The sequence below is a fragment of the Coccinella septempunctata genome, chromosome 8 (genome assembly GCF_907165205.1).
Source record: "Coccinella septempunctata chromosome 8, icCocSept1.1, whole genome shotgun sequence".
NCBI lineage: Eukaryota > Metazoa > Arthropoda > Insecta > Coleoptera > Coccinellidae > Coccinella > Coccinella septempunctata.
Window position 1 is genome coordinate 14,108,771 of NC_058196.1, and position 144,179 is coordinate 14,252,949.

The 144,179-nt window shown below is 36.7% G+C and overlaps 3 protein-coding genes and 1 long non-coding RNA gene across 5 annotated transcripts; 2 read left to right on the forward strand and 2 right to left on the reverse strand.

The window, feature by feature from the left end:
• Nucleotides 1-38,165: 38,165 nt before the first annotated feature.
• Nucleotides 38,166-39,093, reverse strand: LOC123318792 (glucosidase 2 subunit beta). Its single transcript, XM_044905533.1, has 2 exons — nt 38,519-39,093; nt 38,166-38,454 (listed from the first exon to the last, which is right to left on the reverse strand). Exons 1-2 carry the CDS (start codon nt 38,970-38,972, stop codon nt 38,417-38,419), a joined length of 492 nt encoding a protein of 163 aa, XP_044761468.1. The 5' UTR covers nt 38,973-39,093; the 3' UTR covers nt 38,166-38,416.
• A 1,080-nt stretch (nt 39,094-40,173) lies between these two features.
• LOC123318713 (pre-mRNA-splicing factor 38B) lies at nt 40,174-48,438 on the forward strand. Its single transcript, XM_044905419.1, has 5 exons — nt 40,174-40,320; nt 40,378-40,494; nt 40,572-40,909; nt 44,496-44,639; nt 47,864-48,438. The coding sequence occupies exons 1-5, from the start codon at nt 40,293-40,295 to the stop codon at nt 48,185-48,187; spliced, it is 951 nt and encodes a 316-aa protein (XP_044761354.1). The 5' UTR covers nt 40,174-40,292; the 3' UTR covers nt 48,188-48,438.
• On the reverse strand, nt 48,435-96,873 carry LOC123318714 (kynurenine formamidase-like). The gene is made up of 5 exons (XM_044905420.1): nt 96,499-96,873; nt 80,869-80,990; nt 63,939-64,142; nt 59,844-60,017; nt 48,435-48,570 (listed from the first exon to the last, which is right to left on the reverse strand). Exons 1-5 carry the CDS (start codon nt 96,762-96,764, stop codon nt 48,485-48,487), a joined length of 852 nt encoding a protein of 283 aa, XP_044761355.1. The 5' UTR covers nt 96,765-96,873; the 3' UTR covers nt 48,435-48,484.
• A 13,065-nt stretch (nt 96,874-109,938) lies between these two features.
• LOC123319018 lies at nt 109,939-112,140 on the forward strand. 2 transcript variants are annotated; one of them, XR_006538440.1, is made up of 3 exons: nt 109,939-110,097; nt 111,638-111,848; nt 111,960-112,140. It is a non-coding gene; the product is annotated as an uncharacterized LOC123319018 (long non-coding RNA). The 2 variants fall into 2 exon arrangements; XR_006538439.1 differs by having other exon boundaries at nt 111,638-111,759.
• The last annotated feature ends 32,039 nt before the right edge of the window (nt 112,141-144,179 follow it).

The window sequence follows — 144,179 nt, forward strand, 5'->3', positions numbered from 1 at the left end:
GTGAGAATCTTGAACGCCAGTGGATATTTATCTTTATAAGTGACGGCTAACTCTAATAAACACCTTGTTGCCAAAAAGGGTGAACTCTTAAGACCGTAAGTTACAGTCTTCAAACGAATAAAATTCAAAGGTAAGGAAGGGTCCGTCCTCCAAATAATGAGCTGAAAATTTCGATGATCTGGATGGAGCATTATACTTCTGAACATACGTCTTATATCGGTTATAAGAATGAATTTATAAGTACGGAATAAAATCAGAATATCATAAATATCTCTTTGGACTAATTTTCCATTATGGAGAAAATCATTTAAACAAACTTTGTTGCTAGTTTTCATACTTCCATCGAACACAACTCTCAACTTTGTAGTCATTTTGTCATTACGTATTATTGGATGATGAGCGAGAAAGTATGTTGAAGTGTCATAATCTTTAATTTCGTTAGATTTAAGAATTTCAGCATGTTCTAAATTTAAATATTCATCAATGAATTGGGAATAATCTTCAAATAATTTTTTGTCATTTTTAAAACGTTTTTCTAAATTATGAAACCGCTTCAGGGCAAAAGAGTATGAGTCTCCCAGATATATGTCTGATAACGGGATTTTAAATGGTAGTTTCACCTGAAATCTATTTCCAATTCTTTTTACGCTCTCTCTGAAGATATTTTCGCAGGCTTCCTGCTCGTTACTGAATTCTTCCTGAACTTCGGGAATGCTCTCGGCTTGCCAAAATCTTTCCATTAAGCTATCCAGTTTCCTGGTATCTATAGAGCAATGGTGAGAAAAAACAACATTAGTATCTCTGTCAGAATTATTTGCAATCATAGATCCACCCACAATATATCCGAAGAGTGTGTTGTGCAGAACCGGTCTCTGAGGTCCTAATTTAATAGACTCTGGCAATAATATTGAAAAGAAAACATCTGCACCCAACAATATTGAAATCTCGTCAGGTATGTTGAAGTTTGGATCAGCTAAATAAACATCATTCGGAATTTCGAAGTTTTCTGTATTGAAATGGAATTGAGGTAATTTAGAAGTTATTCTATCTACAACTGCGCAGGTGACATTGAAGTTGAAATTATTTTTACAGGAAAATATTTGAAAGGAAACTAATTTTTCAACTACTGATTCTTTTACATTCACCCCGATCAATTTCATGTCAGTCATAGCTCTTTCACATTCTATGCTGTCTGCTAATTCTTTTTTGATGAGTGATAACTGACTGCCAGAATCAAGTAAAACCTTTACAGTAACGTATTCTCCAGTTTGGGATAAAACTTTTACTCTAGCGGAAGGTAATAGAACATTTAAAAAATCAGATCTTCCTTCACAAACCGCAAGAGAATTTGATCCAGATTCATCATCCAAATGTACCAAAATATTATGATTTTTACTGCATTTTCCACACTGTATCGGATACTTGCACATGGAACTGTGTTTATTCAAGCACATTTTACATACACCATTTGAATTAACAAACTTGAGACGATCAGATGAACTGATCAGCTTAAATTCTGGACAATGTTGAAATTTATGATCTGAGGTTTTGCAATACATGCATTTGAAATTATATTTCTTAGAAAAATTTTTATCATTTTTTTTGTTGAGATTTTCAACATTTTTAGGAACATTCACTAGGTTAACTGATGCCTTAGGCCTAATCGACTTGCTTGGTTGAATTGATGAACACTCTAGAGCAGTTGCTCTAGACTCTAAGAAATCAATGAATTCCGTTAAATCAGGAAGTGTTTTTGAATTTCTGGCAACCTGATAAGCTCTATTAGTGTACAAATCAAGTTTCTTTGATAAAATACATATTAACAACATGTCCCATTGATCCACAGGTTGATTTAAATTCTTCAAGGAACTTATTTCTTGTTTTACTGAACATATAAACTCTCTCAAATTGGAAGCTGTACCTTTTTGAAGGGGTTTCAAATCAAGCAGAGAATTTACATGGTTGCTTATCAATATTATTGGATTGTCATATCTTTTATTCAGAAGACTTAAGGCTTCCTCATATGATTCATTAGTTAATGGTAAATTATTAATTATTAATAGAGCCTCATCCCTCAAATATTTTTTCAAATAAAAATGTTTTTCCACTTCTGACAAACTTGAATTATCATTAACAACAGCGCGAAATAAATCCATGAAGGGTTTAAATTCACTTAAATTTTTTCCACTGAAATATGGAATATCGATAGAGGGTAATGATGAGCTAGATGTTGCATTATTGATTGTGGTAGATAATTGGTTATTTGAAATTTCACAATTTTTCAAAATACGTTTCATATTTGAAGAAACTTGTAAAAATTTTGTTTCCATTTCGAATATATCTTCGTTATCCGTGGAATCCAAATTGAGAATTTCTAATTGAATATTCTCATATTGTTGGAAGGCATTATTTAATCTTGATTTTCTAACTTCTAAATCTTCTTTTATCATATCTAATTTGACTTCAGAACCTAATAATTCTAAAATATAATTTTCAATCTTTGTTATGGTTCCCTTATAATAGGACCTTTGTAATTTTAATTTTTGTAAAGGCATAATTATGAATTCCAAATACAATTCAATTATAAAAACCGTTGAAAACAAAATATCATCAGTTTTTTAGGAACAAAGTCTACTTATCTCTTCAGGCGTTCTTATCCGACAGATGTTGCGGATAAAATCTCCTTTCTCGCAACGGAAAATCTTCGTTCCTCCTGTTGAATGGAATTCTTGGAAATTGCTGAATTTTTTCAAAAGGCAGCCTCCTTGATTTATTCGTAGAAGAATCAGCCCCAATTGCATGGACAGGAATCTTTCTTGATGATGGTTTGATGGTTGACGCCGATGACCAAATTTTCAGATGTCGACGAAATCGCCAATTATTTTGTCGTACCGCAGTACAATTAATTATTAATTAGTTTAATGGCTCGAAGGACCAATTTTATGTGCAAACCACTATGAGGTTTGTGAGGAGCACATAAAGAAAATTTTCTGAATAAAAATTAATTATTCAAAGTTTTAGTTTGGTTTATTTGACTCTCAAATTTACACTGCTGCGGAATCGGTCGTTCCACTCGACATATGTGGTACAAAACTATGCGCATTGCGCGGTGATAAAATATACCTAATAATTATTATAATATACAGGATTGGTTGTAAGTCATACAAATATATATGTATAGACTGATCTATACACCATGAAATTAATATCATAAATAACAAAAAACTATAAATGGAAGATTTATTTATACAAATGGTAATAAACTAAAAAATAGAAAAACACTCATTGAAAAAATTATTATAAAAAAAAATAAACAACGTAACATAAAAATAACAAAAAGTTAATTTCAAATGTAGGTATATATCTCAAATGCTACACATCTCGAGTTTCATATAGCACCTTTCTATCACTCATTTTTGTGAAATGCTGTTCTGTTACTCTGATATCATAACAACTATTATTTCTACCGATATAACTTTTGGTATGTAAAAGACCTGATATGCTTTCAGTGCTTAATTTATTTCTCTGCTTTGTCTTCATTAAATTAATGGCCGAAGATATTCTTTCAACATTTGCTGACGAATGGGGAAGACAAAGCAAGTCAAACACAAAGCCTGTCAGAACATTAAATATTAAGGTTCCATCACCTGATTCCATTCTGCGAACCTCTTGCCAAAAACAAAGCATATCAGCAGGAAAATTTTCAATATCGCTGTTGCGTAGTAATCTCCATTCGGTATCTAAATTTTGCAGATTTTCTTCTCTAATCAAGTTAGGAAACACTAAAGCTACATTTATTATTGGGGAAATATTTCCAGATTTCAAAACAGTTGGATCTAAAAATTCTAAATTCTTCATAGGATTCTCCTTCAGAGGAAATCTTTGTACAATTTGAGAACAAGCTTCAATATAGAATTCTAAGCCTCTAAGTTTGAAAAAATGTATTTGTTCTGTAGAACAATTCTTATCTGCAATAAATTTTGCTACATTTGCACCATAATATATATGTTCTATATTCAAGTGATAATGAGCATTTTTGAAATCCACATCTTCAATTGCCGTCTTTTGTAGATATTCCCTTTTAATGAAACAATCAAATATTGTTCTCAGAACATTGGATATATTTTTATAAATTAAATGAAGCTTTGGTGTTTCTGCTTGCATTTCTCTATTCAGAGTTATAAAAAATGGTAAGGTAAAGTCTAAAAATAAAAGAAAAAGTTTCGTTGTAGGATCATTCAATTTTTAAAGAATGTTCTCAGACGCTAATACATCATTTCGACTCACAGCATCTGTGAAATATAATTGCAGTGCACTGTACTGCTCTAAAATACGAATAATTACATGATAACCATCTTGTCTGTAGGGATGCAATATTTTATGAATTTTTACATTACAAAAATTTAAAAATTTTTAAAAAGGGATAATTCAGCTGTTCTTTTCGGGCTTGATGAAAAATAGTTGTAGACATCACGAGTAACGTCTTCTACAAATCGTGGAATTTTTTGAGAAGCATATGAAGCACATAAGTGGAACGAGTGACAAATACATTTGATATGGTACAAGGATGGAATATCATTCCTTAAAAAGTTCATTACTGAGTTTTTTTTTTCCCATCATAACATCAGATGCGAATCCAATTAGATTTTCTTTATAAGGAATATCGATTTTTTCAAAGAAATTTTTAATGATTGTATATAATTCTATTGCGGTAGCATCTGTTACTTCTATTAATGCTAAAAAGTCATCTTTTACCTCAAAATTGACTACTCTCCTCGCTACTGAACATAAATGTTTTTTGTGGTTAAATCTGTGGATTCCTCTAAGATGTTCGACCAGAGTTTCAAAACTGTGAAATCCCAAAACATTCTTCACTATTGCTGAAGTCTTAGTTCTTCCACAAGCTAATCCTTTTGCTATTTCTGAATCCGGACATACTCTACCAATAACTTTGACCAGATGATCCATTATAGTAAATGGCAAATTATGTTCTGCTACCATAACACTCAAGACTATTTCAGCTGGAAAAATTATTTTTGAATTCAACAATCTAAGATAAATAAGTCTGACCAAAAGCATACCTTCTTTGATATCTTTTTCCAATTTGGATTTTGAAGCTGTTGTATTAACAAAGGATGTAATAGCAGGTTGATTAGTGCTCGCTTTGCACTTTTTCAAGTAGAATTGGCCCAAACTATGCTTAATAAGAGCGTCTTTTCCACTAGCAACATTAATGTCCCTATTACATGCTTAGCATTTTCCATATTTACTCCCTTTATCACTAGAAACTAACCAACCACTGAAGCTCTCCTCGCTTTTCCATTCTTCCTTGAAGTGCTGATGATATTTTCTTTTTTTAGTCACACTTCAAATGATCCGCATATGCTGAATGCATTCTAGGAAAATCCTTTTGAACGAACAAACCGACAGAGATACGTCTCCTCTCTTGAATATCATATTATTTTGGAATTTCCAGCGTCCTACCCCAATTCTTTTACCTACTTTGTACCGTCCCATCTGCCTAAATATTCGAAAGTATGTCTAAAGAATATTATTTTGTAATAACCTGATGAAGCTACAGTGTTAGCCAAACTATCGTTGTGAAATTATTAAAATATTTTGTGGAAGTTGTCATTTCATTTATCTAATTCAAAATGAACTCCCATCAAGTAAAAACCCAATCAATCAAATATTTAACAGTATAACTTGTTATCTTAACGTCTTCAGACTCTTTAGGAATATGAGATTGAGACTTTTGTGTATCAGCGAAAAAACAAATTGATGATGATGAATCGTCATAAATGTAATATGTGTAATTTTCATGATTCGGTAATTCCCAGGCATTGAACTCTATGGGAACTTTTAGAGTTGAATCGGTATATCGGTAGAAATTTTCGCAAACCGGTAGATCTACCGAAATTTCGGTAGCTGTGGCATCACTGGACTGACGCTAACCAGTACGGAAAACACTCCGTGAAGACGGTGACTCATCTCTAAACGATGAACATCTCCAACCAACACCTGGTAATCCGTTGTAAGAGAAAGCTGGCCCTTCTTGATATCACAACATGTTCCGTTGCCATGATAAGAACTGCCACAAAAACCAGTGCAAGAAGCACCCGCCGTTCTCCTCGTTATGAATTGTTTACAAGTTTTGCACGTAGTCATCGTCTAGAATCCAAAAAATCAACGTACATCAGCAGGATCGAGGTTGAAAACCAGTTTTGATAACCGCAATTAGTCAGGTTAAAACTCGAGTTGAAATATTAGAATTTATTTAACGATTCCTGAAGCACTTCACTAAAATATTATCGGAGCGTTCGTAAAACACGTCTACTCTTAACAGCTCCGCTAACTAAACTGCTAACTAACTTGGTTAAGAAAGGGTCGGTTGTAGAGCCATTATGCTGTTTTCTAGGGGTGTTGTTGGTATGAAGGCCTTTACACACTGCTAAGAATTTTTCGGGTACTCCAAGGCGTCCCATAGCGCCAGGGCCGCCGTCAGGACCGGCAAACCGGGCATCCTGCCGGGGCGGCACATTCTGGGGGCGGAAAATCAGTTGATAAAACGACACAAATTTTTTCACACAAATTTTGTTTTCTTTAAAATCGAAAAGACGAACATTATTAATTTTTAGAGTGAAATCGAAAAGGCGGCTTTTTACGCTTGGTCGCCAAACAATTCACATATGTTCTCAAAGTACCGAATAAAAATGCATTTCAACCAGAAACAAGGGGAATACCGCCAGATGGAAAACGATCAAAGATGCCTTATTCTATCATAAATAACTATCAAAGTCGCCTGTAAATATCTGCAGCGGCCACTCATACTATCCTTTTTTTGATTTGATTCTCTTTAGCCAGTCCGTCTCTTTGATAAATATCACGGACTGTATAGTTTTTGGGACGGCTTCCAAGATAATTCAGAAATAATTTTCATATTCTGTTTGCAAATCTGAATTCGAAATGTTCATTTCTGGGAGGAATTTGAAATACCTGAGAAGCAAGAGTACCTATCAATAGTAGTATATCGTGTTTGTACGAATTGAGACTGTTGTAGATTTTCATATATCTGTTGAGTTTAGAATTTCAAATTGAATCATATTGAAGGTCAGTTCTATATCTGTATTTTTTTGTATGTACTGGTGCCAGCGTAGTTAGTATAACCCACTCTGTTGTATTCCTTTTTTTCTTATCAGATTTTTCAGATTCAACATTTACTCAATTCATAAAAATGACTTATCTCTATGTATCTACTTTTGAACAGGTTGTACGTTATTCCATAAAGAATGATGTACTTAAACTCAATATAGTCACAGCTGGCAAAATATCATTTTGCGGGGGCGCGAAATTCTCTTCTGCCGGGGCGGCAATTTGGCGGCGGCCCTGCATAGCGCTCTCCGATTCACCGAGTCGAAGGCTCTACTTAAATCATTGTAGGCAGTATAGATCCCTGATTGTTGTTCACGGGCCTTCTCTTGCAGTTGTCGCAGTGTGAAAACAAAGAGTAACAAGTTGTTACTCTTTGGTGAAAATTAGATCCACCGTACCTCGATTTGGTCGAAAGCCACACTGGGATTCGCGTAAAACGGTAAAAGCTTTCCTAAGAGTGGAATCAGACGATTAGCCATAATCTTCGAGAGAATTTTGCCGGCCACGCTAAGCAACGATATGCCCCTGTAATTGTTGCAATTTGACGTATCGCCTACAAAGGCAATACGTCAAATTGCAACAATCAACATCTATAAGAACAATCTATTTAGTTATCAACCTCTATAGGTTGATAACTAAAACGTCACTGAAGTCTTGTAGCACGTCTCCTTATTCCCAGATCTTGCGGAATAGTACTAGGAGACTATTGACAATGTCTTCATCCAGGGCTTGGAATATCTTCGCTGGAACACCGTCTAGATCTGGTGACTTTACATTTTTCATATTTTTTATCGCACTTATGATTTCCGACATTGAAATGTCGCCATCAAGCGATATCATCGGACTATACGCGGGGAGCAGGTCTAAAATGGATAAATTCAAGTCGTTATTTTGATTCAAGACCTGAAAGTAATGTTCCATATTTCGAGAATTTTTCTATCATCAGTTAGTATAGCTCCATGAGCATCTCTTATAGGAAAGTTAGCTTTTCAGCTTGGACCATAATAGCTATTTATGTAACAAGTACATAAATTCGGTCTTTATGGACGAGTCCAAAAGTTTATGGCAGAGCGAGCAAAGCGAGCGAGGCCAATAACTTGGGCAAGTCCATAAAGCCTAATTATGTACGAGTTGCATACAAAACTTTATGTTTGACTGCAATGCAGAAATTTTATTTTCTGAAATGGCTTATTACTGAAAAACATTAAGTGTGCTTTTGATTTTCTTACCTTAGTAACCAGCGACCTTGGCAACCTCAGTAAACACAGTTGTTCACTTCCTTAATTTTGTGACAAACGTCATAATAATCCAAAAAATGGATAGTGCTGGAGAAGAAAGCGTAGAAAATTTATCCGTAAGCGCCAAAGAATCTCTCTTACCCACTAAATCTAAAAGTGCTTATGAAAATATGTATGCGGCCAATAACAAGTGGTGTAAAGCGAAAATTGTGAAATCAACAGAAGACAGTATTCTGGCTTACTTCAGTAGTGAATTGAAAGCTCGCTATGGACTATATAGATTAATCGGAAAGTACTAAAATAAGTGTTGCCACCAGAATACTGGGCCAGGAAGTACAAGAGTATTGCAGATCGAAAACTGTGCTTCCACTTCCAGCTCGACTTCCTCAGGCATGCATTTTCATAATAACAAAGAATGTGTTTTTAATATTCACTACCACGTTAATGCTTAGAATAGTTATTCATAATTTTGTTTTTAGGTCGAAGTTAAATTCTTCTTCCTTGAATAAAGTGTTATTTGCATTTAGTATATTTACTTGACAGAATGATATTGACAGTTGAGTCCAATAAAGTGATGTCCAATAAAGTGGTGTCCAATAAAGTAGTATATTATGGACTCTAAACGAATTCATAAATAAAGTGTTTATGATGCAGTCGAACATAAACAGTTTTAATAGCTTCGAAAAAACGCCTGTAGTCATGGTTATCGGCTTAAGCTTGTATTTCCCTAGCTTTTTCTTTCGACCAGCTATCCTTGATTTTTCTTATTTCTTGACGGACCTTGCATATTATGTTTATAAGACTCTTTTGGGCTGCAACATCGCCAGGCTTGTTAACTGCCGTTTTCATCGCTTTGTGTTTTGCCTCCAAAAGAGGTGCGATATGAGTTTCGCTGTCGGCGAACCAGTCTGGGGGTTTTTGGGAGCGTTATGTGCCTAGTATTTCTTTCGCTGTATTTGTAGGAGATGACTTGAAGCGGAGCCAATGACTCTCAATGTCGTCATTATAATCCGGTGGTGTTAGGCTATCTTTCAACTGTGAATCTTTCTTTTGTAGAAGGGTTTTGTAGTTTGGAGATTTGAAGGCGCTCTCTAAGATACTTTGGCTTGCGTTGGTATTTTCGGAGCATTGAGATTTTCATTCTCGAGATTACCAGCCTATGATCAGTCCAGCACTCCAGATCTTCTCTGGGTTTAGTGACCAAAACACCTCTTTCAGAGGTGTTGCGTGTTGTGTTTTCAGAGAGTATGCCAATGCCCTGAGCGCGGGTGGCGCCAGGTCCCCCTTGAATTGGGTCTCGTAATAAAATAGGTGTTCGTTATACACGGATTGTGTTCTGCACAAAGAGCCAGCAGACGTTCTCCGTTCGAATTGATGCTGTCTGTGCCGTGTTTCCCTATTATTTACAGCCACAGTTCTGAGTCTTGACATCTGCACACTCTGGCATTGAAGTCTCCAAGGAGAATAATTCGTTCCCGTTTCGGGATTTTACTTAATGTAGCAACGAGTGTTTCGTAGAAAGTGTCCTTTAAGTTGTCAGAGGACTTCAAAGTGGGTGCGTATACTGCAATGATGTTCACCAACGTGTTGTTTGCTGCAGGAAAGCGCAGGGTCATTAAACGTTCTGAGATGCCAACTGGATTTTAGGTAAGTTTGGCGGCTAGGTCGTTTCTAATGGCAAAGCCTATGCCATGTTGTCTGATTTCGCCTTCCGGCAAGCCTTTCCAGAAAAAAGTATACGCTTCGTCCGAAAAGCGTGTCTCGCTTAAGGCAACTATTGCAATGGATGTACGTTGCAGTTCCTTATCGATTAGGGCAGTACGTCTCTCTGGTCGGTCGGCCCTGGGGTTGTCTAGCAAGGTTCTGACGTTCCATGCTGCAAAAGCTATGTGCTTTCCGTTGGTGGTCGTTCGATGATTCACTCGTTCAGGAACGGAGATCCGAATGGGAGGGTATTTTACCTCCTGATACAAATTTTGTCCTGTTCGACTGATCCAACTTTTTGTGGGAGCTGCGTTAGAAGGTGTTTAAAAGCTGCACTGGTAACGCTGTCAGTGCAACTTTGGTTGCGGTTTCGGCTAGATTATCTTGTGGCACAGGTATCCTGAGACGACAAGGTCTAAGACGTAACTTAAGCAACGCAGAGAGCCATTTCCTGGTCAAGCCAATGTTTATGCTAGGTAATTGTGGGAAACAGAGTTATACCACTCATGTTCGGTCGCCAGAGCCTCGTTCGTAAGAACAGGGTGCACCGGGAGTGGTTGAGGTTGGCATTTGAGAGGAGAGGCTATGAAACGCATCCTTCCCTCTTACACCCCCAGATCCTATCACCAGACTAAATACAGACTGCTCAATATATCTTTCGGCTATATGATTCTACCTCCGGTGTGGAAAGTGCTAGAGTGACCCCAGTTTATAAGAAAGGCGACAAGCTCAATGCCTCAAATTATAGAACTATAAGATTACTTACTTCTGGTTGCCTATTTAGATTTCTCGCCTTCACTCGATTGTGTACCGCATAGAAGACTCCTTCACAAATTCGAATATTCAGGTGTTGGGGGGGAAGGGGAATCGAATTTTTCTACAGGATCGCCTGTTTCAGATGAGAGTGGCAGATGTTACTTCTCAGAGTTTTGCGGTTAGTAGCAGTGAGCCTCAGTGATCTGTCTTCGGCTGGATCTTATTCAGCCAGGAAGGCCAGGGCCTGTCGATGATATCAAAATTTCTCTGATGCCTCTTCGGGCGATATTTTGCAGCGGAACCTGAGTCGCGTATTCGACTGATCGAACATGTAGATGGCTTCTGTATTGAAATATTGAGAAATGCGTGATTATGCATCTACATAGGTATGGGAATCCCCGAGGGAATCCCTAAGCGCGACTACTTCATTAATGGGCTCTCGGTGCCTGTGTTAGCAGTTCCCATAACGGCCTTAGCCTTAACTTTACACCATCAGACGACCTCAGTCGGTCCCAACACATCAATGGTGTAGTGCGTAGAGCCAATGAACTGATTTAAGTTATGAAGGTATCATTTCCTCGTTGCTCGTTGCCTATAGGCTTGGGTCAATGCAGCGGAAAGCTACCAGGATTATATTCGGTGCTATACGTTCTACTGACCATATGAAAAGTAAGGGATTATTTGTCTATGATACTGACGAGGAGAGGCTTGATTTGCTCATTCTGCCATCTTTTTCGGACCGTCATGCGTGAGGTAATCTCATTGTAACATATCGCACCTTTCACGGGCCCTTCGGGTATGATGAAATGTTCTGTTTTTGCCGGCCGCCGTTGGAATCACCTCAAAAAGAGAGTTCTAAAACTTCTGTTAGAATTTTTTTTATATCTTGCCTTTACCATTATCTTCAATGGCTAAAATTGCAACATGGATATGGATGCAGAAAATTTGAAATAATTTTTTGAATAAAGTTTTTGTGAATGTTATCGAGATTTATATGTTTATCAATTCACTAGGTGAAAAATGTCCTCTCTGGGGGAAACAGAAGTTTGTGCAAACCCTGTAATTTTGAGGTCATATATCCAGGTTAGTTGATTCACCTCCTATATTCTTAGTAACTAATTTGAAATGAACAAAACCTTTACCTTGCTGTAGATAGACTACACCTCCTCTACATTGGTGTAAATTCAATCAGCAAACGAATACTAAAATCGGTGTAGAAAAGTGCTACAATTTTTATGCAAACGAAAGGACCTTTAGAGTCTATGTGTATATCATACCCAACGCTAATACAAATCTTCTCAGCTATTGCGCTTTTGTCTACCATTGGCGTAGCGAGGTATACTTTGAGTGGCTGGGGAACTCAATGTTGTTTTGTGCTTGTTCCTTTGAAAATTATATCGATTCCAGTATCTGGGATAGAAAGGCAATGAGAATCCTGGGGGTGGGGATCAGGGGGGGAGTCATGACCATCCTGGCTGGTCCTTACCTGTCTACACGCCCATGTCGTCTACTACATATATTATTATTCATTTTATTTATATTTTTATATTAGGTGTAAATGCTGTGATATTAATTGACAATGGACGTAAGCCGTAATTCGAACGCAATTCCAACGTAAAACGCAAAGTTAATAAGGTATAAGAATAGGACTTTACAATGACATGAGACTATGAGAGTCTTCTCAATGCCAAACATAATTTTCACGTTTAAGCGGCGTCCAAAATCTAATGTTATTTGAATCTGAACAGTTATTTTTTCTTCTTCAAGTATTGAATTCGCAAAAGTCTTCTCAATCAGAATACCAATTTCAATTAAATTAAACTTTTATATGTGAAATATCTTATATAATATTCAGTTTTAGGTTTTCACGGATGGACATATTTGATGAAATAATTTAGGATCGCTCTCCAGCATGCAGACAATGCCACAGAATCATCTCTTTTATTCATATTATCCAGTTTTTCAATTTCGATCGCTTCTCTCACAAGCCGTTTATTGAATGATTCTATGTTAGCAAGTTGTCTGGCCTTTTGAAAATCGATTGAATGGCTGTGCTCTTTATATGATGGACAAGAGATGTAGTTGTAATTTCCTTTTTGTAGATATTTGTCTGTTGGTCTGACCTATCCCAGGTAGAAGGGTGTTGTCTCGAAGACGTCTTCATTAGGTCATTATTGGTCTTCGACGTCACTCGGACGTACAATAACTTCTCTGAGACGTCAATTCAAGTAGGCTAGTAAGACGTCGTACAATAACTACTCTGAGACGTCAATTCAAGTAGGCTAGTAAGACGTTGCACAAAGACGTCTGAATGACGTTATTCTCAGACCACTCTGAGACTTGAGACTAATAATTTTTTCAAGGTACAATATGTATCGGACAGTTTGAATATAGATATGTAGATATGAAACGGATGATAACGTCCGTTAAATTATAAATCACTATATTCATATCCTTTAGATTCAAGGAAAATGAAAATATTTGCAGTCAAAAACCTGGAAAAAAAATATGACTAGCTTTCCGGTTCCATTTATTCTATGTAAGTGCATGTGTCATCGCATTGATAATTCATCTTTGCTTCATTTTCGTTAGTCACAGTCTTGAAAATAACTTTTTCTGACACCTTTTCGTGATACTCAGTACCAATAATACCGATATCTTAATCAGCCTCGACGGTCGCGTTGGCAGCGAACTCGGCTAGGATGCCGGAGGTAGCGGGTTTTCGAATCCCGCCGACGTCATAGATGTTAGTGGGTGTCTTGTACCTAGGATTTAAAAAATATGTTGGATGATGTGCACGAACACAAGGCCAGGGGGGATGGGAAGAGAAAAAAAATATAACAATCAATGTTGGTTCACCTTATGTTGTTTTTTGTTTCATTTCTATCCATGAAATTCTGAAATTTTCAGAAAAATACTTACGTCCTCAGTACGTAAGAAAGACGTACACAAGACGTAAAAAGTACCGAATGATCGTCTTCCAAATTCGTCTTCAAGACGTCACCGAAAGACGTCTTCAGGCTGTGACATATTAACGTCACCATAAGGTCTCACAGACGTCACCAAATTGGTCACCATACGTCCGAACATGACCAACCAAAGACGTCTTGAAGCAGTTGCGGCTGGTCTGTGAGGGCTATAGGGCTACAGCCCCCCATACAAGAAATCACAAGAAATCAATCCTTTTATGTTATTTACCTTCCCATACGATTTTTAATGAAAATATTACATTCCACGGTTATTTATATAATTTATTAATGTATAACTTTCATGCGACTCCTTCAGTTTTGTTTATTTCAATCATAATCTAGCAGTCAGTTCCTGCATGGGCGATGAATCGTATAGCCCCGATTTCTTGAATTCGGACAGTCATTCGGCTCCACCCGCAACTCTTCGTGTCGGTCAGATACGAAGTTTTAACGAGTAAAATGGCTACGATAAAAGTCGCCCCTATCCGCTTCAGTCTAACCGCTAGCCCATAGACAACCTAGCGTGAGTTCGTATTTGTTTAAGTTTTGAAATCATGGCGAACAATAGAGTTCAAAATATTTTAAAAACTGACGGAAAAAAGCCGTATTAAACTGTTGGGTAGACCGACTTCCGATTTACATTTAACCCAGACGGATAAAACTCCAAAAACATCCTACACAAGACAATTCTCAAAACAAATGTATGAGAAAAACAAGTGGATATGTGTAGAGTCATTCGGGGTAACTGAGAGCAGTGGGTAAGCGTGCGCAGTGTGTATATCTCGACTATGCAATGTATGAAAGATGGGTTCCTTCGGCTGGAGCAAGGGCGCAGAATCGCCAAATTACTTTTTCATAGGAGTGCGCCGTGCGACGTTTCGTTAACTTTTTATTTGCAATCAATCAAATTCACTAGTTTTCTTGTTAATTCTTAGCATCTCTGCAAATTCAGCCAGGTTCAAGTTCCGAATCCGACAGTGTTAAGCAATATTTTATTCGATCATGCGCATATTAATCTAAATATATAATGAAAAATTTTAGGTTCTCTTAGCTGCTCAACTCTATAAGAACGTTAATTCAAATTTTGGCTTACTGGGGGGGTGTAAGGGGGAAGGATGCGTTTTATAGCCTCTCCTCTCAAATGCCAACCTCACCTACTCGCGGTGCACCCTGTTCTTACGAACGAGGCTCTGGCGACCGAACATGAGCGGTATATCTCTGTTTCCCACAATCACCTAGCCTAAAAATTGGCTTGAGCAGGAAATGGCTCTTTGCGTTGCTTTAGTTACGTCTCAGACCTTGTCGTCTCAGGTTACCTGTGCCACAAGATAATCTAGTTGCAACCGCAACCAAAGTTGCACTGACAGCGTTACCAGTGCAGCTTTACAACACCTTCTAACGCAGCTCCTACAAAAAGATGGATCAGTCGAACAGGACAAAATTTGTATCCGGAGGTAAAATACCCTCACATTCGGATCTCCGGGGGAGGGTGCCTGAGCGAGTGAATCATCGTACAACAACCAATGAAAAGCACATAGATTTTGCAGCATGGAACGTCAGAACCTTGCTAGACAACCCCAAGGCCGACCGACCAGAGAGGCGTACTGCCCTAATCGATAAGGAACTGCAACGAACATCCATTGCAATAGTTGCCTTAAGCGAGACACGCTTCTCGGACGAAGGTAGCTTGGTAGAACATGCTTATACTTTTTTCTGGAAGGGCTTGCCAGAAGGCCAAATCAGACAACATAGTGTAGGCTTTGCCATTAGAAACGACCTGGCCGCCAAACTAACCGAAAATCCAGTTGGCATCTCAGAACGTTTAATGACCCTACGCTTTCCTGCAGCAAACAACACGTTTGTGAACATCATTGCAGTATACGCACCCACTTTGAACTCCTCTGACAACTCAAAGGACACTTTCTACGAATCACTCGCTGCTACATTAAAATCCCAAAACGGGAACGAATTATCCTCCTTGGAGACTTCAACGCCAGAGTGGGCAGATGTCAAGACTCAGAACTATGGCCGGGAATAATAGGGAAACACGGCACAGATACCATTAATTCGAACGGAGAACGTCTGCTGGCTCTTTGTGCAGAACACAATCTTTGTATAACGAACACCTTCTTTATTACGAGACCCAATTCAAGGGGGACCTGCGCTCAGGGCATTGGCATACTCTTGACTCTTTGATCGTGAGAAGAAAAGATCTCAAAGAGGTGTTGGTCACTAAATCCAGAGCAGATCTGGAGTGCTGGACTGATCATAGGCTGGTAATCTCGAGAATGAGGATCTCAATGCTCCCAAAATACCAACGCAGGCCAAAATTACTGAGAGAGCGCCTTCAAATCTCCAAACTACAAAACCCTTCTACAAAGGAAAGCTTCACAGCTGCCGTCAAAGAAAGCCTAACACCACCGGATTATGACGACGACATTGAGAGTCATTGGCTTCGCTTCAAATCATCTCTTACAAATTCAGCGAAAGAAATACTGGGCACAGAACGCTCCCGAAAATCCCCAGACTGGTTCGCCGACAAAGAAACCCATATCGCACCCCTTCTGGAGGCAAAACACAAAGCGGTGAAAACAGCAATTAACATGCCTGGCGATGTTGCAGCCCAAAAATGTTTTAATAACACGAAACGCGAGGTCCGTCAAGAAATAAGAAAAATCAAGGACAGCTGGTGGAAAGAAAAAGCTAGGGAAATACAAGCTTACGCCGATAACCATGATTACAGGCGTTTTTTCGAAGCTATCAAAACTGTTTATGCTCCAAGCAGAAAAGCTAAGTTTCCTATAAGAGAAGCTAATGGAGCTATACTAACTGATGATAGAAAAATTCTCGAAAGATGGAAGGAACATGGAACATTACTCTCAGGTCTTGAATCAAAATAACGACTCGGATTTATCCATTTTAGACCTGCTCCCCGCGTATAGTCCGATGACATCGCTTGATGACGAAATCTCAATGTCGGAAATCATAAGTGCGATTAGAAATATGAAAAATGATAAGTCACCTGGTCTAGACGGCATTCCAGCGGAGATATTCAAAGCCTTGGATGAAGACATTGTCAATAGTCTCCTAACACTATTCCGCAAGATCTGGGAACAGGGAGATGTGCCACAAGACTTCAGAGACGCTTTAGTTATCAACCTCTATAAGAACGAAGGCGATATGTCGAATTGCAACAACTACAGGGGCATATCGTTGCTTAGTGTGGCCGGTAAAATTCTCTCGAAGATTATGGCTAATCGACTGGTTCCACTCTTAGAAAAGCTATTGCCTGAATCCCAGTGCGGCTTTCGACCAAATCGAGGTACGGTGGACCTAATTTTCACACTGCGACAGCTGCAAGAGAAGGCCCGTGAACAACAATCAAGGATCTATACAGCCTACATCGATCTAAGTAAGGCATTCGATTCGGTGAACCGGATAGCGTTCTGGAAAATCATGGCACGTCTTGCAGTCCCCGAAAAATTCTTAGCAGTGTGCAAAAGCCTTCATACCAACAACACCGCTAGAATACAGCATAATGGTTCTACAACCGACCATTTCTCAACCAACTCTGGAATTAAACAAGGCTGCGTATTAGCGCTTCTACTGTTCAATATTTTCGCCATAGCTGTGTCGATAATTGTTGACATGAGTATGCCCGTAAGAGGTGTTGAGATAAGATTCAGATTTGATGGAGGCCTGTTTAACCGGAAGCGCCTCAGAGCAAAAACCAGTACCAAGTTTATCACTGAACTTCAATATGCAGACGACTATTCACTTATCGCTAGCAGCTCGGAGGATCTACAGATAATGTTGGACACCTATAAACATATACACGAAGCTTTAGGCCTTAGACTCAATATCGACAAAACCAAAATCCTGGTGAGTCCGCCAGAAAGCCTTCAAACAGATATCAGTCTGGAGAATGAAACTCTTGAACAGGTCGAGCAGTTCAAATACTTGAGAAGCTTCATAAATACTAAGGCTAACCTTGACACGGAAATACACAACCGTATCAATTCGGCATCACGGGCATTCTGGAAGCTAAAGGAGAGAGTGTTTCAAAATCACGACCTCAATATGAAGACCAAGACAGCTGTTTACAAAGCAGTGGTCCTCCCAACGCTCCTCTACGGAAGCGAAAGCTGGACGCCCTACAGGCGACATATTAAACAGCTCGAACAAACGCAACAACGTCATCTAAGACAGATAATGCACATCAGATGGTTCCACAAAGTTTCGAATGCAGAAGTCTTGCAACGCGCGAGTTGTACAACAATTGAGACTCAAGTAACGAGGGCCCGACTCAAATGGAGCGGCCACATTCTGAGGATGCAAGACTCAAGACTCCCCAAAATAGCTCTATATGGCGAATTCACTGAGGGAGCCCGGAAACCAGGAGGCCAGTACAAGCGGTTTAAGGATACACTACATCAATCCCTAAAATCAGTTAATGTCAATCATAACTGGGAACAACTAGCGTTAGATAGGTCACAGTGGAGGTCTTTGGTACACAGTTATAATGGAGACTCGAGAAGGATACAGCGGCGGCCAGATCTGGTTGGTGACTATCCAAGCCCGGAGTGTGGTAGGATATGTAGGTCACGGTTGGGTCTCTACAGTCACAGGAGAGCACATAGTCGCAATTAGCCCTGAAAAATTATGAGTCTGTTCGCACTTTTTTTTTTTTCTTCCTTTCTTTTTCTTTTCTTTTTGTTTTTTCCCTTTTTTCGTATTTTTGTAGATTCATTCCCGGCAACGGGATACAGCAATGAATGATGAATGAATGAATGGCTTACTGGGGAAAGTGTGCGCGGGTAAGTGTTCGCATAGATTCATTATCTGGGCATTAGTTCAGTGAGGAATAAATTATGACATTGTTGATTTTCTTGGCTAAGACTCGATCAATATTGTCCTATTTGTTCAGAAAAATATGAAGAGCCACCAACAGGGGAATGTATCAAGTGTTCACCAGGAATGGTGGCACGAACAATAATGCAGTGCTTGTAAAAAGGCTGTTCTGTATTGACAGCATTTCTCTAATATGGTAACCTTTTGATGACATTATTTTGTAATTTGTCTTGATTGTGTGGTTCTCTAAGCACTGCGTTCACTTACCCCGTGAGGGTGGGTACACCCGCAATACGGGGCATATGAACGCACTCCGACTTTCACTATAAAAATTTTTTTTGTGGAAAAAGAACGTTTTTGTTTGTTTTCTTTTTGATGCTTTTTTATAGATTAGAAAATTCTCTATCTTATGAATATGTTTTAATTTTCCTAGCTTCAACATTTGAAACAGGGTATGGCTTGAAAGGCAAAAGTGCGCACATATTATGTATGTGTGTGTATGTCTATGTGGCTGTGATACTGTGAATGCGTTGTTTTGCTTTCGTTGCTTATTATTCAACTCCGCTGGAAGTGATAACGTGTGGGCAAGGGCAGGATTTAGAGATTTGAAGCAACTTGATGAAAAAATTAAGAAGCATGAGCTATCTGCCAAGTATGTGAATTGTTCGACAAAATTAGCTTTTCTGGGTACGACTGATATCGCTGCTCAATTAGATTCAGCTTACCGGCATAATATTATTAATACAACGAGCAAGTAGATAAAAACAGGTATGTTTTGAAAATAATTATAAATTGCATCAAATTTTGCGGTAAACTGGTTTTAAAACTTCATATTTTTATTATTATTCTAAAAGTAGCCCCCTAGTGAACTAGATCACGAGCCGCCACTGTCTTGAAGACTAAAATTTCTACCTGGGATGTATGACTACGCGCGGGAGTCCATCAACTATTAAATCTACACCTAACACTGGGAAACGGAATACACAGCATGTTGTGGTCGGATATTGAACAAATTGCATTCTGGAGAGAAATCAAAGATATGGAACTCAGAACAGACACACAAAAACAGAAATTTGATAGATTATATACCAGACAGAAAAAAAGACTACCGCATGCAGACAAAAACATCAAGGTAATCCATAATGTTTCTTCATATTCTCACAACAGATAAAAATTCTGTGCTAGAGAAGGGCTTTGATTTCGCTATATTTCCAAGAAGAATACCAACAGAAGAAATTATATCAGTTGAACCAGCCCTGAGACCAATGCCACCTGCCGCAGCAGAGCTCATAAGAACAGAAATAGTCAATGTCCTAAACAATGCAGAACCTCCTAAGCCCATTCTAAGCCGAGGCGAACGTGCACGCTAACAAACTTGAGAAAAACTCGCGACATTATTATTCTTCCAGCTGATGAGGGAAATGCCACGGTTGTTATGGACCGGACAGAATACGAATCAAAAATGATGCAGATATTATCGGAACCTTGATATAAAATTATACAAAGGGACCCTACAACATACTTGGAAATCACAATAACAAGGACAAGAATCAGGAACTCAAACATGTCCGAGGAACAGGGAAGACAACTAGTACCTAGAGAAAAATCACTCCGGCCCATTTTTAGCTCTATTGGCTCACCGTTGCAGAAGCTGTCCCGTTTCCGTGCACAACAACTTTAACCTGAGGTCGAAAAACCCGATTCCTACGTTAAATCTCTTATCATCTCCTGAATATACTCGAGAACCACACACTTGATGAGGGGGACATTTTAGTAAGTTTTGATGTGGTGTTGTTGTTTTATATGTTGCCTGTGGAGGAGTGTCTAAACATAGTTTCCACCGATTATAATTTTGGGCCCTTCATTGTCGATACACCGTCGATATACCGAACAAGAGCGTTATAACTCTGTTTTCCCAAAATCACCTAGCCTAAATACTGGCTTGAGCAGGAAATGGCTCTCTGCGTTGCTTAAGTTACGTCTCAGACTTTATCGTCTCAGGATACCTGTGCCACAAGATAATCTAGTCGCAACCGCAACCAAATTTGCACTGACAGCGTTACTAGTGCAGCTTTTAAACACCTTCTAACGCAGCTCCTACAAAAAGATGGATCATTCGAACAAGAAAAAAATTGGTATCCGGAGGTAAAATACCCTCCCATTCGGATCTCCGGGGGAAGGTGCCTGAACGAGTGAATCATCGAACAACCACCAACGAAAAGCACATAGCTTTTGCAGCATGGAACGTCAGAATCTTGCTAGACAACCCCAGGGCCGACCGACCAGAGAGACGTACTGCCCTAATCGATAAGGAACTGCAACGTACATCCATTGCAATAGTTGCCTTAAGCGAGACACGCTTTTCGGACGAAGGTAGCTTGGTAGAACAAGCGTATACTTTTTTCTGGAAAGGCTTGCCGGAAGGCGAAATCAGACAACATGGCATAGGCTTTAGAAACAACCTGGCCGCCAAACTAACCGAAAAACCAGTTGGCATCTCAGAACGTTTGATGACCCTACGCTTTCCTGCAGCGAATAACACGTTTGTGAACATAATTGCAGTATACGCACCCACTTTGAAGTCCTCTGACAACTTAAAGGACACTTTCTACGAAACACTCGTTGCTACATTGAGTAAAATCCCAAAACGGGAACGAATTATTCTCTTTGGAGACTTCAACGTCAGAGTGGGCAGATGTCATGACTCAGAACTGTGGCCGGGAATAATAGGGAAACACGGCACAGACAGCATCATTTCAAACGGAGAACGTCTGCTGGCTCTTTGTGCAGAACACAATCTATGTATAACGAACACATATTTTATTACAAGACCCAATTCAAGGGGGACCTGGCGCCACCCACGCTCAGGGCATTGGCATACTCTCGACTATGTGATCGTGAGAAGATCTGAAAGAGGTGTTGTTCACTAAACCCAGAGCAGATCTGAAGTGCTGTACTGATCATAGGCTGGTAATCTCGAGAATGAAAATCTCAATGCTCCCAAAATACCAACGGAAGCCAAAGTATCTAAGAGAGCGCCTTCAAATCTCCAAACTACAAAACCCTTCTACAAAAGAAAGATTCACATCTGCCGTCAAAGATAGCCTAACACCACCGGATTATAATGACGACATTGAGAGTCATTGGCTCCGCTTCAAGACATCTCTTACAAATTCAGCAAAAGAAATACTGGGCACAGAACGCTCCCGAAAATCCCCAGACTGGTTCGCCGAAAGCGAAACTCATATCGCTCCTCTTTTGGAGGCAAAACATAAAGCGATGAAAACGGCAATTAACAAGCCTGGCGATGTTGCAGCCCAAAAGAGTCTTACAAACATAAAACGCGAGGTCCGTCAAGAAATGAGAAAAATCAAGGATAGCTGGTAGAAAGAAAAAGCTAGGGAAATACAAGCTTACGCCGATAACCATGGACTACAGGCGTTTTTTCGAAGCTATTAAAATTGTTTACGGTCCAAGCAGAAAAGCTAACTTTCCTATAAGAGATGCTCATGGAGCTCTACTAACTGATGATAGAAAAATTCTCGAAAGATGGAAGGAACATGGAACATTACTCTCAGGTCTTGAATCAAAATAACGACTCGGATTTATCCATTTTAGACCTCCTCCCCGCGTATAGTCCGATGACATCGCTTGATGACGAAATCTCAATGTCGGAAATAATAAGTGCGATGAAAATTATGAAAAATGATAAGTCACCAGGTCTAGACGGCATTCCGGCGGAGGTATTCAAAGCCCTGGATGAAGACATTGTCAATAATCTCCTAGCACTATTCCGCAAGATCTGGGAACAAGGAGATGTGCCACAAGACTTCAGAGACGCTCTAGTTATCAACCTCTATAAGAACAAAGGCGATACGTCAAATTGCGACAATTACAGGGGCATATCGTTGCTTAGCGTGGCCGGCAAAATTCTCTCGAAGATTATGGCTAATCGTCTGATTCCACTCTTAGAAAAGGTTCTACCTGAATTCCAGTGCGGCTTTCGACCAAATCGAGGTACGGTGGACCTAATTTTCACACTGCGACAGCTGCAAGAGAAGGCCCGTGAACAACAAGCAAGGATCTATACAGCCTACATCGATTTAAGTGAGGCCTTCGACTCGGTGAATCGAAGAGCGCTATGGAAAATCATGGCCCGCCTTGGAGTACCCGAAAAATTCTTAGCAGTGTGTAAAAGCCTTCATACCAACAACACCGTTAGAATACAGCATAATGGCTGTGCAACCGACCATTTCTTAACCAACTCTGGAATAAAACAAGGCTGCGTGTTAGCGCCTTTACTGTTCAATATTTTCGCCATAGCTGTCTCGATAATTGCTGATATGAGTATGCCTGTAAGAGATGTTGAAATAAGATTCAGATTTGATGGAGGCCTATTCAACCTGAAGCGCCTCAGAGCAAAAACCCGTTCAAAGGTTATCACGGAACTCCAATATGCAGACGACTGCGCACTTATCGCTAGCAGCCAAGAGGATCTACAGATAATGCTTGACACCTATAAACATATATACGAAGCTTTAGGCCGTAGACTCAATGTCGACAAAACCAAAATCCTTGTAAGTCCCCCAGAAAGCCTTCAAACACATATCAGCCTGGAGAATGAAACCCTAGAACAGGTCGAGCAGTTCAAATACTTGGGAAGCTTCATAAATACTAGGGCTAACCTAGACACGGAAATACACAACCGTATCAATTCGGCATCACGGGCATTCTGAACGCTAAAGGACAGAGCATTTCAAAATCACGACCTCAATCTGAAGACCAAGACAGCTGTTTACGAAGCAGTCATCCTCTTAACGCTTCTTTACGGAAGCGAAAGCTGGACGCCCTTCAGGCGTCATCTAAGACAGATAATGCACATAAGATGGTTCCACAAAGTTTCGAATGCAGAAGTCTTGCAACGCGCGAGTTGTACAACCATTGAGACTCAAGTAACGAGGGCCCGACTCAGATGGAGCGGCCACATTTTGAGGATGCAAGACACAAGACTCCCCAAAATAGCTCTGTATGGCGAATTGTCAGAGGGAGACCGGAAACCAGGAGGCCAATATAAGCGGTTTAAGGATACACTACATCAATCCCTAAAATCAATTTATGCCAATCATAACTGGGAACAACTAGCGTTAGACAGGTCACAGTGAAGATCTATGGTGCACAGTTATAATGGAGACTCGAGAAGAGTTCAGCGGCGGCCAGATCTGGTTGGTGACTATCCATGCCCGGAGTGTGGAAGGATCTGTAGGTCACGGTTGGGTCTCTTCAGTCACAGGAGGGCACACAGTCGCAATTAGCCCTGTAGCAGTATTTCTCCCCAGATTTAAGAATATAAACAAGGCGACAGTGGCAACAGGGTAAGTTCGGCAGGTACTAAAAAGCCGAACCGCCCGAACACGGGCAGTCCCCGAGAAACTCCAAGCGGCACGTCACGTCGTCCCTTTCTAAATTTGTACGAATCTTTTCGATGTCAATAAACAATTAAATCAGAAAAGTGTTTCAGTGTAAAAGTCTCTAACAATTGGTGACCCTAGACTAAAATAACCCTAATAGCACAAAGTAGTCCTATGGACATCCATAGGAAGTCCTCTTCGGACATTACGGACATCCATGGGACGTCCATTTCTGGTACAATGGACGTTCTATGGACATCCGAGGGACGTACAAATGTCACAACTTTGAACCGAATTCGGACGTCCATCGCGGACGTCCAATGGATATCCCGTTGGGACCATCATTAGCTATCTCAACGGTACAAAAATTTACCACGACGTTGGCTATCCTATCTTTTAGAATTTTAATGTCCTAGAACCCAATGTCTTACACTCAGACGCAGATGGTATTTTCTGTGTTTTTCTCATTTCCAGCCATACTTACTAGAAAGTTTTTACACTTGGCCCGGATTCGAACTCGCGAGTACGTGGGGACATCGTATTACTGAGTCCTCGCTGCAACCGTCCTAGCTACCGAGACTATACGATATACCTACTTGTAGGAACATATTCATTATATTGTTAACTGATTTATGGAATAGTAGTCGATTAATACACAAATACCATATAATAAAAATTAAAGTCTTAAAACTCAAACATAGATTATTTTATAATAGTAATTACTCAAGTATTTAGTCTTCGTTCATCATAACGTTATACATAATATAATATTCATAAGATATTCATATACTACAAAGCGGAAAAATGGAGTTTAGTGAAAAATAATATTAAATTTTGTTGCTCATTGATATACATGTATGTATTATTTGGTCCATATTACGGACTCCTAGTGAATATCCGGTATGGACATTCAAAAGATGTCCCTACCGGATATCCACTAGGTGTCCGTGATGGACGTTATACGTACCATGTAACTTATACATGTTATTTGGTCCATATTACGTCCCTTGCGGACTCCTAGTGAATATCCAGAGTATGGAAATTCAAAAGATGTCCCTACCGGATATCCAATAGGTGTCCGTCATGGACGTTATACGGACCATGTAATATATACATGTTATTTGGTCCATATTACGTCCATTACGGACTCCTAGTGAATATCCGGTATGGACATTCAAAAGATGTCCCTACCGGATATCCAATAGGTGTCCGTCATGGACGTTATACGAACCATGTAATATATACATGTTATTTGGTCCATATTACGTCCATTACGGACTCCTAGTGAATATCCGGTGAGGACATTCAAAAGATGTCCCTACCGGATATCCAATAGGTGTCCGTCATGGACGTTATACGGACCATGTAATATATACATGTTATTTGGTCCATATTACGTCCATTACGGACTCCTAGTGAATATCCGGTGAGGACATTCAAAAGATGTCCCTACCGGATATCCACTAGGTGTACGTGATGGACGTTATACGGACCATGTAATATATATGTATAAGTTATATGGTCCGTACTATGTTCATCACGGACACCTAATGGATATCCAGTAAGGACATATTTTTAACATTGCCTGTATTGAGTCGGTCAGGGACTATTTTGGAACTATATGATACGGACATATGTCATATAGTCCGTATTATGTCCATCACGGTCATCCAATGGATATCCGATACGGACATTGTACATAAATTGGACTAACAATGGATATCCATCTTGGACGTCCTAAAACTGTCCGGAAACGGACGTCCAAAGGACATACAAATCAAGTCCATGGACGTTCCGACGTTAAATGGACATGAATTGTACGTCCCATGGACGTTGTGTGCTATTAGGGAACGTTACGAATAGTGAAATACGGACACGTGAGTGAGTGAATAAGTGAACAGTAATTATCAAAATGAATGAAAACAACGCTCAACAGACCGCCATGACGCAACCACTCGAAGAAGCAGGAGTCAGCATACGAATTCCACCATTTTGGGTTGAAAAGCCCGAAATATGGTTCACACAAATAGAGTCACAGTTTGTTACTTCTAGGATTACCCGAGAGGAAACCAAGTTCAATTACTTGGTGGGACAAATCGAACCGAAATATTTGGAAAACATATGGGACATTATTAAAGGTAACTCTCCTGATAAATTTTCTCTAGCCAAAGCTCGCCTCATCGACATTTATAAGGTCAGCGACGATAAGCATTAAAAGTTTTGTTGACGGGTATTGAACTAGGAGATATGAAACCTAGTCAATTAATGAGGAAAATGCAGGCACTCGCAGGCTCCGAAATTACCGACAAAGCTCTGAAGACGCTGTGGTTAGACAAACTGCCGGACACAATAAAGAACATCATAATAGTCAGTGATGAATCTTTGGATAAATTAGCTGTAATGGCAGATAAAATATTAGAAATAAATCCTCGGAAAGAAATATTTTCAGTCAGTAGTTTAAATCAGAACAGTTCTCCTATAGACGATTTAAATGCAAGATTCGCGAGTTTAGAAGCGAAAATAGACGCGATTCAATCGAGGAGACGAGATTCCCGATCTCGAGATAGTAGCAGGAGCAGATCTCCTAGCACAGATCGTAAAAATCGTAGAAGATATAATCCTAATGGAAGATTCTGTTATGGACATTTTCGTTACGGAAAAAGATGCTTGTCAGAAAAGTGCACACCACCTTGTGCATGGAAGACGTCGGAAAACTCCAATCGGCAGTAGAGCAAGCGGAAAGCACTGCTGCCACACAAGAAAACCGCCAATTCCGCTTATTTGTTAGGGACAAAAAAACAGGTTGGCAATTTCTGATAGATAGTGGCGCTGATGTATCCATTTTTCCAGCAAATAAAAATAAATTAAAAACAACAACCGACTCCGAATTCAAGTTATATGCTGCAAATGGAACAACCATCCCAACGTTTGGTACAAAAATTTTAACCTTAAATTTAGGACTGAGAAGACAATTCCAATGGCCTTTCATAATAGCTCAAACTAGTAAAGCTATCATAGGAGCTGATTTCTTGAATTGTTTCAATTTGTTGGTTGACATACGAGGTAGAAAATTAATAGATGGACACACGAAATTGGACGTCACCGGAAATATTGCCGTTGTGAACTGCCAAAACATAATTCAGACCGTGAGTAATACCGGCGAATTCGCTGACATTCTAGCTGCGTTTTCCGATATTACATCCCCAAGTCCAGTGCCAATCGAAATAATGCATGATGTGAAACACGAAATACATACTAAAGGTCCTCCAGTATATAGTAAAGCGAGACTATTGGATCCTCAAAGAATGCGACAAGCAAAAGAAGAATTTCAATTTATGCTAGATCATAATATAATAAGACCTTCAAAGTCAAACTGGTCTAGCCCACTACATATAGTACCAAAAAAAGATGGATCTATCAGACCATGTGGAGATTATAGAAGATTAAACGCACAGACGTTACCTGACAGATATCCTATTCCAAGAATAGAAGATTTTCACCACATACTATCCAACTCAAAAATATTCGCTAAAATAGATTTATTCAAAGCATATTTCCAAATACCAATTGCAGAAGAAGACAAATGTAAAACAGCCATTATAACACCTTTTGGTATTTTTGAGTTTAATCGCATGAGTTTTGGTTTTCGCAACGCAGGTGCAACATTTCAAAGATTTATACATCAGGTTTTTTATGGATTAGATTTTGTTTTTGTTTATATAGACGATATTCTGATCTCTTCCTCGTCAGAAGAAGAACATCGTGAACACTTGAAGCTTGTTTTCGAACGATTGAGACAATATGGACTTCGGATAAATTTGTCCAAATCAGTTATAGCAGCATCAGAAGTAGATTTCTTGGGTTACAGAATCACTGCAAGTGGATCAACACCACTACAAGAGAAAGTGGAAGCAATCAAAGAGTACAAAAAACCACGAACGGTGCGTGAATTACGAACCTTCTTAGGAATAATTAATTTCTATCGCAGATACATAAAAAATGCAGCTGAAATGCAAGCCATTCTACATGATTATATAAAAGGTTCCAAGAAAAATGATCATCGTTTAATTGATTGGACACCTGAAGCTGAAACCCAATTCAATAATTGTAAAAAGAGTTTAGTAGATGCCACAGCATTAACATTTCCACATCCTGATGCCCAAATAGCATTATTTACAGATGCATCAGACAAATCAATAGGGTCAGTATTACAGCAATTCGAGCCATCAGGTTGGAGGCCTATTGCATTTTTTTCAAGAAAGCTTAATTCACCTCAAAAAAACTACAGTACTTACGATAAGGAACTTTTAGCAATCTACCAAGCTGTGAAACAATTTAAACATTATTTGGAACCGAGACAATTCAAAATATTTACAGATCACAAACCAATTACTTTTGCATTCAAACAAAAAAACGAGAAAGCTTCGCCACGCCAACTTCGCCAGTTACAATATATTTCCCAATTTTCGACAGATATAAGGCACATAAAAGGAAAAGACAACATTATTGCTGACGCTTTATCTAGGATAGACGAAATCAACGTGATTGATTATGCAGAAATTGAAAAGCAACAGCAAAATGATCCAGAACTGGAAGAATTACGTGCAAACCCACGATTACAGTTCAGAAAATATCAAATAGACTCTGGAAAAAATATTTGGTGTGATATATCAACAGAAAATATTCGACCATATATCCCCAAACCGTTACGATTACAAACATTCAAGCATTTTCATAATTTTGCACATCCTGGAATAAAAAGTAGCGTTAAACAAATTTCCTCTAAAATAATTTGGTCAGGAATGAAGAAGGATATCCGAAAATGGGCACAAACCTGTATTGACTGTCAAAAAAACAAAGTCACAAGACATACAAAGTCAGAACTAAGCAAGTTTCAGAAAGTCGACGATAGATTCAGCGTAGTGCATTTGGATATTATTGGACCATTACCACCTTCCCGAGACAAAACATATTGTCTAACATGTATCGACCGCTTCACAGGATGGATGGAAGTCATACCAATGACAAATATGACCGCAGAAATAGTCGCGAAATCGTTTTATAAAAACTGGATTGCCAGATTTGGGACACCGGCGACAATCGTTACCGACCAAGGCAGACAGTTCGAAAGCCAACTTTTCAGAAATCTGGCGGCACTCTGTGGAACATCACTGAAACATACAACGCCATAAGGGAGATTGATGAATTCAAAAAATTTCGCAGAGAGATTCATGAACTCTTAATACAGCAGGAACCCTACACCATACTTGATTTTTTGTCAGGAATGAGTCAAACTTAAGCATAATCACTCTTGTGTATTTTCTGTTTTTGACATTTCCCATTTTCATTGTGAATGATGTAACGATGATTTTTGTGAATAAAGTTTATTATTATTATTATTATATTATTATATACTACATATCATCCCCAAGCAAATGGTAAAATCGAAAGACTGCATAGAACTTTGAAAGCAGCGATTAGAGCCCATAACAATCCAAGTTGGACTGAATCCTTGCCAACAGTTTTGTTGGGACTTAGAACAGCAGTAAGAGAAGATGCTGACCATTCAATTGCAGAAATGCTATATGGACGAACAATACGTCTCCCAGGTGAATTTTTCAATCCACCAACCGTACCCATTAATACAGAGGATTTTGCAGCAGAATTGCGCCAACATATGGCACAACTTAAACCCGTTGCCACAAAAGAAAATACCTCTAGGATAGTTTATGTGCATAAAGACCTAAGTACCTGCACTCACATAATTTTGCGGACCGACCGAGTCAAGAAATCTTTGGAGCCACCATATGAAGGACCATTCAAAGTTCTCCAACGATTCGAAAAGTATTTCACAATCAATATTAGAGGAAAACAAGTCAATATATCTATCGATAGACTCAAACCCGCCTATATTCTTAGTAACGAGACACCAGCAACTAGCACCACTACAGACGATACCGTGAGTGCTAATAATCCGACAACTCACGATAAAGAAATAAGGACAAGAGTGGGTAGGAAAGTGCGGTTTCCCAGCAAATATCTTTCGTGATAGTTCGGTAAATCTAAAAACAAGTGCGATTTCCTAGACGCAGTGCGGTAAAAAAAAAAAAAAGTGAGTGTCTCGCTAGTAAAGAAAAAACAATATAGACGATCATGACCAACATGAACTGTTTCAAACCCGTACAACAAGTACCTAATATGTACCAATTGTTTATATGTATTGTACTAACTATTGAATGCACAACAAAACATGTTAAATCATCAAGAACTTGTGTATTTAACTAATCTTATGTTCAGATTTTTTTTTTCTAGAAATAATAATTTTTATCATTAGTTGCATAATAATAATTCGTATCGTAGCGGATGAAATTATAAATTTTTTTTAAGTTAGCCGCTACTGAGGAGAGAGTAGTGTAGCAGTATTTCTCCACAGATTTAAGAATATAAACAAGGCGACAGTGGCAACAGGGTAAGTTCGGCAGGTACTAAAAAGCCGAACCGCCCGAACACGGGCAGTCCCCGAGAAACTCCAAACGGCACGTCACGTCGTCCCTTTCTAAATTTGTACGAATCTTTTCGATGTCAATAAACAATTAAATCAGAAAAGTGTTTCAGTGTAAAAGTCTCTAACAGCCCCAAGAAATTATAAGTCTGTTCTTTTTTATGTCTTTTTGTAGATTAATTCCCGGTAACGGGATACAGCAATGAATGAATGAATGATGTGGACTTTGGTCATTTGGCAGCATGACATTTTTGATGCTGAATGATCAGCAGAACTGAATACAAAACTACGTACAATGTAATCGAACACAAATTTTAAAAACACCCTGTAAATAAGAATCTAGAACTCCTAGATACTACATATGGGTTTTTCGTGAACCTCGAGGTGTTCCCTATCTCACATTAAAATGTTCTCCATCTTATCTTAAATACCGTGTAAATGTATATTTTTTGTCTTTGGGGCGGCATATAAGGGATTCTGCACGCGGGTGGCCAGTACCCTAGGATTGTGATGGGCTTTTTCTCTCACCCTGGACGCGCCTTACCTTTGCTCGGGCGCCAGTGGGGCAATCAGTGGAACCCCACGTCTCTCACAGAATCTCCAAATAATGAGAGAGCCCGAGTAGACTTGAATGATCAGTGGAGAAGGGTAGCAGTGAAAACTAGGGTGGTAGCGTCTTCTTGGTCTCTGCTTTCTAACGGTTCAAAAAGAGTACCTATCTCTTCTGACGAAAATCTAGCTCTAACTAATTCAGGGAACTGTTTCTCACTGGCAAAAATAACTGGCAACAAAATAAACGTTCAGTCCTTTATTCCTACTGGATTAAGTTATATACAGAAATGTAAAAGTAATAACAAATAAGTAGATGCTGACCCTGGCCAGCATCTACTCTTTGTCGACGAGATGAAATTTCTGGTAATACTTCGAGCGATGGTAGTTTGTTAGTTCGATTTAGATCGTAACATTCGTTAGTTTGATCACTCCAGCAGGTCGGAAGAAGCTGTCAACCTATAACTTGATCGGTCGGAAGTCGGCAATATATTAACAAAATAAGCACCAAAAATACGGTAGGAACATCAAGTCCTCCTGGGACCCAACGACGGTCTAATAACGGACGCGGAAGCCGACACTCTACACAGTCTACGATCACTAGATCAAGTTTAAACGGTAGGTAAGTATTTTCAGCCAGAGCAACAGACTCAAGAAAGCGGAAAATAGCCCTCAGGTATGCACTACGTAAGGAATAATAATGCTCAAGTGACTTGCCTTAAACTTTCAAACTTCTTGACGTAATTTCCAACTCACGGCAATAACACCTTACGCACACTTCTCGGCAGCTCGATCTCAACTCCCTCGCTCTTGACCTTCAGCGCCGGGGTCGAAGAAGTACGTACCCCTCTCCTCGGAAAACTTGCCTCACTATGGGTAACTCACCTCTCCATTGGATGCACTCAAATTGTTCCGTCAATTAGCCAGCTCGGAAAGAGACAGAAACAATTGAAGAAAAGGAAAAACTGAACAATATGAAAGACCTCTCTCGAGTCAGAAAAAGTACGGTTGAACGGAAAGAATTCCAAAATATACGAATTCCGAATACAAAAGACATATACGGTATCCGCTACAAACATGGGACTAGTCGGTGGAAACCAATGTCAAAATATCAATCGGCAAAGACCCCGTATGATGATATAACGGTTTTCTTCAATAATATTTCGGTGGTCAGGTCTTATTATGCAAGTATCGGTGAAGAAATTTCCTTTTCTGGCGGAGCGAAAATCTGCCTCGTCACAGGATCCGTCCTGGAAAAACAGATACCGAGCATGTAGTTTTTATTAACGTTAATCATTTCACTCACCCCTTCACAAAACTGGAGATTTTCTAAATTGTAACAACTTATCAGAGTTTGTTTGAATTATGTATAATGTATATATAGGTACTGTTGCTGACATCATTTCGTTTCTCTCTGTAATTAATTATTGTGGAGATGATTCGAAATGAAGGAACTTATTTATTTATTATTATTCAGTTATATGTTCTCCCCCTACTCTCCAATAACAGATTGAAACAATCGAATTGTTTCCTGGGGAATGTTACCTATTTCATCACTATTCCACCGCAACAATAATCCACTCTTCTCTATTCCTGGCAGCGTTAATACGACGATGAATCCCCCTATTTGGAAAATCTGAGAAGTTATTCTCGGTTGATATTCTTTTTGTTCTGCTAAGGTGACTCGTACTGTCCTAAGTAGACCACGTAGTGGAAGACCTCCAGTTCTTAATGAGAGGCAAGATCGTTATTTGGTCAATTATGCTTAAAGACATCGGCCTGATCCTTTTAGTGCCTTACGAAATTACATGCAGCATGTAATTGCGCATCGTGCTTTATCCACATCTACTGTTAGAAGACTACTTCATGGTGCGTGCAAATCTTCAGTCACGGTATTTGAGGGTTCCAACTTTACATCCACGGCACAGAACTTCTCGTTAAGAATGGACGAGGGGGCCACAATGGATGGCTTTTGCAGCAATGGCGTTGGGTAATATTCACTGATGATACCAGAATTGGGCTGCAGAGTGACGACTGCAGGAAAAGGGTCTGTTGATGACCGGGCCGTCTTCAGAGACTTGCCGTCCCTCGCGAGATTGCTCCATATCAGGGCTTTTTTGCGCTAATTGAAAAATACATACATATTTTTTTAAATAGATAATTTTCTCAGAAAAACACTTTTTCCATGGATTCTGTCCATTTTAAGAGAAAAGTCTTTCTTACCATCCGCATTAGTTGTAAGGGGGTAAAGACCAAGGATATATATATCTCCTAACAGTAGATCATAGACCTATAAAACACATGGACGCGCCCTTTCAGTGAGTTTCAATAGCCACGAGTGCGGCCAACATGAAATGGAGCTAGTATGGGCAAGATGGTATTAATTTCCGAGCTATATTTATATATTGGCGCCCGTTAGAGATAAAAACAAGTACCCATAATCGAATATAAAAAATTGAACGAATATTAGTATCATTTAGATTGCGTTCAATGATCCAATTAGAATAGCACAATTTTTGCTTTCGGCAACTATTCCTCGGAAAATACAACAGATAAGTTCATGAAAAGTTTGTAAATAAATTGATTTGAATAAAAACAATTGAGCACATTTTAGCCAACACAATATTCTGATTTCTTGTTCAATATCTGAAAAAATATTTCATTGCTCAATATTGAAAAATAGACATTACAATCAGCATACTAATTTTCTCTTCTAATCTCAAGTGCTTCTTGAGTATTATTTTAGCTAGATGAGAACAGAATTGACATACATTTATTGATTTGAAATGAATAATTCAACTATGATATAATAAATCGATTAATACATTCGAAGTTACTATACCTGTGAAATTTCACTTTATCTGTCTTTTCAACTCATTTCGTACTATTAATTGCACTCTACGAGGACACCATCATTACTTTCATAATAGAAAAAGGATACGACATTCAAAGTTGATCTAAAATTGATGAGAAAATTCTGAAAATTTCGATAAATACAAAGTTCAAACGAATGTTTTGCCCATACTAGCTCTATCTTATTTCGGCCGCACCCCCTCTCTCTCTACGCCGCGTCCATGTGTTTAATATGTCTATGCAGTAGATGTGGAGTCACCTTAGCAACAGAACAAAAAGAATATCAATCGAGAATAACTTCTCAGATTTTCCAAATAGGGGGATTCATCGTCGTATAAACGCTGCCAGAAATAGAGAAGAGTGGATTATTGTTGCGGTGGAATAGTGATGAAATAGGTAATATTTCCCAGGAAACAATTCGATTGTTTCAATCTGTTATTGGAGAGTAGGGGGAGAACATATAAATGAATAATAATAAATAAATAAGTTCCTTTAATTAACGGTAATAAAAACTACATGCTCGGTATCTGTTTTTCAAGGACGGATCCTGTCACGAGGCAGATTTTCGCTCCGCCAGAAAAGGAAATTTCTTCGCCGATACTTGCATAATAAGACCTGACCACCAAAATATTTTTGAAGAAAACCGTTATATCATCATAGGGGGTCTTTGCCGATTGATATTTTGACATTGTTTTCCACCGACCAGTCCCATGTTTGTAGCGGAAATCGTATATGTCTTTTGTTTTCGGAATTCGTATATTTTGGAACAAAGATTATAGAGTATAGTATAGTACTCTATAATCTTTGTTTTGGAATTCTTTCCGTTCAACCCTTCTTTATCTCTGGTTCAACCGTACTTTTTCTGACTCGAGAGGTCTTTCAACTTGTTCAGTTTTTCCTTTTCTTCAATTGTTTCTGTCTCTTTCCGAGCCGGCTGATTGACGGAACAATTTGAGTGCATCCAATGGAGAGGTGAGTTACCCATAGTGGGGCAAGTTTTCCGAGGAGAGGGGTACGTATTTCTTCGACGCCCGGCGCTGAAGGTCAAGAGCGAGGGAGTTATCGAGCTGCCGAGAAAAGTGCCTAAGGTGTTATTGCCGTGAGTTGGAAATTACGTCAAGAAGTTTGAAGGTTTAGGGCAAGTCACTTGTAGCATTATTATTCCTTACGTAGTGCATACCTGAGGGCTCTTTTCCGCTTTCTTGAGTCTGTTGGACTGGCTGAAAATACTTACCTACCGTTTAAACTTGATCTAGTGATCGTAGACTGTGTAGAGTGCCGGCTTCCGCGTCCGTTATTCGACTGTCGTTGGGTCCCAGGAGGACTTGGTGTTCCTACCGTATTTTTTGTGCTTATTTTGTTAATATATTGCCGACTTCCGACCGATCAAGTTACAGGTTGACAGCTTCTTCCGACCTGCTGTCTGACGGGCAGCCATTTTGAGGATACCAGAATTGGGCTGCAGAGTGACAACTGCAGGAAAAGGGTCTGTTGAGGTCCAGGCCGTCTTCAGAGACTTGCCGTCCCTCTCGAGATTGCTCCTTATCAGGGCGAGACAATAGTGCTTCGGGGCTTTTTTGCGCTAATTGAAAAAATACATACATATTTTTTTAAATAGATAATTTCCTCAGAAATACACTTCTTCCATGATGGATTCCATTTTAAGAGAAAAGTCTTTCTTACCATCCGCATTAGTTGTAAGGAGCTAAAGACCAAGGAAATATATATCTCCTTGGTAAAGACTACCAGAATGTGGAGTGTTGGCAGAAAACTTGAAGTATCAGTAGAAGTAGCGAAGATTACAATGGTAGCTTGCGACAAAATTGATCGATGGTAGATTTTGTCGTTTACGAGTACATCGCATCATCGCATGCAGAGCAGAGCAGAGCCCAGATATGCATATACATACTACTACTACTAGGTAGCAAGTGCTCAAAAGTTGCATGTTTTTGTGCCAATTTGCAGCATGTGTGACAGTCCTGCACACAATCAGTTTTTTAATTTCGATATTTATAAAACGACTGCTGCTGCTGAATAATTGCTGGTGTTCTCATAAAAAGTTTTGTGTTCTATTTTTGTGATAAAAAAGTTGCTTGAATAAAGTTGCCTACATGAGGGACCCCTACCTCTTTGTAAGTTCTAGTGCAGATGTCCAAACGATAAGTTAAAAATGAAATATATTTATACAAAGGGAGAACAGTCTTTTACTGTCATATACAAGAGCTATTGCGATCGAGTCCTTAAGGTCATGATATACTTATTATATGAAAAATTTTAAATATCCATTTTCCCAATATATTCGCATTTTATATGTTTTTTTTATTTATTTATTTATTTATTTATTCACAAGGGGATACAAACAGGTACAAAAACCCACTAATGTATCCTCAGATAGAACGAACAAAATTACAGAGATTATAAGTACATAGATCAATTCGATACAAGATTACTAACTTAACTAATGATCATGAGTACAACTGACAAAAATCAACAAAAAAAAAACAACCAAAAAAAGAAAAAAAAGAAAAGCGAGAAACCCAGAATGCCCCAAAAATGGCAACTACGTACAATTCTTTTTTTAAATCTTTCGGACCTGTTCCAGAGACATAAAAAAATAATCAACTTGACCACTAAACCAAAGATTATAGAGATATAATCTTTGCACTAAACATGTTGCTGGTCCGAGATATCCGACATAGAGGCGAGTGCTGAGCCGTGTATTTGTACCTAAAGGGTACCATAAAAAGCTCACAGGTTCTGAGAGACCTCTGGGGAACATTGAAGCACAAGCCACCAAGAATATCTGGGCTCTGAAGTTTATTGTTCAAGATCTTAAATGCAAACAGTGCCTCGGAGACCATACGTATGCTCGACAATGATAGCATTCCGAAATGCTCGCGCGCCAAAACATAGTCTCCATCAGGTATGACAAATTTCGTTTTGAAAGCAAGAAATCTTATAAATCTGTTTTGAATACTCTCAAGGCGATTGATGTTATTTTTTTGCCTAGGATTCCACACGACACTTGCAAAGTTTAGTCTGCTCAGCACAAATGCACCGAAAAGGACCTTAATCGGTGTGACAGTTACGAATGCACTACATTTCCTAGTTATATACCCTAACATTCTGGAGGACAAATTAACAACAGATTTGACATGGAGATCAAAAATTAGTTTTGGATCGAAGATGACTCCCAAGTCTCGAACAAAACTTGAAGATTCAAGCGGTTCTTCATGTATATAATATGTTCGCATTATGGGATTGTGGCTTCTCGTGAACGTCATTGATCTACATTTGGAGATATTAAGGAATAATCCATTCTTGTCACAGAAGGCAACAAGACGGTTTAAGTCACCTTGCAAACGCTCACAATCCTGATCGTTGAACACGGAAATGAAGAACTTTAAATCATCAGCGAACATTAAAAATTTACAATGATGAAAGCAGGTCGCAATCTTATTTATGTAGATTAAAAAAAGTAAAGGTCCCAGATGCGATCCCTGGGGCACGCCTGAAGTGGTCATAAATGGTCCAGAAACAAATCCCAGAGCCGAAACGAATTGAGAACGGTTTCTAATATAGGACTCAAACCATCTGAGCAGATTACCTGCCACACCGACCTCAGCCAAACGACTCAATAGTATATTATGACTAATTTTGTCAAAGGCTTTACTGAAGTCTGTGTAAATAGTGTCAACCTGAATCCTACTGTCCATACAACCATGCACATACTCGGTGAAAACGAAAAGGTTAGTATCCAGCGAAAGTCCCCTGAAGAAACGGTGTTGTTCTGGAATTATGATGTTTTTTAGTAAACTAAATAAATGATCATACACAAGTTTCTCGAGGACCTTCGCGATTATAGATGTTGGATTTCTATTTGTGATTAGAATATTCAACCAGTGTGAGGATAAATATGAAGAGAAAATTTTTTCACACTCCTGGTTCTGAGTGCGTACCACAAGCTCACGACAAGCGCCTAACTCGACAGTAATCCTGTTTTACCCTTTCTTTCCTACTTTTAAGTCGAGTTACTGGAAATTCATACTACAGATGATCATTTTCTGCTGTATGAAATCTTCTGGGTGTAAATAGATCGCCGCCAACCCCTTATCGAATCCAACATTGATAAGTTGTCAATCGATCATGGTACCACTGCAGGTTTGAGAGTACTGGGTTCTCCAACACACAAATTATCAAAGTTCATACAGAATGAGAAAATCATCAATGTTTCACACTATGGCGAATTTGCTATAATTTTTCTCACTATTCACCATGAAGTACCAGTAAAAATGCACAGATTTTTAAGCTTCTAAAAAATGTATTATAATATATCCATGGAAATATTTCATGATGCAACATTTCATTATAAACAATAATGCTTCCAAAGTTTTGAATTTTTAAAATTTGCTTCAGATGCCAATATTCTTCAACTCAACAACGGAATAAACATGGTGTCTCCACTTTAGTTCCTTGAAAAAATATCCCTTGTCAAAATATAAATAACTCATCCTCTATTGTATGCAATTAACATACCAAGGAAGGAATTTGTATCTATGCTGTACTCATCAGATCCATCACAACAATCACAAATGCCATCGTTTACTCTATTAGATGGAAAAGATTTATGAAAATACTTAGGACCAATTTGATTTTTGCAATAAAATATTCCATTTGAACAAGCATTAGTCCCAGGTTCATCACTTCCATCTAAACAATCGCAATAATCGTCATTTATACGACTGAAATCAATTGTTTCCATACTCTTTATACATGTGAACTTATTGTTTCTGTTCTCGTAAAATATCATAAGTCGCTCATGTACTCCTCTTATTGTGGAAATGGCACTAAGTGAACTTGGAGAAAGACTTTGAGAGGGATATCCAATATTATTGAGTTCTATCAATTGATAAAGTATAATGATGATGAATATAAAAATGAAGAAAGAAGCATATATTATCAAACTTCTTCTCTGAAGTCTACAAATCATGTCTATTTCAACAATAGTGCCTTACGCGCTTTTGATATTTTCTCAGTCTCTTTAAAAAAATTAAGCATCACTTTTTGCGCTAATTATTATTAAAAATTCAAAAAGTGGGAGAAATTTTAAATCAAAACTATTTTTATTCGAATTTTCTTTGGTTAATGTAACAATGTTACCAACTGACATACCACAAATCAAAGCAAAGAAGAATAAGAACAAAGATTAACCTTTTTGATAAGAATAAGAGATAGAAAACGTTGTCCTTTTGACGTGGTCATCCCATAATACATTATTAACCAATTATTAGGTCTATGGGTCATCCAGATCAAGGAGTTGGTTGGTGGTTGAAGCTTGAAGCAAGAAAAAGAGCTGGCAAAACCAAAGAAACACAAAATCCAAAGATATTACTACTCTCCATAGATATTACAAAATCTGAAAAAAACACAGATATGTCTATGGAACCATTGAACCACAGAACCACTAATATAAGATTGAACCATGGAGGTCCATGGATTGAACTAAAGAAAGTTCTAAGGCATATTTTCGCAAGCGGTGCAATTCGAGCGTTGAACTAAAGAACATTGAACTAAAAAAAAAAACTTTAGTTCAATCCTAAAGAAAGTTCTAAGCCATATTTTCGCGGTTAAGACGCATGAAGCGTCTTTAAGCGGTGGAATTCGAGCGAATAAGACATGACCAAAGATTATAGATTCTGTAATCTTTGGTCATGACGTCAGTCTTTAAGACGCTTTAAGCATAAAGTAAGTCAAGTATGGCAGTATGGGTCTGTTCTGTGGCTTTAAGCGGAACCTGGTGGTCTGTGGAGAGCGCCTGTGTCGTCTTAAGCGAAAAGAGGTAAAGAAGAAGTTGTTTATATCGAATTTGATTTGAATTCCTACTAGGGAAGAGTGCTTTTACTGCCAATAATGCAGTTTCTGCCTTATCATTTAGAATAAATAAATATTTTTCAAATAATAGCCAAAGAATAGAAATTAAAAAATTCACAATTCGTTTCGCTGTCTAACGACAACGACAGATGACTCAACCATCAGCGATATTCTATTTTTGCGACAACAAAATTAATGACGTCACGCTTAAAGACGTTTTATCGATTAAGACACCAAAATATGGCTCAATGTATGGACCACAGAACACTAATATATCTCTGTCCTATGGTCTATGGAAAAAAATGACATTTGACATTTGTCAAAATAAAAGTGAGAATTCCCCGTTCCTCTGTGCTGTTTGTATTAGAAATTCATTTGGTAAATAATTATTTGATAAATAATAATTCAAATCGTATTTTGTGAAAATTTAATTTTACAAATGGATAGAAATACAAACAACGAAGAAGGTATGATAATTGAAAATCAAAATTTTCATGATTTCATGAATTAATATTTCATTCCAGAATCTACTCCCAAAGGTTTCAAACAATCAAATATTTTGCCACTATGGGGAAACGAAAGAACAATGAATTTAAATCCTCTTATTCTTACCAATATTCAGAGCAGTTCTTATTTTAAAGGTTAGTATATCACTTATTTACAAAAATTAAGTAAGCATTTGAAGTTTTTCTATTTGGCCCTGTTTATACTGTTGTAGTTAATTTATACGAATTGAAAACGTATCATGAGGTTGTGGATGAAATTTATTATAAAGTAACTCACCTGGAACCTTGGGAGAAGGGGTCACGGAGGACTTCAGGACAAACGGGTATGTGTGGAGGAGTCAGGGGAGTAGGTGCGGGAGGTATAGTGTCTACAGCTTATTGCCTACTCTACAAACTCTTCACCCTGAAACTTACTAGAAAGCAACTGAATGGACTTTTGACACACTGTGATTCTCCATATATCCGAGCCCTTGGATTTATGTATATACGATATGCATTACCGCCAGCCAGCTTATTAGAATGGTATGAACCTTACTTACATGATGAAGAGGTGCGTAATTCCAGGTAGAGTGCTTCTATCCGTATTCTTGAATACATTGAAGGTGAGATTTCAACATAATGAGAAGGAATATGATTATAGAAGGATTTTCTGAAATAGTCATGAGAGTGGAGTCAGCTTGAGCATACTGTGTGTATAATTATGCGGAAAGAAAATATGTTAGTACCTCAATAAGATTAACTTCTAGCACAGTTTTTGATATGAAAACTTCGTGGTGGATTCCTCATTTGAAAGTTTCATCAAATTTGTAAGATAAGCACAAATCGTTGTAGTAAAAACTAAGTGTTATGTTCAAAAACATAATTCAAAAATTACATAGCACAATCGAGAGAAAATAACTTCCTGTGACTTTTCAGAAGGGGACTTACGCTTTTTTTCGATTCCCTTTACACAATACCATGATGGAAAATAATTGAACTAATTGATGTTGGCAGAACATTTTTCATTGATTGGGAAATAATCAAGAGGTATTCTATACACAAAAAAAGAGATTTTCAATTTTGAAGATTCGATCTATTATATGATTGGCTTTGCCCAATGAACTGCGTTTTTCATGAAATAACGTTTTTCATGAAATAACCTTTAAAACCACATATCAATGGCAGTTTCATAGCGGGAGAAAAATGTCCTTGAAATTTTTGAACATCATAGACCATCACTTCTATTAAAATATAAGTTTTTCATTGCTTGTTGGAGTTAAAGTTAGACCTCAATCTGATTGAGTGAGTCTAAAAAATACCAATTTTACTTTCATCATGGTCATGCAACTATTCCTTAATAAAAATATATAATCAAAAATTTGAATCTTACACTGAATAATAATAATAATTATTAATTATTAATATTAACGAGTTGTTCATTATGATAAGGAAACAATAGTACTCGTAATGATATAATGAATTATATTATGTGGTGTCTAGAAATTTCCATCCATTCATGCATAGTTGATTAAGAGACATAACAATTATAATATTGAAAATAATCTGTTCATTGCAATAATCAGATTTTCATGTGATGCTTACCCTGAACTGATTACGAATCCATTTGTTTTACCAATTGTGTAAATAGCTTTTGCATTTACAGCAATGCAGGAACAACAACATTGTGTTCGTAAATGATACGGGATTGAATAAGATTCAAGCTCAGCTCTTGCTCATATGCATGGTCCATCTTAGGAATGAAATGACGTCAGCAGTCAGAAGTACAACATCGTTGACAGACTATCAAAATAATTCTAGCTTTTACGGCAGACATAAGTTATAACGAATATTTGTGTGAAATGGATGATGAATTGAATTATTCATTCAGATTCCAATGAAAAACATTTTTTACTAAATGATAAACATTTTACCTCTAATCATTGTTTTCAGTAGCATTGTTTTCTTAATGAGTTCAGTAGCTTACTGAATGAGCATCTTTTTTTGAAGTTGAGTTTAAAAGAATTTTATTGACATAGGGTTGATCAAAATCTCGATCTGAACTATTCGATACTTTTAGGTCTTTACAGTGAGGAGGCTGAACTTGAACGAGTTCTGTTTACTTTCATTTAATTAAAATTTTAACTGAGATGATAAACCTTATTACAATTACTTAAACTGAGAACTTTCCTTCGCCACAACAACGTAAGGTTATGAGCAGATATGCAGGAAATGAAAATCAAACACTTTTCTGTGCTGAAATATATATGTAATGCATATAGAGAAGAGAATATGCCAATGGACATTGCATGCATGCAAACTCACTTACTGAAAAGCAGTTCAAAGAATTAGAAACAACAAATAACACAGTTTTTATTTCAAGTTTGATGAACTACATGAACAATTATTCGAAATGAGAAATCTAATATGCCACTTTCACCTTAATTTTATTTTCCATTCGAAGAATGAAAGAAGCTCTTCAGAATGCTTCGGAATCAACTTCTGAAAACTCAGCGGAGCAAATTGAAGATGGTGAGCAAGACACAAGTTTATAACTTTCAATATATCCATTTGCATCAGACTAGTATTGTCAGTATTGAGAACAAAGTACAAGAAGTTCTTGACATAATTCACTGCTAAACAACTTCTCGAAACAACAACTCAAAAAAGTCGTCAAATACATATAAGTATTTCTCTTCTTGCACTTCAGCGTCCCTAGCTTGGTGGTTAAAGCGTCGGCTCAGTATATTGCAACCGCAAGGTATTGAGTTCGATCCCGGGCTAGAGAAGAAATTTTCTAGTCGATACGGTTGGGTTAAAATTAACGGTCCTGTGCCTAAGGTGGCGTAAGGACACAGTAACAAAGCCTACACAACTTTTTCTCCGATCTTGAACAATATCAAGGAGCTTCTGAGGGACTACTTCGGTACTAACGGAGAATCAGGATAATATAATAATAATAAAAAAATAATAATAATATTAGCAACCTGGAACAACGTTATGCAATTTTAAACGATTGACTATGCTAAATTGTGAACAAGACCGTCTATATCCAATCTCCTTCCACGGCAGTGCGCTTTCTATGGATAACTTTGAATCCAATTTATCGCATTTTTGTTCATAGCCATGTCTGCGTTAACTTCCTTGCTGTTGTATCGATAGTTGCGATCTTTCGCATGAGTCGGACTATTTCCCTCTCCCCGAGTGGATTGCACCAGATTCTAAGTGAGGAGTTGCGAAACACTGCGATCGGACAATGGAATGTACCCAAGGAGCTAGTTTGAGAGGCACAATGAGGAGAAAGATTCGGTGGTTGGACGCCACGTGTCGCATCGATGCGAGTGTTGACTTTCAATTCAATATAATGTACTCTGCTTTATTGGTCGTCTTCGTTACTCTCCTTTAATGGTGGACGTTCTCTATGGTCAACTTTGAGTTAAAGATCGTTGCCAGTCCAATTTATTGGAGAAATTTCTTTTTGTGGGGCTAATTTCAACTCTAAACTGTATAGAGTAAATCGCTTCTAGGCGATGCTTTGAAACTTTGAATGATCGGTTTAAAAATTATGGATCTATGTATGTGGTCACTAGTTACCTTCAAAAAATTGAAATGATTTCGTTATATTTTATATGAAGAATTTTTCGTTTTTTTTGTGTGAAACATAAGTATAGTATCTGACAAGTTCTGAATACCGATTTAGATTCAATCAACAACCATTGGGAGCATGAATTCCCCTAGAATTTTTTCTTAAAAATATGTGAAACTTTAAATTGGAGGTGGGATGAAGAAATTATATTAGTCCTTTTCATATCTGCAGGAGTGTATTTCGTGATGACGTAGAATAATTTGCGTATAGCAATCAAGACATGAGGAAAATGTTTCTGCTTCTATATCTCGGTATATAAAGCTTTCATTTTCTATTGAATACAAGATACATTAGTACATAGTGTACTATTAATATAGGAATTAAATACTCAAAATATATTGAACGCTATACATATAAAAATCTGACTTTTTAATTGGGAATTTGGGGAAGTTGTCCTGCCAATAACGATTAACTATCTTTTATTCATATCCTTCAAATTACATAAGAAATCTTACACTTCGTTAGGTTTCCAGTGTGTTTTATTAAATATATTCATGAGCTGTGAGATTTTCAGGAACTTGATGTCAAGGCAGGTGGAGGTCAAACGATGTCCATTGGAACAATGCTGAGGCAATGGTTGGTAAAATTAGAATGGTTTTCCACTTTATTTCCTAGAATACCTGTTCCCATACAACAAAAGATACAGAAGTTTATAGCGGTAAGTATTTCACTTTGAACATTATCTGTTCCTTGAATTTCTTGTTTCTCAATTATTGCAATTTATATTGTTATAACACGACATTAAGCCCGTTTGCAACGGCCGAACATTTTCTAGAGAATTTACTCGTGAATTCGTGCACCATGAATTCTCTGCAGTTACATACGTACTTTTTTTCTGCCAAAATTCTGTAGAGAATCCTCCAGAGAATTTTCGGCTGTTACAAACGGACTTTAGGTATAACATGTGAATAAGATATCACATATTATTAATTATTGATAGATCTTTTTTCAGCAAGCAGATGAGTTTGCATTTCTTTTTAACTCTTGAATGGATGTCATTATCTATCACGCAAAATTAAAAAATATTAGTATCGAAACGTTTGTGCCAACGTTGCGCCTATTTTACGGAGGACTCGGTGCTGGCCCTTTACGATCGATTCTCCAACATTGAGTCGCTGAATTCTTGACTTAGACGATTCGTTCGGTAAACAACAACTGTACGTGAATGGAACATGTCCGAAAACATCGCTACCCTTCGTGAAAGTGTGTCTTATTGGTCGCAACCTCACTGCCATCCCAGTTGCATTGAATGCTTTATAAACCGTTGAACGTGATATCGGGTTCCTTTGAGGATGCAAATCATTACAAATATCACACAATTTATTTCTGCCAATTAGTTTATTCACCTATTATGTAACTATAAAGTGATTTTCTCGAATTCGAAATATCAATGTTCCTTAAAATCTACCGAAACATACAGGGTGTCCTATTTAAAAACTCACTACTAGTAACAAAAAACTATGGCATCAAATGCTTTATGCTCGTCATTATGCTTGTCTGTATAGTTTTATAATTATCGTCTATTTTATCATCAAGAAGCGTATGAATTTTATTTAGTTCAAGGAAAGTACTCATAGTAAAACTTTAAAATCTGTTGCCCAGAGCAATCCTGCCCGATACAGCTACAATAGGATAGTAGCCAGAGCCAACCAAAAGTATAACGTTATAATTACATTATAACGCGTCGAAATGGATCCCGCTTCTTCTGGCCACGTGAAAAACAACTTCACATCAAGCTCGTTTCCCTCACATATAGCTGACGATGGCGCGATTATCACTTCTTCTAAAGGCAAGGCACAACTTCTAGGCAAGAGATTTGCAGTTCAGGTTATCAACCTTGACATAACCAACTGGGGTTCCAGGAACATTCAGTTCATTGAAAACACAGTCGCTCTACTATTCAACAACACTCACATAAATCTGCTGCTTATATTAATTAATTACCAGACACTGGAGCATGGGGACTCCTTGTAACTTGTCGAGTATTTCCCTGGACGTTCCCTGGCACAACCACTTGGTGGACTTGGCAATTACTTCTCGAAAGAATGTGGGATTTTTGTATGTATTTCTTATCCTCCAACAGAATTACTGTTCAAAATTCAAATACGACATTCCATGTTTGGGATGCTGCAGCACAAATTTCTTCACACTGTTGACTCGATTCAGAAGGCTATTCTTCATAAGTAACCAAGCGTTTGCTCACTGTTCTATAGATACTTCAATTGTCACAATGATTATATTTCGTTTCGCTTTGCTGATTATGCCGTTATGCAATACCAGAGGAAGACATGGGAAGAACTGGGAGAAAAAGTTCTGGTGATATTTTCAGGAATAATAAATTGGTTCAAGCATAATGAACTCACTTTATATATAAACAAGACTAAATATGGTGTTCAGCTCTACTCTACTCTTTCGAGTCTTCCGGATCTGGGAGTTCTTATTTTTGATGATGGAATCTGTATAGCTGAAACAAAACATATAAAGTATTTAGGAATAATAATGGATTCACAAATGAGTTCTAATGAACATATAAAAAATGTTGTGAACCAGCTGAGGGATCTTCTTCTCAAGCTCAGGTACTTTTCTTTATGTTTTCAACATAATCCTTGGTCATCTGAAAATTATATCGAATATTAAGACATTTAAAAAGACGATTGAAGGCTTGGATGAACAGTGGAAATAGACAAATAATACACAGATTAATAAATAATGATTGAACTATTTAAAACCTGATTCCCATAACAAGGTCTGCTTAGTCTGGGTTCCCGGTCACATGGGAATCGAAGGAAATGAGGAGGCCGATACACTTGACAGAAAAGGATCTCAACTTCTAGGCCCAAAACCTTTCTATTATATAGGTGAAAGTATCTATTGAAAGGAGTTTCACGGAAAGAAAAAAATCGAAAAAAAAATCTCTGGCGTAATCTTCCTGGGTTAGATCATTTCGAAACTTGTGTAGAAGGGAGGAACTGATATCCTTCCCTGATACTGGTGCTCATTAGAAATCTAGAACTGGAGGGCGATCTGTAGACCACGTGATGAAAAGAATAGTTGTCATGGGGCACAATAGACCCCCCTCCTGAAATCAACAACCTAAATTCCGCTAAAACGCGGATACTTCTCGAACCGAACCCATGCTAATCTTAAGTTTTCTCATTGCGAGTAAAGTATCGAAATTTTACGAGAGAGATTTCTATTCTTAATTGAATGGGGAATCATAAAAAAGCACAATTTCTTTACATCTTTCTCACAGAAAGAAGTAATGCAGAAAAATCAGATAGGGCTGTCCTAAATTATTTGTGAATAATCAACTATTGTTGTCTATCGAACATTCTAACATTCATTAATCACTCTTGATTGACCATCATAATATGCTCGTTGAATTATATACTAATAGTTTTAGGACACATTTATTATAGAAAGGTAATTGGCCCAATTCAACCGCCTTTTCTGCATGACTGATGTCAAAATAAAATTTTCAAATGGTGTTTTACATTCGAATGTCTACCATACTAATTTCTCCAGAATGTAACCACAGACGCAGAGCAGCCTGTTCAAATTTATTCTAATATAATTTAATTTTAATCTTCTTCTGTGTTCAGAAGCCAGATTCTTCAAAATTCGCTGTCTGACAATTACTAAAGATTTCATACCACAACACGGATTGATTTACGCTCAAACGTCGGACTATTGATTAAACTAGCCGACACTGATTTGCTTTACATATGTCTTTGACTTTGATTGTTGCATTACGTAATATCGCGCAATATCGATAACTATTCGTAACTTTTCAATCACCAACTGTTATATTTTTTAAAATTTCAATATGCAATATGGCTTACCTGGTTTTCGCATGTTTCATGTAATTTTATTATTTTGCAGGAGAACTTGCCACCACAAGTAGTCACCCAAAGACAGGAACCTGTCAAGTACAACGAACGTCCCCAAAAAGATTGGCCGAGAGGAGACAGAGACAATGTTAGAGATGATATAAAAAAAGACTTTTTGAGAGACGATAGAAGAGAAAGATCGAGAGATAGGTCGCCAGACCGTAAATACAGAGACGACAGAAGACACAAAGATGGCGATTACAAAAGAGACAGAGATAGACATTCGAAAAGGGAACGGAGCCGAAGTCCTGTGAGATCCCATTCCCATAGCAGCTCTAGCAGAGACTACAAAGACAGACATCGGCATAGGAGATAGAGTACCGTCGATGTCCTATTATGATTGTTTTGTTTTGAAAGATACAAGATTCCCCATCAATTATACTGTAGATCTTTAGTCTTTCCACTTCACTGCGATGATTTTCAAAAATTGTGAATTCTGTTGGAAAGTGCTCAACAGACACGTTAAAAGACAAGAATTTTCATTCTGTTCTTCACTTAGTTAACCCTAATTCATCTTCAGAAATATAATTTATTTTTTATGATGGTTGCAATGAAACTTTATGAATATTTCAGTCTGTTTATTTAATATTCCTCTTTAACATTCCAATGATAATTAGGTTAATACGGCGAATATTCTAACTGGCGCTCCTGATCCTTCTGTTAACTTCATGGGAGCAACCACAAGTGTGAACATTTTTTCTGAAAAAAAAAACATTGATATAAATGCTTGGTGCTGATTATTTCAAAACTCATAAAGGAGGGTTGTAGAGGAAAAACAGCGACTGCTGCAGACACCCTTTATACAGAGTGATTCATAGTGATGCCCTATTAAGCGTTCATGAAGAACTAATAATAATTTTGAGCTGATAATTTGCCTGTTGAGATTTTCTACACTAAAACTTTCTCCCTGAAATATTCGATACCTCTGCAACTTCCTGTTATACCGGAAACAGTCTACTATACTTTCTCATTTCAACTGACACACCCAATTCATCTTTGCTTGATTAGATAGCTGATTTGATGACAATTTCACCAGTCTACCATACGTTGGGTAAAACCTCAACGGTTTATTATGGGATTCTTATGAAAGAAGTGACAAACACTGCCACACTTTTGAATATTTCTGTTGAGGAGTTTTTTTTTCAATCAAATGTATCAAAACTCAAACCGCTTTTATACTGGGAAGAAAATTAAATTAAGATATTCCGGTGAATGATTTTGACACTTCATGAATTGCGTATGATTCTCAACAAACGTAACAAAAAGTTATCGAGAAGATACAGAAAGGTCAATACACATAAGAGCCTGTTGCGTGGCAAGATTAAACTGGGTTCGCTACTAGTGGCATTGACACAAAACGACAATGGCTAACGTTGGTTGTAGACTAATCGAAAAAGAGTTTAAGCTCAATTCACTCGAGAATTATTTCTGTTGCTTTACTTCTGAGATATATATTGTTCCGTTTTGCGGGGTGTATCTAGATGTAACTGCTTTGCGAAGAATATGCACAGATTACAGAGTAATCTGAGGGAGTATGTTTTTGGGTTCTTCTATATGACATTGGCTCAAGTTGATTTCACATTATGAAGATAGTATTTAGTTTACCGAAACATGTGGATGCATCATTCACATGTGAATAGAGTTATGAGCTGGTCAACTAAAGTAACCTTGTATTTTTAAGTAGATGTAGATACTCATGGCCGCCGCCAGACATTATGCCGCCCCCGCAAAATGATATTTTGCCAGTTGCCACCGCAGAACACAAATAATTTGTTGCCACCTTGCTGTCTATATTGAGTTTAAGTACCTACATCGTTCTTTATGGAATAACGTAGAGCATGTTCAAAATGTAGATATTTATATATATTTATATTTATTTTTTATAATTTGATATGCCTTAGAAAATGTTGAATCTAAAAAAACGATAAGAAAAAAAGGAATACAAAAATTTGAGTGTTATATATCTACTAACTACGCCGGCGCCGGTATTATACGGTGAAATACATGCAGTGAAACGTTTGAAAAATACAGATATAGAATATTATTCAATTTGACATTCTAAACTCCACAGATACAGAGATAATATGAAAATCTTCAACAGTCTCAATTCGTATAAACACGATATCACAGAAAACACCCCTTGATTTACTTTATGCACGATATACTATTGTAAAGGGTTGATAGTTACTCTTGTTTCTCAAGTATTTTAAATCCCCCCAAGAAATCTACATTTCGAATTCGGATTGGCTTACAGAAAATGAAATTTCTTTCTGAATTATCCTTGGAGCCGTCCCGAATCTCAAAAACTATACAGTGACGTTAATCAAAGAAACCGACTGGCTGGAGAGCAATAACTCAAGAAGAGGGACAATGACTGACCGCTGCGGTGGAGATATTGACATTGATAGTTATTTATGAGTAGATGCGGCATCTTTGATCGTTTTTCATCAGGCGGTATTCCCCTTGTTTCTGGTTGAAATGCGTTTTCATTCGGTACTTTGAGAATATTTGTAAATTGTTTGGCGTCCAAGCGCAAAAAGCCGCCTTTTCGATTTTACACTAATAATTAATAATGTTCGATTTTGGAGAAAAAAATTTTTGTGTGCAAAAATTGGTATCGTTTTATCAACTGATTTGCCGCCACCAGAATGTGCCGCCCCGGCAGGGTGCCCGGTTTGCCGGTCCTGACGGCGGCCCTGTAGATACTTCAGTAAAGATGGGTGTTACAGAAGCAAGAAAGTTTTCAGATTTTAGGTATAGGAACTACATATTTAGGTAACCAACTGAAATAATATAAAATATTGTTCACATATGTTTTCATTGAGAAAAAAAAAGTGCTGGGCTTACTTTTTTTTTCAATTTCAAGATTTCCCGGAAAATCCGACAAATTTTTCAGAAAATATTTACGGCACAAGTCAGCATAAATTTAGCACAAATTTATCCACTGACATTTGAGAAGAAAAAACAAAAGTGCTGGGCTAACTTTTTTCTACATTTTCGATTTTCCGGGAGATAAGAGGGACTTTCGCAAAAATTCGAACCGCAAAACACTGTACATGCATAGCACAACCTGTTTCTGTTGAAAAAACTCATTTTTTCGATAAATGCTGAGCTGGCCCATTCAATACATTTTGTGAAATATTTTGAGAACGGTGTAGAAGGAAGAAAAAATTTCAACGGCACAAACCTAGCACAATATTCAGCACAAATTTTTTTTTTTTTGAAAATTGAAAAGTGCCTGGGCCAACTTCACACACATTATATAGTAACTTGAAAATCCAATTGAGTTATGTGCTGAATTCGATTTGTCTAACTTGATGACCTTCTCATAAGTTAGGCTGACCAGATTATCCCCAGTTCAATGACGGACGGACCTGGGGAATGTGTATGTATATTTATATTCTTCTATAAGATGGCGAGTAAAGAAGTCGCTCCTGATGTCTCCCTACAATTAACAGTTCCCCAATGCGGGTCCTGTAAGAGACCTATTGCTAAAAGTAGTAACAAATGCAGTATATGTTGTAAGACATTCCATCCTGGCTGCAGTTCAAAAATTAAAAAGTGTTGTGATGTGGAAATATCTAACATAATAGTTTGTGACAGAAACGGTGGAGATTCATCCCCGCAAGTGGAATCAACGGCTAAGCCTTTATCTGGTGAATCATGTAACAAAGATCTTTTACTTAGGATAATCTTCGAACTAGAATCGAAAAATAATATCCTAATGGAAAACAATAGTTTACTGAAATTTAAAATTTCCGCCTTGGAAGATGCAATTCGTATTAAAGATAATGAATTAAACACATTCAGAAGGGAAAAAACATCAACACACCTTATAAATGCGAGTTCAAGTGATCGTGAGAAACAACAGTTGCGTACGCTGTCAGTGTCATCGGAGTGTACCGCAACTGGGAGTCGTCAGCGTTCATCATCTGATTCGAAAACTGTAAATACGCGTTCTTCAACTCGCGCTCAAGCCAGTTCTCAGGTGAAAACTGTTGAACGAAGTGTTCATATAAATGTTGGTAATAATACTGTGGATCAGATAAGATCACAAAATATAATATCTACATGTGATCCAGCCAATTCAATTACTTTACATGAAAATAATGTTAATCACCCCACCATTGGGGAAGATGATAATAATGGATGGAAAGTTGCTCAGCGCAAACCAAAGCGCAGACAGAGTAAAGCGTTGGTTGTTGGTAGCTTTGCCGGCTCCTCCTCTGTTGAAGGGGTAGAAAGGTTCAAAACCTTTCATGTTTCCAACCTGAAACCGAATACAACTGAAGATGGTTTACTGGATTTTTTAAAACTAAAATTCACAAATGTCCGCTGTGAAAAGTTGGAATCTCGATATCCTGATCATTATTCCTCATTTAAAGTTCTGATTCCCTGCTCAGAATATGAAAAGGTACTTGATAGTTCTAACTGGCCGTACAGGGCCAATGTACACCATTTTTTCCACCGACGCAAAGTTCAGCAACCTCAGCGATCTTGAAGTCTGCTATAGGTGATGCTGCACAACCTACGATTTTCGGAATAATGCAGCTTAATGTACAGTGTATCTCAAATAAACTGAATCTCTTGGAGTTACTGACTGGGGATAAACTTCCTGACGTGATCAGTGTATCGGAGCATTGGTGCAAAGTCGATAATGTTGAATCCATGGTGCTGCCGGATTACATTTTAGCTGTTCATTTCTGCCGCTCATCGCGGGAACATGGTGGTACTATGCTTTATACTAAAAAAGGCCTCCAGGTAAAAAGGTTGAAACTTCAGGACTATTCTGTAGAAATGCATATAGAAATCTGCGGCATTGTGGTTACGATTGGTTGTAAGAAGCTCGGTATATTAAGTGTGTATAGACCTTGCTCAGGAGAAATTGATGTATTTTTCGAAAAGATGTTCTGTGCTCTAGAATATTGTACCTTAAATGTTGATTTCATATTTTTGTGTGGTGATCTCAATATTGATTCACTAAAAACTAATTGCTACAGTACAAAACTTCTCGATGAACTATTAGATTGCTTTGGCCTCACTAGAACGTCCAGAACTCCAACACGAATTTTCACTAATGTAAATGGGGTCACTTCAACTTCTAAGGTTGACTACATTATCTGTAGCTCAAATCTCGATAACCATAATTCTATTGTATTTGAACCCCATATTAGTGATCATAAGGCCATGTTTCTTAAAATATGTATGAACCTTGTACCTGTAAGAAAAGCTCCAGTCTCCATTAGAAATGTTAATAGTAACAATCTTAACAAATTATATGCCTGCTTATCAGAGAGTAATTTTAAAGACCTCTACTTGGAGAAGGATGTTGACCTATGTTTCCAAGCATTCAACAATGAAATTTTGTATTACCTGGATTTATGTTGTCCTGTCAAAAGAGTTAATTCCACTGCTGTTCGCAAAAATTGGTTCACGTATGAGATAGAACAAAGTAAAAAGAATCTCAATAACCTATACTGGATTCATTCTGTTGTGCGTTCACCGTCCACATCAATAAATTATAAAAATGCAAAATTCCATCATAGCGCATTGATAAAATCAACTAAATTGAGATATTTCGGTTCAGTTATTGAGAAATCAGATAATAAAAGCAAAGCACTCTGGAATATAGTAAATTCATTCACAAGTGGGAAAAAACGATCTTATGACCCCGTAGTTATTTGTGTGAATGGAGAAAAATATGACACTCCTTCTGAGCTGGCCAATCAGTTTGCCATTCATTTCACCAGGATGGCAAACATGAAGTTAAAAAATAGTTATGGCGATCACTTGTCTGCTTCTTGCACTACTGCGCCGATAATTGAAAATACTTTCTTCTTTTATCCGGTAACTAAATTTGATGTCTTGGACTCTATCGAGAGCTTAAAAAACAAGCATTGTATTGGGACAAATTCAATCTCAACCAGGGTTGTTAAATCTATTGCTGAGGTAATGAGTGAACATTTTGCTCATATCATAAATTTTTCAATTTCTTCTGGTAAATTTCCAGATGCTCTCAAGGAATCCACAGTTATACCGATTCATAAAGGCGGCAGCCTGGAGGAAATCACCAACTACCGTCCCATTTCCATCTTAAGCGTCTTATCTAAAGTTTTCGAGAAAATTGTTTTCACTAGAATGACGAAATATCTTGATAAGTTCAAAATACTGAGTCCAGCCCAGCACGGCTTCAGAAGTGGTCGGTCAACCCAGACTGCTGCTCTTGACTTCATGGAATGTGTGCACGAATGTATGGATAGAAACCTACTTGTTGCTGGTTTATTTTTTGATTTGTCTTGTGCCTTTGACACGCTTTCTTTTGAATTTATTCTTACTAAATGTTATAACCTGGGTTTCAGGGGAATATTTCTTGATTGGCTGCGTAGTTATCTAAATCAAAGGCATATGCGCGTGAAAGTGGGTTCAACGTATTCGGAAATGTTTGATGTGGATTGTGGGGTTCCTCAGGGCTCCGTTCTGGGACCACTCCTGTTTTTATTGTTCATAAATGACTTACCTCTTCACATTGCTCTTTTTTTGTTGGTTCTCTTTGCAGACGACACTTCGGTTGTGGTTTCAGCACGGAGTAGGGAGGAGCTTCGCTATGCGTGTGAAGCTATTATAGAGCAGTTCACTTGTTGGTGCCGGGCTAACAGAGTTGTTGTAAATGTGAACAAGACAGTTTGCATGTGTTTTGGTTCAAGGGGCATTCCTGATGATACGTTAGAGTTACGTTATTCCAATTTCGTGATTACTTCTTCTGACCATTGTAAATTCTTGGGTATATACATGGATAAAAGAATGAGCTGGTCCACGCATGTTGATATGCTCTGCAAAAAGCTGAACTCTTCATTCTTTGCCATAAATAGAGTAAGGGATTCCCTGCCCCTTAGTTCACTAATTCAAGTCTATTATAGCCTTGCCTATAGTCAACTTTCCTATAATATCCTAGTCTGGGGTAACTGTGTAGATTTCAACAGAGCTTTTGTTGCCCAGAAACGAATTATACGTCGAATTTTCAATCTTAGTACTCGTACATCATGTCGACCTACACTCATTGCTCGCGGTTTGTTGTCATTGCCATGCATTTATATATTAAAATGTTTGGTTTATGCCAAGGAAAATATTGATAAATGGTCCAAATTATCCGATAACCATAAATATCAGACAAGAAATCAGGACATCCTGCTTGTGCCGAAGCATAGGACACGAAGGTTTGAGAACTCTCCCTCCTATCAGTGTATTAAAATGTATAACTGTTTACCAAAAACTATAAAGTCCCTTAATTATGTACATTTCAAAAAGAAAATTAAAAATATATTGTTAAGTAAATGTTATTATTCTGTAAATGAATTTTATCAAGATTGCCCCCAAATTGTTAATGAGGGCTAAATTGTTATGTATAATGACTTGTCTCATACACCGTGGTGTCTTAGGGGATTAATAAACTATTATTATTATTATTATTATTATTATTCACAGGGCGAGTCTTTGAATCGTGAAAATATTTCAACAGGAGATTCTTGAGGTCTAAAATAACACTTTTTTCCTATACCATTTTTTCCGATTCAGCCCTGATAAAAAGATATAGCCACTTTAAAGTTTTCATAATGACCTGTGCCACCCCTGGAAAAGCAAAATTATCTTCAGAACTAAATGAATCTGTGTGATACTACACACATCTGTTGCATTCGGTCAAAGTGGCCAATTTTTCGAATTTCACAGATATTTTTTAATTTTTGAAAGTCAAATTACTCGACAACTATATTCCGAAATTCATTTAATTCGATAAAACCATTTTTGGGAACTGAAATAGTTATTTTCCTATCAAGTGCGGAAAGTTTACTTGCCCGCACGAAACTGCCGTTGCCCGAACGATGCGAAGCAGAGTTCGGATAAGCAGTTGAGTGCGGGCAAGACACTTTTACGCAAGAGATAGGAACAATATCTTTTCTACAAGCGCTTGAAATATATAAATATATCCATTTCACGAAACAGATCATATCTCATTTGATTAATTCATATATAATGACAGACGTAATTCTGCATGTCATTACTATGGGTTTCCCCATCCATTTCCCAATCCATTCCCGCACGCAAATGCGTGCGTAAAAGAAATAGCAGGCGTTTTTCCCGCACGTTTTGGGAAAGTGACTCTTTGCAACTTGGAATGCGTGCGGGAAAAAGGTTGAAGGCGCACGCTTGTAGAAAAATAACATTTTTTTATATTTTTCAACAACCTCTATGTATATCTTTAAACCGAACCGATTCGGAAAAAAAAATGGTAAAGGAAAAAAGTGTTCCTTTTTGACCTCAAGAATCTACTGTGAAATATTTGTACGTGTCTGAGACTCACTCTGTATATGCTCCCAGCTAGTCGGTTTCCTACAATGTATGATGATAAAAAAATATTATTGCAAATAGAGAAATAATAAAAGTTTATCACAACGCGAAATCAAAAATGTAATAACATTAATATAATCGTTGTGCATTACACTGTTGAATGAGAAGACGGCTTCAGGCGTTGCTATATAACCTTTCTCCAAATGCAATCTGAATTGACCCTAATAACACTTCCTACATTGGACTCCAGAATCAAGTTTTGTTTTTTTAAGGAATGAAAATTCTTTTGAAAGATCTTCCGTAAATTTTCACTTTCTTTTTTTATAATCCATCTCAAATAATCTTGAGAAAAATACCGAATTAAATTCAAGATTTTGACGGACGTTTTCCAGGGACGGACTGGCCGTCACATAGACAAATAATCCCTTTATTCAGAGACATCTCTATGCCTTTATTATATTAGTTTACTATTATTATTTATTTTATTAGTTTATCTATGGTCCGTCACAATGACGGACGTCTGGTCACCCTATCATAAGTATCTTTCACATTTTTTGTTCAAACAGCAAAAAGTTTCATAATACTCATGGGCAAAATTGAAAATGGTAAAGATTTCTCGAAAAAAAAAACTACCCAGCAGAAATATGCAATAAAGTCTCACCGTCTTATAAAGTATAGTGGGCTGTTTCCGGTATAACCGGAAGTTGCAGACGTCTGAAAATATTTAAGGGCGAATAAACTTCATTCTCAAAAACCCTCGCATGCAAATTCTCGGCATAACATTTTTAGTAGTTTCCCATATATCGTCTAATAGGTCATTGCGATAATTCACTGTATATTGCATAGTTACATGCATGTATACCCGCTCCAGATAACCATCGGTGATGTTACACGCGTAGTTACAAAACGGTTAAATTTTGATGAATTTGAACCCGCACAGTTATTTTGCTACTTGTTGGGAATGGAGCAATATGTGAAATATCCTGAACCAGTTCATTTTAATGAATCGCTTTCTTGAGAAAAAAGGTGCAATATTGTTTCCACAAAAATTATCGAAGATAAAAAGAACGTTGACCAATGTCAACATGCTATAATGGTCAATTATGACCATACAATTCAATTCAATTCAATTTGAACGGGAATCAATAATGAAAATCACAAATCAATCAATTATGTATTAGCCGTTGATGTTACGACCTCCTCCCACCTATTCCCCTTTTTTTTCGAAGCCGTTTTACCACAAGTTTCCCGGTCTCTGCATCAACGAAATTGATGAGCCAGTTTTTGAGGTCCTCTTTATTGTCGAAGGTAAATCCCCTTATATTTATGGTTCGACATGGAACGGAAAAGACGGTAAGGTCCGGAGAAAACCGGTGGATGTTGAAGGACCTTCCATTCGATCTCCTAGTGGGGCTTTATGCCTTGTGGAGCATATGTGCATATGGTACAGACAGGATCATATTTCTCATCTCCCGTGACGATTCGGTACAGAAATCACTGTTTATGAGCGTGTTGCTCGTTGGCGAGCGAGATGTTGAGAAGCATATGCTTCGGGAAAAATTTTGAGGGCCATTTTCTACGGTAGAAGGGCCAAGGAATTATTTTGTTTTCAATCCCGATTTATTGAAGGGGCGTCGATATCCGGAGATATAACCCAGTAAACACAGGGCATCCATAAAATGTCCATAATTGGTACATATGGACATGGACCAGAAATGAACATCCCTTGTACATCCATTCATGGACGTACTATAGATAACCAATCCATTGTACATTCATTCATGGATCTATAGTACCTACATCCATTCATGGATGTACAATGGATATTCATTCTTCATATATGTGTTGAAGGAACAGAAAAAAACTCAAGTTCGAAAATATTTCGTAGTCCAAAAATCGAGGGTTTGAGTTTTCGTTGGACCACCCGTGTACCTACAGTACACCCGCATCCCTAATTCGCTGTACCCTAAGGGTATTTCTGAAATCGTTGGAGATATAAAATTTTAAATTAAAAATTTATGAGCTTCTTCTTCATGACAACTGCAGAAGTGCTTTCAGTTTTTTGATATATACATGTTATATAAGCTTCGGAAGTGACAGGGCCTTTTTGAAACTATTACCTTTCCGGGGAACTGTGTATCTCGAGAACCTCTTATGATATTTTCAAGATCAAAACTGTCTTTGATATATATTTTTACGAGATCGGCGTACAAAAAAATTTTTCTAGGGTATCATTTTGTCGAGTTATAACTCAAACTTATAATTTTTGTAATGAGACACCCTATATTTTATTTCACCATTACATTGAATTTTTTTTCTGATTGAAATAATATACAGGGGTCGGCATAAGTCAGGCAACGCTCTCGAAATTTCGACATCCGCCATTTCATGCAAGATGAAGCTCCGCCGCACTACGCGTTATGTGTGCGGGAGTACCTTAATGTTCATTTTGGAGAATGGATGGGCAGACCAGGATTCATTGGGTGGCCCGCACGATCATGTGACCTAACACCCTGTGATTTTTTTCTGTGGGGCCTTCTCAAGGACCACGTTTTCGCAACAGGACCACGCACCCTTCCCGACCTCCGAACCGCAATTGAAGAAGAATTTGAAATTCTTCGCAGACAGCTTGAAATGCTTCGCCGGACCTGCCTCTCCGTTGAGGAACGTTGCCGTAAATGCATCGATCAGGATGGGCATCAATTTGAACACTTACAGAAACCCTTTTTCGAATACCTTTTGTATTATTTTTTAATAAATATATTTTGACGCTGCATTTATTTATCTTAATGCAAATTTGCCTGATGCAAATTGGTTGCCTGACTTATGCTGACCCCTGTATATCACTAAACAGTTTTCACAATCAAAATTTGAATTTTCAAGAAAGATAGAAGTCCATAAGACCATAAATTTCTTTCTTGAAATTTTATTTTTCCAACGGTTGCAGAAATACACTAAGGGGATAGCGAATTTGGGTTGCACTGCACAACCATTGAATATTCCTTGGACGTTCAGGTATACAATGGATAATTTTGGACATCCATTGATGTCCAGTAATTACAATAATATGTCCAAGAAATATCCAAACCTCACTGGATTTAACATCCTATGGACGTACATACAGGATGTAAAATGGACAATAATATATTATTGTACCTCAAACGTGACACAACTAAGTTGAATCTGAAAGTATAGTATAGTATTAGTATAGGTTATAATTCCGACATCTCGGAATCTCGATATCCCGACTTGAAAGTCGGAATTGAAAATAAATTAATTCCTTGGCCCTTCTACTACCTTATTTTCTGCAGACGTACCGGTCTGCATTAACGGCTTTTTGGCCAATAGAAAATTAAATTGCTCAATAAGACGATCAGCATAGTTTTGAAGAGCAGAAAGAGGTTTATATCTTATCAATATTATACTCATATAGCGAAGAAACCTTTGTAAAACGAAAGAAAATATCAAACGCTACGAACATATTCCTCAAACTAATATGTGGAAAATTTTCTATAAAAGAGTATGTTCTTATGTACATATAATAATATAATGAATAATGTGTATAGGTATTATAAGCCGAGTTATAAGCATATGGAGATGGACATTGAATATGAAAAATTGATGGTTACCTGGAAAGTGTTCTACCATCTTCGTGTTTTCTAAAATGTACATGTTTCTTCCCAAAAGAATCCTATGAGCTGCGTAATTCTCAGAAATTCCTGCGTCCGCACTCGAAGTGTCGACAGCTATACCAATGAAACGGTCATCGTTTGCTATGACAGTGGCAGAACTGTTGTCCAAACCTGAAGACAAAGAAATTTGTTCTCAAGTTCATTTTCGAAAGGTTATATTAATCATTTCTTCTAGCATTAATTAATACTCAAAGCTTCTAGTGAGCTATAGTGTCGAAAAAAAATGGCTTTTCGTCTAAAAGCGAAAGATGGCGCTGCGATGATAACAAAAATATCTACAAATCATCCAGGTGGTTATTGTATTACAAAAAAATACCTAAGTCTGGAATAAAATCGTTTGAGTTTTGATTAATTCGATTTATCCAACATCTTCTCATAAACAACCAACACATTTTCGGTCCAAATAATAAACATTGCATATAATACTATGCAGGGTGTTCTGAATTAAGTCGGCACCATTGCCAACTCTGTTACTCTTATTGATGCTACGAATTCATAGCGTCATATAACGGGATGATGTAGATATAGGATATCCACTATCTTCTATAGGTTAGCGCCGCTCATAAAGTAAGTCAAGGTGTGTTCTGTGGCGCCGCTTACGCTACCCTAATGGGTACCACTCACGAGACGTTTTTTCGGGACTATACGATAGGGACTATCGAGGAATACCCATCATAAGTCCCCGTGTGGCCGACCAGCCCCTACTATCGCCATCCCCAACATCTGGGTATTTCTCGTATACGTATAGTGATATTCATTGATGCTACACTCGAATAAGGTTCCTAGTCCCGAGTAGAAACCCCGTGTGTGGCCGACCTAGCATAGCCTATCTGATGCTATAGCATCAGATCGCCAGATGGGATCCTCTTCGGCATCGATGCTCTACCTGATAGTCCCGAGAAAACGCCTCGTGAATGGTACCCATAACGGATCCTAACGTACTCTAATGGGTACCATTCACTAGGCGTTTTCTCCGGCACTTTACGATAGGGACTATCGAGGAATACTCAACAGAAATCCCCGTGTGTAGCCGACGAGCACCAACTTTCATCATCCCCAACATCTGGGGATTTATTGGGCTCGGGCGACCGATTCCAAGTTCCCACGTGTATGGTCAAAAACGGCCGGCATGGCATTTTTATAGTGAGAGCAGTCGATACCCAAAATTTGAAGAAGAAGGAATTCCCAATGCCGACGAATGCTACACTCGAAATCGGTTTCCTAGTCCCGAGTAGAAACCCCGTGTGTGGCCGACCTAGCATAGCCTAGCATGAGATCGCCAGATGGGATCCTCTTCAGCATCGATGCTTTCTACCTGATAATCCCGAGAAAACGCCTAGTGAGTGGTACCCATAACGGATTCCCTAACTTGCCAAGTGAAGCTCTCCTCACATGACCGTACCAATATTTTTTCATCATTGAAGTATATTCCCTTTCACTCACAATCTTCTGGGGATTACTCTATTGTAATTTGGTTCAGTTAAAGTCTTCCTGCTACATTTTCTCCAAAACTTCATTTCCGTGGCCAAATTCTTAGCTTGTTTACTTTTGATGATTTTCAGCTCCGTTCTGATGATGGTACATATTGAAAATGATATGTTCAGTTTTTTTTGGTTACATAGCTATTTCACAGCACTCCATGAAGCTTTCGAATTCACGTTCTTTTTCCTTCTTCCGATATTATGAATCCCAAATATATGCCCCCTTATTTGGACATTCTGCTTCACTTAGGCTGGTCGTCCATTGGGACCGGAAAGCTGCGAAATCTCGACGTCCGGATAGATATGGAAGATGGAAGCTGGGATTCTGGGATGACAAACTGATCATCCGCGAAGCTCAATGTTGGTGTTCGTTCCCATTCCCATTTCCCAGGATCCAAGAAATATCTTGGAAGAGTTTGGGAGTTGTGGAGCATCCTTGTAGTAAGCTGTAGTAAGCTTTGAAGTTTTTACCTACTTTCACAGATGCCATATTGTTTGCATATAGGTACAGAGTTGGTCATTAGTTTTATTTATATTCAATATTTGAAGAATATTAGATTAATATGTCATCAATCAGTAACTGAAAATGAAAACGCTAGAACCCGTCAATCGGTTTCCAATAAATTATTACCCTCATTTTCTGGCAATAAAATTTAGTGTTTTCATTCAACACCTTAGTCGTAACCTTTGTGCAACTTCCGTTTTTCAAATGGAAACATATACTATGTGCGGGCTCGTTGGAAAGCACTTTCTTTGTTTCTTTTAATTCTGTGAAGGAACACAAGAGTTTCTTAACAAAAAAATAAAACTGATAGTTTCTCAACCAATAACTTACGATTAAGTCGCTGAAACACGTTAGTTCAGTTCTGATTCCACTTATTTTCTAGAAAAATATTTGAGTATTTTTCTCCAATCCCTTAATCGTAACCCAACCCATGCAACAGCTCCCGGAAAAATGAATATTACCATATTCTTTATTTTTATTTTATTTAGAGAATGTATATATTGTTGTTTTTATTTTTATCAGGTTCCTGATAATCTCAAGACTGAAATAATAATGGGGACTATGGTTATAAGATTCGTTTTTCGTGAGCTATTTGGTAGGGTTGCGGCTAGGGGGTTGGAGAAAAATATTAAATTATTAGCTGAATTTTATGCTTTTCAATTTTGAATACCGGGACATTTTCCGCACGGTGCATCGTTTGAAAGATATGACCAGAAAGCCTGAAAAATTCCGAACATTTGGAGGATTTTCTCAGTAGCAGTACCTAAGCCGGTACTGCTACGAGGCAGAAAACTTCATATTCGTATTGAACACTCCAAAAAATATATTATTCCGCTGAGAACTATTTTACCGGCTCAAATTATGAAACAGGCAGTTTTGAATTTTGAACAACATTTTTGATAGAGATTCTTCTTCTCATTTAGAGACTTCTTTGTGTACACCGAAATTACATCCAGATTGGATCTACCTGCACCTTCCTCTCTACCCAGTACTTTCAGGACTGCTTTCTTTATAAAGGATTTCGAGGAAATATTCATCTTCCAAACTTCTTCATTTCGTGTCGGAAATTGTGTTATATTCGTGGGCGACTCAAAGATTTCAATCTCTTGTATAGTTTTAAAGATTCAAGTTAGTTTGTTATTCGAAGAATACCTTATACGTAGTACCTACACAGATTCAATATTCGGTATATATTTTTTATGTTTCCGCTGTGTTCAGAGTACATACCTATAAATGCTGATTTGAATGAGACATAGGTATGAGTTAGTTGTGAAAGAATTGAATATTTTTTTCAGTAGGTACATGCAAAATTAAGCCCATAAAAATGATGTCGATTTTCACGCAGAAAAAGTGATGCTTCGGTTGCAATTAAACCGGCTAATCACACATCAGCAACTAATTCAATTTAGGAAGCACTGGATCATAGTTTCCAAGTTTGGCGACTAGTTGTCACGTGTATAGGCGGATAAAAAGCAATATGTAAATGTTTTTTAGACATGTCGGAGCTAGGAATGAATATTCCAGCCACTCTGTACGAAGCTACATGTTTTGGTCCGTCGACTACAACGGTAGGTGGTGGATGTTCCTCATTCCTCAAAATTCTTCAATTTTGCGTGGGAATTTTTTTTTGACACGTGGAGAGTCAAGTGTTATGCACTAAATGAACGGCTCCTAGGCAGGTGTGTAGAAAAGCCAGCTATAGATCGCTTTTTCAGATATGATTTATTACTTCCTAGATAGGCCTGGCGCCTGGCTTCACCTAATATAGATAAACAAAAATACAAACAAATCCTAAATATTCAGGAGCAGCAACACTAATAAGCGAATCAGATATACAATAGCTCTGTTTTGGTTCGCACTTGAGGCGGTTCCGAATCGGTTCAAAGTAGTTGAGCAGCAATGGTATGGGAAGCTACACGCATGATACGCGCGAGCTTACGCTGAATAAATAACTGTGCGACTGTTTTGAACCGTTCTGGAGCCAACGTAAAAGCGAACCAAAACAGGACTATTAGATACTTATTCAGAACAGTTTAGCTGGTTTACCTGGATAGTGGCCGACTTGCTCATCATCCAATCTCATATATTGTTTCTTATCCGGCCAATATTTGGACCATCCATATTTGATGAGTAGCACAGTGTTATTTTGTATTGGTTCGAAACTCTTAAGTTTACTTTCCAGTAATTTCGCATCAACTATGTAGTCTGATCCATGAGCTTCAACTTCTGAGGAGAAGTCCACCATAATAGCTGCAACAAGTGAAGAAATCGACAGTTAGTGGTGGATTGTAAATTCAAAATAAAACTTTGTACAGCGCATGTTTCTATAACTATAGATTGTCTTGCTCAGAAGAGTTCTTTCGATTTTGTTCTCAATTTGATATTTTCGAGTGAAGAATTATATTTTCAGTTGAATCGTAGAAATGTATTGGTATTGGAATTTTGGAGAGACATCAAATTTATAACTGCACAGTTGATTATTCCATAAAGTATTGCTTTGTGCTAAATGATAATAGAGCTTATTCATAAGTTATTGTTCCGCTTCAATTCTGAAAATATGTGATATATTTATAGTTCGAAATGAAGCAACACCGAAAAATTCAAAGCCAACTGCATTGCATTTTACAAGTATACATTTGGATTTTTAACATTGAGTTTATTTAAAATCACGTGTTGAAGTCAACAAGCTCCAAAACATTGGAGCATGAGCGGTCCTTCACTGGGATAAAGGGGGCAATAAAACCTACTCCCCCCGCCCTAGCATTTTTTTATTTTATTCATGAAATAATACACCTAAACAATAACCATGAATTTTAATTGCTTTGCTATGTTATAAGTAATAGGGATCGGTAATTATGAAAACAAGAAATATAGGATTTAATTTATTTTCGCAACAGTTTCGGAACTTTATTGTTCCTGTATCAGGCTAAAAAAAAAGGTATAAACGGTGTGGCATATACAAATAACAATCAAAAAGGGAGTCTTGTTGAAATAATATGTAAATTTAAGTTGAATGATACTTCTGTATGAAAGTCTCATGTTCTATGTTCTATATTTTGTCAAGGAGAATGTATTTAGAGATTTTGAAAAGTGTGTATGTGTCGAGTTAGTCAAAAAAAAAAAGGAATGTAATAAAGTCAGACTTGTTGAACAGAAGTTCTTTTTTACCAAAAATAGAAGACTTTAACAGGTTATGGGCCCAGAATACGCAGTTTAATCGGTAAAAAGACTGTTCAAGAGAATTGTGTGGAGTGACGCCATCTTAGCATTATGGAGCTGGCAAAACACATAAAACCCCTTTCTAGCGAGGCGGATTGGTCAATTTGGAAACATAAATTACGCGACATGTTGGATTATCATGAAGGAGCCTTAGATGTAATTGATGGCAAGTTGGTGAAACCTGAACCCTTAAGAAATGACGCTTCGGAAAGTAATATCAAGAAACACAGGCAGGCCAGTAAGTTATTTCGTAAGGCAAATAGCTACGCAAAGTCAATGATTTCGAGTTCAGTAACTGATGCGGTTTACCAGAAAATAATGGATAAGCAAACAGCGCGTGAAGCATGGGAAGCATTGAAGTTAAATTTTGAAGCATCTTCTAAAGATCAACTTTTCAAAGTGTGCACAGATTTTTTCGCATTCAGTTGGGTTATTGGAGAGGATGTCTCAACACACATCGCAAAATTAAGAAATTTATGGAATGAACTCAACAATGGTTTGAAAGCAAAGAATGAAAATATTTTACCAGACTTAATTCTTGTGTGTAAAGTTTTGAAAATCTTGCCTGACGAATTTGAGAACTTCAAGTCAAGTTGGATGTTGTTGTCGAAAAACGAAGAGAGAACTTTCGACGAGTTAGTAACTCAACTGTGCATGTATGAAAGAAATTTCAGAAAGACCACAGACAGTGGAAGTGGAGAAGCATTGTTTGCTAAAATCGATAAAACGAAGAAGTATCAAGGTTTCAAGAAGTCGAAAGCAAATGACACATGCAACTACTGCAAAAAGAAGGGACATTGGTAAATACGTGTAAAAGGTGGATTGCTGATGGAAGACCATCGCGGACTAAGGATTCTCCACAGAGCAATACTCTGGAAACCAATGTGGCCCTGTGTGCTAGCGGTGAAGATGAGACTGGTACATCAGTATGGTGGATTGACAATGGAGCCACAAAGCATGTGACAAATTGTCCAGACCAGTTTGTTGATTTTCACAAGTTTCGAAGTCCCTGCGTCATAAGGGCTGCTGGAAAAGAAACTCTTGAGGCAATTGGGAAAGGAACTATAGAGATATCATCCTTTACTGAAGATTGTAAACTAAAGATTACCTTGAATGAAGTATGGTATGTTCCAAAAATATCTAAAAATTTATTTTCTGTATTAGCTGCTCAAGACAGAAACAAAAATAGCAGATTCTACTCGACTTCAACTAAGTGTTCGCTGGAGGTTAATGGAAAGGTAGTACTATGTGGACATCGTGAAAAGGGTGGAACTTTATATAAAGCAGCAGTTGAGCCGATAATTCCTGATAAAATAGAGAGAGTCAACATAGTCGAAGCAGAAAATTCCACACTTCAGCTGTATCACGAGAGGTGGGGACACCAAGACAAGCGACACGTAAGAGAGATACTGAAGAGAGAGTTAGGTATTACTGTTAAGATGGTAAGAGATATTTGTGAACCCTGTATTTTTGGTAAAGCACATCGTTTACCTTTTGGCACTAGAATAAAAGCAACGAAACCTGGGGAACTGTTTTCCACTGATGTTGTAGGTCCATTTTGCGAATCTTTTAACAAAAAAAGGTTTCTAGTTGTATTTAAGGATAGCTACACGAAGTTTCGTTATGGTTTTGTAATTAAGCAGAAATCAGATGTTACGATTGTGTTGAAACAGTTTTTAGCTCACGCAAAAACACTTGGACACAAAATCCAAGAGCTACTCAGTGACAATGGAGGAGAATTCGATTGTGAAACTGTCAAGGAGATCCTGGCTGAGAATGGAATTGTGCAGAGATTGACAGCACCATACACGCCAGAACAAAATGGAGGCAGTGAGAGAGAAAATCGAACAATTGTTGAAATGGCAAGGACTTTCAAGTACTCGAATAGTGAAGTAGAATTTCCAGATTCAATATGGGCAGAGCTTGTGATGTCAGCTATTTACATATTGAATAGAACAGGAAAATCGTCAGAAGACGGATTCACCCCGTTTGAGTTATGGTTCAAGAAGAAACCAAGAATTAAACATCTGCGTGTAATTGGTTCATCTTGTTACGTTCACATACCAGCTGAAAAAAGGAAGAAAATGGACAAAAAGGCAGAAAAAGGATATCTTGTAGGATATGACGGAGATGAGCGTTATAGAGTCTACATTCCAAGCAACAACAAGGTAATTTTATCAAGAGATGTTCAATTCCAAGAGAGACTCAAAGAATGTGAAGAGCTAGTCAAGCTACCGTTGGAAGATAAAATTCAGGACCAGTTTGAAGAGAAAGAAAATAATTGGGAAGTACATTCTGAGGAAGAAGATGATGATGATCAACTTGAGAACACTGAAGAAAAGTTAACATCGGAAAGAAACTTGAGGGATCGGTTATCTTTGCAAAAACCAAGACATCTTGAAGATTACACAATGTTGATAGAGGAGTTCGCAAACCAAGTTACAGGTGATCCGGAGACCTATGAAGATGCCTTGCATAGCGACGATTTAGCAGAGTGGAAGAAAGCCATGGATCGTGAAATGTCCTACCTGAAAGAGAATCAGACCTGGACTTTAACAGAATCTTTCATTTCAGGGAAAGCTGAGAAAGAAATACAAAAATCCAACTCAAGAAGACGTAATCCGAGTAAAGAGAGTTTCATCGTAGAACCAAACATATTTCCATTAAACACTTTTTCATCAGAGAAAAAATATAATGACGAAGCCGTTGCAAAAAGAACGTTTGAAGATGTTATGTGCGAAGATGGGACTTATGTGAGAAGGGACAATGGACAACATTAAGAATGCCACATTATTTACCTCTTTATCTCACATATATCTGTTTTATTCAACTGTAATTTACAAGGGAAAGTGTTGAAATAATATGTAAATTTAAGTTGAATGATACTTCTGTATGAAAGTCTCATGTTCTATGTTCTATATTTTGTCAAGGAGAATGTATTTAGAGATTTTGAAAAGTGTGTATGTGTCGAGTTAGTCAAAAAAAAAAAAGGAATGTAATAAAGTCAGACTTGTTGAACAGAAGTTCTTTTTTACCAAAAATAGAAGACTTTAACAAGTCTTGCCGAGATAAATTACAAATGTGTGTGATTAAAGAAATTAAAACATAAGAGATGCCTCTCAATTCGGGATTAACTCAAGCGTGTCAGAGTACCTACCTCTACCAAAAATTAGACCAGTATATAAATGGAATTGTCTAAGACAGCCTGTCAAAATAGTACAAAAACGACCATTGTACATAATCGAGCGTATCCGATTGAGATATTATACAGTGTGGTCTAACGAAAATTCAACACCTCGATTTTCTGGCCTTCAAACGAAAATTTGGAAAATCGCTCGGATCCGTAAATTTCGGATTCGAGGGGGAACAACTTTTCCGCTCTTTGTATCCCTGTAACTGCAACCCCCTAACGGAGGTGATTTTGGATAGGGATGAGGAGTGTTGCAATACCTCATGTTGAAGATCTTATCGAAACTTCGATTCAAAATTTTCATCGGTAACAAAATATCAGGTGAAATAGTGGAATAGCTTTTGTGATTTGTTTATTAAATGCTGGAAATGGGCACCATTCACTTCCATGGGGTAATATAAGTTTTGCTGAGAACGTACATCACTCAAGATTTCTGGTTTGATATGAAGGCATTCATTAATGTTTCGAGTTCGCAAATAATCCAGTGACTCAAGCTGGGTAGCGTAAATCATTCAGGTGACCCCATAGAAAAAAGTCTAGTGGAACTAGATCAGGTGATCTGGATGGCCATTCAATATATCTCCTTCCAACCCAGGCGTGAGGAAAATTTTCATCTTTAAACTGACGTACCGGTTGAACACGCAATAAGGTGATGAGCCATCTTGTTGAAATATGACTATTTGATGCTCTTCTGCATTCTCCAATACTTGCACGAGGGCTGGATAAATAGCGTTCCCCAATAGATCTAAATAAATTAGGTCAGTTATGCCGGTTTACAATGCCGTTGGTGAAATTAACACTCGCCGGAAAACAGATACCGAACATTTAGTTTTGATTGCCGTTTATCATTTCACTGACCACTTCATAGAAGGATGGAATTTATGTTGTTTAAGGATTCTCAAGATTGTTGTTCGTGAAACACCAGATACATTGGACAGTTTCTTAGTACTAAAAGTCAGATCCATTGCTACATGACCTAAGACAGCCATGTCCCTAGCTTTGTCTCTTTCAGTCTCTATGTTTCCGACCTAACAAGTAGCGTCAAATTAAGCCCCCAGTTGCACAACATAAGCAGGGGATACAATTTTTCCAGGATGTCGTTAAATAAAGCCGCTGTTATTTGCGCAGGGTCGTTATTTCCAAAATATAATTTTATAATTTCCACCCTTTCTTCTATTACAAATTTACAATCGCCTTGACACACTTATAACGGTCTTAAAAATTTACGATAGACTAAGGTAAATCAAAAACATGGTCACAAAAAGTTAATAGGTACTTTTTTGGACAAAAAATTAACAGCCTAACTACTGAATACCTTTGAAATGAAACGAATAATAATCTGGAGATAAAATCCAAATTCCACATTGTCTCTTTCTCTATTTCCGCTGTTATTTCATTATCGATGGATATTTTGAAGCGAAATTTTAGGGTCCGATAGTACTCGATACGATTTTCATAATAATTATCGCAACACTCCTCATCTCGAATCAAAATTCAGGGGTTGTGCTCAAACGTTTTTGAGATATATCCTGACGCTCATCACCCTCTATCTCGAAAACGGTTAAGAGTATGAAAAAAAGGAAATACTCCTTCTGACGAAAATGATGTATTTTTTATGAAATATCATTGAAACGTCACATTTTGAAATAACCATTTCAACCGATTCCCAAAAAGAATTATTTTAAGCACTTGAAAATGAAAAATAAAAATGGGTATTTAAAGTAAAGCGTTTTGTGAGAATTGTACAATGGTAACATCGACTGAAATATGCCTTGAAAATGAAGGACAACAAATGCATTATCTTGATGAGACAAAGATGGCTATCTATGATGTCTGCGACGAACGAGGAAAGTCGTAAAATTTTATGAGATTTTTATGGCCGGTTGCAGTTGAAGCTCGCCACTAAGTACGCGCCTGTAGATCAACAGCTGTTATTTTATAAACAAGCTGATCGGACATTGTTCTTTTCATTGTCTTGTATGCGCTGTTGCCTAATCTTAAACTCCGCACAAAGCGATTTAAATTTTAAAACCCCATATTTGAAGGATGATTTCGAATCTTTTCCGCGGTGAATTTGAAAAAATCATGAATTAAACTCAAACTTATTCAGTTTAAACTTGCATATGCAGTGATAACCCAAATTGAGGAGAATTCACCATTGCTTCAGACAACAGCTTTGTAGAAGGTCATTATCTACAATATTAATAAAAAATACAAAAACCATTAGAGATAAGGGGAGGGAGATATTCTGAAGAAATGCATTGTTATCATCTCCTGATTAGTATCAGATTAATGGTTCAACCAAATATTATAGAGTTCGTTCACCTAACCTAACTCACTAACTCTATAATCTTTGGGTTCAACATGTCAGTAAACTGTCAGAATAACATGAATTTATTATTAGACACCTAGGGCATAATAAACAGTTTCTCAATCTGACACTCTGACAGGCTCATATATATGAGGAATTTTTTAGATCTTCGAAAACCTGCAAACTCTTTCCCCATCGCTGTAAGAACCATTTTTTCGTTCTACCATCTGATCTTCAAAATCCACTAGGTCTCCACGATGCTCGAGTAAATCTCGATTTAGCCTCGTGGGCTTCCCAACTATCAGTATCATAGAAATTCACAACTTTAAAACAAATTTTGTTCGATTTGATCGAATGTTCATCGAAAGGAATTAATTCAGATGCATAACATTCATCCATATAAAAATCAACAAATGATGCACTTTGAAGTACATATTCCATATTCCAGGGCCACCTGATAGGTAATGAGATCCAATTCAATTCATCTTCTTAACTGCCAGAGTGTAGGAAAGATCATTGATTTGCGATAAATTATTTTAACCACTTTTGAGCTATATATTTTTTTTTTCTATAGTATAAGTTCGCTTGTCCTCCCCAGGATAGTATTCCATAATTCAGGCGTGGCTCGACTAATGCATTATACATTTTCCACAGTTCATCTTGTTCACATATCTCTCTCAAGGAATTGAATCTGCTTAAGAGTGTTCTAACTTTTTTCCCTATTAGTTGGGCCTGTTTCTCCCATCTTAAAGGTGATTCTGTTTTTTTTCCTGAATATTTGGTATTTTTTGCGATTCTCATCTGGAATAATTCATCGCTTTCTGTAATTGATAAAATATTATATGAAGATTCTCCAGTTTTGGGGCTTGTGCATATCGAGAATTCAGTCTTTTCTACGTCAACTGCTAATTTTTTCCTTCTGAAAAACTCAAATATCCTCACCATTCTTTCGTCGACTTTCAGTTTTCATTCATTCCATGTTGGTGAGTGAAAAAATGGCTGTATCGTCCGAAAACCTTACGACACGATTCTTCGGATCTAAAGTGAAAGAGTCATTCATATAAAGGAAAATGACTGGGTCCAAAACAGTCCCCTGAGGCATGCCTCATGTAAGTCTTCCTTCTTAGCCAAGCTTTTCTCCTATTTTGACCCTCTGCGTTCCACCCTTTTGAGATAACTCTCCATTAATTTGGAAGGTACTCCTCTCCAGTATCTCTGACAGCTTGTCCTATCGTGCCGAATGCTTTGACTGAATCTAAATAATAATAATGAAATGATCACGCCTAAAGGCAATGAATACAATAATAAGCATAAATTCAGATGCATATATACCACCCACCGATATGAATATCAACAAGTATTACGATCTGAATTGAACTAGCCAATTTGCCATCGTCAAGGCCCCAAATGGAGTACGCCCCATCGAAGAAAAGCAGATGCTGACCATGGTTTCGGTCTCATTTGACCACATCAGAGCAACATAGCATTTTTCTCCGATGGAGAACGTTTGGAATTGATGGAACCTTATTCAATATTGGCACGCGCTACTGGGTACTACACATTCACCAGTTAGCGCCACCCAATATGAAACGGTGTCCGATTCAATCCCCTCCAGATAGAAACCAAGACGAAGACAATAGCATATCTCCCATATTTTCTTTAATTTAATATTGAATAAGGTTCCATCAATTCCTACTTGAACAGGAATCGCGGAAGAAAGGTTGTGAAAGCTGCCAAAGAAATCATGGATAGAAACAGAACACACACATAATGAGAGACGGAGAATGCTACAGCTCACCACTGCCTCGACACTCTGAAGCAAACGTTAAGCCTGTATGCAGAACGCCTGAGGAGATATAAAAGCCATTATAGCAGGAAAAGAGACAATAATTCATTCGAAAAGTCGGAAGGAACTTTCTACCGATCACTCACATCGTCTGATGGAGAAAATGGAAAGTTACCACCAAAGGAAGCCATTGAACAATTCTGGACCGAACAATTATCAATTCAATGGAGATACCGGATGGATTGAAGATGAAAAGTCTGAAGCTATAAAATGTGAGCCGATGCAGCATGACATGATCACAATTGAAGAAGTAAAATCAGCTATCAGAGGACTACACAACTGGAAAACACCTGGATCTGATGGATTACAGAACTTCTGGATCAAGAAACTTTGGATCACGCATGACAAATTGACCTCCGAATATGATGTCATTGAAAATCCTTAAAGAATGTCAATATTCCTTACACATAGCACAACGTATATGTTACCTAAAGACCAACGGAATACAGAGGATCCATCCAAATACCGACCAATCACATGTCTTCCAACGATGTATAAATTAATCACATCGTGCATTTCAAACAGAATTCACAACCATTGCGAAAGGAATAACATCATCGCCATGCAACAGAAAGGATGCATCAAAGAGAGCCGAGGGTGCAAAGAACAGCTAATAATTGATTCAGTTATCTGCAATCAAGCGTTCTCCAAGCGAAGGAATCTTTACGCTTCGTACATTGACTACACGAAGGCATTCGATTCCATACCTCACGAATGGCTCTTGACTATCTTGAACATTTACAAGTTGGATCCTAATATTGCTAAGTTCCTGAAAAACGACATGTCAACCTGGCGTACTAGTCTTCAAATGGAAGCAGCAGATGGCTCCATTACAACAGGACCTATTCCAGTAAGACGCGGAATTTTCCAAGGAGATTCGCTGAGCCCTCTGTTGTTCTGCATGGCCCTGAATCCCTTGTCTCATAGATTGAATTCTACGGACTACGAATTTGCCATCAAAAGCGGCAGTAGAACTATGATGAAACTGAATCATCTCCTTTACATGGACGATTTGAAACTCTTCGCATCTACCAAGAGGAAATGCAACTGATGCTGAAAATGATGGAAGGATTCTCGGAAGACATCAAAATGAAGTTTGGACTAGAAAAATGTCGACTGCTGAACATAACGAGAGGGAAAATAGAAGATGGTACGTTCAAACTCAAGGAAGGTGCAGAAATTGAAGCATTAAAGGAAGCAGACACAAACAATTATCTGGGCATAAAACAGGCAAGAAAAATCAATCAGAGCCAGATGAAGACTAACGGAGGAGTTCACCTGAAGATTGAGAAGGTTTCCTTAATCTTTTTAGGGTTTCCACTCCCAATCTCTGAAACAAAATCAATTAAAAATGAAATAAACGATTTGCTCCTGCGTAAACTCTTGCACTAATTTGTCAGGAGCAAATCAACTAGAAAAAATTGTTGCCTGACAATTAACTGAAAATAAAGAACTGAAATTATAATTTCACATTAGTGCAAGAATTTACGCAGGAGCAAATCGTTTATTTCATTTTTAATTGATTTTCCTTCAGGGATTGGGAGTGAAAATCCTAAAACGATTTAGGAAATACAGAATGAATTTCAATCGATATCTGAAGGATAATGAGAACTGGCCATAACAGCAAGAATCTGATAAAAGCTATTCCTACGCTTGCTCGGCGCTGAGCTACTCATTCGGTATCATCTCTTGGACCACCACCGATTTAGCAGCCTTACAGAAAAAAATGAGGACGATGCTGACTAAACACAATAACCCCAAAAACTCAATAGAACGGACCGAGCTGCAACGACATCTTGGGGAGGGATTGTTGATTTGTCCAACCGTATGTCCCAGGAATTTGAAGGACTTCGAAAATATTTTCTGCGCAAGGCTGCTTCATCAGAACTCATCAAGTAGTTTGTGTTGCTGATAGTTCTACACCATCAAAGCTACAGCAGGGCCACTTGGAAACCGTCGAACACTCTTCAGAAAGTAAAATGCAGAAACTGATTGGCAAACCTTTGCATGGACGGCACCAGAACGGGGTCAACCATGATTACGTCGACATATCTGCGTCAAACTACACTGAGAAAAAAGATTTCAATTGAAATCTGTTAGTTGGAGGGTGCGCATTGTGTCAATTAAAATGTTTTTCTGTTCGATTAAATGTTCCATTGAACCTACAATTTCGAATGGTTCGTTCAATACATCAATTTTTTTTCGATCAGTTAATTATTACAATAAGCTTCATGCAATATTGACAACTCATCTTTTTCGTTGTGGTGATGAGGAACTGAAAAATATAGTTGGTTAGTTATTTCGAACACATAGGTTCATTCATCCAATACGTATTATTTTCCCAGTTATGAAACAAAGAGTTACAATAATCAAATAGAACATTTCTTCCAAATAATCGGTTTTATTACACCATTCCCTCTACTCGCACAGAACGAATTTAACGGTCCACTTGCTTAGACAAACCTACACCCTACGCCAAGAAGTGATCCAGACTCCTGCCAGATTAGTATATGCGACATGCGATACGCGGAAATATGTGAAAAACTAGTGACTATATAGTGGTACCTACCTACCTATAATGAGTGAAAAGTCAAAGAAATTTTATTTTCTTCTTCTCATTAAACGATTTGAAGGTGAGTTGACTGTATCAATTTTAACAGGTGCATGGTTTTGGTTTTGGAAAAAATATTTTCCGATGTTGCATCAAATATCACGAAAAGAGCTATTTCACTATCGAGCTGGTTTGTCTGAATATTACCTATAGTTGTTATAGAAGTTTTTCATAAGTGATTTTTTTTTACAGATAAATGTATTGATGACACTACCTTCGATTTACTGGATGAGCAGACTGAAGGAACTGATTTCAAATTATCTTATTGTGCAATGGTTGCTTAAAAATTATAATTGAAAGGTGAGAGTTATTATTTACTGGATTGAATTTGATGAATTCGTGAATTTATCAGAAAAAAATGTTTCGTTTTATCCTACTGACTTGAACGAAAACAGTATTAGTGAAAACTAATGTTGTTGTCTATCTATCATGTTTGTTGGTTGATAATTGTTCTATCATTTTGAATGTATGTAATTTATCATTGTTATTTGCTGTCATTCTGATTGCATCTTTTTTGTATATAGCCTTGAAAAAGTTCGAATATACGGCATTAGTTCAACTTAGTCTTGTTCTTCTACATCACCTGTCCTAGCTCCTGTAAATATACTCAGCATGAAAAACCAGGGACGTGATTCTTACTTCATTAGTGGAAACTTCATTTTGATTGACCAAACTGCTATATAACGTTTCACCTTTCACATTTTCATTTATAAATAAATATACTCATGTATAATTATATATGATTATATTGAGGGAAACAACCTCATTATCCTTATTATATATATGTATTATAGATTATTTATTGGAGGATAGTTTGAGTTTTTCATTGTTTTGAACATTCCTTATGTATTTTATTTTCAATAAATATTATAATTTTTCATAAATCAATTTTTTGTCTACCACCCCTATCGCAAACATAACAAATTGCATTGGAGTAATACAGGGATTCTATTGTGATAATTGAATGCATTCTCCGATGCAAATAAGTGGTTTCATTGTGATAATCAAATGAATTATTTGATGGAAGAGGAAAGATGGTTCTAATAATTAAACTATTTTAGTAAGGTCTAATAAACCGAATTAGTTGTAATAAAGTAATGAAGTAATACATATAATCAAATAAAATTGAATTGATACAACTAAAAAAATTTATTGTCTCAATAGTTTGAAAGCAATGACAATTATTCAGTTGGTTCTATTAACTTAGCTACTTGAGGCTATATTTATTAAATTTTTTAATTGCCACAATGCTTTTTTTCTCTCAGTGTACTGGTTGACTTCCGAAAAGTTGTTTCCTGAGACAGAGGGCTTCATGCTCGCCATCCAGGATCAGGTGATTTCAACAAGGAACTACGTGAAATATATCGCCAAGGATGCCTCAGTGGCGGATGATAGCTGTCGTTATGGCTGTGCGACACATGAAACTATCCAGCACATCACCGGGGGATGTCAGAAGTTCGCGGGCACGGAGTACAAAAATAGACATGATGCCGTTGCCAAGATTCTTCACCAAGAATTGGCACTAAAACACCAACATCTAAGTTCGAAAAAGGTTCCTTATTACAATTACCATCCGGATGCTGTATTGGAAAATGAACATCACAAGCTGGGATCGCATGGTTCTCATAGACCGGAAAATGACCCACAATATACCAGACCTCATTTTGCTCAATAAGGATGAGGACAGAGCTCTATTCATCGATATGGCGATTCCAAATAATAACAATCTTCTTGATAGGCACACTGAAAAAATTTCAAAGTACAGAGATCTCGAGGAACAAACCAGGAGACAGTGGAAGCTGAAAGATTTCAAGACCATCCCTATTGTCATATCATCTACAGGCCTGATACCGAAGAAACTACTAGAGAACTTGAGGAAACTTCAGTTGGACGAAAATATCTATAGAGTCATGCAGAAGGCGGTTCTGTTGGGAACGGTGAGAACTGTACGCAAGTACATGGGAAATTCAGAGAAACACCAAGTGCGGGTGGAGCAGGATTCCAACCGGCGGCAGGGAGCCGAGGAGCGACCCGGACCCGACCACCACCACGAGCCCGAAAACCTGGCAAAGGCTCCAACAGAGCTTAATCCTTTTGATATCAGAGATATCTGGGATAAGTGAATTTTCCTCTGGATAGGAGTGTGAAAACCGCAAGGCTAAAGTCATAATAATGTTTATTAAGTAAAAGAAAAACAACAATAGGCCATAACATACCACAAAGAATTTAAGAATTCAATAAACACTGAATGACCCCAGAAGTGCAAGGCACTTGTGCGTGGTGAATATAAATTTTTTTAATATTTAAGTGTGGGTGAGAACTATTTTTCAAGAAAACGATAAGAAAACTCGAAAGTATCTACAAGAAAACAAAAAGTGTTACTTTCATTCAAAGGCAAGATATGAATTTTCAAACGCAATTATGTCTGTTCCAAAAGTCAGTCCGAAAAGTCCATCCCTGATGTTGAATCCAATATCTCATATGGGTATTATAGTTGGAGGCAGCCCTAATATTTCATATATGTTCCGGTAACCGTTTGTATAGGAGCAGAGCGAGGTAAATGAAACTTCTGAGAGAACTAAAAGCAGTCTCGCGGTACGCGAAGTTACCCCACAGCACGATACCGTACCACAAATGCGACTCTACCAGAGCGAAGTACACCGATAGCAGCACCCGCCGCGATTGGGAAAACGACAGCGTCCTCAGGGCAAAGATGTTACGGCTGAGTCTCGTTTGAAGGACATCAACATGTGCTTTCCAAGTCAGTGCAGCGTCTACATGTACACCCAGAAACCTGACCGAATCAGCCATCTCAAAGCAGGCACTCAGGGGTCGCAGAGTCATAACCATTCTATGAGTTTTGCTCTCCTTCATACTCAGCCCATTCGCAGAAAACCACTCAAGCAGCCTCAACCGTACCCACCGCGACAACTAGATCAGTGTCTTCACGTCAGAAGACTTGACAGCAACGGTGGTATCGTCCACAAATAAAGTGGTTTCCGCTTCTGGTACAAAATCTGGCAAGTCATTGATGAAAATTAAAAATAAAATTGGCTCCAGAATCGAACCCTGAACCAATCCTATGTTTATTGGACGCAAGCAAGAGGATTTTCCACTTGAGTAGACTGCCTGGTACCTCTCGCTCAGAAAATATTCAACTAGTCTCAGCGCTGTCTCATCGAACCCATATTTCTCCAATTTGAAGAGGAGCTTGTCATGAGCCACACAGTCGAAGGCCTTCAGAATGTTGCCATAAATGATAAATTTGCGTATATTGAAGTAATAATAACGGAATTATATGATTTTCACTAACATAAATTGTTAAACCACGACACGTGTTTCGTTATCGTCAATCATGGATTTCCATCAAATATTGGCCACATCAATTAAATATTTTCGATATACTATATCTTTTTTTTTTGCGAATTAGTTTTGATCAATTCATGTTATTTTTAAACGGAGTACCTATACAGGGTTGGAATAAAGTTTGGCACCAAATTAATATATTTAAAACGGAACGGACGGTAATTTTGAAATATTGTCAGGAGGTGAATGGCAAGCACTTCGAACATTCAAAATGATTTTTTTTTAATTATTTTCAATAAATTTTTTCTACTAGTGAAAGCCCTGTATAAACGTCATGAAAAGCAGAAAGAGTTATCTAATACAAAGTATTTCGTTTTATAATATTTCTCACTATTGATACAAATAACAACGATTTATTTATTTGAATGGATTTTTTCTCAAATGTACAAAAGACTGAATTTCTTCTTTTTACAGATAATTTTTACATGGAACCCGATATGGACAGATCCGAAACAAGGTGCACTTTCAGAATCTGCAGAAATATACAGGGTGTCCCATTTAAATGAAAAAAAGTTTTGTCATTTCCGGTTAAACCGGAAGTATCTCATAAATGAAAATATGCTTATCAGATGCATTGTGGTCCATTACACTCAGCTGCCAAATTTCAAAAATATCGCCCGTTTTGTTTTAAATATATTAATTTGGTGCCAAACTTTATCCCAACCCTGTATATCCACCCAACGAGGTAGATTTACCTACCGGCTTGAATATTAAAATTTCAACAAAAAAAGGGTTGATAGGTACAATATACAATATAAAAACTTTAACAATTACAATTTCATATGTAAATAAACAACACCACAACCTCAAAAACATGAGTAAAATTGAAAACAGAGTAGAGTCACACACATCAATCAGAAAGAAGGTAGAAAAATTCACATTATTGTTTGGTTCTATTAGTCATACAATTTCCATCAAGAAATTAGAGAAACAGATACTTAGAGAGATGTACATTTTTCCTCCAAACGCAGTCTTATTAAAATTGAAGGTGAGAGAAAAAATGACATGAAATTCAACTGTTTCCTGCCATCTGATATTCATTAGGCATGTTGTAGAATGAAAAAAGACAAAGACAACAAAAAGAACAGAGATAAAATTACTTTTTATTCATTTTTGAGATCAAATTGAAATAGTATGTATTGAGGATCGCAATATCTCTAATTTACAGAATTTACATTTCTTTCTATAGATATCATTTCATGTAAAACTCTTTTGTTAAAATATCGTTGCATTCCTAAAAGTTTTACATCGTCGAACCTGAATGAATGAAGTTGTTCACTTGCATGATCTACAAGGGCTGTTACATTTTCTTTTTTACATGTTGGATTATGTACATTGGTCATATCTCTTCTATGCTCTGTGATCCTTGTCTTCAGATAGCCTCCAGTCTGTCCAATATAAACTTTTTCACAATCACTACACTGTGTTTCATATATAACGTTTGAGAGGAAATCCTTTGATGTACTTTCTTTCAGCTTACTGTAGAACCGTCTCACCGTATTTTCTGACTTTTGGGCTACCTATATCTAATTAATCAGTTTGTAATATTCTTGAAATTTTGTCTGAAAGCCCCTTTATGAATGAAATTTTTAAAAATTTATTATATTTTCTTTTGGGGTCAATCTCTTAGTGCCAATTTTATATCTGTTTACTACCTACTCTTTTTCAGAGCCTTTGAAGAAGGTTTCAAATAAACCGAAATGGTTTCATGACTCTTTTGCGACCATACAATTCGCATAGACCTACCCTGTCCGATAACCTAGTATTTCGAAGGCGTCTGCCTTCTTTCAGCAACCGAATTAATGTCTGTCAATACCATGTTCCACTCTTGAATATCTAAATAATATAGTATAAAAATTTCAGCCTTCCTGAAATGGTTTGAAATGTCTCTATTTTCTTCATTGAAAATGGATTCTGCCAGGCATTTATCAACGGCCAAAACGTCTGCCGAAAAAATTTATATTCCCAATTGTGTTCCGAAGTATATGCAACAAAAATAAATCTTCCTAAAATGAGTGCAATTTCATCTTTTTTATCTATAAAGAAGTGCTGCGCACAAAAGAAGGCAATGTCGCCCAACTGGCAGAGGTCTCGTTTTGTGCTGGAGTGAGTCTAAGGGCCTTGTCCCACCAAAACAACGCAACAGCGACGCGACAATGATCCGATATCGCCAGCGTGTATCTTTCGTGTTCATCCCATGTTTTCTATAGGGCGTTGTCCCACCAAAGCTACGCAACAGCGACGCCACAGCGACACGATTTCAACGCGCGAGATAATGTCGCTGTTGCGTAGCTCTGGTGGGACAACGCCCTAAGGAATAATATATTGAAAAGCCAGCCTTTCTAAAATTTGTGTTCTTTCGACGTTGCCAGCTCTTCTACTAAAAGACCGTCCGGTCCTAGGAAACCGTACTCACAGCTCGTATGCACTCACCGTTGGCGAAAAATCTGTTTATTGGTATATCTGCAACTTTCCACCCATCTTTGATGAAATGATATGGGGCATCCAGATGTGTTCCACCGTGTTCAGCTGCTTGAAATTCATTTCCAGCATACCTGAAAACATACAGTCATTGAGAACTCCGCAATGAATTCGAGAATATTCGAGAAATTTTAATAATAATATGATGAAATAATGGATATGTTTGGAAAAATTTAATAAACGTTTCCTGCCTGAATAAGTTTGAGAACAAAAGCTTGAAATTATTGCTAGTACCTAGGTACTACTAGTGGCGGCTCCTGGAACGTGGTTATTTGAACCGAGGAGGCAAAATTTTGATGAGTTGATGAGCAATGGATTCAAGTACATATTCTAATAAAATCAATTTTTTCGAGAAATATCACTAGAGTTTTCAGCGTACGACTTCTGTTGCTACCGTAGAATTACTGCGGAGTCAGTTTTGTGAGATTCTAAAATTATTGATAAATGGACTGGAGGTGTTTGTATCATTCATACAAGAAATGTATGAATGAATGAATGTGTTAGTGAAATGTTAGTTAAATAAGCAAAACAGTCCTACACCAAAGTGTAAATACGGACCACAGCCATCGATAGATAGAACCGTTAACCCTTAATCCCCAGTACCCAAATTTTCAGATGAATCCTATGATCCGTTCTCTGTAAACGTCTAATTATGGCCACCCACCGTGGGACACCCTGTATTATCGCCGATTTACTAGGTGCTCCGCATGTAGAAAGTTTGGAAATGAAAACGGATGACTGGCAACACCCCACTTATAGGAGGGAAAAGTCACGGAATAAAAGTGAAATCGAAAAACGCGAAGAGGTCCTAAAAAAACAATGCAAATATGCCCAAAAAGAGGCCCGTAAGAGCCAAAACTAATATTTGGAACACCACTGGTGTTTCCACAAAAAATCTTGCGCAGACAGCCCACAAAAACTGCACTCTTCGATTCTAGAATCTCCACGGAAACATCAATAATGAAGTATACCTATAGATACATGAGCTCACCTTAAGATGTCTAAAAACATGGTGTATGCACTCGTCAATTTTTGAATGGAATGACATTAGACTAAATCGAAAATGAGAGATTCGTTTCGTGGCGGCGCCACCATGTTCTATTCTTGTTCTATGAAAAAAAATCTAATGATTCTCTCTCGCTTTATTTTGTTCTGCGTTCATGTCGATCATAAATTACAGTCATCTCTGTGTTCCTGATCTATCAAAGAATCCAAAAAAAATGAACCGGACTATTTTCTCAGCTGTTAACGAATATTTGTGATTTACACTTGAATTTTCGTTGTAAAAACGAATCTGCAGATATTTCAACCCTATCGTAGGATTCGAAGGAATTCTTCTTCTTCTTCCTCAGCCATTCTTCATCCACTCCTGGATGTAGGCCTCCTTCAAATGACTCCATTCCGATCTGTCATGTGCCACCCGATGCCATCCATTTCCCGCCCGAGCCTTAATTTCGTCTAACCATCTCCGTTGCGGTCTTCCAACACTGCGTTTTGTTTGTCTTGGTCGCCAGTGTGTAAGTTTATTTGTCCACCTGTTAGAATCTTGACGAGCCACGTGTCCAACCCATTGCCATTTCAGATCTGCCACGCGCTGTATTATATCAAAGAGTAACCAACTCTGGTTACTCTTTGATTATATCTACGACCTTTGTTCTTTGTCGTATTCCTTCGTTTCTCACCTTATCTCTCAGACTCAATCCAAGCATCGCACGTTCCATAGCTCTCTGCATTACCCTTAATTTACTTGTAGATTTTTTTGTCAATGCCATTGTTTCAAGGCCGTATGTCACCACTGGCAGTATACAGGCATCAAAAACTCTTTTTTTCAGGTTTATGGGGATGTTGTTGTTCTTGAATATATATTTTAGTTTTCCAAAAGCCATCCATGTCAGTCTTATTCGCCTGCTCAACTCCGCTGTCTGATTCTCTCTATCCAATCTTATGTCCAAGATAGATATATTCTGTCACATTCTCCAGCTTTGCAGAATGAAAATAGATGTCTTCCTCGATGTTACTCATTATCTTGGTCTTCGAGATGTTCATTCTTAAGCCAATCTTTTCCGCAGCGTCCGCCAGTTCTTTTAGCATATTTACCAGTTCGTGGGCATTACTGCTAATCAGGACAATATCATCCGCAAATCGGGGATGGTTCAGGTACGATCCATCGATGTTGATACCTTTCGTTTCCCAGTGTAACGATTTGAAGATGTTCTCCAGAGCGAGGGTGAATAATTTGGGAGATATGGTATCGCCCTGACGTACACCTTTATTCAATCGGATTTTATGTGTTTTCCATTCTTCATTTATCTTGACGTGAAAGGTTGCATTTTCGTATATATATTTCAACAGATTCGTGTATCGAGAATCTATCCTAGCGTCGGCCATTGCTTCCACAAATGCCCATGTTTCGATAGAGTCGAATGCCTTGTGGAAATCTATGAATGCCAAGTGTAAAGGAACGTTGTATTCTGACGTTTTCTCTATAAGTGTTCTTATACTTTGAAGATGGTCCACTGTCCCAAAGCCTCTACGAAATCCTGCTTGCTCCACTGGTTGGTATGAGTCAAATTTATGGGTAAGTCTGTTCGTAATTATTTTAGTGAAGAGTTTATATAGGTGAGAGAGAAGGCTGATAGGGCGATAATTCTCTAATTTGAACTTATCTCCTTTCTTAAAGAGCAGAATAACTTCTGCATTCTTCCAAGCTTCTGAAATTCTACCCTCCTCCAAGCATTTGTTCAAAAGGATCCGCAACGATGGTTCTATGACGTCTCCTCCCTCCCTCAGCATTTCACTAGTGATCTTGTCTTCTCCACTGCATTTTCCATTTTTCATTTGCTTGAGAGCGGCTCTTATTTCTTCTCTTGTTATCTCAGGGATGTCTTCGGATCCCACATTGCACACGACGGATTCTGTAGTTCTTGGGCTAGGTCTGGTAGAAGAATAAAGACGTGTGTAAAAATCTGTTATGTGTTCAGTAATACTGTTGCTGTCTGACACCACATTTCCACTCTGATCTTTCATCTGCGATATTCTGTGTCTACCCGTGGAAAGTTTCGATCTTAAGACTTTCATATTCGCATTGTCTTCAATTGCATCTTCGATTATTCTGGTGTTACAGTTGCGAATGCCTTTTCTGACCTGTTTTTGGATCTTCCTATTTAGTTCTCCATAGCCTGATGCATCTCTTGGGGTTCTTTTTCTCTCTTCGATCAGTTTGAGCGTATCTGGCTGTATTTTAGGGTTGTTTTTTGTTTTTGCTCTCATGCATACTTTTTTGGTAGCGGTGTATACATCAGTGGTCACCTTGTGATTTAGGTCATTGATGTTCATTTTTTCGAAATCACTAGTTGATTCAAGTTTTTTCTCTAGTTCTCTCTGATAATCGCCTTTACTTAGTTGTAGTTCTTTAGAGGTTGGGAATCTGCAGGCATGGATAAGCTTGTTTCTTTCTATCTTCAGCCTGAAGCTAAAGGAAGCTCTTACTAATCTGTGATCGCTGTTCGTATCAAACTGGTTCAGAACCGAAACATCTGTGCAAATTTTTCTGTTGTTCGTTAATATGAAATCAATCTCATTTTTTGTTATTCCGTCTGGACTTTTCCAAGTCCATTTACTCTGCTTGGGTTTTTTAAAAAACGTATTCAAACAATATAAGCGTTCTTTGTTTAAGTAGTCTATCAGAGATTCTCCTCTATCGTTCCTAGTACCAATTCGAAGGAATACTACTATTTTTCTTCAAGATAATTTTTGTTTGACAAATTGTATTCGTGAGGAAGGTAATTCAATATGATTTCAATAAAACACAGTTGATTGGCGAAATATTTAAGATGTTCAGTTGACTGAAACTCAATTTTCACTATACTTGTGAAGAATATTTGAAGAGCAGACTCGAAAAGATTAACGTATTTCTGTTTCTTAATACATGCTGACAAATCACATTACGTATTTTCAATACAGTTCCTTTATCGCTAAAATATTGCTGAAGTTGCCATAAAACTATTAGCTCTATCCGTCCCGAATGTTCCTCTGATTTGGCTCTGCCTCAATTTCCAACAACAAACAGTGATAGTCCAAGTTCTTTTGGAATAATATACTTCACAAATCAGCTGGTTCTTCATGGAGTGCTGATGCCATCGCACTTCCGAAGGCAGCCTTGACCTTGGTTTTTCTGCTGCAGAGTACTGTTGCCTATATTATTTTTTCACGGGAAAACTGAATGGACAATGAATTTTCCAAATGCATATTTGTTAATGATGATATGAGTGAAAATTTATGGTGGAAAATAAAAAAGGCTTGTCGATTTCACCCTTCTTTAGCTATAGAGGATGAGTGAGGAACTCTGTAAAATTTTATCTGTTTATTTCTGTTCACCTTTGAAAATTCGAATAAATACATAATTATCGTCATATTCGTAGCAACGTAACTTTTCAACGGAGCGTTTCCGGACATGACTCCATATAGGAACTTTTTGTCCTATACATGGTGAGTCTTTGACTCATACAAATATTTTAACAGTAGATTCTTGAGATTAAGAGAAACACTTTTTTCCCAACTTTTTTTCCGAATCGGCTCGGTTTGAAAGATACAGACTGTGGAAAAACCATAAAAATATCGTATTTTTAAATTTATCTTACAAACAGTTTCATCAGATGAAATTAATTTCGGAATATAGGTTTTTATTTACCTATTTGATGAATCTTTTTCGAACACAAGATATCACCCATGTCTTCCAGTTTTCTCATTATAACCATTACGTAGGTACCATAAAAATACCAAAAATTCAAAGAATCCAACTCGCTAGCTATCTAATGAATATTTGTACTTTTTGTTAGATAAAAGTATTCCTCACATTTTCTTGTATAATGCGACGTTTTGGATTAATTTGATGACGATCCGATCGTTCAATATTTGTGCAAAAAATTTGAATTGTTGGTATATATAATTGCCCCCCCCTCTCAGCTTCGCCAGTGGTATCTGGAAATTAGAAAAAAGGGGTAGTTTGGCTGAAAACTACTCGAAGATTCACAGATGTGTATAGTGTCACAGATTTAGCTAGTTATTATGAAGGTAATTTTGCTTCTCCAGGAGTGGCACAGCTCATTATGAAAACTTAAAATAGCTATATCTTTTAATCAGTATAGTACAAACGTACTATATGGCCATGTAGATTACACTACATTACAGATTACATCATTTTTGCCCCATGACCCATTTTGTGAAACAAATATAAGCGTGTTCAACTAATTCATTTTAGAGTAACATTCGAATGAGTGTGGTCAGTTATGTATAAACTTCAAAATAAAGGTTTTTTTGTTACACCTGAGTATCATTGAGTGCTTAATTCGAAAAAGCTGAAAAATTTGTTATGTTCCTGATTTTTTCTCGGTTGCAAATTTGAGAAAATTTATTCATAAATCGGACACAACTTTTTTCCACATGTCAATAGAGAAAAAACATTTTGTCCGACATTAAGGCCAGGTGCAAATAGAAGTGCAGGTTGGTGAGGTGACGCAGCGTGAGTTCTTGTAAAGCATAGAAAAGACCACGACCGCGCAAATAAAGCGTGACAGTGACTTGTCTGACTGAACGTACAGCGCGGGAAAAAGCTGCGTCACCCTGCGTCACCTCACTAACCTGCGTTTCTATTTGCGCCTGGCCTAAATGTTTCACAAATGTACTTCGAAAAATCGAAAAATGCCTAACATTTCTTTATTGCAGCCGTCCAAATATTTAATCTACAAAATTGAAAAAAAAAAAAAAATTTTAATTGGGCTGTCGTAGCATTTCAGCGATTGTAATATGCAAAAAAATTTCAATGAATCTTTGTTGGGATCCACTTGTGGATTATTGGGAAAATTTATCTTCTATGACCATAGATTATTGATATGAAACAAATTTTATCAATTGTATTCCACCTAAATTGTATTCAGAAAATCCTAAGTAACTCAGGAATTGATCATTTCAAGAGCATTGACATATTAAACACTAATTAGTTGGTAAGATGGCGACCAGCGAACAAGTAGAACGCTCCGAGAGAATACTAAAAACTAGTAACAAAGTTGACAAATCAATGAGGATAAATTCAGATGCATACCACCCGACGATATGAATATCGACAAGTGTTACGATCTGAATTGAGCTAGCCAATTTGCCATCGTCAAGGCCCCAAATGGAGTACGTTCCACTGAAGAAAAGCAGATGCTGACCATGGTTTCGGCCTCATTTGGCCTCATCAGAGCAACATAGCATTTTTCCACGGTGGGGAACGTTGTTGCTCTGATTGCAGAAGTCACTGTGCAAAAACTGTACAGTAAGCTGCATTTTAAATGAAGCAGTCACTGTACAAAAACTGTACAGCACGCTGTAATTTGAATGCAGTAGTCACTGTGCAAAAACTGTACAGCAAGCTGCACCTTAAATGCAGCAGTCAGTGTACAAAAACTTTACAGCACGCTGTTATTTGAATGCAGTAGTCACTGTGCAAAAACTGTACAGCAAGCTGCACTTTAAATGCAGCTTACATTTAACTGTCTGAAGACAGAGAACTATGAAACTCCCGAAACGACTAAAACAGTACGAATGTATGACGAAAGGTCAACAAATAGATTTCTCGAAAACCTAAATTTATACTCCTAATTGCTGAATCGATATCTCATAATTATGAATAAGTCATTCACCGAAGGTATCTTTCCAAATGACTTGAAACTTGCAGTGATCAAGCCTACCCACACAAAATTATCCAAATACGGCTACAGTAACTATCGACCTCTTTCGCTTCTATCATCCTTCTTGAAGATATTTGAGAAAATACTGCTGAATCGTCTTTTTTCTGAGCTTCTTTGAAAAATATAATATCCTCAACGAACACCAGCATGGCTTCACTAAGAATAGGAATACGGAAACAGCTATTTTCGAATTACTACAACGAAATTTTTGGGTATATGGCTCACTTCAGAATTGAGATGGGAGGAACATATAACTGGCCTGAACAAACGATGAGCTTACTCACTGAAGATACTAAAAAGCTTTTGAGACTTAAATGTCTTGAAGACTATTTATTATGCTATCTTTTTTTTACTATTATCATATGGCATCATTTTCTAGGAAAATAGTGCTAATGTTCAGAGTATTTTCGTGACCCGAAAGCTAGCCTTGAGGTCAATGCTAGGGTTTGAATATAGACAGAGCTACAGGAGAGCCTTTCGACACAATGGCCTGTTATAACAGTTTGGGGATTATATATCTTTAAATGCTTGATATTTATTATAGAACACCCACATTATTTCAGTCAATAAAAATGCTAACAAAACTAGAAGGATGTACTCATACCTCTACCCAAGGCATACCTTATTAGCTCTGACACAAAATAGATATATATAATTATGATTTTCGATCCGCAAACTCTGTTTTTAAAAAGAATTTTATTCTTTCAATTATAAATCACAATTTCGAAAAACTAAATGACTTTATAATTGGACAGAGCGGAAAGGAGTTACAAACAGAATGAATTCTAAAATGGAACTAAACTAGAATGTGTCTCTTTTCACATGGAAACCTTGGATTCTGGAAGAATCCGAGTCATCACTTTCTTCTCGCACTAACACTTTCCGCGAAGACGAAGCTGGCGTCAGCGTTCCAGTACGAGGAGCATCTCGTAATACTTTCCCCCTTAAGAGATAACGTCTCTGTTATCTGCTGGGTGGCCTTGGGTGATGTCTTCCATTTCTACGTGTATGATTTTCCTTGGACTGTAGATTAACTCGGAGATCCTTGTTTTGTTCTTTATAACGAAGATGATTCCAAGAATTGTGAAACAGCACAATATCACACTTGTAGACTGGTGAATGACCTGAGTTATTGGATGTAGGTACATGGGCTGGTCTGAAAGTTTTTCTGCTTCTTGAAGGATTGAAGTTGGTTCTTTCAGATGCCTCAGGTGAAATTCAATTTTGTGGGTGGAGTTCAATGAAATTTTCGAAATGTTTTTGGCAGTTATTTCGAAAATCGGAACTGTGTCATCGTAGATGGATTCTTCAATAATAATTCGGCAGGTGGAACTTAGAAGGTTGATTCCCTGGATTGATTTCCTGAATAGAATTCCATGGCAGTCTTCTAGTACTGTTTTGTTCTTTTTGAAGAGGGTCAGGAGCTGGTGATTCTTCAGCGGGTGGATGATGTTGAAGTCGTTGTTCACTAGTGTTGTTTGGCATCGACCTGGGGTTGACAGAATGCATGCTTCCTTGGTAGGCTGTTGAAGGCAAAGCACCATCGAACTTCCCAATATTGATTTGCATATTTCATTGGTCCAATATTCCTCGTTGTTGATTTTGATGGAATACGTCCTTGGCGGGATCACAGCAATATCTTGGGTATTGGGTACAGGGTAGATTCGGGAATATGAAGCAATTACTCGTTTGAGAATTGGGATTTTGAGAAGGAATGTGATAGTTTCCTCCGTTCCAATGACAGACATTTTTGCATATTCGATTATTTTGAAAAGATGAACATGATCAATTGGTGATAGTTGCTGTGTCTTATAAATTTTTTCAAGATATGTCCCGATGGAATAAAGTTCTTCAACTTTAATGACTTCTAAATTTGGAATTTCTCTCATTGCAAAACTTATAGTCCTTTCTAGCATTAATAAAGTGTTCAAGAGTGCTTGGGACTGAAGCATTTGGTATTCTACAATGATTCGAAATCCTTCGGTAGATTCAATATTCTGGAATAATGCTTTAGTATGAATAATATTTTCGTTTAGCAGAGCCAAATCTTCTGAATATCTTTTTGACAAATGATTAGCAAAAGAAGTTAATTTATTCATCCTTTCGATTTCGGAAGATTTGCTGTTGTGAAGGCTTTCTAAATTTTCGTTAATAGTTTTCAGATCATCATCGTCTAGGTTACCTGTAATGAATTTAATACCTTTTCCGATGAAATTAGCCAAACCTCTTCTAACTTTTCTATTGACAAATTTTCGTAAGATTTGTTCGATTTGATCCAAATTCAAACTCAATTGGTGAAAAAGTCGACGGGGTAATTCATCGAATGTTTGGTCTTTCTGAAGGTCATTAAAATTATCGTTCAACTGATCGAAATTGTCTTGCAAATTGGTAATATTTATGAAGAAAAGAAAATTATGGTAATGATCAAGAATTTTGGCATGACTCAAAGGTTCTTCAAAGTATCCATTACTTTTTATTTCGTGGACCTGAAGGGCCTGGTTTGTTTGGGTCTGAATCAGGAGGATCAGCAGTATCCTGAAAAAAACAAACGTTTTTTCTTAGTTTTTTGACTTTTTGTATGTGCGCTGTTGTTTCTCTTGATTTTGTAGTTAGACCACTTATTTTGTTTTGTTGTTGCTGTTCAACAATAATTTTTTCGAAGGGTGGATCCGTTTTTCTCGGTCTGTTTCGTTCGACGTAAACTTCTGCTTGCTCTAAATTTGGAGGGTCATTTCGCTTTTCGTTCAGCTTGTTTAATGTTTTCTGAGCTTTGTTTTTATTTCGTTCGTAAATATGGTCAAAAAATGGCAAAATTTCCTGTTTTCGTTTTTCGTTATACTGCTCATAAATAGTCATATTCAAATCAAATTCTGGTAATTTGTCGTATGGACCATAAAGTAAATGAAAAGGTGAATAACCAGTCGCTGAATGTATCGATTGATTATAAATTAATGTTGCTGTAATCATGAGATTAGCGGGATTTTCATTTGGGTTTTTCAATTTGAGAATTCTGAGTTTTTCCAAAATTGTTGAATGGAATCGTTCAATTGGAGAATTTGAGCTCGGATTGTTCACTGTTGTAAAATGTAGATTGATTTTGTTCAATTTACAATACTCTGTGAAAGTCTTGTTCTGAAATTCTCGTCCTTCGTCACAAACAATCTTTTGTGGAATATTGTGATGTGAAAAATAATGACGTAATTTATTGAGAATTGTTAAAGCAGTGCCGTCTTTTAAAAGGTATGATTGCGCGTATTTTGAAAATAAATCAATTATTGTTAAAAACTTCGAATTTTGAAAAGAAAATGTATCAATGTGGATTACTTCGAAAGGTCGTTTAGCTAGGAGGGGACCTGAAAATTTCAATTTATAAGGGTTTCTCTCGTATTTTGATTTAAGGCATAATTCGCATTTATTTATGATTTCTGTGATTTTATTCCTCACTTTTGGCCAATAGTATTTTTTCGATAATTGATTAAATGTTTCTGAAATACCATTATGGTTTTTATCATGATATTCTGAAATGATTTCGACTTGATTTTCTTCACAAGGTACATCTAATAAAAGGGTGTTGCTCATATAAAGTTTCACGGAGTAATTGAAGGATTCTTTGCAAAATCTGATGAAAGGGAGTCGTAATTTATTATCTCTGAAAAATATTCCGTAAGATTCATTCGGTCTAAAAATTTCTTTGAAAAAGGTTGAAAAATCATTTTCCATGAAATTTTGTCTTATTGTTATGTTGTAAGTATTTTTCTGAAAATTTTTTGTGAATTTTAAATTGTATTGTTCGCCAATATTTAGAATAATTCTATTCGGATATATATTCACAGAAGATTCCGTGATTGGAATAACTTTTCCATTGTCTTCTTGAGTTGAATGAATGGTGGCATTAGAATCATTATTATTTGCTTCATGTTGATGATTGGGATCATCGTTATTTTGACGATTGTCTGGGGGGTTCAAAATATTTTCAAGTTCTTCATCACTAAGTACCGGAAGATCATTAATATTAGGTAAAATTGAGGAAACTTCTATATTTAGGTCATTTTCTGATAATAAAGAGTCTTCATTTTCTCTGTTATTGATTTCAATTCGCGATAGGGCATCCGCAACTTTATTTTCTTTTCCTTTTTTATGAATTATGTTGAAATCAAATTCATCAAGTTTCAATTTCCATCTTATGAGCCTGGAATTAGGTTCTTTTATTTTATAAAGCCAAACAAGGGGATTATGATCAGTTTCTATTATGAAATTTTGTCCGTAGAGGTATGGTCGAAAATGTTTTGTTGAATCTAAAATTGAGAGGAGTTCTTTTTCTATGGTTGAATAATTTTTTTCGGCTGAATTTAGGGTTCTTGAATAATAGGCAACTGGGCGGTTGTCTTGTGATAATACACTTCCAATTGCAACATTTGAAGCATCTGTTGTTAATTTAAATGTTTTTTCAAAATCTGGATAAGCTAATATCGGAGCATTTGTCAATAATTCTTTACATAATTGAAAAGCATTTACATAGTCGGGATCATCAATTTTAATTTTCGCTCCTTTCTTAAGGCATTTGGTCATGGGAGAAACTATGCGAGCAAAATTTTGAATGAATCGTCTGTAATAACCTATTAATCCTAAAAATGATTTGATTTCCTTCACTGTGCTTGGAATAGGGTACTTTTCAACAGCTTTCAGTTTAGAGGGATTCGGAGATATTCCGTCAGGAGTTATTAAGTGTCCTAAGAATTCGACATTTTTGCTCAAAAATTCACATTTGTCAAGTTCAATTTTGAGGTTGAATTCTCTAATTTTTTCAAAAATTGATTTCAAATGGCAAATATGTTCTTGTAACGATTTTGAAAATACGACAATGCCATCCATGTAAACGAAACAAAACTTATGAAGATATTCTTTAAGTACATTGACCATTACGCGTTGAAATGTACTGGGTCCATTTTTCAATCCGTAGGGCATACGAAGATATTCGTAGTGACCATTATTCACGGTGAATGCAGTTTTTTCTATTGATTCCTCGTCCATTTCGATTTGGTGAAAGGCTTTTGCCATATCGAGTGTCGAAAAATAGCAACTTTTTCCTAAATTATCCAAAATTTCTTCTATTCGCGGGAGCGGATATTTATCCTCAATGGTTTTTTCATTTAAACGGCGATAATCAATGACCATACGATATTTCTTTTGGCCGGAAGCATCTTTCTTTTTGTCTACAATCCAAACTGGAGCACTGTAGGGTGAAATAGATGGACGAATGATATTATCATCTAAAAGTTTTTGAATTTGTTCTTGAATAATCTTTTTCATGCTGTGAGGGTGTCTGAAAGATTTAACGTGAACGGGTTCTTCATCTTTCGTTCTTATTTTATGCTTGACAGTATTGCTAAAAGAGACATCGCAGTTTTCGTTATAGAAAATATTTTTGAATTTACTACAAAGTTTCAAAATTTCTCGTTTTTCTTCAGAATTCATGTGTTGCGTACGAATATTTTTTGAAAGTTTTAATTTAGAATTTTCAATTTGAGGAGCACATATTTCTGTTTCAGATATTGATTTCACGGGTATTCTTTCCGAAAAGTTAATCTCTAAATTCCCGTTAATTGATTCTGAAATAGGAATTAGGCAAATACCATTTTTTGCTCGTGCTATACATTCTGGTGTTGAGAATTTTTTTAAATTAATTTCGGGTAGTAAAACGTCACCATTTTCTAGGGATACTGGAATTTTTACAAATGTTCTCGCTATAGTTTTATTTGGTTTAAGTTTATTCGTGGAGTACTCGAGGTTAAAAGGTATTTTCAAATTTTTCATTTCCAAAATGTGGTTTTGATAGTCAATCTTTGCACCTAATTTTTGCAAATCGGATGTTCCTAATAAAGCATCGAAATTTTTATGCCAGTCGACAACATGTAAATGAATATTGTCGAGGATTCCTAATTCGTAAAACAGTGGAATATTGATGTTATCATCAGCGTTAATTGTATTTCCTAATCCGGACACACTGAATTTTTCTTTGAACAAAAATTGGAAAAATTTCTCAAATGCTGGTTTTCTATTAATGACTGAATTTGTGGCACCCGAGTCTATTAAAATTTTCAAATTTATTTTTGGAAGATAAATGTAAAGAAGTTTTGATTTTATTTTCAAGGAATTGAGATCTAAGTTCCTGGGGTTTCTGGAGGAGCTTCTTGAAAATTTTCATCCATTTCGTAATAATAATTCTCATCTTCTTCGGAAAAATTCATAACATTTTCTTCAGAATGTTCGGGTTCGTAAGATTCAGCTTCATGATCGATTACATCATCGGGTTTGAATTGTACGTTGAATAATTGTTTTTGTGGGAATTTCGAATTTCTGGTAGAAATCGACATAGGCGTTGGTTTTGTATTTCTGGTCGAAATTGACATTGGTGTCGGTTCTGGATTCGATTTATAGATACTTGACCCTGATTTAGTACCAAAAACTTCTTGATTTGTGAAAAATTTCTGATTATTTCTCAAAGGTTGATTATTTGGAAAAACAATGTTTGGTAAGTTTTGATTAGAGTTGCTATTGGGAAATCTTGTTGGAAAATTTTGATTGAAACTGTTATTAGAAAATCTAGGTAAATGATCATTGTAATTTTGATTCTGTTTGAAATGAGGTTGTGCCAAAGGCTTCTTGGTTTCTTGGGATTTACGAAGAAATTCGGAATATTCCCATTCTTGTTTCCTGTTGTCATAAAATTTACATTTATTGATGCATTCTTCTAAGCTCTTCAACTCGAAATTGCTTATATAGGATCTATAAGGTTCGAGTAATCCTGCTTGGAATGTTTTTAGTGACAATTTCTCTGCTTCGCATTTTTTATAAGTTAATAGATTTTGGTCTTGTATATTCAAAGAGAGGTGTTGTAAGAGATCACTCAGAGTTTTTGAAATTCGGCAATAATAATCTAAATAATTTTCGTGTCTTTTTTGGACGCATTGTGAAACCGCAGCAATTAATAGTTCTTCGTTCCTTTGATCTCCGTATCTCTGAAGGAGAGCACGTCTGATCGAAGGCCAATCCGTCGCATTTTGGAAAGAGATGAAGTCTCGTGCTTCATTTAAGATTTTCGAACGGATCGAAAAATTCAAGCAAAATTCGAGATCGGTTGTTAGTCTGCCACGTAAATGTAAGACTAAATTATCTACCTCGTTTATGAAAATTGATAATTTTTTACCCGGTGAAAATTCTGGAATAGAATTAAGTAATAATTGGATGTCTTGTCTAGACATAGGGTCGGCTACTGTTGGGAGTGTTGGGGTGTTAGAAGAGTTTTGATTCATTTCGTTATTGAAATTTCTAATAGGATACGGCCGAAATCGATTATTCCTAAGTAAGCGTTCTTGAATATTATGAGAATTCAAAGATTCTAAAATTTCTGGCTCTTCAGCAATTATCTCTAATTGATGAGATGAGTCTGTCATCGAAATAAAGAATACTGGTGATATAGGAAATGTGGTGGAAAATAGGACTTACACCAAGATTTGCATCCTAGGGTGGAACGTCCTTCCTTCTGGTCGAAGTGGGTTGGTGAAGTTTGGAATTTCGCACTAAGAGTTAAAACTCAACGGGGTTCCTCGAACAGTTTGTGTTCACTAGTGGAAACTATTCTCAGTTAGTTCGTTTCTTGAAAAAACCGTTGCGAAATCCTGTTCGCAGCGCCAATTATGATTTTCGATCCGCAAACTCTGTTTTTAAAAAGAATTTTATTCTTTCAATTATAAATCACAATTTCGAAAAACTAAATGACTTTATAATTGGATAGAGCGGAAAGGAGTTACAAACAGAATGAATTCTAAAATGGAACTAAACTAGAATGTGTCTCTTTTCACATGGAAACCTTGGATTCTGGAAGAATCCGAGTCATCACTTTCTTCTCGCACTAACACTTTCCGCGAAGACGAAGCTGGCGTCAGCGTTCCAGTACGAGGAGCATCTCGTAATAATATGGTATGAAACTCCATAATGCACTACCTTGAGAGTTTAGCCATATCAACGAGAGAACCAGTTTCAAGAAAGAAATACTTCAGTTTCTGATCTTCTGATTACATGCCAACCATATAATATGAATGAATTCTACGACTACTGTAAAAATTATAAATATCCTCAAAGTAAAACCTAATATTCATGATATTTCTTTGACATTTTTTCCATTTCACATTTCACTATGAATATTGCTATTTGGAAATATATATACTATCTATCTATCTATTTATCATTTTTTCTTCGCAGAATCCAATGCAATCATAAAAAATTAGGGTTCTGATTAGAAAAACGTTATAAGCAAATCTTGATCCCAATTTTTTACACAAAACACTGTGGCAAGTTCTTCAAAATTCAGCAAATGTACAATATTCCCACATCCTAAGACTTCAAAAATGTGAAAACTGTGTTTGTTTAAGATATTTAGAATAGGAATAACAAACATATAATACTGAATATGCATATTTCCTTTTTTTTTCAGTTTTTTTCCCGTTATTTTGAACATCGTTTAGTTGAATGCAATGATTTCAACAAAAATATATTCAGAATTGAATGCCCTATAACATCAGAAACGAACAAAAAAATTTTTTTTTACAAATTTATTATAATTCTCTGTGTGCTCATGCTTCAATAATATATTAGCTCCCTGGATAATGTCGACCAATATCAAAATCCCAATTTTCAGATTTGAAGTAGGTCCAGTTATCCAGAAACGTCTAATAGGCCTTCGAACTTGGCACACCCGGTATATTCTTATCTGTTTTGCAGGACCATGCTTAATATGAGTGCTAGTGGAATATTCATCAGTATCGTAGTAAAGAATTCAAAGGCAACTTACCAATATCCACTTTCAGATGTTCCAATTTTTTTTGTGTAATTAAACTTTTGGAAACCAGGCCAGTAGATAGTTTTTTCATCAAACTCCCATGTCAAGTCAACGATTTTTTGCTCCGTGCCGTACGCTATCTTATAAGCTACCATAAAAAACATCAAAACAAACTGTATTAAAAACGGAACCATGACGAATTTTAATAGAGTGCTTATGATAGGTATATTTGCGAGTTTTCTGAAGAATTGCCAACTCTTTTGAAATATACCAAACATTTTTATATAGCTGTTTGTTTCCAATTTGCTATCGAAACAGTTTTTTATTTGCAAATATTCGATTTATCACGCTCTGTTGATACATTGATACGTACCATTATGTGAAATCAAATGAGTAGTCGATTGTAGATGCCCCCAGAACTACGCAGAAGCATTTCTGATATTGAAATAGAATACAGTAGCGTCTCGTTGGGTGGTAGGGAAATGAAAATAACTTTTGCTGGAAGATGCCAGACACTCCAACTATAACTTCTTCGAATAGGAACGAATAAGTGTTTAGATTTCATAAAAAATTTAACTTATGGCATATATGGAACTTCAAATTTTGGTGAGATATTTTTTTCCCTGTTTAACATATATTTGTTTCAACTGAAAAACTCGTTTTTTATTTCTAGATACAGATGAGCACAATAATATTAGGGCAAAACTTTAGAGTCATATAAGAGTGTGAATAAAATGTTGTTTTGGTCAAAATAGACTGATAATTATCTATACATTTTATTGTGTTGTGACCAATAACCTAAGCTTGACTTATAGAAAAAAAAATTCTTCTTCTAGTAGGATGTGAATTTTGAAAGTGGATATTCTATGTTTCTCTTACAAAATTCATGAAATTACCAAGCAAGCATTTCTAAGAAAGTTTTCTCAGAAAAAAGATTTCCTTAGTAAAATTATGCCAGAAAATATGAAGTCATTATTATGATCAGGGCTGTGCCGAGCACTGAAAAAAAGTGCTTCGAGGACTAAGCACCGAGCCCTTACAAAAAGTGTCGTTCTCGAGCACTAAGCACCGAGTTTTCACAAAAGGCTCGCGATTACATAAGCACTTTGTGGAAGTAGTTCGATTTTGCGAACACTAAGCACTTAGCACTTTTCTGAAAAACTGTTGGGAATAAGATTTTTTGTTATAAAATCACCACCGCTTCTATTTTATCGACAAGATAAGTTCTTCGTTCTACTCTACAGCTCACGATTTCATAAGTATGGGATAATAATTGTTTCACGAATGGAAATATGAATTCTACGGAGGCATAGAAGAGGGCCACCTAATATGTCCAAAATATTTTTCGCCTAATTCCGACTTTAAAGTAGGAATTTTATTTACTTCCGCCCTTTTACAGTGTGTTCTATATGACATCATGAACTATCTATTTCCTGAAATATATTTCTATAAAACTGGGTGTTTACATATTTTGGATAAATTCATGATTATGTATTTTTTAAATAATGTATGTGGTGCTTCTAAGCCTTCGAAGACTTGCATAGCCAATAGTTTAAAATTTAAAATTTTCTTTCGGCCAAGTACTCCAAATTTTATGCTGAAAATTTTCATGATGGGGTTCTCGACAATGAAATTTCTCCCTTAAATATTTTCAGACCATTGCAACTTCCGGTTATATGCCGGCATTAGATTTCCTGTTCCTTATTTCATATGGTACACCCAGTATATCTTTGCATCGTTAAATAGCCGATTTTGTGTCAATTCCAACAGTGTGCCATACCATGGGTAAAAACTCTAAAGATTTATGTGTTATTGGGATTCTTATGAGAAAAATGTTGAAAACGCGGCAGGTCAAAATTTTTGAATATTTCTGCTGGGGAGAGTCTTTCGAAAAAATCGTCGAAGAGCCCAGCGAATTCATCAAAACTTAATATTTTCAAATTGAAACCCATATTTGTAATGATGTATTTGAGTCTATTTTACGTAAATCATCAAGAAAGAATTTTGAAATCGGAGAAAAGAGCAATTGCGAACTGCCTGATTAGTCTGTGACTTATTATAATTGTTTGCTGCTATTGTTGGGAATCCAAAAAATCGAAAAATTGAAATCAATATATCGAATTCAAGTTAAATCAATTCAGAAACATAATATCCGTTGATTGATTCGATTTGATTTTGAAAGTTTTTGCAGAATTTGGGCGTCATCTGCCAAACGGCAGCTGAGGATCTCATATTTTCTAACTATTGTCACGAAATTCTACACAAATCGGTACTTTACAACTAGTTCTTTCGTTTCTATTCATTTGTGTCAGTTTTTTCTATTCGTGTTTCGACAAGATTTCCGAAAGGCTTATAGTGCTTAGTAATCCCCAAAAGTAATCGCGAGCACTTTAGGGATTACTAAGCACTAAGCCTTTCGATGAAGTGCTCGAACTACTTAGCAAAATCACTGGTTTTAAAATGTGCTCGAGATCACAAAAAAGCTTCAAGTGCGTTCACTCGTGCTTTCACAAGCACTAAGCACAATGCTTTGACTCAGCTCTGATATTTACCTATATACTCCATTCATTTTCATAAAAAGAGCTGGTTGGCCAAGGAATAATTTTTTAATTTATAATTATGTTAGTTTTATATTCATTTCCATCCATTTTATTCAAAACAACAGTAAATTGAATCGACGAAAAATGTATTCATGTTGTCTATAGGTATGGTTGAAAAAATGAAAATTTTCAAATTTTCTCAAATACCACGCACCATACACAACATGGATGCATAGTTTCCAAATTTCGATTTCAAATTTCCTCAGGGTAATTTTGAATGAAATAGGTGGAATCTTAAATGAAAAAAAAGTTAGAAATAGTCTCTATGTACCATTAATTTCTAAGCCAGTCGACGCTGAAGAATTTTTCCTAATTTGAAAAATGGTTTTTTAGTTTTTCACCATAATACCTTTCCGTGCCTATGTTAGATAGTTTTTCCGATATCATATTTTGACATACCTTGAAATATCATCATATCGATCATCCACTTCAAGATTTTTCTCAACGAATAAGGTACGAAATCCAGTGACCCACTTACGTAAAACACACACTGTACCTACATATATTTTGAAGGAACACACATACATATTATTCAAAACTTGAATACAATCTACAATCTGTTGAAACTGCAACTAATGCATTAAGCCATTAAGCTAAGCACGCCTTATGTTGCTAGTTTGGTGATGTGGAAAACACAAAAATTTATTATAATGACAATTTTGACTGTAGAAACCAGAAAATTGAGTTATAGGAGTTTTTTGTCGAGAAATAAGAATATTTATATAACTCGTTTCAGTGTAGATTATAGAAGGCGCTAAATCTCGAAGCAGAGACCTATGCTGTCAGAAAATATATATTTATTCAATAACAATAACCTTTTCTAGGAGATTTTCGTTGTACATAATTGAATTGCAATCTATGCATCTTCAATTACTAAGTTGGCCGACATAGATTTTGTTTTTCTTATAGCGAGCAAGCTTTTGTCAAATAATATTATTCCTCTGTTTTTAATATCACACTACCAAACTTTACTTTCACACACCGTGAAATGTAGTAGATATAAATAAAGATATCGACATAAAATATGTTCCGAAGAAGACAAAAAAATGGTACTAACTGACCAGCCCTCTGGCCCAACAATCGACCGGCCCACCGGGAATTTTCCCGGTTTCCTGGCGGTTCCTTCCGCCCTTGGTACAAGCCGTTGAAACTGTTGGATCAATCGTTACCGATACCATGTAAGACAAAATATGGTATCAATTTCTCAAAAACTCAGAATAAACACACACGTGTATTATAAGTTTATATATGGTGGGGGCGTTGATTCAAGGTTACTCGTTGAATTTTGTAACGTTATTTAGAAACCTAAATTCCACCATACGTTGATTTCACATATAATCAACGTTTATGATCAACATCGTTACTGAATCCACTAACATGAAACGTTGTTATTTAAGTGCACACTCAACGTGTATTCAATAGGAAGTGAGAAACATTAAATTAACGTTGAATACGATACCATTCAACAACTTGTTACTATAGTCACCAATATGTAACGTTTCTTTAGCATACTTCCTCAACGTATATTCAATAGGAAATAAATAACATTACATCAACGTTGTATACGAAGTCATTCAACAACTCGTTACTGTAGTCACTAATATGTAACGTTTCTTTAGCCTACTTCCTCAACGTATATTCAATAGGAAATAAATAACATAACGTCAACGTTGTATACGAAATCATTCAACAACTCTTTACTGTAGTCACGAAAATGAAACATGGATCTATGGTGTTTTCTCAAAGTATATTCTATTAAAACAACGAACATCCCCTTCCTGTAGCCACTATTATGAAACGTTTTCTTGTCGTGCCAAGTAGTATGTATATTATATCGAAAAAGAATGAGTGTCCTGTATGTGGCATTGTCAGAGCAAAAGCGATAAATTTTTTATAATGGATTGAGTATGTTCAACCAGTTACCATTAGTTATGAGATCTGCTTTTATAATTTGAATCAATTCAAGAGACTGGTAATGGTAATATTAATAATATATATTGAGCGGATGACTATGTTGATGTAGATATATTGTAAATATGATGTTATGAACTTTGCAGCTTTAAGCTAATGGGATATTCACTACTACTACCATAAAAACTATAGGGTGTAGCGGTCTCGTTGGCAGCGATGTAGGGTAGGACGCCAGAAGTAGCAGGTTCGAATCCCGGCGGTGATGGATGTTTGCGGTTGTCTCGATGAACCTAGTGTGGTGGGAGATATTGATGTTGGCTGATGGAAACAATCACAAGACTAGTGGGTTGTGGGCAGAAAAGCAAATAAATATTTATGTTAGAATCAACATTTGAATTTCGTATCGTAGCAACGTTACTTCAGTCGAATGGCAACGTTATATTCTCGTAGAATTTCCACTCCAAAAAGATTTTCCGCTACGTTCATTCATTGCTGTATCCCGTTACCGGGAATGAATCTACAAAAAGAAGAAGAAGAAAAAAAAAAAAAAAAAAAATTCGAACAGACTTGTAACTTCTTAGTGCTAGTTGCGACTGTGTGCCCTCCTGTGACTAAAGAGACCCAACCGTGACCTGCAGATCCTTCCACACTCAGGGCATGGATAGTCTCCAACCAGATCTGGCCGCCGCTGTATCCTTCTCGATTCTCCACTATAACTGTGGACCAAAGACCTCCACTGTGACCTGTCTAACGCTAGTTGTTCCCAGTTATGATTAGCATTGACTGATTTTAGGGATTGATGTAGTGTATCCTTAAACCGCTTATACTGGCCTCCTGGTTTCCGGGCTCCCTCAGTGAGTTCGCCGTATAGAGCTATTTTGGGGAGTCTTGTGTCTTGCATCCTCAGAATGTGGCCGCTCCATCTGAGTCGGGCCCTCGTTACTTGAGTCTCAATTGTTGTACAACTCGCGCGCTGCAAGACTTCTGCATTCGAAACTTTGTGGAACCATCTGATGTGCATTATCTGTCTTAGATGACGTTGCTGCGTCTGTTCAAGCTGTTTAATATGTCGCCTGTAGGGAGTCCAGCTTTCGCTTCCGTAAAGAAGCGTTGGGAGGACCACTGCTCTGTAAACAGCTGTCTTGGTCTTCAGATTGAGGTCGTGATTTTGGAACACTCTGTCCTTCAGCTTCCAGAATGCCCGTGATGCCGAATTGATACGGTTGTGTATTTCCGTGTCAAGGTTAGCCCTAGTATTTATGAAGCTTCCCAAGTATTTGAACTGCTCAACCTGTTCTAGAGTTTCATTGTCCAGGCTGATATCTGTTTGAAGGCTTTCTGGCGGACTTACCAGGATTTTGGTCTTGTCAATATTGAGTCTAAGGCCTAAAGCTTTCGCTACGTTACTGTACCACTAGAAGGAAACGTATTTCCTAACGACATTTTGCCGGTTTCTCAACGTAACGTTACGTGAAGCATTCAACGGTACTTCCACGTATCTGTGTTTATTGGTCTGCTACATCAACTAAGTATCAACTAGAACCAAATCTTGAAATAATGCATAGTTTTCGAATTGAGATGCCTGTGTTGAATAACAGATCGCTACTTCCCATACAAATTCAAATTTCAATGGTCTATAAGTTGATATGTATATGAGTTCAATTTCTAAACAACTATTGAATCAATGAAAACCAAATCTAAAAATCGTACATAATTGTCAAATCGAAATGCATATATTGAATTTTAGATCACTTCTTTCAGCACAATTGCAAATTTTAACGGTCTTTTAGACAAAGTATGAGATCATTTTCTCAAAATCTGCTGGATCAACTTGAACCAAATATTCAAATCACGCATAGTTTTCGAATTGATATTGCGTATGTTGAATAACAGTTCGCAAATTTTTGTACAAATGCGGATTTAAATGATTAGTGAAAAAAAAAATTTTTCAAGAAGTTTTGGATCCATGATAACGAAGTATTGAATTCACTATAGTTTTCAAATTCAGATGCTTATGTTGAATTTCAGTTAGCTGTTTCCAGTAAAAATGCCCGTTTCAACGAACTATTAGACAAAATCGTCGTCTTGGATGTGAATGGGTCCAATCCGCAATTTTAAAAACCTCATATTTTAGAGTAGTGAAGACATTCAATCGATTTGTAGCTTATTCGTTGAGTTCTAGCAAAATTGCTGAAAGATCTAAGTAACCATTTTTTTTTAGTGAATACAACCAAGCAGCTACGGCTTGGATCGTTTCACTGCTGTTTTCTACAGGGCTCATTTAAAATATTCAATAGGAGTTAAAATTAATCACCCACAAGCTGACACTTGAATTTTATATTACGCAACCAGTCGTGAGCTAGGCGTTAATTATTTTCTAGAGCGAAAAAAGTTCGAATGCGTTTTACTAGAAATTTATATTGAGTGATTCATGTCCAAGGCGACGAAATATGAAATCAATTTCTCAAATCTTGAATTCCGCACACTTTTGGAATTGAGATGTGTCATCTCTACTTTCGTACAAATGCAGATTTCAATGGATAATAGAGTTCAATTTCTCAAGAACTATGATTAATCCGAACCAATAATTCCCGAAATCAAACATAGTTTTCAAATTGAGATGCATATGTTGAATTTCAGTTCGATACTTCCAGTAGGTACAATTGCATATTTCAACGGTTTCGTTGACAAACTATGAGTTTAATTTCTCCAAAAAAAGTGCTGCATCAAACTAGATCTTGAATTAACACAAGTTAACAACATTTCGAGTTGAGATGCGTAGGTTGAATTACAGTTATCTGTTTCCAGTACAAATGCCGATTTCTTTCATCAATTTGTTAAAGTATGAGTTCAATTTCTCAAGAAGTGTTGGATCAATCCGAACCAAATCTCGAAATCACACATAGTGACATTGTATTCAAATTGAGATGCATAAAAATGCTAAATTTCAGTTCCTCACCTCCAGAACCAATACACATTAAAACGTTCTACTTTTACAATGTGAATGGTGTCCCAAAATTAAGGCAAGATTTAACTTTAGGGCTATAATCTAGAGCGAGAGACCTAATGAGATATCACTAGACCTCCCTTCCCATTACAATAAACTAAGGATGGCACTCAAGCCCGCTCAGGGAGGGAAGCTAGAGGCAAGTTAATATGTCTAAAATGTGCCACTCTTGAAAAGTAGATTGCCGACAGCATTTTTTTTTTCAAATACCAGTGCAGGAAAATGAATCTATTCCATACTAGTGAAACCATAAGTGTCCGGCAATGAACGACGTCATTTGAAATATTATTCTAAAGGGAATATAAAAAACCAGACCTTTATACTTTAACGTAATTGAGGTGCTGTTATTTACATCTTTGTTACCTGTTACCTTGCAAAGTCACTCATTCATTGCTGTATCCCGTTACCGGGAATAAATTTACAAAAAGACACACAAAAAATGAACAGACTTATAATTCCCTAGGGCTAATTGCGACTGTGTGCCCTCCTGTGACTGAAGAAACCCAACCGTGACCTACAAATTCTTCCACACTCCGGGCATGAATAGTCACCAACCAGATCTGGCGGCCACCGCTGTATTCTTCTCGAGTCTCCATTATAACTGTGCACCATAAATCTCTACTGTGACCTGTCTAACGCTAGTTGTTCCCAGTTATGATTGGCATTAATTGATTTTAGGGATGGATGTAGTGTATCCTTAAATCGCTTATACTGGCCTCCTGGTTTCCAGGCCCCCTCTGTCAATTCGCCTTACAGAGCTATTTTGGGGAGTCTTGTGTCGTGCATCCTCAGAATGTGAGGCGGGCCCTCGTTACTTGAGTGTCAATTGTTGCGTTGCAAGACTTCTGCATTCGAAACTTGGTAGGACCATCTGATGTGCATTATCTGTCTTAGATGACATTGTTGCGTTTGTTCAAGCTGTTTTATATGTCGCCTGTAAAGCGTCCAGCTTTCGCTTCCGTAAAGAACCGTTGGGAGGACGACTGCTTTGTAAACAGCTGTCTTGGTCGTCAGATTGAGATCGTGATTTTGAAACTCTGACCTTTAGCTTCCAGAATGCTTGTGATGCCAAATTGATACGGTTGTGTATTTCCGTGTCTAGGTTAGCACTAGTATTTATAAAGCTTCCCAAGTATTTGAACTGCTCGACCTATTCCAGAGTTTCATTCTCCAGGCTGATATGTGTTTGAAGGCTTTCTGGCGGTCTTACTAGGATTTTGGTTTTGTCGATATTGAGTCTACAGCCTAAAGTTTCGTATATATGTTTATAGATGTCCAGCATTATCTGTAGATCCTTTGGGCTGCTAGCGATAAGTGCGCAGTAGTCTGCATATTGGAGTTCCGTGATAACCTTTGAACGGGTTTTTGCTCTGAGACGCTTCAGGTTGAATAGGCCTCCATCAAATCTGAATCTTATTCGAACACCTTTTACAGGCATACTCATGTCAGCAATTATCGAGACAGCTATGGCGAAAATATTGAACAGTAACGGCGTTAACACGCAGCCTTGTTTTATTCTAGAGTTGGTTAAGAAATGGTCGGTTGTAGAGCCATTATGCTGTATGCTAGCGGTGTTGTTGGTATGGAGGCTATTACACACTGCTAAGAATTTTTCGCGTACTCCAAGGCGTCCCATGATTTTCCATAGCGCTCTCCGATTCACCGAGTCGAATGCCTTACTTAAATCGATGTAGGCTGTATAGATCCTTGATTGTTGTTCACGGGCCTTCTCTTGCAGCTTTCGCACTGTGAAAATAAGGTCCACCGTATCTCGATTTGGTCGAAAGCTGTACTGGGATTCGAGTAAAAGCTTTTCTAAAAGTGGAATCAGACGACTAGCCATAATCTTCGATAGAATTTGCCGGTCACGCTAAGCAACGATATGCCCCTGTAACTGTTGCAATTTGACGTATCGCCTTTGTTCTTATAGAGCTTCTCTGAAGTCTTGTGGCAGATCTCCTTGTTCCCAGATCTTGCAGAATAGTGCTAGGAGACTATTGACTATGTCTTCATCTGGGGCTTTAAATACCTCCGCTGGAATACCGTCTAGACCTGGTGACTTATCATTTTCCATAATTTTTATCGCACTTATGATTTCCGACATTGAGATTTGGTCATCAAGCGATGTCATCGGACTATACGCGGGGAGCAGGTCTAAAATGGATAAATCCGAGTCGGTATTTTGATTCAAGACCTGCGAGTAATGCTCCTTCCATCTTTCGAGAATTTTTCTATCATCAGTTAGTATAGCTCCATTAGCATCTCGTATAGGAAAGATAGCTTTTTTGCTTGGACCATAAACAGGTTTAATAGCTTCGAAAAAACGCCTGTAGTCATGGTTATCGGCGTAAGCTTATATTTCCCTAGCTTTTTTTTCCACCAGCTATCCTTGAGTTTTCTTATTTCTTGACGGACCTCGCGTTTTATGTTTATAAGATTTTTTTGAATCATTGTTTTGTGTTTTGCCTCCAAAAGAGGTGCGATATGAGTTTCGCTTTCGGCGAACCAGTCTGAGGATTTTCGGGAGCGTTCTGTGCCCAGTATTTCTTTCGCTGTATTTGTAAGAGATGACTTGAAGCGGAGCTAATGACACTCAATGTCGTCGTTATAATCCTGTGGTGTTAGGCTATCTTTGACGGCAGTTGTGAATCTTTCTTTTGTAGAAGGGTTTTGTAGTTTGAAGATTTGAAGGCGCTCTCTTAGATACTTTGGCTTGCGTTGCTATTTTGGGAGTGTTGAGATTTTCATTCTCGAGATTACCAGCCTATGATCAGTCCAGCACTCCAGATCTGCTCTGGGTTCAGTGACCAACACCCCTTTCAGATCCTTTCTTCTCACGATCACATAGTCGAAAGTCTGCCAATGCCCTGAGCGCCGGTGGCGCCAGGTACCCCTTGAATTGGGTCTTGTAATAAAATAGGTGTTCGTTATACAAATATTGTGTTCTGCACAAAGAGCAAGCAGACGTTCTCCGTTCGAATTGATGCTGTATGTGCCGTGCTTCCCTATTATTCCCGGCCACAGTTCTGAGTCTTGACATCTGCCCACTCTGGCGTTGAAGTCTCCAAGGAGAATAATTCGTTCCCGTTTTGGGATTTTACTTAGGCCCGGTACTTTCACCTTCGAATAAATTTTATTCAATGTGAATAATTATCTGTCAAATAATTTCCTATCTGAAGGATAAATTATTTCGGTGCTTTCGGATGAAATTATTTGACTAATAACAATTCTATGAAGCCACGGTATACTACTTTTCACTGATTAATGTCAAATAAGACACCGCATTGTAGAAATTGTCATAATTTCAACTAGAAAGCAAATATTCCGCGAAACTCACACAAAGAATAACCATACATCCAAAATCTAAAAAATTCTACCAATAATGACGTACCAACATTCGATCTATGACAAATAAACTCTTATTATTAAGTTTCAAAGACAGATTTATTCGATGAATAACACTATCTGAAAGTGAAAAGACAGCTTTTTTACTTATCCTACGAACCCAATAAACACAGATACGTGGAAGTAACGTTGAGTTCTTAAATAAACGCTACGTTGAGGAACCGGCAAAATGTCGTTAGGAAATAGGTTTCGTTCTGGTGGTACAGTAACGTAGCTGACAATCTTTTTGGAATGGTAATTCTACGAGAATATAACGTTGCCATTCGATTGAAGTAACGTTGCTACAATACGAAATTTAAAAATATAAAATATAGCAATTTACATCGCTACTTTACTAAAGTGGCTTACAGCTAGTGGAATCTAATTAAAAAAAAATCATTTACTACATATTGTGCACAATTGCTAAGCAGAAATGAGTTCACTTTGATTTTCATCCTGAACAAAATTTTATTTCTTTTTTTGCATCTATGCATTTTTGTGGTGTACGTAGTCATGGTTAATTTTTGTAAATTTGATATTTTTCATTTCGTTCAAGATTTTACATGCTTTCAAATTATTGATCACGTTTTCAGGAATTCTCTCATTCCTCTCAACTTGTACAGGGTGGGCAAAATTAAAATTTCAACTTTGGTCATTACCTCCGTTTCTGTTTAATCTATGATGTTGAAATGAAAACATTATACAGACACTTTTTTGATAGCAATCCAGTGGCGTACTATGATTTTTTCAAACAGGTATATTTGCTGACCTATAACAAAAAAATATAGTTTTTCTTATGAAAGCAACAGTTTAAAATGCTATCAAAAAAGTGTCTGTATTGTGTCTTCATTTCAACATCCTAGCACAAAAAGAAACGGAGATATTGACCAAAGTTGAAATCGCCCAAATTTAAATTTTGGCCTATGACTCAAAAACAAAAGACGATAGGAGAATGCAGTTGATGGCATCATTAGTTTCTCGAAAAAAGATGACATGAATGGTACATTCATTTTTCTCTATCTCGTTGGGTTAAAAGGTTGTAGTTCAGGTATCACCAATTTTGCCCACCCTGTACATGCCAATTTGTAATATTGTTTTTGAGGTATAATAAAACTGTTGTTTTGAACAGATCCAAACTTATTTTTCTCATTCTAGACCGAAATTCCAGCAGTACAAATGTCTGTACGATTACCATTAAGCTACTACGACAATATCCTCGACTACTTGGAAAAACGATCAAAGGGGTACAGGACGGAGCCTCCTCGCGCCCAAACCTGGGCTGAACGTGCTCTGAGGACCAACTCGAAGAGGGATAGACCAGAATCAGAAATAGACAGAAGGACTAAAATTTTTTTCGATTTCTTGTATTGACAAGATTGATCCAGTGGCTTCACTTCAACCAATTAGTACTGAAATAGACCAAACTAATAATATTCAGGGAAAAATGATAATATAGAGCTTCATCGTCAGAGAGCGAAAATTCTGAAATCAGGTATGGCATAAGTTTTTGGGCTAGATTCCCAGAAGCTGATGGAGAGCTATTTTTGGAATTACTCTGAGGGCCTATATTCAATAAGTACGGAATATTAACGCTATATAGTTTATTCATATATGAGGCAGTTGGTCATGAGTTTTGTGCAACTGAAATGAAATAACGCCAGTGCCAGTGGAAAAAGCTATCGTTATGAATACAAAACCAAATTATTATTATCTGCAGAAGAATGTAACTTACAGCTTATTAAATTTCTGGAAAGCAAAATTGTGCCTGCAAATTTCAACAAATCGAGACACGATGAGAGAAATTCATAAAAGATTCATGATGATTTGTATTTAACAGGATTAGGTTTATTTATTTCAGTTTGACACGATCTGCAACTGTACGGTACTCTGTTCAAAATAAAATCAATCAATTTTTGAAAACAATCGAGGAGATTCAAAATTAAGTTTTATATTCGGTAATTCTTATAAATTACTTATTTGCCCATACATTGATTGAAATGTGAGGTAGAGGAAAGGGTTGCAATAAACAATTCTTCTCATAAAAGTTTTTGCCCTCCCTTGCACGTTTCTTATTCATTAAATTACAGAATTTGATGAATAAGAATAATGAATAACAGTATTCGAAGCCCTATGACTTTAATTTGTCCCCTATATTTCTATTCCTAACTTTAGAATACTCAAGACCAGACTGAAGGAATTGGTCCAGAAAAAGGCCTCCTGCGGCTTAGATGAAGATCTTCCGGGAAGATGTATTAGTTGTCATTTTATTGAATATTATTTCATGTCAAACTGTGTCCTATGTATATTATGTTTTATTTTATTTCATGTTATTGTGTTGGAATATAATAATCCGCAATTGTATTTTATTTGGTGGATGAATCAATCTGAAACTATTCTTTCTGAAACTGAACGTTATTAATCACTTACTTGAATCAATTTCGTCCTAGCCTATGAAAAATTAATTGGATTCAATTGACGACGGTGCTTTATGCAAAATTACTTGGAATTGATTGAAAAAGTGTAATAAAGGAACTAAATTTCATACCTCATTATGACAGAATGTAATGAAAGTGTTTATATTATCTCACTCCTTATAAAATTGATATCTCGTCACAGATTTCAAAAAAATATTCATTTCAAATCCCTACGTTCATAATAGTATATTCTATCACCATGTTGTGGTCCGGGATTTTATTTATCTTTATGAAGGTATGTTTGATTCGTTTTGTGAATATTCTGATGAATCTTGCCTCTGCTTCTCTTTCGTTTCTACTAAGTTCGGTCCATAATAGGACACCAGTAGTTTGGCAGAACTCTTGTTCTGTCTGATATCGGGTTTGGCCGGTAACATACACATTTATTCGATAATAATGAAAATAAATTACATTCTGTATAACAATAAATGTTATACATATGTACATATAATTCCTATACAAAAAATTTAAATTATCCCAAACCTACCTCGGTATTTGGCAGCTGGGGTTAGAATATGACTTTTGACTATCGTATGCACTCTATATACAGAGTGTTCCTAAATTGAACGTACAAACGAAAAGGGGAGATTCCTTGAGTGAGTTTAAGAAAAAAAAGGTCCCATAAACATGGGGTCGCAAACGTTTCGTTTTCGAGATACAGAGTGTTGAAGTTTGAATTTTTTTCAAGTTTTTTTTCTCATAGTATCTACACTTCAGAAGATATTCAACTGAAATTTGGCATGGATATTACATTTTAGAGTTCTCACTACGTGACATGGCAATTTCGATAGAAGATCTACAGGGTGATATTCCTATCATAGTTACGAGAATTTCGAGAGAATCGTTCAAAATTTCTTTCACGAAATCGTTGGTAGACAAAACTACATGAGACCGAAAAGTTTATTATAAGAACAAAGCTTCTTTTTAGATTTTTCCAAATTAACAGTTGCTCACCAAAAAAAAGTTCTGCAGAAGAACAGGTGGCATTGTTCCAGAAAAAATATCACCCTGTAGATCTTCTATCGAAATTGCCATGTCACGTGGTGAGAACTCTAAAACGTAATATCTATGCCAAATTTCAGTTGAATATCTTGTGAAGTGTAGATACTATGAGAAAAAAACTTGAAAAAAATTCAAACTTCAACTCTCTGTATCTCGAAAACGAAACGTTTGCGACCCCACTTTTTTTCCTAAACTCACTTAAGGAATCTCCCCTTTTCGTTTGTACGTTCAATTTAGGAACACCCTGTATATATAGATATAGATATAAATTTGTATAATATGTACCAGTTGACTACTAACATTTTCTGTGCCTAAATATCTATTATATTATACTTCCGGTGCCAGGAAATTTAGAAAATCGCAGTGGCAATTTTCATGACTACAAATAGGACTAGAGGCAGAATGATACTGAGTAATAATATTCAAAAAAGAATCAAGAAAATATTTGCTTGGAAATGCCTTTCGCAGATAAAAGGAATTTTCGAGATATGATTTATTTTTTCTGTCAGGTACCTAGGTAGGTACGAATCATTTTTTTTTCTATTTTTTCTGAGTTTGCATGGTGGCCGAAATATTGAGGGTGTTGCTTTTCAAAGGGACAAATTTGAATACTTCAAGGATACACCGTTATTGAAATTCTTCAAAGAGTAGGAGGGGTGTCTTCGCATAAATGGGGAGTTGACGAAGATGCTGGGTTGAAATAATTCTTCGCAATCTTCGCAATTTTTTTATGATCTAATTTATGTAGGTTTTTATTCATTTTTTTTTTACAGATGGCAGTATGTGTGGTCACTTCCATTTTATCGTTATAGGAAGAATGACCTGTTTATGCCAATTGCAGGATGTTAAACCAAAATTTTACCAGAGATGCAAAACTTTTGGGATTTAGATATAAGTAATTTTATTGAATCACATGTCTTTTCACTTGATTGTAGTTGGTCTTCAGTTTATAAACATATAATGTCATTATATGTGTAAAATTAGGTGAATACCTAAATAAAAATGAAACTTTATTCTGAGTATATTCCGCCGTTTATATTTTAGAATGTCACATTCAGATTAGGTTCCTTAAAGCTGATACTAATTTTCTTCTAGGTCTAAAGAATTTTTTCGATGCATTTGGATAACATCATCAGGGATTATCGAATAAGAGAAAAGATGTCAATTATAAATACAAGTAATGAGAATTCATCCATCTTTTGAGACATAACAACTAGCTTTTTTATATACCCTTGTTCCTCTACTTAAATAAAGTTATGACTTCACACCAGTAAAATAGTGTTTTTTATATTTGGATCAAAAGCTACCTAAAAACCAGCGCAACTACTGCTGCTGACTTTAAGAATATCAGTGACATTAGTATTGGCTTTTACAACTGTTTTGTACCTCTATTCGTTAAATTAAATATTAAAAACGAAAACGTAAAACAACAGATTATTAACATTGCTCTTCCATGATCACAGATATAACATAGTGGAAAAAAATATGCCATATCTCTTTGAGGAAACCTTCACGTATTAGGATTAAAGAAGTTTTCATGAGCCTTTTGAATAGATCAGTTCAAGAATATTCAGAATATTTTCGTAATTTATAATGTATATTGCACCTTTGCTTTGAATTTCCAGTTATAATGAGCCAACAATTTGACGAAAATTGATATATTTACATCGTATTCTCTAATAGAAAATGATTTTGATCATGGAAATAAATCTGGTTTAATGAAATTAGAGAATATATTTTCCGAATCTTATGAAACTTGTTGGGAAAATTCTTATTCGATTAGTTCAGTCATTATGATGAAGTTTCTTTTCCATGTGAGTAATTTCGAATAAAAAAAAGTTCAAAAAATATTTTCTGATTCGAAAAGTTCATAATTCGAAATGAAAATTTATCCCGAGAATGTACCCCTTATGAAAGTTTGCCTGGTCTGGATGGAAGGTCAGTAAAATATTCCGTTAGAATTCTAAGAAAGTATCCACAGTTCTACAAGGGATCTGCAGTGAAGTGTAGAATTCCATATATCGCCTAAAATCTATACGACTGGCATTCTGTGCACATTCATTCCCGCATTTGGGCGACGAGCGACATCGAAACGAGGCGATAGCTGCAGACGTATCGCTTGATGTCAAAAATCGAGATATTGCTTCTCTTGATATTGTTGCCCCAATTCTCAGTATTCTATTTTATGTGCTAATTTTATAAAAAAATGTTAATATTCATCAGTTGAACTCTAGAAATAAAAATTCACTTTCAGGTAGTTCTTATATTTTATATTATTTATCAATGATACAAAAGGTATTAATTGAAGCAAGTTCGAATCAAATTATTTCGAGCACTTGTAACATTTCCATGGTGACTTCTTTTACCGCCTCGAAGGACTTAAATGAGGTATTTAAATATCAAATTTTTTCCCAACACTTTGTTAACTTCCAACTTCCAATTTCAAAAATTTAAGTACAGCAAAAATTTTATTGTGGCATGGATGGCCACTGGGTTTCTGTAGTTTTCCATACGGGGTGAAATTCCGTTCACTAATACATATTGAACCATATTGGAGCTTCATTCAATCTAAAGAATTGAATAACTTTTTCCATCTCGATGGGAAAATAATCACTGGCTTGACGCATTGAATGTCTTGTCTTATTTAAGAACCTTAAATCTTTCGATCTTTCTCCGTTCTCAGATATTCGTACAGTAACTGGAATAATAAGAAACTTTACGATTAATAATGACAACTGCACCTGAACCGAGTCAAATTGAAATATTGTGCGCCAAATATCAATCTGACAATTAAACAACACAAAATTCACTAGAATTCAACTTATGTTTTCAGTTCAGGTAGTAAAAACGCCGAAATTACCCGAACAGTAAGCGATACGTCCACAGAATGCCTAAGCAGGCGATTATCGCTTCAAAACGTAGAAATTGACCATAGAAAGCGACATGTGGTATTCTACATGTCACAGAATCCCACTGCTGATTTTTTATGTGCAACATTTGAAAAGAAATTTCATTATTTCTATTGATTATGAGCCGAATATTTTTCAGTCACCTCTCCTATTTATAGGCTCTTCTCATCGTTCTCTTGGTGTATAACCCAGGGCAGATGCTTGTACGCAAAAAACAATTTTTTGAAATCCCCCAGTTTTTGGTCCTTTTATGGTGGGCGATGAACTGTCTCCTGGCCCTCCTTGTGATAAGACAAGAAAATACAATTATACAATCATAATATATGTCTTCAGATGAAATGATAAATGATTTTTCGAATAAATTATACAAAAATCTACATTTCATGAGAGGAATGTTACCCTATCGATATACGAGTATATATATATATATATATATATTCTGGTCAAGAGTATAGCATGTAGAGCTATGTGATAAGCTTGTGTGATTCCGTAATAGGCCAGAAGAATATTATATATGTTGCCATTGTAACCTTCGGAATCTTACAAACAAGGATAGATAAAGATAGTGCGGGCTTTCCTTTATAGGCAATTTTAACAGTTTTCAGTGTAATTGCGAATTGCTTTCAATTAACAATAATATAAATAAAAGTAAGAAGGGAAAGAATATGCAGTTTCATAATGTTTCATTACAAATAAATAAATTCATTGATCATTAATCCAATATATTCGTAGGTATGAATGAATATGGTATGAATGACTGTCAAGTGGGGTAGGAGTTGTCCCAGGAAATCAACCAAGGATAAAGGAGGTGTAATTCAGAGCAAAGCAAATTGGAAGGGTGATGACGTAGAGGGTGGCAAGATCAAGCACACTGTCAGAACTCGGTTCGTAAACAGCGGTGTAGCATAATGGACAATGGGTAAAGTTATGAAGAGGATAATTTTAAATGATTCTATCTTTTGGAAGAGCTGAAGATCCTCTCACGAGTAGAGTTAGTAGTTGATGTTTTACAATACCTACGCCAATGCGCGCAAATGTAAGGTGGCGGGTGGTAACTGGTAATACCGAACCGAAATGAACCCGAGTAAGTACTTCCGATCCCCTATTGCGCCTCTCTTCTTGGAATCAACAATCCAGACAGGCAGAAACTTTTAGTTCCAAATTATGCTTACATATAAGACTGACATACTGACAAACTAATATAATCAAAGAAAAATTACAAAAATATTTAATCAGTAGGATCCTTTACAAGAACATAGTCCCGACCAATTGGAGTGAAAGCTGCTATTCTAAACGACTCTCTCGAAAAAAACACATTCCAACATCATAGTTACCAGCTGTAGTTTGTTTCCACTTGTTGTTAATTGTTTGGTACGCCTGCTATGATTTTTTCTGCTGGCACGTAGGTTGAAATTTTTAATCTCATACTTTTTATGATATTAATCGTTTGACGAGGTGATTCTGTACCACGTATTTTTTCATTAATTTTAATTGTAACATTACATACGTATGTTTGTAGGTATATGAAGAAGGTTAGTGATCAGCCTTATCGAAGCAGCCGTGGATTGCGTGGAATAAGGTTCTCTTAAATTCATCCTTATCAGTATTTCGTGTAGCTAATTAAAAATCTAATTAAAGAACAATACATAGATAAGTGATTTATATATCGATAACTTTATAAATAATACTGAAATACTGTAACAAGTACATAAATTAGGTCTTTATGGACGAGCCCAAAAGTTTATGGCAGAGCGAGCAAAGCGAGCGAAGCCAATAACTTGGCAAGTCCATAAAGCCTAATTATGTACAAGTTGCATACAAAGCTTTATGTTCGACTGCAATGCAGAAATTTTATTTTTCTACAAGCGTGCGCGTTCAAGCTTTTTCCCGCACGCATTCCAAGTTGCAAAGAGTCACTTTCCCAAAAGGTGCGGGAGAAACGCCTGCTATTTCTTTCCCGCACGCATTTGAGTGCGGGAATGGATTAGCAGGGGTTTTTCCCGCACGCAAATATTATAGAATAAATTAAATTCTATTATGTTTCTATGCACAGAACGTCAACGATGAGAAACCCATAGTAACGACATGCAGAATTACGTCTGTCATTATATATGAATTAATCAAATTAGATATGATCTGTTTCGTGAAATGGATACATTTATATACAGGGTGGCCATTTGAAAACGAAACAGACGAGATTACAGACGAAATAAATTTTATCGATAGAAATGCTCAGACACGTCGATTTCTGTTTCGAAGGGGACAACTTAAGATGTAGGTTACGGACGCATAGCGCTTCAACCCTTGCTACTACAACCCTCACCCCCAATTTTTGAATAGGGAAGATGGGGTGAGTGATACCTCATTTGAAAGGTATTTTTATACTGATTTCAGCACAGTAATTGTTTTTTCATTTTATGCATTAGTTCTCGAAATATCCTTAACTAAGTATTTGAAAATGAAGTGGTGTTTTCATGGCACTTGTAGTGTTTTTTTGTGAAAAATCGACATTTTGAGCTTCAAAACAACCATGACTGTGGCTTCCTTCCTCCAATCCACTGACATAGAAATCTTTAATCAAGATGTCGTACAAATAAAGCGTATTGCGAAGGAGCTCAATCTTGCTGAAACTCAATCTAAATTATCTTGGATATAATTTGCAGTATTTCCAATAACATGCGGTAACACTTGATCGATAGAAATCTCCAAAAAGTCCAAATACGTACATATCTCTAATCAGATTACCAGGTAAGAAAATCAAATCATTAATGATGCCACAGAAATATTCCAGTCCTAATTCGTGAAACGATTTCCGACTCAATTATGAAGTGTTTTCTCAGTTGGCTTCAATAATGTTTTCATTTTGTTGATTATTGAAATAATATCTTTTTCAAAAAAATGAGAATCGATAATTTTTTATTTATTACGAACAGAACATTAAGTTGGCTTACTGGATCAAAGATTTCCAAATCGGTGGATTGGAAGAAGGGGTCCCACTGAATGGCCAGCCAGATCGCCAGATCTGTCACCACTAGATTTCTTTCTTTGGGGCCACTTGAAGAGTAAAATTTACTCTACACAGCCCGATTCCATAGAAGATTTAAGAAGACGTATAGTGAACGAATGTCGTCAAATCACTCCAGAAATGCTGCAAAATGTGCGCCATCGTTTCGAACAAAACTTATTTCATTGTATGGAAGCTAATGGTGAACAATTTGAATATTTAATTAATTGATGTGAGTTTTTGATAAATTATTTACTTTACTTTGAAAAGTCTTATTTCCTAGATCAATACTTCAAATCGTTCTGATACCGTACAGTTGGAGAATGATTTAATCTCTGTTGAGATAAATTCATCAGAGTAAAGCAAAACCAAATCCCTTACTCATTCAGAATTCTCGACAAATATAAATATGTCAAATGCGATTGGTTTATTAGTCAACAATATTAGTGCTGGCGGTCAAAGTGTTGAATAACATACCCCAGCAGTTTTCGACTGTGAGAGCATATTATGTACTTTGCTATTGGAACCTATATACTGTATATAAGCATCTTTTAGGAATAAGATATTTCTCTCCGTTTTAGTTAGTTCTGGTTTGATATTCATTGAGAGTATAGATCGACCTCCGTTAGATCGTCTGAATCAATATACAGATTGTTTCACAAAGTGCGTTTCATTGAAGAAGAATTTATCCTAAACCAACCTAATTTCCAACAGGTTATCGGCCCAGCTTGCTCTGTTAAAATAAATTCGCCGCTGTTAATTGCGAATATACCTTTCGTTTATAAAGTTAATCAGTGAAACAATAAGTTTCCTTCTACTATTGAGAATGACAAATTTGGTAGTGAGTGAAGTGAAGTGAACTCGGTTGAAAAGCAATATGTGCGTAGTTAGCTGATGATCAGCGATGAGTCCTACGAAAGACCACAAAGTGTTTTTCAGTCAGTAGCAGAGTTGGATCAAGATGCAACAATCCATCACAAGGGGAATTAAGGAGCTAGAGAATGGGCGTCTTCTCTTTTATATTGATCAACAGCCTGTAGGGTTTTTCAGATAAGTAAAACGAATCTAGACAAAATCAATTTGTCTGTGACTGTTATAAAATTTCGTAAAAAGGAATTTTCTCAATGATAGTTACCATTGAAAGGCATTATTATTGAATTTTGATTTGAAATTCCCTAATTAAAATTCAATTGAAAAGGATTTGAATTTTGAAATTGAATTAGGTACTCAATCGAAATATAAATCGGACTCAACCAACTTAGAAGACATTTCATCAGGTAGACAAAAAAAAAAAATCCGTTTGAATATATCTCAAGAGTAGTTTATGAACTATCTGGATATAAAATAGAATATGGAATTTGCCTTAAGAATCAAAACACAGTAAAGATGACATTTAAGGAATTTTAAATTTTTTCTTTTCGAGGTCAGTTACATTTATATAATATGACTGATTAAAAAAAAAAAAAATAAATAAAACAGAAAAATTCAATTCTTGTATTCTTGAAATGAAGAGCCTGAACCATAATTTATAATTTCATAAGTAGTAATTGATAGTTTTCCGAAATCGGGACATTTCTTGTATATTTGAATTAAATGTTTTGAATGCATACATCGTTGCCAATTTTAGATTTCGAACAAAAAAAAAATTAGTGAAATTGAGATTGAGTATCATTCAATATAGGAACCAGCTTCCGCATTTGCCTAAGCAAAAATATCATTTCAGGAGAAGTTGACATAAGTTGAAGTTATTTTCTTCGATTGGTGAAAGTAAAAAGTAGAAGTTCTGTTCAAGGGCATAAAAATAGGAGTTCATGATCATTATCGGAAATATAGCTTGAAAATGAATTGAGTATTCAATTTATTTTGAAATGTTCTAAAGGCTTCATAAAAAAAAATATTTCAATTGAGTCTTCAATTATCTGAATAAGAATTGAAATATATAACTTTCATGACCTAATCTTCATATTATTCACACTATGATATGCTACTGAAGAAGTTCGAAAGCCAATCTCTTTAATGGTGAAAATATTATAGATTGCTGGAATAGCGAAATACCTGAATATGTCTGTCTTCTAGATTGGTTGTTGAAGTCTGATTGTTGAGTAATTTGATTTATATTCCATTACTTGGATGTTTCGAAGAATCTGATTCTCGATAAAAAAAAAATTCATAAATCACTTTAAACGACTGCATATCTTGATAGAAGCTTTTCTTACAAAAAAAAAGGGATTCAATTGAGTCTAGAGTCTTGCTTAAATTATGATTCGAAATAATTTTAATCATTTCAATACCCTGAAGAATAATGAAGTTGTTGAATGAAAAAAAAAAATTGAATAATAAAGGTACTTTTCGAATGAACTAAAATCACAGCTGATAAAAATGTGATGATGATTATAAGTACCCAATTTATGAAAAAGGTGGAGTGACTCATTTCGTATCCAAATATAAATTAGAGATGTGATGATTATAAATTACAATATCATATTCACATCAACGATTCTCTCTAATATTCTATTGAATTTGAATTTTATTAAACTTTGAATAATTGCTAGTCAAGAGCTGATGAAAAAAAAAATCTGATAGTGAACTAAAATCCAAAATATACCTAATGCAATAACAAATTGGTAGGTATGAACTCTTTTGAATTGAAACCAGTAGGTGGTTTAAAAGAAAATACACAGCAGTCATGGAAAGTCATATAGTTGATGCAATAAGACGCAGGTACGGACTTTATTGAGTTGATAGCATGGCTTCATGTAGAAATCTGATAGTGATTGAAAATCAGATATTCGGTGAAGTGAGAAACTGGTGTGTTTGATTTCGTATCAAAACCAGTAGGTAAACCTGATAACGATAAATCAGGTAACTCGAAGGTAATTGAGAATGAAACTGGTGAGTTTGATTTCGTATCAAAACCAGTAGGTAAATCTGATAACCATAAATCAGGTAACTCAAAGATGAATGAGAATGAAACTGGTGAGTTTGATTTCGTATCAAAAACAGTAGGTAAATCTGATAACGATAAATCAGGTAACTCAAAGATAATTGAGAATGAAACTGGTGAATCTGATTTTGTATCAAAACCAGTAGGTAAATCTGATAATGGTAAATCAGGTGAATGAATCGATAATAATGGAGAAAGAAACTGGTGAACTAAAACCAGTAGGTAAATCTGATATCAACACTTTGTCGAAAGCGAAAGAAAATTTATGAAATGAAATTGGTACAGTTAGTATATGAGAACAAAGTGATTGTGATGAATTGGCAATTTAAGGTGGAGGTTAATATGAATCTCACAAGAGTGAATTTACCCAAAATAAGGACAAAGTGAAAGAATGTCCAGAGTATCGATCATGAAAATTTTTAATAATATAACATTCCTAAATATTTCTAGGAAATGAATGAAATGTTGAATGGTATGAAGCAATAACGTTATTGTTATTGTTGATGAATAAATCATGGTCTCTATTGAAGAGAATGAAAATATTGTTAATTGCAAATGGATAACAAGAATTAAAAATTATGCAATTTTTGGAAATCCATTGAAATATAAACGCGTTTTGTTTTCCGGGGCTTCAAGCAGCGATAGTTATTAGATAATGCTCAAACTTTTGAATCGGTCGTCAGAATTTCAAGCTTCAGATACATAGTAACTCTTGCAATCGATTTAATTCATTGATACATCATATATTATATAGATGTCTAAACTTTCCCTTCAAATAGCTGATTAGTTAAATAGTTTTCTTAGAGCAAGAAATTCTTAAGAAGGTCCCGTGAGGAAACGATTGTCAATTTGGTCAATTGAGTAAAGCCCTATACGTAGGAGTTCAAACAAACAAAAATTCGAAAAGGATCTGAAATGATTTCGGTTTTCGAAATTCATACTCATCGATGCATATCTTATGGGTAGACAAAATATATCGCAAAATATATAATTATGGGGTACATTATCCGGATGATATATTGTAGTAGTTATACAACGAATGATGAAACATTGATAAGTTCTAATTGATGGATTTTCTATGACAAAAGCAATCAAGTTTTTTTAGGAATCAGAGTTGATAGAAAACAAAATGAAATTATTCCTGATGAGAAAAAAAAAATTATTACATTATATAAATGTTTTCAAAAGAAGATTATGAAGCACTGTTTAAAAAAAAGAAAATCTCATAGTATAATTAAAACGGATCTATATATTTTAAGTAGACTTTTCAATAAAAAAAAAAAAGAACTTTGGATGTTCTTACAGAGTTATCAATTAATTCAAGAGTATAAAATGTGTTCGAATTATTTGAATTCAAATTTTTGGAAAATAATAAGTACAATATTTGTTAAAAAAAAAAATGCAAACTTTGATCGCTGCCTCATCCACAGAAAAAGGTTATATACAATATGGTTCTATAAAAAGCCGTCATAATACGTGAGTTAAGACTATAAAAAAAAAGGGTTTTTAATTTGACTATTATGATGTCTATCATTATTATTATGAAGATAGAAATAATGGTTATTTTAGCTTGTATTAGTTTTGGGAATAGTAGGTACTGCAAACCATACGAGATCAGAACATATTGACATCGAATATCTTTTCACCCGAAATAAAAATTAGGATATATTTTAAAACTTAAATAAAATTGCAGAGGCTCTCTGCAATTTCAACCAAACTATTACCAGACTAATGTCTGTTAATTCATAGCAGGTTTAGGAAATTTAAGTTTTAAATGTTCATTTACTAGGTATTACCTACTATTTAATACTAAAAGTTTCATAAAATGTATGTATACAATTTCTAATAGCAATGGTCTGGTGTGGTTTTTCTGGGTTTCCCACATCCTTGCAATGAATATTGGACCATACTTATATTGCCCCAGATAACAAATGGAGGGTCTTTCTATACTCAGGAATATTTTATGTTTGCATGCGATTTTGATATGTAATGATATGTATAGGTAATTGAGCATTGTGTTATAAAAGATAAGAGATTTGATTTTGAGGCGGCGTGTTGAGATAAATTCATCAGAGTAAAGCAAAACCAAATCCCTTACTCATTCAGAATTCTCGACAAATATAAATATGTCAAATGCGATTGGTTTATTAGTCAACAATATTAGTGCTGGCGGTCAAAGTGTTGAATAACATACCCCAGCAGTTTTCGACTGTGAGAGCATATTATGTACTTTGCTATTGGAACCTATATACTGTATATAAGCATCTTTTAGGAATAAGATATTTCTCTCCGTTTTAGTTAGTTCTGGTTTGATATTCATTGAGAGTATAGATCGACCTCCGTTAGATCGTCTGAATCAATATGCAGATTGTTTCACAAAGTGCGTTTCATTGAAGAAGAATTTATCCTAAACCAACCTAATTTCCAACAATCTCCAACCGGGTTTTTAGTGCGTGGAATAGTCTGCCGTCGGCAGTTGTGAACTCGGACTCTGTCAACGCGTTCAAAAACAACTATGACAATTTGTGACGTCGCGTACGTCGGTGACACTCGTGATAGTGGATTTTTTTTTCTCTCTATTTTGATTCACACTTTTTCATTTTCATGTTCATACAATGTATTCTTGATTCTATGTAGAACGTATATGTTTTTATTTTGAGTTTTATAGGCTTTGCCTCAACTCTGTATCGTTTTCAAATAAATAAATAAATAAAACAGCTAGTCGAACATCTGACCCTAGTAGCATTAACACGTACGGTATGACTTGCCCAGTGGTAGATGTTTTGCAATTTCAAATACAAGTACGGAAATTTTGGTGTTTCGGAAGCACGAAATTTCAATTATTCGCAAAAAATTAATTTAAGTGATAAAATTAACTAACGCATGAATATTTCGAGAACTAATGCATAAAATGAAAAAACAATTACTGTGCTGAAATCAGTATAAAAATACCTTTCAAATGAGGTATCACTCACCCCATCTTCCCTATTCAAAAATTGGGGGTGAGGGTTGTAGTAGCAAGTCGAACATAAAAGAAGTAATCAATTCACTAGTTTTCAATTGAAGTCAATATGTCGAATTTTATTTTTCACGTAAGTTTACAAATTTTTCAACGATCATGTGCTGATTCCCGCCAGAACACCCAAATAATTTTTCTACTCCATACAACAAATATCATGAGATTTCGAAATTGATAGTCCCTCTTTCTACTATTGGTTTTTCAATTTTTATTAGAATTTCGTGAACCTTCTATAAAATTTCTGAAATTTTCAAAATAAGACTATTTCGAAGCGATGTCAAAACCATTTATAACTGTACTTTGATAAAATGGCCAGACAGTGCACGATAACGATGTTTGATTTCTATCCAACACATCTAACCTACCCCAATTCTTTACTTACTTTACTAACTAGTAAAGTGTATAAAATGAAATATGTCTCGTCACCTCAAACTGGGAGGAATAATAACCTAAAGTTTCAGTTTTCTTGTAAATGATTGTAGCGTCTCAGTTGGATCTGAAATAATTCGAACTGAATATAATAGAATTTCAAAATCGACAACCATTGGGATGTTACACCATTGATAATTAGGCCCTTTATTCACAAGATGGGGCTCAAAAATTTTCACGATCCTTCAGCGCCTACGTTATTCCAGTTCTCAACTGATGGAATCTTTATTTTTGTAAATATATGACAAAGATTAACGAGTAGAAAGATGGGAAACGAGGCGACTAAAGCGATTTGAGCGCCATCTGTGTGTCAAGAGTGTTTTCAAGACGCTAGGACCGGTTAAAATATTAATTTGAGTGCCATTTGTAGAAACATAAAAATTTTTAAAATTTCAGACGTCAATTTTGATTAAAGAGGTTTTGAATGTTTTGATTCTCGTACCGCTTTTTGTTTATCTAGCTCGTTCTAGTTAATGATTATTGAATTTTTTTGTTTTATTTCTTGGTGAGAACACCAAAATATTGTTTGAATGGTGAAGAAGTGTGGATAAAATAATAAAATATAGGGATGGATTTTCCGAGATTAAGTTTTTCACTCAACTTAGGAAAATGGAAGCGTGAGTATTAAAACTCGTAACACGTGAATCGGTCATTCATTGATTCTAATTTTCAGTGCTCCAAAGTAGATAAAATTTTCAGGGCGTGACAATGACTTCAGCAAACACTACTGACTACACCATGTGCAGTGAACATTTTACTGCAGGTCAATTGAGAACTGTTCATCCACGTGAATTGCTGTATGCAGAAAAGCATCCCTTGCATGAACGACCTAGTAAGGGGAAATTATGATCTTTATAGGTCCATTCAATGATTCTCAATTACCACTCTGTCAATATATTCAGAAATGCAGAGGTTTAATTGATTTCCATTTGAGAACTGAGTGACTGTCAAATTGTTGTTTGGAAAGTCAAAGTTTTATGAAACCTGCTGTGAGTGTTTTGTTTATTCATCAATCAATTTGTATACCTATTGTGTTATAGAGAGACCATATCATAAGGAAATCATAAAGAAGCACCAAGAAACTATACTGACATAAAGTATATCTCTGTAAGGTATTTTTTTAAGTATGGTTCCAGTACTAAATCTATGTTCAGCTAAATAGGAAGATGGAAATCGTTGAATAATCAACCTTAATCCTGTGTACAGTCATGAAATCGGTTTCAGTAGCCGAAAGTTTTAGAATTTGATTTCAGTTTCTAATTTATCGTCAGTTCTTTATATCCTTCTAACTTAGATGATCCTGCCCTGTACACAATCCACTGCCAGTTCCAAAGAAATACGTGAATTTCAAATCATGTGAGAAATGTATTAGTATTATTCTGATTTAGTTAATTCTCTTAGGTATCACGGTAAAACATCTTAGAAGTCCTTCAAAGCTTGAGGTGCTCTGTGTAGGATTTGTTATCGTGTATCGTGTCTTTACACCATTGCACTGTTAATTTGTACCCAACATGGTCATACTATAGACATAGACATTCCCTATTCGGCTCTACTGTGAAAATAGCAGAAAAATTAGAGAAAAACTACTAAACATGTGGCCAGTTGTTGTATTTTTTCATAACTTTGATTGGTCAACACTCACGTCTATGTCCATAGAAAAGAGACAACTATTGGCCGCATCATAGCCTCCTCTCTTTCTACAGAGCAGACACTCATCCGGGTAGTGCTCAGTCCATTTTCTGTGTCAATGGGCCATACCGTTAGGACTAGACAATTTCTTCTTCAATACCTACCGAGATCTAAAGTATAAGGTGCTCTAGTCACTGAGGTAAGGGTACTACGAAATGATTACAATACCTATACAATAACTCTAATTGAACTGTGATAATCAACTTTACCCAAGTATTTTATTGCCTTCTCTGAACTTAACTTTCAATCTGCACCTTTGACCATGACACCTTTGAAAGTCTTAAAGACATGGGTCCACCTCTTCCAATCTATTGGTATTGACATTTCTCGTCCAACCATGCTCAAACACTTCTACTATATTGCGCTGGGCAGCCATCATGTTGAAAGAACATGTCTCGTCTCAATGCAATCGGCAAGTATTCCATCAAAGAGGGTAATTCTTGGGCAGGAAGTATGGCCCTATCAAGTAATTTGATATTATGGCTATACACACATTTAAACTGAATCTCCTTTGTGACCCTTTTATTCTTTTTTTTCGGGGGTTACCTTGCACTTTGGGAGAGCAATAATGCGCGTTATGATAATTAGTGATGCCGTCCTTATCAAAGTTCGACTCATCTGTCCACATGATAAAAAAAGTTCGAACCAATCAGTATTGGGCATGAATATGCAGAAGTCCAGTCACCTCAATAGATCTCCTTCTTAATTTATTTGCACTGGCTTGTAATGGTAAGGGACGTAAGGGTATTGAACAGAAGTGTGCATTACGAACCACACCTTACACTGGGAAATACCAAGCCGTCGAGCGACAACATTTGTTGACGTGGTTGTCGTCGTGTTTCATTTGCTTCCTCGTCGTCGTCATCAAGTTCACGGGGTCTCTCCATGCCAGTCCTAAGTACTAAAACAGACTCAGTCTTCGATAAACTCTGTCAAATATGCCAATATCAGGTACTAGACGAGAAGGACACCGTCGCAAGTATTCATTGTTCGATACTGCCGCTACTACTTTAACTGCCATTTGGTCGATGTTTCGCTTATTTAATAGCAAGTGTTATACCGTTTTGAATACCTAAAGAGACGTAGAAGTTTTTAAAATTATATGCCGAATAAGTTCCATGAAGTTTTTTCAAAAAAAGAGCTTCAAAATCAAAAACAATTAGTGAAAGTTCTTTAATTCTAACCGTTTTCGAGTAGTCGTATTGAGCTGTTAGTGGTAGGTTCAGTTGCTGTTGATAGTTTTTATTAATTGTCAAGCCCTCTAACTGGATACATAAAAAAAAACGGCCCCTAGGAGCTCCACTCCGAAAAAAATCGATAAAAAAGCCAAAAATAATGTTTTTTTTTTATTTCAAAACTCAATATCTCCATAAAGGTTGAGTTTCGGGCACCATATTAAAAAACCAAATTTATCAGAAATGACCTGAATTATAACGTCCTTCAATATTCTGTACGACTTTCCCAGTAAACCTGTATAGTGGAAGAGTTTTTGCACTGCTGAATTTTAAACTGTTACTGTTCTGTTCGTGTTCTTGTTTGCGAATTCGTTGTATGTAGTGTCTTGGAATGACATGTTTTTCATTGTGTCATTTATTACATTGTCTTCGGACATCCCATGTATTTGATGTATTGCTATATCCCAACTTCACCAGGCAGGTAACGATATCCAACTCGATTCACTTTCTCAACTCTCAGAGTGGAGATGGTCGATCAAGACATCTATTCCTCGATGGAATAGTCTTTTTGTTGATCGCAATATTTGTTGATTTTCAGATTAATGAATATAAATATTTATCTGAAAAAATTTCGACCACAATATTTAGCCGCCTCCTTTCCTCATCATATGAAACCTTCTTATGGTTCAAATGTCCGGGCAACGATAAGTACCGTGAATTCGTTTCCGAAGTTCCCATTGCTTGATCAATGCAAAATGCGGTTTCTGTAAACCTATCTCTGAGATTCCGTAAAGATATCTCAGTCTTGAAACTCGTTACCTACCAGATGACGCTGGGGGATAGTCATACTTCGTTACGTCTATTGGCACCGGATACCATCCATTTTTATTGGGATGGAGAGTTGTGTTGACGAGGTCAAACAAGATCGAAACTATGGTCTGCATATAAACTTCCTCGATGGAACAGTTTTTTGTTGATTGTTGGTTGGGCTAATTCGGTTTCGATTTATTTATTTATTTATTCATTTATTTATTTAATAAAATAAACGGGTAATACCCTTTTATAATATAAAATAATAACAAATAACACGAATAGATGGAGAAAAGCATTTCATAACACTCATAACAGTAAACAACACATGTTATACAAAATTTGAATTTAAACTGAGGCGGAACTCGAAAGGCAGAACAAAAGAAAAGAAACAAGAAAAGTGTCTCAAAACTTTAAAAACAAAGTTCACGCTACGATCGCCCGACATATCTCCTCCCTTAATCTCGACAAAGATCGATCAAAAAAATCAATTCCAGAGAAAGATGCAACGTTGACGTGACTGTTAATCCTTGGAACAGGAGAGTTTTTAGAGTAATATAATAATATTTATAACCATGGATATGAATAAGAGTTCTACCTCTGGTTAGTCTAGGAGAAACCAGAAAGCTGAAAAGCTCAAGCAGATAGGGGCAGTTTAGTGCCCCACAAATCAACTTAGAAAAAAATATTCTCCACGCTTGCAATGAGGCTTGAAACTCATGTTACAGTCATAAAGTACACCCAAATCTCTGATTTGATATACTCTCTCAAGGAAATGGTTAGACAATGAGAATGTGCAGTCAACTCGGGGGCTACCTCAACAGATGGCTAGGTGTTTGCACTTGTCGACATTAAGATGCAGTCTCTTATATTCACACCATTTCACCAATCTTTCAAGATCAGTCTGGATATTGCGAGCGTCTTCCACACTGTCAATTGCAAGAAAAATTTTGAGATCATCCGCAAATATCAGGAACCGAGAATACCAAAAAACAACTGGACATATCATTTAGAAAAATTAGAAATAGTAGAGGACCCAAGTGGCTGCCCTGAGGAACACCAGAAGTTACCAGAATTGCGTCAGATAATACATCCCTAATCTTAACAAATTGAGTCCCTAACTTAAAGTAGGACAACAGCCATCTGAGAAGAGCACCCCATATTCCAAATTGGATAAGTTAAGATTTAAGAATTTGGTGGTCGACAGAGTCGAACGCCTTCGAAAAATCGGTATATATGACCTCAATTTGACGCCCACGCTTCAACGCATCAATGGAGTACTGTGTGAAAAGTATCAAATTAGTTTCGATACTTCCAAAAGGCTTTAACATTATTTTTTATATGGCCTTTTACCGATCAACATAGGAGGCATAACAAGAATCAGCAAGCGACTTACATTGCGTTCTCAGATTGCAGAATGCAAGATAATCATCCCAAGAATTAGATATTTTTTATGAAATTTTTTCTTCTCCAATACAAGCTGCTTCAAGTCGTGTGAACCCAAACAGCAAATTTAGTTCTCTTTTAACGCGTTTTAGGAACAAATATATTAATACCCTCGTGAATATAATTGTAAAGAGTATCTACCAGGAAACCAACAGAAGCATCAACCGGTAACGAGTTTACCCAATCAATTGAACTGAAATAAACATTCAAACTCTCAAAGTCGCCATTCCTGAAATCATATGCAGAGATCTCATACTCATTTAGGACATTACTGAAGAACTTAAAGGTAAACGAAAGTGCAGGATGATGCGCATCCAATTTGGAAAGAACATCAACCGCACAATCAACTACGGCATAGTGTTGTTGCGTGAAAACCAAGTCCAATATTTTGCCATGAACATTCTCTACTGCATTTCCCTGGTAAAGAACATAAAACCCGAAGATATCAACCAGATACCGCTCACACCACCAAGACCAACACCCAAATCGTCATTCACCCACACACAATTACCTAAATTATAATCACCGGCTATGACCATGTAGTCCGGCTTGACAGATTCCAGGACATGTTCAAGGTTGGAACAATGACTCTCAAAATACTTAACACCAAGCAATGGAGGCATATATGCCGCACCGAACAAAACACTTTTGGTACCACGGACTAAGACAAATAAATCCTCTACGATCTCATTGGGGGAAACAACAATTTCAGATCTAACACACTTTTTAACAGCAAGCAGGACACCACCCCCCCCTTTCTAGAACTTGATTTGTGCGAACGATCGCAACGATAAATATTTTAATAATTATGCATCTGAAGTTCGGAATTCCTGATAGATGGATCAAGCCAGGTCTCAGTTAGAAAAATAATATCATATGAAGAAATGCTAACATTTTTATAGAACTCGTACAACCTACTACCTTATACTACGCACATTCTGATAATATACTATAACTTCATTCATCTCCCCCTCTGCAGCACCAAGGGATCCTGTATATTGTTTTTTGATGATTTTACAAGTTTAGGAACTCCGTTAAAATATTTTACAGTGAGATCTTCTCCATTAGAACTACGGTATATTAATTACTTGCGTAAATCTTTCGAGTGTTGGATCTGCATGGGAGTGAGGTCCGAGTGAAGTTTCATATTTTTATTTGAAATTTTGTTCCTACTTTTCAAGAATTTAATTGCTGATTCAGAACTTTCCATCGTAATCTTCAGGGAGGCATCAAAAGCATTTCTCTTGCCAACTCTAACAGCCTCTAATGGCTTTGAGGTTTGGATCAATTTCAGCCAGCATATGATTAACAGGTACCAGGTTGTTACTGGTAAACAAATGTAAAAAGAGTGGAACATTTCCAAGATTATGTAAAATTGCAAGAATAACACCTATTTTTAAAAAAGGGATTAAGGAAGAACCAGCTAACTATAGGCCAATATCAAATACTTCAATATTTTCTAAGATAATAGAAACAATAATGAAAAAAAGATAAGTGAAATTTTTAGAAATATCTAAACATTAGTACGGATTTCAGAAAAAAAGTTCAACAGAAGGTGCTGCAATTGATGTCATCGAACACATATTACAAAAACTTGAGAAAAAAAGAAAGTCGTAGGAGTCTTCGTCGATCTTCGCAAAGCATTTGATACAACCAACATAAACATATTGCTGAGAAAATTTAAAAAAATTGGAATACAAGGAAACGCTTTCAAACTGTTTCAATCCTTCCTCACCAATAGAAGACAATATGTGGTCGTTGAAGGGAAAAAAAGTAAATATAATAAAATCAGAACTGGAGTTCCACAGGGTACATTGGACCACTACTCTACTCTATGAAATCTTTGGAAGAAATGGTCAATGGGGACATGCAGAAATACAGTGAATGGCTAAACTCAAACAAACTTGTGATAAATGAAGAAAAAATTGTGTATATCCTGTTCAGAAATGAAAAAACTAACACCAACATCTATCCAAATCTAATTATTAACAGTAAGAAACTCACACAAGTGAAAAAAACTAAATACTTGGGATTGATTATAGAAGACACATTGAAATGGAATGCACATGTGGACATGATCATAGACAAACTTTCGCCATAAGTGTCAAAGCTTCGTCATCTGAAGCCATACCTTGATGAGAGGACAAGTAAAAATATATATTATGCTTATTTCCAGTCAGTATTTATCTGTATTATGGTCAAACTCAACGAAATTCCATATGAAAAGACTGCAGAGATTACAAAATAAAGTAATAAAAAGACTCCACCACCTTCCATATGAATATCCAACTGAAGATTTATATAAAAATTGTCAATACTTCAAGCTGGACAAATTGATCAAGTTGCAACAATGTAAACTAATATACAAGCTGGAAAATCAACGAATCAAAAGTAAAAATCTCTTGAAGAGAGTCCACAACATAACGAACAGAGAAACAAGACAAAAAAATTCATAATACCTATGTAGAGCAAAAACAGAAAGTCGAAGAATAGGTCCCATATGTCAGCTTGACAACTTTTAATAGTATGCCTGGCCATATGAAAAATTCTTTAAAATGTACATTAAATAATTTCAAAAACCTAGTTTTAAGTCAACTATAGAAACAACAAATTGTTGAATGATAGTTGTATTTTCAAATAAATAAAATAAAATAAAATGTTTTTCATGTCGTTTACTGAAGGCAAGTTGTAGACCATAATGTTCCTTGACCTCTTCCTACGCTCCTCAATTTCAACACAAAGTTCATTGGCCGAAGTTAGGCTATTTTGGCCTTAGTGAGGGGTCAATTTACTCATTCGCTCAAACTGGGTCCTGATCAAAGATACACCATTATCGAGGGAAGAAAGCTGATCAGTGTGATCTTCCAATTGTAATTGTTCCAGATTGTAACATTAGTTGATTCTTATATCATTGGATGTATCCGAATTAATTTCAATTATTATTTATTTGCTTTAATAGATACCTCTTTTATAATACAAATGAAAATATACTCGAGGTGAATTCCACATCAACTCCAATATTTTCGCTATCATTTCTTTCAACATTTGTTTCAAAGTTTTACAGTTTGATTTTTGATTGTATTCGATAAGATTTTCTTATTGTACATTGAAACGTAGATTAAGGCTCATTCAGTATTTCTTGAGGTGGTTCTCCCTGCCTGCAGCGTTCATTCCACATTATCATTCTGAAACAATGAAAACTGAAGTGTACACTATCTGTTGACTCACCTGGCGTAAGTAAGGGAAGAGCCTAGCCAAAGCATTTTACTTAGTTCTTGTGAGAGCACTTAAAGTCTTTTTGTGTTCTCTACCATTGTGCTCCCGAGCACTTTTTAAAACCATTGCCTAGTGCTTACTATAATTCGAGTACTACATATACCTATGAAAAAGTTCTCGAGCACTTGAGTTCTCGCGAGTACGTCTGGGGTTTACTAAATAGCCCTTCGGAAATCTTGTCGAAACACGAATAAGCGATCGACGTATTATCCCTTTCGAGCATATATGGATACCACAGATCATCAAATATATTGATGAGTGAGACAATTTGATGAAGAACTACTATTCAGCATCAATTATGTTCGTTAAAACTTATAACAGAAAAGATATATAGTAGGCGTAGGTTAAGGTTCCAAATGTGCCTATTTAGGTCATAAATGGGTCAAATCCGAATAGAGTGCATTTTGCTGATATTATACCGCAGTTGAAGACATCTGCATTTTTTCCGATTTTTTGAAAATACCGACATATTGGTAGTAGTAAAATACCGATAGGAATTTTAATATATTTCGATTCTTTGAGTTGAATCCCCTCTACCATATGTTTGTAGATATTAGTTTGTAATTCAGCAAAATAAAGGTACAGGTCTATGTCTCCAGCCCACCCAAATTTGAATTTTAAAATTTTTTTGACACTAAAGTTTTGTACCGAAATGTACCGTTGAACAAAAGTTTTGTACCCCTAATTAAAATGATAAAAACACGGTTTTTAATTTGGGGGGGTCGTAGACATGCTCAGCCCCCACTTCGGAAATTGCAAATTTCCAAACTTTTACTCTAACTTTTGTACTAGTTTTGTACCGAAATGTACCGTCAAGAAAAAGTTTTGTACCCTAAGTTTAAGGGGTCTTAGGAGGATTTCAAATTGGGGGGGCTGGAGACATGTTTTCGAAATAATGAGATTTCGGTTTCCGAAACAAGCTAAAACATGTGTACTAGTTTTGTACCGAAATGTACCGTCACAAAAACGGCACACGTCTCTACCCCGGGGGTGTACCTGTGCTCCATATAAAGTACTGAGGCTTCAGGGGTGTTTTTTACACACCAAGGGTTGCCAAGGAATATGGGATATTGGTTTTGTACCTTTTCGATACTGAAATGTACCTTCGATAAAAAATTTTGTAGCCCCAAATAGAATGAGTGAATTATCATTTTTAATAAGGGGCTATAGGCAAGTACCTACACCCCATTTTGGAAAATGCAAATTTTCTGTATGAAAAAATTTCGTACTGGTTTTGTATCGTCAAGAAAAGTTTTGTGGTCTTAGATTTGGGGGTCTTAGGAGAATTCCAGGAATGGAGACATCTTTTCAAAGTAATAAGATTTTGGTTTTCGAAACAAACTGAAACATGTGTACTAGTTTGGTACCGATATGTACCGTTGTAAAAACGAGATTAATCGTTGATAAAGTCAAATTTGATTGACCTAAGATCAGAAAGAAATACATGGCGACGCGACTTTGAAAAAAGTAATCAATTTTCAATTTTGCACAGGATGTCAAGTATACAAACTCCTTTCAAGATCGAAAAATCAAAAACCAACAACAGCACAACAATTAAGGAAAGAAGAAAACCAAGAATGTAGTCGCGCAAACGATCAGCAAACCAACATCCCTAATTCACCAAGGTCGAGAGGAAGAACATATTCTCAAGTTCTACAAACACAAAACGAATACCCTATTATGCAGAGCTCTGAATCGGATTCGCTAAAATCAATGATGGAAAGTTTTCTATCAGATTTCAAATCCATGATTACTCAAATGATGAATCAGAATCAAACCATCCTCAATCTTCTAACTACTCTTGTGAGCTTTAAAAATGGCTAAGTTAATTAGAATAGCTTCCTGGAATGCTAATGGCCTTCCAAATCACAAAAATGAATTATCAATGTTCATAAATACATACAAAATAGACATAATGTTAATATCAGAAACTCACTTCACCGAAAAGACATTTTTCCACTTACCACAATTCAAGATATACTCAACGGAACATCCTGATGGTCGAGCTCATGGAGGTTCAGCAATACTTATTCGAGACAGTCTGAAGCACCATACACTCACTAACTACGTAACTAAGGAGATTCAAGCGACAAACATAAGAGTATTCACAGAATCGTGGAGTTTTGATATATCTGCCATATATTCACCACCTCGACACAACATATCTGAAATTCAATATAAGATATTCTTCCAAAATTTTGAACAACGATTTTTAGTTGGGGGAGATTGGAACGCAAAACATAACCACTGGGGATCAAGATTAATCAATCCAAAAGGACGCAACCTAATAAAAATTATTATGGACAAAAATTATGGAGTAATCTCATCAGGCAAACCAACATACTGGCCCACTGACCCAAACAAAATTCCTGATCTACTAGACTTCTTTGTTTCAAATGGCATCAGCAATAATTATATCAATATAGAATCGACTTCAGACCTATCATCTGATCATACACCCATTTTGATAACTCTCAGTACGTCAGCAATATTTAAAAAGAATAAGCCTACACTTACAACGGGCAAAACAAATTGGGAATTATTCAGGGAAATATTGACTAGAGATATCACACTTGATATCAATCTACAACAACCAGAAGACTTGGAAATTGCTTCAAACTATATAACAGAAATGATTCAAAAAGCAGCTTGGGAAAGCACACCGCCTACAACAGGAAAAAATAATTTCGAAACAGAAGTACCCCTGCAAATCAGAGAATTATTGACCGAGAAAAGAAGAGCGAGAAATAGATGGCAAAGATCACGTAATCCCATTGACAAGACGATATACAATCGACTCACCAGAAAACTGCGCAAAATACTTCAGGAACATTTCAATTCAAAATTCCAGAATCATCTCCAACAGATCGATGATAATAACGACCACAACATCTGGAAAGCCACAAAGAAGCTGAAAAGACCCATAACAAGAAAACCTCCTATTAAAACACCCAACGGAGAATGGGCAAAATCAGATGAGGAAAAAGTGAACACCTTTGCCACCCATCTTAATCAAGTTTTCTCCCCAAATCACCCACAACCGAACAATAGTGAAGAAGAAATCGACACATTTCTGGATGCTGCCTGCCAAATGTCTCTCCCCATTAAACCCTTCACACCTAGAGAAGTATGGCAGGAAATCAGAAAACTCAAAAATAAAAAAGCACCAGGATACGACCTCATTACTGCAGAAATATTGAAAAAACTACCGAAAAAGGGAATAGCTCTCCTTGTTAAAATTTTCAACAGAATGATGAGCCTCTCATACTTTCCCACTATATGGAAATATGCTGAGATAATAATGATACATAAGGCGAATAAACCCGAAAATGATGTGAAATCTTATAGACCCATAAGTCTCTTACCAGTTATTGGAAAACTTTTCGAAAAACTACTACTGAAACGACTGAAAAGCGATATAAACTTGCAAGACATAATACCAGACCATCAACATGGATTTAGACAAAACCACTCAACAGCTCACCAAATTCATCGCATAGTTAACAGAATTTCCACCAGTATTGAAGAAAACAAATTCTGTTCAGCTGTCTTTCTCGACTCGTCTCAGGCATTTGATAAGGTATGGCATAAAGGTCTCCTGTATAAATTGAAAAAACTACTTCCACAACCGTACTTTCTTATGCTAAAATCTTATTTAGCAAATCGACATTTTGCGGTCAAATTCGAAGGAGCGATATCAAACCCCCATCAAATTAGATCAGGAGTTCCTCAAGGAAGCATACTTGGACCAATCCTATACCTCATTTATACATCTGACCTACCAACAAATCAGAACACCACGATAGCTACTTATGCAGATGATGTAGCAACCTTGGCAACTCATGAGAATGCTGAAACGGCTTCGGAATATCTTCAACAACACTTGAACGACCTAGAAGATTGGTATAAAAAATGGCGTCTGCAAATAAATGAAACCAAATCTGTACATGTTACATTCACCAATAGAAGAAGCTTATGCCCTCCGGTCAAAATAAACAACAAACAAATACCTGTCAGTTCTGATGCAAAATACCTTGGCATGCATCTAGATCAACGTCTCACCTGGAAAAAACATATTCAAGCAAAGAAACAACAGATCAATCTAAAAATTCGAGGCATGTACTGGCTCATAGGCAGAAAGTCAAAATTATCGATTGAAAATAAGGTTCTGATATATAAGGCAATAATCAAACCAATATGGACCTACGGCATTCAATTTTGGGGATGCGCAAAACCATCGAATACGGGAATTATTCAGAGAGCCCAATCAAAAACACTCCGCTCTATAACAGATGCCCCTTGGTACGTCTCCAATCTCACAATTCATAACGATCTAGGAATACCATTCATTACAGAAGAAATCAGAAATCGTTTCAACCGATATCAGCAGAACCTGCAAGGTCACGAAAACAACCTCATTAATCAACTAACTGAGAATCCATTCAACATAAGAAGATTGAAGAGAACTTGGCCAGTTGACTTGAATTAAAAATATAGTAAAGAAGAATATTAATAGGTTAATATCTTCAACATGTCTGTACATTCATCACGTTTGCTCAATACTTTATATAAGTAGATTGTAAACCTCAATAAAGAGCTATAAAATAAATTTTGCACTTGTTTAACGCTAAAGTTCTGTACCGAAATGTACCATTGAAAAAAGTAATTGAAATGACGAAAATACGTATTTCAGTTCGGAGGGGATGTTCACATACTCACCCCCACTCTTGAAAATTAAAATTTTTTCTCTTTCGAAGTTTTGTACCGAAATGTACAGAAGCAAAAAGCTTTTATAATTGAATCCTACTCCAGAAATGGTCAAATGACAGAAGAGACATCTGAAACATTCTGCTGATAAATTGAGTACCCCAATATTGCTGAATATTATCAATCTTTCGAAAGAACCTATTTACTGTTTCGCCATGTGTTAGCGTTTTCTGTGAATTAGAAAGTCTTGAAAGACAAGGAGGTTGTGAGTTTACCAAAGAAGAGCACAGAGAACAATGTTGATAGTATGTTGATTGTTCGTGTTTTATCTCTAGTGGTTGGAGTCTGTGTAAGAATATGCTACACGATTTGGAAAAAAAAAGTCAATGTGTTTCCATATTATTAGTATAGATGATTCAACTGTTATCAGAAAATTGAAGATTTTCATTTTTCTCGTAGAATGGCCTATGACCTCTCAATCTTAGATTACAAAACTTTTACTTTACGGTACATTTCGACACAAAATTTTGAAATGAAAAAAATTGGGGGTGAGCATGTCTACAGTTTCCCCAAACTGAATTCCGTATTTTCTTCATTTTAATAAGGGTACAAAATTTTTTTCAACGGTATATGTCGGTACAAAACTAATACACATGTTTCAGCTTATTTCGGAAACCGAAATCTCATTATTTCGAATTCATGTCTCCAGGCCCCCAATTTGAAACCCTCCTAAGACCCCTTAATCTTAGGGTACAAATTTTTTTCTTTTGGGTACATTTCGGTACAAAACTAGTACAAAACGTTGAAAGAAAAAAAAATTGCAATTTCAAAAGGGGGAGGGGGTGAGCATGTCAATTGTTACCGCGAAGTGAACTCCGTATTTTCTTCATTTCAATTAGGGTACAAAACTTTTTTTCAACGGTACATTTCGGTACAAAACTAGTACACATGTTTCAGCTCTTGTTTCCGAAACCGAAACTTCATTATTTCAAAAAACATGTCTTCAGCCCCCCCAATTTGAAACCCTACTACGACCCCTTAATCTTAGGGTAAAAAAATTTTTCTTGAGGGTACATGTCGGTACAAAACTAGTACAAAACTTTGTAGTATAAAAAATTTGCAATTTCAAAAGGGGGGGGAACACATGAAACAATGTCAAAGGTTAAAAAACATAGAAGAACAAAAGATACAGACAGGAATGACAATTGAGGACATGCAACGTCATAAACTAAGAAAGGTCAAAGGCGTTTTATCATGACTGAATCATCCTCTCTCATTCACATTGATCAGTTCGACGATATTACAGTAGATGGAGTTTATACCATTAAAATCTGAGTTTATATTTAAGTTGTTCTTGTGACTCATGATTTCAACAGCCTCCAAAAAAAAAAACGGGACACTCTATGAAATTCTCAGATGCGAGGTGTTTACGATCTGAAAGAAATAAATACAAGAGGGAATTTTTGGAGGCTGTTGAAATCATGAGTCACAAGAACAACTTAAATATAAACTCAGATTTTAATGGTATAAACTCCATCTACTGTAATATCGTCGAACTGATCAATGTGAATGAGAGAGGATGATTCAGTCATGATAAAACGCCTTTGACCTTTCTTAGTTTATGACGTTGCATGTCCTCAATTGTCATTCCTGTCTGTATCTTTTGTTCTTCTATGTTTTTTAACCTTTGACATTGTTTCATGTGTTTTTTAAAATTAGAATGTTGGCTTAGGATTCATCTGAGATCTTAACTGATGATTTATATGGATATTTTAATTTTATCGTTAATAGTTAAGTCTCACATTGTTGTAAGTTATTTTGATCTTACCTTTTTTGTATTTTTTACAACATTGTTGCAATTTTTCTAGTAACCCAGAAGAAGGACAAGACATTGTCCGAAAGCTTGGTTGATACAATAAAGAGCTAAAAAACTATAGAGTTGACTACATACCCGATCAACCTTTAGATTAATATTCGATAAATATTTCACTCCAATTCGTACTCCTTTTGCTGAAAGAATTAAATTTTACGAATCCAAAAGAAGACCGGAATAATCTCCAAATGAGTGGGTAGCACCTAAGGAATGCGCAGTATCTGGACGCATCCGCCATACAGATGTTATCATTCTAATTCTTTTTTTTTTGGCCCTGTGGTAGGCTAATGCTAGCTAATGCCTTCTCTGCAACGGGCCGTTTGATGTTATGTGTGTTGCAGATTTGTGTGGGACTTTCACCCACTAAACCACCCTCCTCTTTCCCCGGGTATTTTCGCCACCTGGAAATAGGCTTGTTGCCTGTACATCAGGTGCGTAACCCGGTTTGTTCTTTCTTCTTATTCCTCTTCTTCATCTTCTTCTTCTGGTTCTTCACCACTTTTTTTTATTGCTCTTGTTGTTGTTCCTTGTATCTGTCCTCTATCTCCTTCCTCTTCATTACGCTTGTGAAGAAGGTATGTAAGATATTCCACTTTTTTGGATTTTCTATCATCTCGCTTATGATATCTCCTATTCCTGGAAGAAAGCCCAGGTCTTCGCGAGCTTTATTCTGTGTGTTCTATCTGTGACATGCTCCAGGCTATCTTGGACTCCGCAGCATTCGCACTGATCAGTGTCGGCTTTTGGATCCGTTTGGTGTACGTGCCAAAGGATCCGTGACCAGTGAAAAACTGTGTGAGGAAGTAGTCGCTCTCTCTGTGTTCACACTCCACTCAGCCAGGCCGGTCTCTGATGATGTTTCTTGTCCACCTTGCTGTTAAGTCTTCGTTTTGCCATTTTCTTTGCCACATGTTTAGGGTCCTCTTTCTTGCCTGTCTCCGTTTTCCTTGGAGTCTTGTGCCAATCTTATATAGGTAGCAGCCTTTGTAATCATGAGGTCTATCGGGCGTATCCAGAGATGACTTGAGCAGCCTCTGCCGAAACGCTTCTATAGGCTGATATTTCCCGAAGTAGTCTCTTTCGTTGAATGCTAATCAGTTGTTTCCTTTGTTTTTTTTTATTATTGTTTCTCTTCACACTGGGGCTGCGTAGAGTAGTACGGAGTGTAGTATCGTACATAGCACCCTTATTCGCGGATAGTTTGGCCCTCCAATGTTTGGTAGAAGTCTCCTCATGACTTCAACCTTTTGGTAGCCTTTTTTACTATATAATCTATATGCGCAGAGAAGGTTAGTCTTGAGTCGAAGACGACGCCTAGGTGCCTCATACAGATGTAGATGGCATTGGGAGAATTATGTTGTTCTCAAACTCGAGCTTCAAGCCGTCTCTTTTCTTTGGTCCTTTGAGGATTAGCAGCTCGGTCTTTTCGACCGCGATACTCAGGCCCTGGCCATCCATCCAGGACGATACCTTGCCCATGGTTCACTTCATCTTCTGAATCAGCGCGTTTTGTTCTTCAGCCTCTATCAGCAGGAGCAGGTCGTCCGCGTACGCTATAGGGGTAATTCCGTGGTAAAAAGGAAGTCTGAGGACTCCGTCGTACGCCACATCCCATAGCCTGGGTTCTTTGATTGATCCCTGTTGCATTCCCATCGTACATTTCTATCTCACCGATCCAGCCGTGACTCATCTATCTCTGAAGTAGTCCTCCACCAACTCTACCAGGTATTCTGAGATGTTCGCCTCACGTAATTTTTTTATAATCTTGTCCCATCTGACAGTGTTAAAAGCATTTTTTACATCAATTGTTACACCAACCATTTGGCTTTTGTGTCTTTAGCTATTTCCCTGACTCTTAGCATCGCAGACGTGGTGGATCTTTTCCCGATGAAGCCGTGTTGGTTCGGTGATAGGATGTTTTTTTCTTCGAGTTCTTCATCTAATCTGTTTATAAGTAGCCTTTCGTACAGCTTACCGAAGACATTCAGCAGACAGATCGGTCTGTAAGAGTTCGGTAGTGCTGGATCTTTATCTTTTTTAGGTATTAGGATCACCCTGGATTCCTTCCATGGTTTGGGGAATCTTCTGTCCCTCAGTAGGCAGTTGTACATGTCCAATATTTTTTCTGGGATGAGTTCATAAGTTTCTTCCACACATTCAGCTGTCGGGCCGTCTGGTCTCGACGCCTTGCCATTGTTATGGTTTTGACAGCAGTTTCAAGTTCCTCGAGTGTAAAGGGTCCTACTTCTGTTGGCGGGCCTAAGGTCGTGTGTTTTTCCTCGGAAAACCGGAAAAAGGTCTCGTAGGATTTGTCTCCCCCTCGCAGCCGACAGTGTGTATGGGGGACTCTGGATTTTCAGGTGCTTGGAAGTAATCTAATAGGCTTCGCCCCAGATATCCGAGTAAGTTTCTCTAATAGGTTCTTCCAGTTTTCCCTTTTTTGTTTGTTTAATTTTTTAAAGAAGATATCTTAATGTGTTCATTTCCGCATGGACCTTTCCATCTTGCGCTGTGTCACCATAAGTTTGTTAGATGATGGAAAGGTCCATGCTCGGGGTATCATTGCGAGATCATATAAGAAATGAAGATCTTCGAAGAAGAACTGGTGTCACAGATGTAGTTGTCCAAATTCGCAAACTCAAGTGGAAGTGGGCTGGACATGTGGCACGAATGACGGACGGGAGATGGACGAAGAGGCTGCTCGAGTGGAGACCGCTCTTGGATAAAAGAAGCAGGGGAAGACCTCCCACACGTTGGACGGACGATCTGAAGAGGTGTGCAGGAAACTGGATACAGAGAGCTCAGGACAGGAAGCAATGGGCAGAAATGGGGGAGGCTTATTTCCAGCAGTGGACGCTGAGAGCTGGATGATGATGATGATGATGATGTTCATTTCCGCATGTATTGTATCACGGTCTAATTGTCTCCCCTCTCCCATTCTCGTGTATCGTCTTCGGGCTTTCATGTAATTTAGTCGGAGGGCCTCTATCTCATTAGTCCACCAGTATGGGCGTGTTGTCCCTATTTCATTTGATCTATTGGGGGATGTCTTGAAGGCTTTTGTTATCTAGTCGTAGATTTCTGCTACGTTGCCATTAACGTTTGGTAAATTTATCCTGGTCTAAAACTGGTTTCCTTGTTGAGGTGTGTTTTTCGCTTTGTTTTCCTGTGTTGACTTCGAAGTAAATATGGCTGTTGAGTGTGAATGGATGTTCGTGTTCAACACACCACTTGTTTATTCTTCGTGTAAACCATTCTGGGGTCAGGCTGACATCAATATGGGTTTTTGATGAACCTCTCATGAAAGTTGGTTCACGATTATTTGCTGCCGTCCACGATATTTGGGATAGCCATTCTTCAAAAAATTCTCCTCTGCTATCAGCTTGTGGGAAGCCCCAGATGAGAGACTTTGCATTTATATCAACCTAATGATTTTTCCTCCTCGTTGTCCAGCAGCCGCCTCAAAAACTGAATCGTTTTTTTGTTTAAATGTCTGCAGGTATACGTTTGGTGATATGTATATTACAAACACATGGTAGTTTATCAGCGATATATGCACAAAGTCCCTCTTTTTCGTGACCTTCTCGACGATTAATTTCTTGTTGAATATTTTGACAGCTATATTTTTTTCATAATTTAGAAACCAGTTATCCTTAGAGGTTATTTTTTTGTTTGGTTCGGAGACCACTGAAATGTCCACTTTCCCTGTCATAGCTGCTGCTTGTGACCTATCGTGGGCCGCTCGAGCTCTAACCAAATTTGTTTGAAGTATGATATCCATTTCTTTGATTTATTTTCCGTGTGTGACCGTTTATGATTATAACCTGATAAAATATCTTGTTTTCAAGCACATTATATAGTGACTCACAGCACAAGTAAAGATAAAATAATAAATAATGTTGTTACAAACCTTGGGTTGCAGAGGGACCCCATAAAAGTAATCAATATGTACAATGTGTAAACTACAGAATATGAACGATTATTTGATTCACAGCACAAGTAGAGACAAATAATAAAAAATGTTTTGTCAAAAATCTTGTTAGTTCGTTGCGGAAGTCCTCACTTAGATTTTCTTCTTCTTTTTCAATAATCTTATCTATCCTGTTTGCAGCGTTCAGTAATGTTTCTATGATGTTCGCGAATCTGTCACAGTTGAGGCTTCCGTTTATGTAATGCTCAACTCTTCTTCTCTTGCAAGGGTTATATCTGAACAAGTGTTCTATATAATTTTCGTTGTCGAGGATGGGTGCCTCGTCTGATGATTCAATAGGTGTGCTGGCTTTAATATCTCCGTTCTCTTCCTCAACTTCTTGATCTCGGTTCCTGTCTGTTTCTTCCATTATTACTTGTTCGATCTCTCCGAGTTCCACAAGAACATTTTCATTATGTCGTGCCTGCTGTGGTGGTGTTCTCTTCACCTTTTTTGATTTCTTGAAAGTCTCAAGCATCTCGATCCTGTCCGGATTAAGTTCCGTAGTCCTTCCAGTAATTGGAGTAGACTGGTTAACCTTGTCGCCTGTTGGAACAGTCATAGTTGGCGTTATATATTATTAGACCATTGGGCTATTTCCAGGCTAAAATGAATTTTCGAAATATTCAGAAAATTATACATTTATGAAATTAATAATAGACTCGTTGGTTTAGGTATCCCGACTACAGCGATTGGGCAACTCATGTGGTGCCAGTGATGAAAAAGAATGGGGAGGTTAGGCTATGTGCTGTCTTCAAGGTAACGTTGAATCCTTCCATCGAAGTGGATAAATATCCAATTCCCAAGATAGAAGATCTGTTTGGTATGTTGCAGTGCGGGGAGCAGTTTTCAAAGTTGGATCTTTCCCAAGCGTATCAGCAGATAGTTGTTGATAAGTCTTCCAGGGAGCTTTTAACCATTTCGACACACAGGGGTTCGTTTACCTTATGGAGCGGCAAATGCTCCATCTAAATTTCAAAAAATCATGGAATCATTGTAGAAGGTGTTGTGGTTTTTATAGATGACATACTGATTACTGGTAAAAATTTATGTAAATTAAGACAAGTGTTCAATATTTCAGAAAAGTCTAAATTCAAATTAAGTTTGGACAAATGTAAATTCTTTCAAAATCAAGTTGAATACCTGGGATATGTAATTGATAAAGAGAGGTTACATCCATGTGAAGACAAAATTTATGCAATAGAAAATGCTCCAAGACCAAGATGTAACACAATTGAAAAGTTTCTTAGGATCTGTGAATTATTACGGAAAATTCATAAGAAATCTATCCACAATATTGTTTATATCACTTACCTACTCGATAAAAACGTTTCCTTCAAGTGGGATCAAAGTTGGAAGCTGCGTTTAATAGAATTTAAAAATTGTTAATATCATCTAATATTTTAATTCATTACAACGCTATTTTGCCATTGAGGTTGAAAGTTGATTCAATTTTATTACTCATGTTTTTCCATCAGGTGTTGAAAAATTGCTTTTGCGATTAAAACGTCAAATAAAGCTCAACAATCGTATTTTCAATTGGAAAAAGAAGATTATGCCCTAATTTTTGGCCTTACTAAGTTTCATAAATACTATTTTGCAAACATGTCATTCTTAAAACGGGCCATCCTCCTTTGCTCTCAATTATAAACCCTAAAAAGGAAATTCCAGAACACGCTGCGGATAGATTAAGACGATGGGCAGTGCCCAGCAAACACTGATATCCAGTCACTGTACAAAAACTGTACTTCGTTGCTTCAATTGACTGCAGTGACGGTAATGCAATAACTGCACCACAAAGGACCGTAGATGTCCCGGTGGACTGTGCAGTTACTGTACAGTACAAACTGCATTCGACATACAGCCACAGCTGCACTTCAAAAACAGCGATGGTATTGCAATCACTGTACAGCAAGCTTCACTTCAAATGCAGCAGTGACGTGCTAAAACTGTACAGCAAGCTGTACTTTAAATGCAGTATTCACTTTGCAAAAACTGCACAGATAGCTGCACTTCAAATGCGGCAGTTACGTGCTAAAACGGTACAGCAAGTTGTACTTTAAA

Bases quoted from the DNA above. Each gene is read 5' to 3' on its own strand.
- LOC123318792 (XM_044905533.1), bottom strand. From the start codon at position 38,972: ATGATTTGTAGACTTCAGAGAAGAAGTTTGATAATATATGCTTCTTTC. The intron at 38,455-38,518 runs GTATGTTAATTG...TATTTTTTCAAG, and splicing joins AGATACAAATTCCTTCCTTG to GAACTAAAGTGGAGACACCA.
- LOC123318713 (XM_044905419.1), top strand. From the start codon at position 40,293: ATGGATAGAAATACAAACAACGAAGAAG. The intron at 40,321-40,377 runs GTATGATAATTG...ATTTCATTCCAG, and splicing joins AAATACAAACAACGAAGAAG to AATCTACTCCCAAAGGTTTC. The intron at 40,910-44,495 runs GTGCGTAATTCC...TGAGATTTTCAG, and splicing joins CTTACTTACATGATGAAGAG to GAACTTGATGTCAAGGCAGG.
- LOC123318714 (XM_044905420.1), bottom strand. From the start codon at position 96,764: ATGTTTGGTATATTTCAAAAGAGTTGGCAATTCTTCAGAAAACTCGCA. The intron at 64,143-80,868 runs GTGAGTGCATAC...CACTTGTTGCAG, and splicing joins AAACAGATTTTTCGCCAACG to CTATTATGGTGGACTTCTCC. The intron at 60,018-63,938 runs GTAAACCAGCTA...CTTTGTCTTCAG, and splicing joins GCAAGTCGGCCACTATCCAG to GTTTGGACAACAGTTCTGCC.